The sequence below is a fragment of the Filicampus tigris genome, chromosome 6 (genome assembly GCF_054856515.1).
Source record: "Filicampus tigris isolate MCC_2025a chromosome 6, RoL_Ftig_1.0, whole genome shotgun sequence".
In the NCBI taxonomy this organism is placed as follows: Eukaryota; Metazoa; Chordata; class Actinopteri; order Syngnathiformes; family Syngnathidae; genus Filicampus; species Filicampus tigris.
Genome location: NC_141222.1, coordinates 2632722 through 2776900, shown reverse-complemented (window position 1 = coordinate 2776900; position 144179 = coordinate 2632722). Strand labels below are relative to the sequence as shown.

General features: G+C 41.2%; 1 protein-coding gene, 3 long non-coding RNA genes and 1 pseudogene across 13 annotated transcripts in view; 4 read left to right on the top strand and 1 right to left on the bottom strand.

The window, feature by feature from the left end:
* LOC147145461 (uncharacterized) overlaps nt 1-2838 on the top strand; it is a 6105-nt gene extending 3267 nt beyond the window's left edge. The window contains exons 3-5 of the long non-coding RNA XR_015087276.1: nt 520-649; nt 764-824; nt 2673-2838. This is a non-coding gene — a long non-coding RNA (uncharacterized LOC147145461). The remainder of the gene's footprint in view (nt 1-519; nt 650-763; nt 825-2672) is intronic.
* Nucleotides 2839-22149: 19311 nt separating this feature from the next.
* On the top strand, nt 22150-23514 carry LOC147145460 (uncharacterized; annotated as a pseudogene).
* A 25803-nt stretch (nt 23515-49317) lies between these two features.
* LOC147145458 (uncharacterized) lies at nt 49318-93587 on the bottom strand. Of its 10 annotated transcripts, none has more exons than XM_086033650.1 (5): nt 93207-93587; nt 85403-85477; nt 76248-76365; nt 76032-76155; nt 75390-75940 (listed from the first exon to the last, which is right to left on the bottom strand). In XM_086033650.1, the coding sequence occupies exons 1-4, from the start codon at nt 93276-93278 to the stop codon at nt 76061-76063; spliced, it is 360 nt and encodes a 119-aa protein (XP_085889776.1). In that variant the 5' UTR covers nt 93279-93587; the 3' UTR covers nt 75390-75940; nt 76032-76060. The 10 variants fall into 10 exon arrangements, 2 of the variants coding, with proteins under 2 accessions (XP_085889777.1, XP_085889776.1); XR_015087153.1 differs by adding an exon at nt 87883-90823 and having other exon boundaries at nt 75401-75940; nt 76248-85477; XR_015087152.1 differs by having other exon boundaries at nt 75406-75940; nt 76449-90823.
* LOC147145459 (uncharacterized) lies at nt 52824-74921 on the top strand. The gene is made up of 3 exons (XR_015087160.1): nt 52824-52944; nt 57088-57276; nt 74803-74921. It is a non-coding gene; the product is annotated as an uncharacterized LOC147145459 (long non-coding RNA).
* LOC147145457 (uncharacterized) lies at nt 75028-110986 on the top strand. Its single transcript, XR_015087159.1, has 4 exons — nt 75028-75172; nt 75254-75386; nt 82367-82535; nt 110849-110986. It is a non-coding gene; the product is annotated as an uncharacterized LOC147145457 (long non-coding RNA).
* The last annotated feature ends 33193 nt before the right edge of the window (nt 110987-144179 follow it).

The following is a 144179-nucleotide window of genomic DNA, read 5'->3' as shown; positions in this document are numbered from 1 at the left end:
AGGCAGACGCATGATGCTTCTGATTTTCTGTCCCCCCCAAGAAACAAATTACATGAAAAAATGGTCTTCTGATTTGGTTGCACCGAGAATTGTCAGTCGCGGGCATTAGCTTGTATAGAGAAGCAAACACTAAAGGCCTTCTCATTACTTTTTTGTCATTCACGATGCTGTCAGACTACAAGATATTATCGTTCTGTGTCTTGGACTGGGTGAGACATCACACTTCAAGTCTGTCACCGATCAGACCCCGCCCAATCGTCGCATACTTCCGCCAAGATTCTGTCCATCGCTGCAGGTCCATCGCGGAGGTGGGACAAGCAGCTGTCAGTCATGTCAACGGAGGCAGGATAAGCAGTTGTGTAGTCATGTTGACGGAGGCATTTTGTGCCACTGCATGTGCGTGGTTCATAAGTTCAAAACATGACTAAAGAGTTTTTGTACACTTCTGCATTTAGTTGAACTATTTGTTTTGGCCTCTTTACTGCAGCTTCTATTCTTTTCTCTGCCCCCTTTTCCCAGGCTTGGGAATTAGGTGATGACACTCGAATTGGTTGCTTTTTCGATCCCATAGCAACTGACCGCTACAAGATCGGAGGTTGACCACATCCAAGGAGGCGCTGCTATGGAGATTTCTACATTGATCAACTGGGTAGGTACCCACGTCACCGAAGTCATCTTCCTGCAGCACTTCATTTGATTAACTTTCATATTATTTTAACTAACACTGTATAGTATATCAAAGGTGTTAAATGTCGCCCACTAGGCATCCATTACAGCCTGATCCTCCTGGAAGGGGGATTCCCCATCTGTGGTCCCTTCTCAAGGTCTCTCATCTTTTCCCAGATGGTGTTTTTTTTAGTTTTTCCTTGCCCTCCAGGGGGTTAAGATCAAGGTCGTTTAGATGTTGTCAGCTATGGACACGTGGAGCCCTTTGAGACTTTCGTGTGATTAAGGGCTATACAAATAAATTTGACTTGACTTGACTTCAGAAAAGGCAACCCAAAAAAAAGGGACTATGGACCCGTTCCTGGATGGTGGGGAGAGGGCAGCACGGACTGTCTATTCTCCAAAAAGAATTTGAGGTAACAAATTTGTTTAATGACACCACGCTTACAAATCAGCTACTAGTTTTGCAGTTAGCAGAAAACGGAGCTTGAGTTGAAATGCTACGTATCCTTTCCAAAATTTCCCCATTTGTTCGAGTCACTTTTTAAATACTGTGCACCAGAATATAGTTTGTTGGTGCACACCACATCCAGTCGCTCGTCATAAGTAGGACGGCACTGTCTTCCTATTGGTCAATGCCGAAGAACCAATCGAAGGACGACGTAGGACATGTCACACTATGCGGCAAGCTGAACAAAAATTCTGACATGCCAGAATTTCGTTGTGGTCGTCGTGAAGCGTCCCAGACGCCAAACGACCAATCGTTGATTATGTCGCACTACGATGCGTCAGGACAACTCAAAATCGGATATAAGCACTTATGTTTGTTTGCGACACGTCTGTCGGCCCAAAATCAGGCTATATTCATGTAGTCTGACATCATCTTAAGTCTTGTAGTCGTGTAGTCCAGGGGTAGCCAAGTCCGGTCCTCAAGAGCCACAATCCAGCCTGTTTTAGGTTTATCCCTATGGCAACACACCTGTCTCAAATGATCAGCTCATCAGCAAGATTTGCAAAAGCCTGATAATGAGCCTGATGATTTGAATCAGGTGTGTTGCCAGAGGGGTAAACCTAAAACAGGCTGGATTGTGGCTCTTGAGGACCGGACTTGGCCACCCCTGATGTAGTCTGAGAAGGCCTCCTTCTCAGACTACACAACTTTTTCGTCGCTCAACGGTTGCGCTGTCAGACTACAAGATATCGTTCTATGTCTTGGACCGGGCGAGACATCACACTACATGTCCGTCACCGATCAGACCCCGCCCACTCGTCGCGCGCTTCTGTCGATCGGTGCAGGTCCACCGCGGCGGCAGGACAAGCAGCTGTCAGTCATGTCAACAGAGTTATGTGCATGTGCGTTGTTCAAAAAAGGCAGGCAAGGCTGGAACGGGAACAGATTCAGGTGGTGGACGCAAGCCCTGCGCCGCTGTAACGGGAATAGGCTCAGAAGGGTAGAGTGGCTGGAGGACACTCTGATGGTCCAGGTGAGACCAGTTTGCAGCCAAGAGGTTGATTTCAAGTGTCGGAAGAGCTCCCCTCAAGGCTGCAAGGGTCACAATGTTAAGGACCAGCTTCTCACCACGAATACAAAAGCCAGGCACACTAGGACTAGGACTAGGACAGGACAGGATTGGACTGGACTGGACTGGACTGGATTTGACTTTGACAAATGACAAACCGCAACGAACCAACAAGGACCAAAAGAAAGCAGGGAACTAAATACAGACAAGTTGACGATTCAACGAGGAACACCTGGACAAGACACAGAGGGTAGGAGGGAGCTGGTTGGCTAACACAAGGGACTGGGATGACAAGTACAGGTGGACTCAACAACTTAATGAGAGACAGACAAAGGAACACAAGGAAAAACATGAAACTAATGTCAAAACCCAAACTCAAAAGACAATTTCCCCTTTTGTTCAAGTCGTGTTTTAATTGTTTGAATTATCATTTTTTTAATGTCTGGATTTTCTGGTGTTACAAATACATTTGTTATTATTCTATAGGACAGCGGCACAAAGAGTTTCCGAGATTTTCTCAGGGTGGATCGAGAAGAGTTCAACTGTCTACTCAAAATGGTTGAGCCAATCATTGTCAAGATATAAAAAATGAGGAAGGCAATCACTGCAAAAGAGCGTCTGTTAGTCACGCTACGATCCCTTGCAACCAGTAAAGACAATTCATGTCAAATATGATATGTTGTATGATGACGCTTGAACAACAAGTCGCTCTCAAGACAAAATAAACATATCTGTCAGAAAAACACTAATGTAAATGATTGTGTGTGTGTGTGGGTGTGTGCATGCGCGGACGCTTGTGGGTGCTTGCGTGCGTGCGTGTGTGTAAGTGCGTGTGTATGTGTGTGGCTGCGTGCGGGGGTGTGCGCGTGTAGGTGTATGTGTGTTTGAAAGGGCTGAGGGGCTGATTGTGAGAGTTGAATCCAATGCTTGTTTTTTGAATTGAAGAGGGAAGTCAACCCAGTTTTTTTCAAGAATATGTTCTATGCAGACCCCCTAGTTGAAACAAGGCATTCTGATTGATATTGTGTTTGTAGAATATGAGTCAAGCAGCAAAATCTAGCCATCTCCCCGGTCGGCCATTTAATCACTTCTGTCAACTGAAACTGAAAATGACATCACAGATGCCCTCGAATAACAACCAATCATGGCTCAGTTTAAGAAAACAGGTGAGCTGTGATTGGTTGTTACCTGAGCAACTGTGATCTTATTTTCAGTCGACAGATGTGACAAAATGGCTGCCCCCAGTGATGGCTAAAATCAGGTGGATTAACTCTTATTCCACAAACGCAATAATTATCTGAATACCTTGTTTCAACTAGTGGACCTGCATAAAACATATTCTTGAAAAAAATATGTTTGGGTTGACTTCCCTTTAATAAAATATTTGCATAAGAAAATCAATCCTCTTATTGATGTTCAGGGTATTAAAATTCAAGAAAATAATGGGACAGAAAAATCAATGGATTTTTTTACAATAAATAAAATATGCGATTAACCACGAGTTAACTATGAAAAAATGCGATTAACTATGATTAAATATTTTAATCGCTTGACAGCACTAACTAAAAGGTAAAAACAATATTGGGTCACAGAACGAATTTAACACAAAGACACCATCTTGAGGGAAATTCTTCAAACATTTTGGGACCTATTCGGCATCGTGCAAATTGGATGTAGTTTGCATGACCTCAAATACCTTGGAACTGCATGAGAGATGTCGATATTAAGAAGCAAGACAAATGTCAACACTTTGCGGAAGGGAGCGGGGAAGTCTTAACCGAAGTACTGCATGCACATACTCAACTAGAAAACGAGGTGATATCTAAAAATTCCGGCGGGGGAAAAAATAACAACAAACAGACCTCGCGTGATGTGAGCATACAAAAAGGGGGTTGAGTAATGGCGGAATTGGGTGTATTCGCATGCCTAAATATGCAGACTGACCCAGTCGCTGAAGTGCCTCGGCTATTTCTCGGAAGCATTTATCCTTTTTCCCTCGGTCGTGGTAGTCCCTGCAGGAAATGTGAAAGAGGCAGTAGTACTGCTGCCACAACTCGACAAATTTTTCCTCCAAATCGTTACTCCACCGGAGAGCAGCTGAACTGTCTATCGTCACCATTTTTGATTGCTTGTTTGTGCGAGCCACATCCAGTTGCTCGTAAAGTAGCTCGTAAAGAAAAAAGAAATGAAGAATAGCGCATTTCACAACAGCTACAGCTGTAACAAAGCACTTTACATACAACAACAAAATAGCCATAATACAACAAGTGAAATCAATAAATTAACATAAAACACTATATACAATAGACACTGGAAAACAGCCGAACATCTGTCAGTCTCAGCTCGGATCAAAAGCCAGAGAATAGAAATGTGTTTTCACACGGGTTTTAAAAATGGACAGAGGGGGCTTGCCTAACATCCAATGGAAGGTCATTACAAAGGGAAGGACCCGCAACAGAAAAGGCTCGACCTCCTCTGAGGCTCCGCCCAGTCCTCGGCACCTCGAACAGCACTTGGTCTGCAGACCTGAGGCTGCGGGAAGGTGCGTAGGAGTGGATGAGCTCAGAGAGGTCGAGGCAGTATAATGACTTATAAACAAATAGAAGAATCTTAAATTGAACTCTAAAGTGCACTGGCAGCCAGTGAAGGGGGGCCAGAATTGGTGTTATGTGCTCCATCTTCTGAGCTCCAGTTAGGAGGCGAGCAGCAGTGTTTTGGATCAACTGGAGATGTTTGAGAGAGGACTGGCCGACACCAAAATGAAGTGCATTACAGTAATCCAGCTGATATGTAACAAAGGCATGGATAACTGTTTCTAAGTGCTGATGGGAAAGAAGGGGCTTTTCCATAGCCAGCTGTCTAAGGTGAAAGAAGCTCAACTTTACAACAGCGCTGTACAACTACAACTGTCCATTTTAAAACACAAGTTTGAGACTGTTGACTTTAGATGTGAAGACAGGGGGCCCAGGTCAACAGGGTGGGATGTCGAAGAGCCACTGTGACCAAACACCATAACCTCTGTTTTCTTTTCGTTGAAATTTAAGAATTTTAGTGACATCCAGGCTTTGATGTCCTCTAGACAGTACAAAAGTGGTCTTCAAGAGAAAGCGCCTGTTTTGCTCAGCGGGACATAGATTTGACAGTCATCCACATAGAAGTGGAAGGAAATACCGTGTTTTAGAAGGATAGAACCCAGGATAGGCCATTACAATGAGAACAGCAAGGGCCCCAAAATAGAACCTTGTGGAACACCATACGATAAAGGGGCAGAGCGAGACTCAGAGGAACCTAGGCTAACAGAAAAAGTCCTGCCAGCCAAATAGGATCCAAACCACTCTGAAGCGCTTCCACTAATCCCCACTTGATTTTGCAAACAAGTCAAAAGAATGTTGTGGTCTACCATATCAAATGCTGCAGTCAAATCCAATGAAACAAGACAAACATAGTCTCCAGTGTCATTTGCAAGGAGGATGTCATTAAAAATACGTAACAGGGCTGACTCTGTGCTATGCATCTTCTTGAAGCCTGACTGGAAAACCTCCATGACATTACGTTCATGTCCAAGAAATGTTTTAACTGTGAGTGGACCACTTTTTGTTACCTTAACGTGGTGGAGGGGTTTGCGTGTCCCAATGATTCTAGGAGCTAAGTTGTTTGCGGCTATATGGCCATGGCAGTGTCACCCATGGCCAACAGGTTCTAGGTGAGGGACCAGACCAAGCACGGCTCAAAAGAACCCTTATGATGAAAAAAATAAATAAATAAATACACGTTTTCCCTTGCCCGGATGCAGGTCACCCCACACCTCTGGAGCCAGGCCTGGAGATGAGGTCATTGGCGAGCGCCTGGTGGCCGGGCCTGTGCCCATGAGGCCCGACCGGGCTCAGCACGAAAAGACAACGTGGGTCCCCCTTCCCATGGGCTCTCCACTGGTGGGAGGGGCCAAAGGGGCCAGGTGCCGCGTGAGCTGGGCAGCGGTTATAGGCAGGGACCTTTGCGGTCCGATCCCCGGTGACAGAAACTAGCTTTTGGGACAGGGAAAGTCACCCCTCTGGCAGGGAAGGAGCCCAAGCTGGTGTGTGAGGCTGAGAAGTCCCGACTAGATATAGTCGGGCTCACCTCCACTCACAGCTTGGGCTCTGCTACCAGTTCTCTCAAGAGGGGTTCGACACTCTTACACTCTGGAGTTGCCAAAGGCGAGAGGCGCCGCGCAGGCGTGGGCATACTCATTGCCCCCAGGCTTGGCTCCTGTACATTGGGGTTTACCCCAGTAGACGAGAGGGTAGCCTTCCTCTGCCTTAGCATCCTAAAGCGAGTCCTGACAGTATTTTTGTGCCTATGCCTCAAACAGCAGTGCAGAGTACCCACCGTTTTTGGAGTCCTTGGAGAGTGTGCTGGAGAGCACTCCATCTGGGGACTCCATCATTCTGCTTTGGGACTTCGATGCTTACGTGGGCAATGACAGTGAGGACTGGAAGGGCGTGATTGGGAGGAACGGCCCCCTCCGATCCGAACCCGATTGGTGTTCTGTTACTGGACTTCTGTGCTCATCACGGATTGTCCATAACCAGGGTGTCCATATGTGCACTTGGCACAAGGACACCCTAGGCCGCAGTTTGATGATCAACTTTGTAGTCTTATCATCGGATTTGTGACCACATGTTTTGGACACTCGGGTGAAGAGAGGGGCGGAGCTGTCAACTGATCATCATCTGGTGGTGGGGAAAGATGACGGTCCGACCTGGCAGACCCAAACGTATTGAGAGGGTTTGCTGGGAACGTCTGACAGAATCCCCTGTCAGAAGGAGTTTCAACTCCCACCTCCGGCAGAACTTTGCCCATGTCCAAGGGGAGGCGGGGCACATTGAGTCCGAGTGGACCATTTTTTCGTGCCTCCATTGTTGAGGTGGCCGACCAGAGTTGTGGGCGCAAGGTGGTCGGTGCCTGTCGTGATGGCAATCCCCGAACCCGCTGGTGGACACCAGCGGTAAGGGATGCTGTCCAGCTGAAGAAGGGCCTTTTTGGCCTGCGGGACTCCAGAGGCAGCTGACAGATATCGGCTGGCCAAGCGGAATGCAGTGTAAGCGGTTGCTGAGGCAAAAACTCGGGTGTGGGAGGAGTTTGGTGAGGCCACTGAAAATGACTTCCGGACGGCTTCGAGGAAATTGTTGTCCACCATCTGGCGTCTCAGGAGAGGAAAGCAGTGCACCATTAACACTATGTATAGTGGAGATGCGGTGCTGCTGACCTCGACTTTTGGGTTGATGAGGAGAATACTTTGAAGACGACCTCAGTTCCACCGACATGCCTTCGACTGAGGAAGCAGAGCCTGGAGACTCTGAGGTGGGCTCTCCTATCTCTGGGGTTGAAGTAATCGAGGTAGTTAAAAAGTTCCTCGGTGGCAAAAGTGGATGAGATCCGCCCCCGGGGTTCCTAAAGGCTCTGGATGTTATGGAGCTATCTGGTACACATGCCTCCACAACATTGGCTGGACATCGAGGTCAGTGCCCCTGGATTGGCAGATCGGGGTGGTGGTCCCCCGTGTAAGAAGGGGGACCAGAGGGTGTGTTCCAATTGCAGAGGAATCACTCCTCATCCTCCCTGTTGAGGTCTATTCAGGGGTGCTAGAGAGGAGGGTCCGTCGGGAAGTTGAATCTTAGATTCAGGAGGAGAAATGTGGTTTTCGTTCCGGCTGTGGAACAGTGACCAATTCTACACCCTCAGCAGGGTCCTTGAGGGTGCATGGGAGTTCGCCCAATAAGTCTACATGTGTTTTGTGGACTTGGAGAAGTCGTGTCCACAAAACACATGTGGACAATTTCCAATTAAGGAAAGCCCTGAGCTGAGCTTACACCTAATGATTTTCACAGTCTCAGAAGTCTTAGAAAGTTTTAGAGTTTTAGGTGAGTCTCTTCGCGCTCCCATCATATCGATCATTCAGTGTAAGGTGGTAATCCCGAATGTTTTAGGCCAGTCTTTTTCTAGTCTTGGCCTTTCGTCAATATCAAATGTGTTTGATATAATAGTAAGTGTTTCAGTGTTTGTGGTGATGTGACACAACCAACAACCAATAGTTTAACTCTAACAAAAGACTCACATTAAGAAGACTCTTTGTATGATGTTGGCAACATACCTTGGTATATGGTCATATGGTAATCTGCGAGCCGTAGTAATCATATTACGTGCACTGTCAGTCCCGATGCATGTAACTTTTCCTTCAATAGCCCAACTGCGTGCTACCGTTTGGAACTGTTCAGCGCATGCCGACTCAAAGTGACATTCTGTTTTCATTACAATTAGTGCAAATGAGTGCAGATCCCATGTTTTAGTGATGTGATTCACAGTCACTCTCAGATAATTAGTGTTACTCGCTGAGGTCCAGTGGTTTCCTGTCAGGACGACACATTCCGCTTGAGCTAAACCCTCCTCTTTCTTCTTTTTCTCAGTGTCATAGAGGTTGTGGATCCTATTCATTATTGTGCCTCTTGCTGGTGGCTTGTAAGATGGGTCGAGGGACGCTACTCTCAATGTTTTAGCGAGTTCCTTTTCTTCAACTATGCTAATTGGTCTAGAGTCCATTAAAACCAATTTGGCAATTGTATTTGTTAATTTCTCCGAGGTGGACTTGCTCAGTGGCCTGCATTCGGTTAACATGGTCTACCGCAAGCTAGGTGCAGCACTGCAACTGGAAGCACCAACAAACGCATGCTTAGCGTTGAGATGGTACTTTAAACTTGAATAGCTGCGGTGGAACTGAAACTCCTTCTCTCAATGTGTAAATCACTACCTTTGTTTATTGTCCCATCTGTATTCTCTATGAATTTTAATTCCCTACCCAGCGGGCCAACCTGCTTTTCTTCCATGTTCACACACGCATGCGTCCGCTCTGCTGCACACTGCACTTTTGAGTGTTATTATGGCATGCATGGGCGGGTCATTCTGCGTCAATTATTTATATATATATATATATATACATATATATATATATATATATATATATATATAAAAATATATATAAATATATAAATATATAAATATATATATATATATATATATATATTAAATAGGGGCGGCACGGTGGTCGACTGGTTAGCGCGTCCGCCTCACAGTTCAGAGGTCGTGGGTTCGATCCCGGCTCCGGCCTCCCTGTGTGGAGTTTGCATGTTCTCTGCGTGGGTTTTCTCCGGGCACTCCGGTTTCCTCCCACATTCCAAAAACATGCATGGTAAGTTGATTGGATACTCTAAATTGGCCCTAGGTGTGATTGTGAGTGCGGATGTTTGTCTCTGTGTGCCCTGCGATTGGCTGGCAACCAGTTCAGGGTGTCCCCCGCCTACTGCCCAAAGACAGCTGGGATAGGCTCCAGCACGCCCCGCGACCCTTGTGAGGAGAAGCGGTACAGATAATGGATGGATGGATGGATATTAAATAGGCTGGACCTTATGTTTGATTGATTGCTTACTTGATCCAATAAACGAATGTTTCCCGTGTCAGGAGTTCAACAACATCCAATGAACTTATTACATGTGTAAATAGTACCACCCCTGTATATGGACAATTTGTCAGTTATGTTTGCAGTCACAACCAAACTTGCTAAGCTGGTGATTGACGCATTCAACGGCCAATGAAATTCTTGAAGAAAAAAAAACATGGAAACTGTCAGGTGTCATCTTCCAAGCCGCTTATCCTATACAGGGTCGCGGGGAGTTGCTGGAGCCTATCCCAGCCGTCAACGGGCGAAGGCAGACTACACCCCGAACTGGTCGCCAGCCAGTCGCAGGGCACACACAGACACCCTCACTGAGCGGGAATCGATCCCACGCTGCCCGCACACAACTCGGGCGTGTGTACCACTACACTATCAGTGGACAACATGGAAACTCTTTTGAACAAAAACAAACACTGTGCGTAACTTGTGTAACACACACTTTCAAAGCTGCCAGCAGAGACATCAGGGATGTGCGTCAGAGCACACGTCATATCACGTCACCTTCTTTGATTTTTTTTTTGCGTTTTTATTCAATCTGGATGTAGGATATGATAGCGCCAAGTCATACTTTTAATTAGAACTCATGATTATTGAAGCATTCCACAATAGCAGCCTTTTCCCCTACGTATTTGAACATGGTTGCAATGGGATCACCCAAATGGCACACTTTTGGTTCGCCTGGACATCCCCTTAGTAAAACTTGTGTAAAATGTTAATTTTTTGTCGTTTTATTGTCAAATTTGAAATGGAATTGGAGGAGCCTTTGAGCTGTAATCCTGTTGTGTTGAGCCTTTGAGCTGTAATCCTGTTTACACCAATATAATATAGCAACATACACACACAAGCTGAAATGTGATTAGACCAAAAATATGTATAATAATGATAACCCACAACAACTGTAAGCTGCACAACCAAGGCTAAATGAAGACAAAATACTGTTAGAAATCAATGTATACCTTACATTTTAAATGCAGGTGAGTGCTTTTGATGATGTTTAGGCCTGCAGAGAAGGCTTTGAAGGCCCTGATGGCGCGCCAATGGTCTCCAGTAAGTGCCAAGGCTGCCTTTTGTCACTGATTCTGTTCATAAACTTTATGAATAGAATTTGGAGGTGCAGTTGAGCTATTAAGAATCTGACTTTTGCAGATGATGTGGTTCTGTTGGCTGCTTCTTGGTGGATGGCAAAAGGGCCGCTCAGCTCTGCTCCGTTCCTCCGCAAGGTCCCAGGTGCAGACCAACCATAGCAGTACACCTGCACCTGTCTACTCTGTTTGTCAAAGGGTGTGGCTCAGCACAAAGACTCTGCCACTCAAAGTAGAGTCTATTAAGTTGTCTACTCGCATATTGGCTCTGGTTGGCTCTGATTAATCCATGTGCTGTATGCCTCAAGCTACCAATCACTCTCCGTGTTCACCCCACCTTACATGTGTCTCAGATAAAGCCTGTCTCATGCCCTCTGTCGCCATCCCCCCCCCTGCCCCTCTCCATCCGAAAAATGGGCGTCCGTCCAGGAAGAAGGGACGGACCGCCCAGCTCTGAACATTTCATAATGAGACAGCATTTACAAGAGGGCTAAATTCGAAAAGAGAGGCCGAGGTGGATTCTAGTCCTGCCCACTAATCGTCCCTCATGCGTGTGACACGTGCGGCCAAAGTTCATCTGAACCTACTCGGCGGAATGAAAAAATGATAAAAATTGCCTCCAAACACTTCAAACATGCCACTAGTTGCCCAACTGTGCAGGAGATTTTTCAAGAGGAGATACAGTGTGAGTTCTACTAGTATGACAAGTGATGAGACCCAGTAGCGCGAGCAGCGTCAGAGGCAGCACACTGGTGAGTGACGCCAGCATGTCGCTTAACTGTCCGCTGCTGGAGGAGTACGTAGCTTTAGTTGTGCTAAAGCTAATGCAAACAAATATTGTCGTCTTGGTAATGTTGAACAACTGTAAAAACCTAAAGAAAGTAAAAACATACCAGGTATAACAAACTCCTTGCTCACGGTCTCTTTTTTTTTTGTCCTGCTACTGGTAGCTGGCCATCTTAATATAGCTTGGGATAATGTTTTCCTTCATTTTGCGCTCTCCACACAAGACCCGCCAAGTGTACAGGACGCTGTTTGTGTCGTCATACTCCTCGATGCTGATTGAGTGCCGTGAGACGAAGCGGGAAAAAAGTTCATTTGTTTAGCCACGCTGAATGGATGGATGGGCAGATTTTCTGTGCTTCGTTCCACGTCCCACCATTCCAAATGCTTCATCCGCGCCGCCCCTGCGCTAAATACATTGACTTCAATGGAAGCGCTCCCTGGACCGGGCGTCTCCGCCAATACATTCAGATTGAATGAACTCTCTCACGTCTGCTGCATTGACATATAAACAATGACCGCTGTTACATAAAGCAGTTACATTTCAACTCTCGACTCGCTCACTTCGTCTCCTTACACACATACGTGTGCTGGCAAGTAACAGTTTGTCAATCTGTTAACCCAGAAGTGGGTGACGATAAGGTAAGCGGATTTGAATAGTAAATTAGCCAGCTAATGAGCTTTAAACAAACCTCTGCATTCCTTCCGCAGCATAATGCACACCACTTTAAATGGACGAGGACGGACGGGGTCGTAGGACAATAATGTTTATGAATAAGGATGGAGGGACGAAGACGGAAGGGTACACAGGTCACGGACGGAGAACGGACCAGCAAAAAAGGGTCAAGTGTCCAGCTCTGGAAATGTTCATAAAATTTAACTAGCACTGCGTCAAATCTTCTTGCATCTGCGTTGGTGAACGTGAATGATTTAAATATGTGCTCAGGCTCTGCTCCCATTGAATAGATCAGCGCACTAACCTGCACAGACTCCTTGTCCTTTGTTAGCTTTGTAGCTTCCTTATACAGCAAAAAAAAATGCATCCAGTCCAACCAGGTGGCGGGCTTCATAATATCCAGCGAATCTCACGGGCAAAATTTTGCCATGGCGATGCACAAACTTGTGCAAAGTGAATCAAATCAATCTTTCAGTTTTCTCCTCTCGCCCTCAACCCCACTTCTGACACCATGTGGCATTTACGCACTCTTTTTTGACACACACCAACTGTTAACAACAACACTTCCTGGATCAGTGGGCTTGCTCAGTAACTATCTTCATGTGACAAATATTAAAAACATTTACATTTTGAATGTAATCATTTATTATTGCTAGATTTATTGCTGAAAGTAGGGACGGCAAGGTATTAGGTGGGGGTGCCCCTTGCCACACCCAAAATCTGCCAGAGAATCCTAATCAGTGAAAATTTGCCAAAAGAAGGTTTTCTGTAAATTGACGAAAAATTTAAATAGGATGCATGCAGATGCACGCACACACACACACGCAACCTTGTCTGTTTTTGATACACAGTCATCCACACAAATGCACTCAAAAGAAACATTTAGTGCATTTAGACATGAAAACAAAAATCCACTAATGCACACAGGCACAGCCCATATGCACAGCAAAAGTGCTTGTGTTTTCTGTAATTAGCTGTAGTGGTACCTTTGTGAGCCATTGACTATTCCTCCATTCATTTTGATACAAGCCTCAGAAGACTGAAGATGCCTGCTGTGTTTATTAAAATTATAACAGCCCTTACTCATTAAGTCATGGCACACACTGACACAGAGTGGCAACAGCAAACACAAAGCCTTTCAGAAAATGGATCTGAAGGCGCAAGGCTGTTTTAGTAAGATTATGGTTAACCCCAAAATATAACTCAACAACCTTCTTTCAATTTTATTGTAAATCCTCATGAAATATTTATATCCCGTCATTGCTCATATATAGTAAAGAAGGCAGATGACATGAACAGTGAGGACTAAAGTGGTGCAAGCAATTAATTACTTATACACAGGTGCCCCACATTTGCAGTTGACTTATGACCAAATCAGTTTGGAGGATGCTACTTATTTGTTATTAAAATATTTGTTTTATTTAACTATTTATCAATTTACATACTCATTATCTTCGAAAGTCTTGATGTGTTCTTAACATGCTAATTAAAAGATCAATTGGTTATATTTTCGTTTTACAATATAGGCATTGTGGTCCGCTGATAGTGTAGTGGTACACACGCCTGAGTTGTGTGCGGGCAGCGTGGGATCGATTCCCGCTCAGTGACAGTGTCTATGTGTGCCCTGCGACTGGCTGGCGACCAGTTCGGGGTGTAGTCTGCCTTCGCCCATTGACGGCTGGGATAGGCTCCAGCAACTCCCCGCGACCCTATATAGGATAAGCGGTTTGGAAGATGACATGACAATATAGGCATTGTGTATTTTGTGAATTTGTATTGTGTATTCAGCATTTGTATGTATGAATATTCAATGCAGCTGTGTAGCATGTATCTGATATGATCAGCCAGACACAATACCTCTGACTTTTAACCTTCTGCATATGGCCAATAATGATGATTTTCATAGTGATTAAAGTGTAATTAGGTTTGGGGTGATGGAGTGAAGGCAAAGGCAAGGTGGCACCAAGGAATCAAGCAAGACAGGGTAGGAGTGCAGGTAACCCAAATTTGTTTACCAAAAGATGGCGGAGTCCAGGATGAAAATCCCCCAAAACGCAGACACATATCAAATAGACGATAGAGGGTGACACAGAGGTGGATTTTCACGCCCGTCCTGTCCCAGTCCTAAACCATAGGAAAAAAAAAAATCCTGTCCCGTCCCGTCCTTTTGCACTAGTAACCCTGGTTCTACCAACTTTTTCAGTTGGTTGCACCAGCACAGGGTTTGGTTGCACCCTTTTCTGGTGTGGTACAGCATGACCATATTTGCTAATATTTAGTTGTCTCAATTGTCATACCGGAGATTTGTAGGATTTAAAGATGGACCGTGACTCAAGGGACATTTGAAAAATATTTTGCTGTAATAAGAACTTTGTTTTCAAAAAGCAGCAGCTGACAAAACAGGGTAATTATTATATACAACTTTAAAAGAAGAAAAAAAAAGGAAACAAAACAACAACAGAACAAAAACCAAAACATTAGTAAAAAGCAGTGAAATGATAGCTGATAGCTAAAACACTTCAAATTCGTTTTATTTGTATTGTTTCAACAAAATACTGTAAGGATAGTAATTACAATGCTTTTGATAACGTGAAAATATATTTTGAACATTTAACACTTAACAATTGAAGACATTTAACATTTTTATACACCAATGAGTTAGTTTGAAATGTCTGACTGTAATTGAATGCACTTTGTGTCTCTATGAACGCAAGAGATGTCAGTTTGAAGCACAAAGATTGAGTGTATTACAAATGATAATACAAATATTTGAGCATGTGCCTTAGGGTGGTCCTTCCAAAGGGGTAAATTTTTAAATTAATATTTTTTCAGCTCCAACCCCCTGAATTTGTTGGAATAGTTGGAAAAACTCCTCTGGTGACAATTTCCCCAGTTCAGACAAGATTTATCCCTGCCTCGATGATCTCGAACTTTAGCCTCATCTCGTTTTATGGCTGACAAAAGGACAATAACATACCAGTGCTGAAGTTTAAAATGCTCCTTGTTTGCTCAATCCCACCGTGTCCACGGATGGAATTTTCCAAAACCACGCTTTTCATTGTGGTCAAATACTGTAAACCAAGTTGATATTTGGTTTTGTACTGTAGTCATGTTGTTATACAGCATGATGTCTTGATTTGGCATTTGTCTGAGGTGTTGTCTTTAAATCATAGCTGCAGCTAAGCAGAATTATTTGATTGCTCCAATTGAAGACATTTGTGGCTCTTCACTCTGAAGAAGTACTTGGACTTTTGATCTGCCATACTGAGCAAAACAAGAAGTCTGTGAAGGAGACAGTGAATGATGCGTCGAACATTGTGATTAACCATTGCAATGAAGAGACACTACCTTGGCAAAAATAGAATAGCTTCTCAATGAGTTAAGGAATGTCAAACAAAACAAGGGGCAGGCCGATGCTCAGGCAATCCCTGAAGAAGCCTTTAAGAAATGCTGCCAATGCCTTCAACATTGTCACAAATGAGGAGGATAAGGCATTTCTTTTTGCTCAGCATGAGCTAACCAGTGATGAGAGGCAAATTCCCAGCAACTTCTCTTTCAAGTTGTTTTGCGACATTCTACATAATTCCGTTTTGGACTCCAAAAAGAAGAGTTTTGAAGGCCGTGTAACAGTTTAACAGACAGTCCAACAACATTTAACAGTCAGTGTTAAAGTTTATCAGACAATTTAATATTTTGATGTAAAAACTGGGGAGGCATGGTGGTCGACTGGTTAGCATGTCCGCCTCACAGTTCAAGGTTGTGGGTTAGATTCTGGCTCTGGCCTTCCTGTGTGGAGTTTGCATGTTCTCCCCGTGCCGAATTTTCTCCGGGGACTCCGGTTTCCTCCCACATTCCAAAGACATGCATGGTAGGTTGATTGGGCACTCTTAATTGCCCCTAGGTGTGGTTGTGAGTGTGGATGTTTGTTTGTCTCTGTGTGCCCTGAGGTTGGCTGGCAACCAATTCGGGGTGTCCCCCGGCTACTGCCCGAAGACAGCTGGGATAGGCTCCAGCACTCCCCGTGACCCTTGTGTGGATAAGCTGTGTAAATAATGGATGGATGATGTTAAAACTGTTATTTTAATACAAATTTCAATCATTATGTCACAGTTACCTCTAGACAAAAAAATGCACCTTGGGTTTCTTATGGGCAAAATTCAAAATTTGTATTTATTCATTTAATTTACACATGAACGATTTACCATGGCGCACGCATCACATGGGCTTCCGTCTTGTAAGCACAGTCTGACAGAACCACACAGAGTTGGAGCGCCTTTGCTGACCTGACTGCCTTCAACTAGGGATGGGCATATCGATACTAAAATATCAATATTCCAAACCAGAGTGCTCAATTTTAAGTATCGATCGTCAAGATAAAATATTGATATTTGCAATTAATTCACATATATCGCCGCTGTCCTGTGAAAAACACTAATGTCCATTTTTTTTAAGAAATCTTATTTTTATGTGAATGGTGTTTCTGCGTTACAAACATCGCATTAACCGTGAAAATTATTTTTTTTCCAAAATTGGCCATAAATGTTTTTCACAGGACAGTGACAATATAATATATGTATTAATGTATAATAAGAATAAATAGAATAAATAAATAAATTAGAAGGTTGTATTGTCATTCAATCAGAATTTTCACTATGCGTTGCCAAGGGTAAAACCGTCTTTGACTACTCCAGACATGTCTGAGCAAGACATGTCATAGTTGAGGCTCAAAATGAGCTCACCTTTTAATCAGTTCAGCAGAACAGTTATTTCACACATTTGTCCACTTACTCTTCATTCATTCATTCATTATCCATACCGCTTATCCTCACAAGGGTCGCGGGCGTGCTGGAGCCTATCCCAGCTGTCTTTGGGCAGTAGGCGGGGGACACCCTGAATTGGTTGCCAGCCAATCGCAGGGCACACAGAGACAAACATCCGCACTCACAATCACACCTAGGGGCAATTTAGAGAGTCCAATCAACTTACCATGCATGTTTTTGGAATGTGGGAGGAAACCGGAGTACCCGGAGGAAACCCACGCAGGCACGGGGAGAACATGCAAACTCCACACAGGGTGGCCGGAGCCGGGATCAAACCCACGACCTCTGAACTGTGAGGCGGACGTGCTAGCCAGTCGACCACCGTGCCGCCCCCACTTACTCTTCATAAAAGAGAAAAATAATGTGAACAATTTTTTACAGTTTTTTTTTTTTACTATATTTATAATTAAAGTGTAGTACAATAAAAATTATGCACATCTGTTTGAACTTGTAATAAATGTAAGCCTGTGTGTGTATTCTTTATCTATTATTCATAAATGTATTGCTTTTATGTAATACATATATACCTATATATCTAATATCTAATATATCTATTTAACGTACTTGTCAATTAATTGTACTTGTTTGTTCCACCCCAAAATTATTATATGTTGTTTGTCCATACAATGCTGACAATCATTGCACATTCCCATATTAACCTTGATCAGAGGGTTAAAAAAATCATTTTTTACCTATATCTATCTCTGGCGTTGCCTGGTGGACAACAAATCTGTCATGCTGCTTTGTTGACTTCCGCTATCTAATTTGACAAGCAACATTACCTTGACCAATAAAATAAGCGGATTCTGTATCCTGATACATACGAATGTGCCTTCACCTCATTGGTCACAGAGCAGGGGAGGGCCTCGGACCATTACCGTAAGTTGTCATATAAAGGGAACTGTTGTTCTTTAATTCCATCGACATTTTACAGACTATTTTTGACTCTCACGATATTATGTGACAAGGTGAGTCCCTTTACAACTCAATACGGGACGCAAACTTATATTTCTTAATATGGGATGATTTCGTTTTTCAAGGGCCGGTTGGCAACCCTAATGATAGTGACAAGCCCAAAAAAAAAAAGGCCGTCGTGTGACCCTTTGGGTATTCTGAGTTTAAATGAATGCCTCACGGAATCACAAATGCGGCAAGTACTTTTCAGGCCTTGTCTTTATTAAAACCGAAAATTTCCCCACCTCCGTCCGGAAAAAAAATTCATCCACACTACCTCGTTTGTTAGAAAATAATGCATCCACACGAAACCGCACAAGTGCATTTTCAAACATGCCAAGCCTCTAGGAGACAGTAGTTAGCCAAATACTGTCCAGTCAGAAGGAATTTCTATCCTTTTGCCTTTCACTTCCACAAAAACAAAAACATGGCGCCAGGCTCATTCTTGTGGACGGATAAGGAGTCACAACTGCTCCTAAACGTTGCTTTACAGTACAAAACTAACAAGACCCCCAAAAACATTGATTGGGAGTCTTTCTTAACCAGTTACTGTATGTGGACATTTTGAGACTGTTTTTGGAGGAGTATCCTGCGTAGACGTGGAATTAGTTTCTCCACATGAGTGGAGAGATGGCTCAGTCTATCCTAACAACTAAAATGAAGGCTATAAGTGGCAAATATCACCTGGCAGTAGGTAACAGAAACAAGAGCGGATTTGGGAGCCCTTCTTTTATACTTCGATTTGTGCGAACAAATATGGGGTGGCTCCCCTGTCACTATCACAATGTCTTCTGGCATCAAAACAAATGACTTGGACAACTATGCTCCCTCGCCCAGCGCTTCTACCTCGTCCAACGTAGAGCTGTGTGATATTGTGTCAGACATTGAGCAGGAGAGCAGTGCACCTACAGTCCAACAGAGACGATTCTGCCAAATAACCGCCGAGCTGTGGAAGCAACTTTCCTAAGCACTGAGGCTCGGCTGGCAAGAGAACCATTGTGGAAAGTGGCATATGGGGAGCAGATCCACGAGCTGGTATCAAGAGGAGTAGCCATCGAGTGCACCAGGCAGCAGATCATGGACTGGGATGGACCTGGTACATCAGCCATCTGGTTGCCCTGAATCCTCACTCCAGCTCAACGCCAGTAAGGATAGTCTGGAACAGCAGCCAGGAATTCAAAGGCATTAATAACCTCCTTCATAAAGGCCCTGATGTACTCAACCGAGGCATCCTCTTGCGATTCAGTAGTGGACTGCATGCAGCTCTCGGAGACGTCAAGAAGTTGTACAACTCGGTGTGGTTTAAGGATGAGGAAGTACATCTTCATCGATTTCTCTGGAGGGATAATCCACAGGATGAAATCAGTGAGTATGCTGTTGTTAGGGTCAACATTGGCGACAAGCCTGCTGGATACATTGCCCAAGTAGCAATGAGGGAGACAGCAAACTTGTCCCAATTCTCATCCATGATTTCAGGGCGCTGGATCCTGACCGGAACTGCTATGTTGATGACATATTAACATCACATGATGATCGCCAAGCCTTAATTAGGATAACCAAAGAAGTGGAAAAGATCCTGGAAGCAGGTGGTGTCTCTCGCAAGCCCTGGGTTATGTCAGGACAAAGTGGGAGGAGTGAGGAGGCCACTGATTCCACAAGTGTTAGGTCAATGGACCTCAAGATTCTGATACTCCCAAACCAATATGAGATGAAGAGAATAAGACACTTGGACTGGGATATGAGCCTGAAATTGATAAACTCCGCCTGCTGACATCAGCAAACTTTTCAAAGAGGCGAGGGAAGATGAGAACCGGGCTGGATTTACAAGAAGATGAGGTCAGAGGCAACACCTCTGATCCTCTCACCCACCGAATGTTGCTGTGTCAGATCGCAGGGTTCTATGACCCTGTTGGGCTGGCCTCACCTGCCAAGCAACGAGGAGTGATGCTCATAAGAGAGTCCTTTCAGGAGGCAGGGAAAGACCGTCCTGCGAAAGACACTTGGGACGAACCCCTCTCTCCGCATCTTCGAGAGGATGCATTAACACTCTTTGAGCAGTATCTGAGACTTGGCCAAATAAGATTTGACAGGAGCCTTACGCCCCAGGGGGCCAAGGGCCGTCCGATGGCCGTCACCTTTTCCGACGGCAGCGAAGCTTCCTTCGGAGCCGTGCTTTAACTCTGGAAGACGGGAAATGGCGTTGTTATAAAGTTGGTCGAATCAAAGGCCAAACTCACACCCTAGACCAGAAAGGTGATGTCATCAAAGCAGAGCTGTGCGGAGATGTGTTTCCAACCCGCCTGAAGACAAACTTTGAAAAACATCAAGGTCGAGAGTTAGATCCATTTTGTTGATAGTCAGATGATACTTGGGACCATACAGAAAGAAGCTATCGCTATCAAACTTTTTTTGCTAACAGAATCCGGGGAAATCCAAAAGGCCAGGCCTGTTGACAGCTGGAGGTGGGTCGAACGGAAAATGAACATTGCTGACCATTACAAGAGCAGGAGCCCCTGAGGCAGGAGGCAGGAAGGCCCTAGATTTTTAAAGCTGCCTTATGAAGATTAGCCAGTGAAAACCACCAAGCAGGTCATCTCTGGCTCTGAAGAGATCGGTGGATTGCAGAGGAAGGCCTTCTCAGTGCTGGCCTCAGCAGTGGCTCGATTCTGTAGATGGCCGGGCCCAACCATCATTGCACTTCTGCATCTGGTTGAACCACAGAGATTCATCTCATTTATGGGGTTGTGCGGAGTCATCGCCTGGGTGAGACATGCTGTGGACATATGGCTCGGTGGCAACAGTCAGGCTCTAGTTCGCTCAAAGTGGGAGGCTAGACCATTCCTATCAGTTGAAGAGAGAGAAATATCTTTTCAATTCTTAGCTCTTGCTGCTCAAGATGACATTGAGTTCCACGACACAACCCTGGATCATCTTGTGGTTCAAAAGGAAAAAGAGACAGGACTCTTGCCCTGTGGAGGGAGGATACAAAGCTGGAACGAGGACAAAGTAGCTGTACCATTAATCCCTTGCCAATCATGGCTAGCAACCCTATTGGCCAGAGAGGCACATGAAAAGAATCATTTAGGTGTGACTGCCACTCTCCTATAGACAAAGAGAAAAAGGTCCTCAACCACTGTGCCACCTGCAGAAAGCAAAGAGCTGAAATGTGCTGACAAGTAATGAGTGATCTGCCACCAGAGCGCACTCAGAGGTCTAGAGTCTAGACCTCTAGACATTTAAAGTTTAAATGTTCAGGCGGGTCACGTGAATGTCATGGCACGTATATTTTGAACAGTAAATGTTGTGAATGCAAAACGCAAAGTCGCAAGCATTGACCCGGTCTACAGCCAACAGGTTATTACCTACTGCCACTACTGATAATTCCACTGGCTCATTCCATCTGTTAATTGTGAACGTCAAGAGGAAAAATAAAGAGCAAACTAAAGAGGAAAAGGGTGAGCTGAGTAATTTCCAAATACACCATGGTCAAGCCCTTTCCGTGGGGAAAACGGAACACTAAATTAACCTAAGAATTACACGGCTAGCCCGTTTAACACCGCAATTAAGTGCTTTGGTGATCGATTTCCCTTTTCACAGATTTCTGGCTGGAACCCATAAAGCGTCTCTGCTTTACATCCAACTTTGAACAGCAAAATAGCAAGGACAATAAGTATTAGGATTCTGGAGAGAAAACACGACTGTGAGAGAAAGTCATACAAGCTCAACTGAACCAGAACTAGAAATGAATTAAATTCTTTCACAATCTATATCGGTCAGAATGAATGGCCTAATGTTTAAAGTATAATAATATAGTATGAAATCTTTCTAATTTATCAGTAATATTATTTGTTTGTTTTCATAACATAGTCCTCAATTTTGACTGACTTTTGAGGTCTGCACACATTACATTACACGTTACATGTAATTACATTACAGCAGAGCTTTTTTTAAAATCAATTATGATAATTTCAGGCTCAGGGTCACTTCTGGGTCTGTAACCTCAGACTGGCATAGCCTCGAGAAAGGAATAATAACAGGATGTACCATCTCCGTTGTTCTTTTCGCACTGGCGATGAACATGGTGGTAAAGGCTGCTTAGGTGGAATGCAGAGGGCCCCTATCCAGATCAGGTGTTCGACAGCCCCCCATAAGAGCCTACATGGATGACCTTCCCATCACAACAACATCAGTCCCCGGGAGCAGGTGGATCTTGCAGGGATTGGAGAGGCTCATGCTTTGGGCCAGGATGAGTTTCAAGCCCGCTAAGTCAAGGTCTACAGTACTGAAGAAGGGGAAAGTGGAGTCCTTTGAAAGGAAGATAAGCAGCTTCCTGCAGGGATGGCTTCCTCGCAGCCTCAACAGCGCTGCCCTGTACGGGACAAGTAACACACTGCAGCTACCCTTCAGTGGGCTCACTGAAGAATTCAAGATGGCACGCACGATAGAAGCCCTGCAGTCCAGGGACTCCAGGGACTGCAAGGTGTCATCAGCCGGGCTTGAAGTGAAGACGGGAAGGACGTGGAAGGCAGAAAAGGCAGTGGAAGTCACGCCTCTGGCAAAAGGCGTTGGTTGGTGTCGTGGCAACAGGGAGAACAGGCTTGGGCTACTTCCCAAAGACCCAAGTCATCCAGGCCCGGGGGAAAGAGAAAAAACATCTACTCCACGAGGAGGTCCGAGCAGGCGAGGGGGAAGAGCGAGTGGGTAGGGTGGTGCGACTCCGGCAACAGGGGGCATGGACAAGATGGGAGAGCGCCTTACAGCGCAAAGTTACCTGGTCAAGCGTCATGCAGGCAGACTTCCACCGCGTCCGCTTCCTTGTGGCGGCAGTCTACGACGCCCTCCCTAGCCCAGCAAACCTCCACGTGTGGGGGAAGAGCAAGACACCCACCTGCTCCCTTTGTTCCGAAAGAGTCTCCTTGGAACATCTCCTCAGCAGTTGCCCAAAGTCCCTGGCCGACGGTCGCTATCGTTGGCGCCATGAACAGGTACTGAAAGCAGTTGCAGAGAGCATAGCCTTGGCCATCAGCAACACCAAACACCATCGTGCTCCAAAGAAGGCAATCTCCTTCATCAAAGCTGGACAACGGGACTCCTCCACACAGCTTCTGATTGGCAGCTGTACGTTGACTTGGGAAAACAACTGAGATTCCCCCAGCACATCGTAGCAATATCTCTACGGCCAGACGTGATCATTATCTCAGAGGCTTCAAAACACCTGATCATGCTGGGACCCTGGGAAGAGCGGATTGAGGAAGCCAACGAAAGGAAACGTGCCAAGTATCAGGAACTGGTGGAGGAGTGCAGGGGCAGGGGCTGGAGGACCTTCTATGAGCCAATAGAAGTTGGCTGTAGAGGTTTTGCATGACGCTCCTTCTGCAAAGTCCTTGGCTGATTGGGAGTCACAGGGGCGGCCAAGAAGAGGGCCATTCAAACCGCAGGCGAAGCTGCAGAGAAAGCCATGAGGTGGCTGTGGCTGAAAACGGCAGATCCGCGGGTTGCTACTGGGACACAAGCCAGGACTTGATCACCATGGCTGGGTCGCCTGGGCGAGGGTGTATGATGTTGCGAGACCCGAAACACCCCATGAACCCAGGATACATCACTGATGATGTGTCCCAGTGCATCCAGGAGATGTATCTTTCAAGCGTTGCTTCTAGACAAGAAAATAAAGTTTGCTGCTAGACACAATGTGAATTTAAGAAATAAAAAATGCTGATTCTAAAAAAAAAAAAAAAAAAAAAAAAACAACAACAACAATTCATCAATTATATTGTCATATTTTTGTTTAATAAAACCCTTGCTTCAGTTCTCTGGAATTAACCTGTGAAAAAGAATTTGAATTGCTCCACAGTTGCAAAGTTGCTCCTCAAATGAAGCCATTCATTCAAAACACTCCCTTGCAAAGAAACAACATTATTTTGAGCGCTGTAGAAGTAAAAAAACAGTGATGAAAATAAATTGAGTCAAAAAGTACTTGGTAGTGATGTAAACTGAAAAAATAAACATTAAAATTCTCCAAAATGCTAATGCTACCAAAAGGCAATGTCATAAAATTAAATAATTTTATGAAATAAGGTAAAAAAAAAAACACAACTTCTAATTAATTAAATTAAATTAACTAAAAAAATAAATAAGAAATAAAATTGTATCGACTTGAAGATTTTTCTCACAATGACGAAAGTACCTATTTATAATCAAGGATTAGACAGATTTTATAGAATCATATTCTTCATTATAGAAGAAGCAAAATAATCAGTAATATAAAACTAAATAGTAATTATTCTAAAAATTACTCAAGTACGGTAATTGATCAAATGTTGCTACTGCCTGACTTTGGTATTCGCATCTTCTCACATCTTTAAATTTAGTCAAATTCACTCATAGTAACGTTGTTCATTTGTTACCATAATATTTTACAGCAAGTTTGATGTATATTATTCACTATATTTCTTCTTTTTGTTTTCTTTATCTTGATCTCAAGGCTAAACTGATGGGACACGGGCACGACTGCCTGAAGAGGAAGCTGTCTGTGGAGACACAGTGGCTCCATGCATTAGAGGAGGATCGACGTTACCTGGACATGATAGAGGCCTCTGGAAAAAAAGAGAGGCAGACAATTTTTCAAAAATAAATTTCTGACGTTTTTTCTCTTCTCAGACAAGTCTTGCAGCCTCCTGCACGGCCTTTCCGTTACACTCCAGATGAAGCATTATTATTCTCACACACTGCCTCCACAATCAACTCACCCAAATCAAGCCTTTTACATATTCACATACAACTCACCCTATGTCAGAGCAACAACTGTAACTCGCACCATCAATGCACCAGATGAATCCCACACCAACACACGTTCTGAGAGCACAGGAGCCGGCTCACAGGATATTCATATACACAAGCCCTTTTCAAAGACAATTGAACAATCCTGTACAGTTTGTTCCAGTACAGGCTCCTTTGGACATGTAAAATGCAAGGTGTGTACATTTGTTTGCATACAAGGTTTGACTTTATTTCGAGGTCATCTTTTTAAAATAATGTTCTATATTGATATAGCAGTTAACACAAATTGCTTGAAATAACCGAGAAGTCCCTTTATTACATGTTTTACTTTTTTCATTTTGACATGTACAGTATACAGATGGTTATATGCATGCTGAGTGACAAGCACAATGTTTTATGTTTTTTAAAAACCAAACATTTATGCAAAGAAAGGTATGAGGTATCTCTGCAAAATGTACAAACAGCAGTTTGGTGCTCGCAGCGGTCATCAAAGCCTCGTCGCGAAAAGTAGATTAAAGACTGACTACAGACGAACGATGGATTAAATACATGGGCTTCAGACTATGCTTAGTCCATCTATTAAAAAAAAAAAATCGGTCATTTGTCAACCATCAGCAAAATGGGCATGCGTCAAAGGCGGATAGACGGACTGGTCTGTCACAGATGGAATGTCCAGCTCTGCTTGAATATAGTTGTTGAGGTTTCCTGTGGGATGGATTAGCAAGTTTTATTTTATTGTCGCATACCTTTAATGTTTCTCATGCCCTATGTGCTAATTGTTTTTGTATGTCTTAAGATCCTCTCCTGTTCTGATTTTGATCTCTCTTTGTATACCAGGTAGGTTAGAGGAAGAGTTCCATTGGATCACTCTGGAGCCACTGGAGTCCACATTCCTGGTGAGGCTGCACCAAAACTGTTGAGTCAGCACAGAAAGAACGGAGGAGCTCTCGGGAAGAAACTGAATTATGTACTGAAAATCTTAAATGAAGCATGTACTCACAAAAATGCATAGTAGCATTCTATATCTGAATTTAACATAATCTCCTAATTTTAAAGGACAACACAATTGTAGCCCGCTCGAAAAACTAAAACTGTCTTCAAAAAACAAAAGTCAAAACAGAATAAAAAGTAACTGTAATGAAAAATACAAAATGATTGCGATGTACATGTGTATATGTACAAATGTAAATGTAAAAGCACATATCATAATGTATACTGTATGTCAATAGCTATACTGTGCATATGTATGACAAAAGGAAAGGTGAATTATTTGAAAGATTGTGATTGAGTGGAAAATATCTCATGCAAACGTTTCATTGAGCAAATTTGATCTTTGTGGTCAGCAAAAAGGGGGAAATAGTCAGGGAAATAATAACTGTTTCTTTCTGATGGGCCTTATCTATGCATTGGGAACCCAGCTACCGAAAGAAGCTTAAAGTCAACCCAAACATATTTTTTCAAGAATATCTTCTACACTGGCCCACTAGTTGAAACAAGGCATTATGATAAATATTGTGTTTGTGGAATAAGAGTTAATCCACCCGTTTTTGGCCATCTCTGGGGTGGCCGTTTGTCACTTCTGTCGACTGAAAATGACATCACAGTTACTCAGGGATCAGGTAACAACCAATCACAGCTCACCTGTTTTCTGAATCTGAGCCGTAATTGGTTGTTACCTGAGCCCTGAGCATTTGTGATGTCATTTCCAGTTGACAGAAGTGACAAAATGGCTGCTCCCTGAGAGGGCTAAAAAGAGGTGCATTTTGCTGCTTAATTCATATTCCACAAACTCAATATTAATCAGAATGCCGTGTTTCAATGGGCCTGCATTGAACATATTCTTGAAAAAAATATATGTTTGGGTTGACTTCGCTTTAAGTAAACATTTTGAGTGTTTTCAAACGGTATTTTTGGAGCTTGATATGAACCTTAAGTCTGTTTACATGCTACATGAGTGGGCTGAGAACTCTTCTTGATTTTTGTTTTGTTTTGTTAGGTTCATGCACTTCGCTTTGAATTGAAGTGTCCACTTTTATTTCTTTCTGTGACACTTTCAGTCTCTGTTGCAATCTGTTGATGACACTATGTCAGTTACAATTTACCCTTCAAGAACATCTTGTTGAAAGACAAAAAATTGGGGGGTTCTGTTGATCAATTGTTAGATGTCATCTTGTCTCAATAATGATGCCACAATAAACAGCAAAATGAAGAGGACTGGACAAACAAAATTCACTACTTTTTTTTGAGAAGTCCAGTCTGGCATTAAACAATGTTCTTGGAGAAGTGAAAATACTGAGCCCTACGTCACAGTGTTACAGCGAGCATTTAACGCGTGCGCAGAATGACCGCCAATGCATAATCCCACTCAGAAGTGTACAGTGAACAGCAGAGTGGACGTGTGTCGCCCGCGGGAGTATACAGAAGCATTTCGAAAGAAGAGGGCAGCTTTAAATCTCAGAAATGTGACTAAATTGGTTTGCCTCAGCAACTGAGGATGAGTAGAGAAGAGTACTGTCTTGTTTTGTGATAATAAAGTCAGTTCAAAGGAGGAACACACGACGTGCTGATGCCAATGACATCATAGCACAGCATTATGAGCCAATCACATTCGTGTGCACTTCAGGGACCATTTGGAAAACATAAACTCTAAGAAAATAAAGAAGCATTTCGAAAAGAGTGCAGCTTTAAATCTCAGAAATGTGAATACATTGGTTTGCCTCAGCAACTGAGGATGAGTAGAGAAGAGGGCTGTCTTGGTTTGTGGTAATAAAGTTTAAAATGGGAACACACGACGTGCTGATACCACCTACAGTATAGCACATAGCATAACATAATGACCAAATACAGAAAGAATGTTAATAATTTTAATTTAAAAATTCAAATTTTCATCTAATGAGGATTTGTTGTTGTAATGAAAAAAATATATTACATATGAACAGTATGTTGAATGTATATATCTGTCTTGTGTCTTTTATCTTTCCATTCCAACTTCAATTTACAGAAAAATATGGTAAATATTGGAGATAGTTCGAATTGCGATTAATTACGATCAATTAATTTTTAAGCCGTGATTAACTCGATTAAAATTTGTAATCGTTTTACAGCCCTAATATATATACATAAGAATACATATAAACTTCAAAAACAGTGGTTTTGCTTTTATTTGTAACAAATTTTCTGTATATGAAATACCATTAAGCCAATTAAATGTAAATAGAAAATAGAGCCAATTCAAAATGAATTGTAAAGTATTTAACAACTAAGTAGCACCACTTTGAAATATTTTTAGAGGAAATATATTTTGTTTATTCTTGTAAAATTACATTGGTTATTATGGTTATTATTAACAAAGCTTCAGTTACATCCGAAATTATTGAAATTACATTCATAACAGTGTGTGTGTGTATATATGTATGTATGTATATATATATATATATATGTATATATATATATATATATATATATATATATGTATATATATGTATATGTATATGTATATATATATATATATATATATATATATATATATATATATATATATATATGTATATATATATATATATATATATATATGTATATATATATGTATATATATATATATATATATATATATGTATATATATGACAGCCCCACAACATCCAGAGCCTTGAGGAACTCTGGGCGGATCTCATCCACCCCCGGGGCTTTGCCACCGAGGAGCTTTTTAACTACCTTGGTCACTGGAATTGAGGAGGTCTTTGAAGTATTTTCCCCACCGACCCACAACGTACCGAGTCAAGGTCAGCAGCATCCATCTTCACTAAACAGAGTGTTAATGGTGCACTGTTTTCCTTTCCTGAGATGCCGGATGGTGGACCAGAATTTCCTCAAAGCTGTCCGGAAGTCATTTTCCATGGCATCACCAAACTCCTCCCACACCTGGGTTTTTGCCTCAACAACCGCCGAAGCTGCATCCCGCTTGGCCACCAGGTATCTGTCAGCTGCCTCCGGAGTCCTGCAGGCCAAAAAGGCCCGATAGGACTCCTTCAGCTAGACAGTATCCCTTACCGCTGGTGTCCACCAGCGGGTTCAGGAATTGCCGCCATAACAGGCACCAACCACCTTACGGCCACAACTCCAATCGGCCGCCTCAACAATGGAGGCACAAAACATAGTCCACTTGGACTCAATGTCCCCTGCCTCCCCCGGGACGTGGGTGAAGTTCTGCTGGAGGTGGGAGTTGAAACTTCTTCTGAAAGGGATTCTGCCAGACGTTCCCAGCACACCCTTACAATATGTTTGGATCTGCCAGGTCGGACAGGCATCTTCCCCTACCAACAGGTGCTGATCAGTTGATAGCTCTGCCCCCCTCTTCACCCGAGTGTCCAAAACATGCGACCGCAAATCCGATGATACGACTACAAAGTCGATCATCGAACTGCGCCCTAGGGTGTCCTGGTGTTAAGTGCACATATGGACATCCTTATGTTTGAACATGGTGTTCGTTATGGACAATCCGTGACGTGCACAGAAGTCCAGTAACAGAACACCACTCGGGTTCAGATCGGGGGGGCCATTCCTCCCAATCACGCCCTTCCACATCTCACTGTCATTGCCCACGTGAGCATTGAAGTCCCCCAGCAGAATGATGGAGTCCCCAGGTGGCACACCTTCCAAGGACTCCAAAACGGGTGGGTACTCTGCACTGCCATTTGGTGCATTGGCACAAACAACAGTCAGGACCCAACCCCCCACCCTAAGACCTAGGGAGGCTACCCTCTCGTCCACCGGGGTAAACCCCTATGTACAGGCGCCAAGCCAGGGGGCAATAAGTATGCCCACACCTGCTCGACACCTCTCACCTTGGGGTACTCCAGAGTGGAATAGTGTCAAATCCCTCTCGAGAGGACTGGTACCAGAGCCCAAGCTGTGAGTCGAGGTGACACACATCAGCTCGGGTTCCTTCCCCGCCAGAGAGGTGACATTCCATGTCCCAAGAGCTAGTTTCTATAGCCGAGGATCGGACCACCAAGGTCTCTGCCTTTTACCGCCGCCAGCTCACAGGGCACCCGACCACTTTGGCCCCTCCCACGGTTGGTGAGCCCATGGGAAGGGGGACCCACTTTGCCTTTTCGGGCTGAGCCCGGCCGGGCTCCGTTGGACAAATATTCGGAAAATTACTTAACAGCGGAGCATTTTTTAAAATCAATTTAGGTTTGCTTTTAAACAAGAAAATAAAGTTTGCTTGAAGATGAATTTAAGAAAAAAACTGTTCTATAAATAAAAAAATAATGTTGATTCATTATATGAAATTAAATTCTAAAGCAAAACCAAAATCAAGAACAGATCGGAGAAGGCCAGACAAGAGGTTCCGGGCGGAACCAGTCCGGTGGGCGTCCAGGAGGCCAGACGAGAGGGTCTTGGCAGGACCAGACTGGTGGGTGACCCGGAGGCCAGACGAGAGGGTCGTGGCGGGGACAATATAGTGGCCCTCCAGAAGGCCAGACAAGTGGTCCTTGACGAGGCCAGTCCGGTGGGCATCCAGGAGGCCTGACAAGAGGGTCATGGCAGGACCAGTCTGGTGGGCGGCCCGGAGACCAGACGAGAGGGTCGTGGCGGGGACAATATAGTGGCGCTTCAGAAGGCCAGACAAGTGGTCCTTGACGGGGCCAGTTCGGTGGGCGTCCAGGAGACCAGACGAGAAGGTCTTTGCAGGACCAGTCTGCTGGGCAGCCCGGAGGCCAGGCGAGAGGGTCGTGGCGGGGACAATTTAGTGGCCCTCCCAAAGGCCAGACAAGAGGTTTTTGGCGGGGCCAGTCTGGTGGGCGTCCAGGAGGCCTGACGAGAGGGTCATGGCATGACAGGGTCTGGTGGGCAACCTGCAGGCCAGACGAGAGGGTCTTGGCGGGGACAGTCTGGTGGGCGTCCAGGGGGCCACACAGGGGATGAAGGCATCCTCAGGTCTTGCGCCACCGGAGCAGAATCCAAGGGCAGCCGCAGAGGTTGCACTGCCGGAGCCGTCGTAGCAGAAGTCAAGGGCAGCCGCAGAGGTTGCGCCGCCGGAACAGAGTCAGGGGGCAGCCGAAGGCCTTGCGCCACCAGAGCAGAATCAGAGGGCAGCAGAAAACCTTGTGCCACTGAAGCAGGATCGGAAGGAGGCTGCAAATCTTGCGCCGCTGGTGAAGAGTCGAAGTCTGGTGGTGCTGAGGAGCTAAGATGGAGGTCTGAATTTGCTGAGGTGCCGGAAAGGGTGCCTGGCACTGCAGAGGAACCGGCATGGGAGCCTGTAGTTGTCGAGGTGCCGGGAAGAAGGCCTGGCACTGCTGAGGCACCGGGTGCAGAGGAGCCGGCATGGAAGCCTGTAGTTGCCAGGGTGCCGGAAAGGGGGCCAGGCACTGCAGAGGAGCCGGCATAGGAGCCTATAGTTGCCGAGGTGCCGGGAAGAGGGTATGGCAATGCTGAGGCAACGGGTTCATAGGAGCTGGCATGGTAGCCTCTAGTTGCCAGGGTGCCTGGAAGGGGGCCTGTCACTGCCGAGGCATCGTGACGCGGGCCCGCATTTGCTGAGGCACCGGGAAGGGGGCCTGGCACTGCAGAGGAGCCGGCATGGGAGCCTGTAGTTGCCAGGGTGCCGGGAAGGGGGCCCGGCACTGCAGAGGAACCGGCATGGGAGCCTGTAGTTACCAAGGCGCCGGGAAGAGGGCCTGGCACTGCTGAGGCAACGGGTGCAGAGGAGCCTGCATGGTAGCCTGTAGTTGCCAGGTTGCCGGAATGGGGGCCTGGCACTTCAGAGGAGCCGGCATGGGAGCCTGTAGTTGCCGAGGTGCCCGGAAGGGGGCCTGTCACTGCCGAGGCATTGGGACGCGGGCCTGCATTTGCTGGGGCACCGGGAAGGGGGCCTGGCACTGTAGAGGAGCCGGCATGGGAGCCTGTAGTTGCCAGGGTGCCGGTAAGTAGGCCTGGGAGTACAGATAGTGAGCAATGTAAACTAGAAGAAACGGGATGAACGGGACTAGGTGAAGAAGTACGCACTGAATGAGGTGTCGAAAAAGGCGGGAAGTGTAGTGGCTTGGGTAAAGGTTCGGAATGAAGTGACTTGGAAAAAGCTGAGGAGGAACCAGAATCTCTACTCGGAAGCCTGTGTTGGCCACCCCGCGGGGGTCCCGTGTAAATGGCCAACCGGACACCCAAAGTAGGGTCTGAAGGGAATGGTTTAGTGGTGGACACAAAGGGTACAGGTTCGGAATGACGCGACTTGGAAAAAGCGGACTTACGGGAGGAACCAGAACCTCTACTTGGGCGTCTACGTTGGCCACCCCGCGGGGGTCCCGTCTAAATGGCCAACCGGGCGCCCAAGCTAGGGTCTGATGGAAAGTGTTCTGGAGTGGACATGAAGGAATCATCATCAGAAAAATGTGACAAAAACTGACAGGGCCTTTGAATAGTGACTTGGGAAGGGAATCGGAAAACCAAAATCAGTGTCAAAATCAGAATCGGAAACTAAGGGATCATAAACCAAAAATTGAGGAGGGCTTGAAAAAACACGAAGCCCAAAATCAATGTCAGGATCAGAATCAGAATCAGAAAAGAGATTAACCAAATCATGGCCATCTTCACAGTCAGAAAAATCTGAGTCTTAAAACAAAACATCGGCTGTTAAACTAGAAGGGCACTGTATAAAATTAGGACAAGTAGGTGGCAAAGATGAGAGAGACATGGAAGAAAAGACAGAGCTTACACGAAGGGTTTGAGGGTGGTCAGCAGGCTGAGGGCAGAGCAACTGTTCCAACACGTAAACAACCACTCATAACAAATTATAGTATTAATAATTTTAACAAGAATTTTAGCATCTTCATTTCTTACTTGACTGAGACGGTGAACCGGTATGTGCTATGCTCAATTCATTTATTCACCTCGGGTTCCTAGTTTAGTCATGCCTACCCATCCACCTGCTTGTATTATGAGTGTGTGTGCAAGATTTTATTGCTTGAAACCGAGACTCTGAATGGTATGATAAACAATTACTTCTCTGCAATGTTGTTTGCTCCCTATGGTGTGAAAGTAATGATTCTGATTGACATTGACTGGAAGAATTGAATATTCATTACTTAAAACAGATTATTTTAGAGTTTGCATGGAGATGAATTGTACATTTATTTTTTTAGTATGCAGTTGATATAAAAAAAGAAACAGAGGCAGAGTATCAACGGGTCTAAGAATACTGCATTCATGTGAAAATGGCAGAAAAATCACAGATATCAACATTTTTCCCTAGGTATGAGGGGTGGCCATGGAGTGACAAGAGGTCACCCTGGCTACCCTGTAGCTCCGCCCCTGGTGCACTGACGCAATCGAATTTGGAGTGCATATGACGCACCGCTTAAGTGCAGCGCTGGTTATGAATCATAACGTACCTCATTAATAAAGATGTATGTTAAACATTCTCTCTCTCCCTCCCTATCTAATGTCCATCCATCCATTATCTGTACCGCTTATCCTCACAAGGGTCGCGGGGCGTGCTGGAGCCTATCCCAGCTGTCTTTGGGCAGTAGGCGGGGGACACCCTGAATTGGTTGCCAGCCAATTGCAGGGCACACAAAGACAAACATCCACACTCACAATCAGTCGACCACTGTGCCGCCCCCCCTCTCCAATGTACAATGGTCATTTGTGCTGTCTTTGTGCCTTTTTGTATTATGTAAAACAAATGCAACCCATCCATCCATCCATTATCGATACCGCTTATCCTCACAAGGGTCGCGGGGCCTATCCCAGCAGTCTTAGGGCAGTAGGCAGGGGGGACACCCCGAATCAGTTGCCAACCAATCGCAGGGCACACAGAGACAAACAAACACCCGCACTCACAATCACACCTAGGGGCAATTTAGAGTGTCCAATTAACCTACCAAGCATGTTTTTGGAATGTGGGTGGAAACCGGAGTACCTGGAGAAAAACCACGCAGGCACGGGGAGAACATGCAAACTCCACACAGGGAGGCCGGGGCCGGGATCGAACCCACGACCTCTGAACTGTGAGGCGGACGTGCTAACTAGTCGACCACTGTGCCGCCAGAAATGCAATCATTATTTTAAATGAAAATAATTCTATCCAACAAAGTGTGGAAGAGATCAAATTAAGGACTTTTTGTTCCACATGGACATATGTCTACTTAAAATTAAAAATTAAGCTAAAAAAATGTAGAAACAAATATTGCAATCATATGAATATAAAATGATATCAATATTTTGTATATTTTATTCACACCATTGAACAACACCCAATCAGTGCTAAGATGGGAAAAATTATGTATGCAGTAAAATTACTGATATACTTTTTCACATAACGGTAACACTAGTTTTACCAAACTGAGGTCTAGCAACTAATTCTTTAAAACAAAATACTATTCAGAGTGACTGCTAATCACAACATCCTCAATAATTAATTTTAATTTAAAAAGTCAAAGTTAGAAAGAAGTAGGAATGGTTAAGCATCAATTAAAGTTTGAAGTTAGTCACCAACATACCACCTGTGCTATTTATAAAATAAAATACAATATAAAACAAATATATGACTATGGTAAAATAAATTTTAAATACTCTTTTAGTAAGTATACTTCTTTCCATTTTGTTTTGTATTTAGTCACTTTTTTTAAAATCAATGTTTGTAACACTGGGACGAGCAATTTTGCTCAGTTTAATCATATGTGAATGTACGTCAGTAGATGGAGCTAAAGAGCCGCAATTTGAAAACATCTCTGCTGAAGCGCTGCATCAGACCAGTAAATCCAAGTGTATTATACCAGCCAACGCAGCACACAAGAAGCATATTGATGAATTTACCTTAGAAGAAAAATCTCATCCACCATACATCCATAGTCCACACAGTCTAGGCAGTCACCCATATGAAAACGTTTGTTTAAATTCATCAATCCAGCCAACCAGAGTACAACCTTCACTGATCGCCAGTGAATTAGTGCAGGGGGAATTAAACCCAGGTCAGCAACAATACCAAAGTACACATTTCAATATCACTTCATTTGACATTAGCTAGCAATTTCCTTTATATTACTGATGGTTATACCTAAGTTTTTCCTCTTTTATTATTTGCTGACTACTGCTATCTTTATTTTTCAGTTATTTCTTAAGTCTTGATTTGAAATAATAATAAAACACATGGGGACCCAAGTTTTTCCTTTTACTTAATGCATGTCTATTTCCTGTTATTTTTGTCTTCTTAAAGTGAAAGTCAACCCATACACTTTTTTTTCAAGAATATGTTCTGTGCAGACCCAATAATTGAAACAAGGCATTCTGACGCATTGCTGATGACCAATCATGGCTCTACTTAAGAAAACAGGTGAGCTGTGATTGGTCATTACCTGAGCCCTGGGCAACTGTGTTGTCATTTTCAATCGACAGAAGTGACAAAAGGGCCACCCCGTGAGATGGCTCAAAATGTGTGGATTTTACGGCTTAACTCATATTCCACAAATGCAATATTAATCACAATGTGTTGTTTCAACTAGTGGGCCTGCATAGAGCCTATTATGGAAAAAAAATGTTTGTGAGTCCTTAACTTTTTTTTTCCTACTCTCTTATATTTCTTTCAGCCTGTATTTTTTTTAATCATTCTCTTCCACCAATTTGCACTCCTCAGTCCTGACCACTATTTGCCTGCCGCCCATGCCATACACGCACATACCTTACAACATACGAGTTCACCTTGCTTGTAAAAAATATTTTGTCATTAATTTATACATTTTATAGGGAATGGGAAGCTGTATTTTGGTGGCTCTCAGGAGGAACCACATTTCTTATTTTGCTGTAGGGATACAAAATCTCTGGAAAGTGTTTGATTCTCAGGTATTCTACATGTGGTTGGCAGGTGCATCTGTTTGGGTGCATATTGGAGGGTTTGTAGGAGTGTGTGGACCAGTAACCCCAGGGTGAGGGATTAAAAAGGAGCCAGTGTAGAAAAGGTTAGTGTATGGGCTCTTAGGGAGACCTCTATCACACCCACTAATCTGAGAGTGAAAAGAAGAAAAAGAGGAGCACAACGAGAGATGACATTATTAGACAGTAGCAATCTCAGTGTTATTTTCACAAAGCTACAGTTAACAAGTGTAAACGGATCACCACAAAATCCAAGTAACAAATTAAGATAAGAAAATATAATGATTTAGGAACTTGTTCAAATAGTTACATTTAGGATATTTTTCTCGGTTTTTAGTATTATAGTGTTCGATTGGATGGCAGACATTTTAGAAAATGGTGGGAACGCAAAATGGCGGCCAGAAGGATTACAGCAGAATACCCAGGAAGGACACCTTTCGTCTACAGTAGGTATGATGATGTTACATCACATTACATGTTTGCATAGGTGAGTATTTGTGTATGCAGAGCAGTAAGAACATTATGTAAGATAATATAGAGCACATCATATACTAAAAATGTAACTGGGATTTAACTATTCACTTGCCCTTGAGCAGGGGCGGGCAATTCATTTTGCCACCGGTCCGCATAAAAAAACTGTAACGCTCACCGAGGGCATAGCCAACATGTTTACCTCAATTTTGTCTTTATTTTGAATGTATTTATTTACTATATAGTCTTGTTTCAACAAATTGTTCCATGGTATGTATTCTTATAATTATGAAATTCAAATTTTAAACTCAATTACAAGCGGTCAGTAAAATAACATTGTTACACATAAGCTTTAGCTGAAGTTTCTGCAGCAAATGCCAACTCATATTAAACATTCCTAGTCAGGACTCCCAAATATATAGATAAGTGGGAAGTATAATATTATTGACACTAGTGATGTATAATGATTGTGAATGAGTGATGACTTATAATACACCCAATATGGACTGTACATTAAATAACAGTATTTTTTTCCCTTTGTTTGTATCGGGGGTAGTACATATTAATAAACATTTCTGTAAATATGCCAGAATTAGCCAGTAGGCTATTTTTCATCTGCAGTCCCTTGACAGATGTTGTCACCCTAAAAGAAAAAAGAAAATACACAACAATAATACTCCATTTACTGAAAGTACTATTAAGCTATTGTACATGTTTACATAAACCAAAACACTTACTAAACTGTACTATTAATCTGTAATGTACATTAGAAACACAACGGACCAACAATTAGCCGAACATACCAAAAACATAAGAACATTCACAAGGCAAGATGCCAGCATAGCAGCAAGAGCAGGTCTTGTTAGTGTTGATATTCCTGATTATCAATTAACCATTTCTTTAGTTGCAATTTAAACGTAATATATGTATTTAAATGTCTGATGGTGATGCTGGTGAGGTTCCACTTAGTAGTTCCCTTTTTCTAAAGGGAACAATAATTTTTACTGTTTGTTTGTAAAAAGATTTCGTTGATGTAACATAACATCTGATGGGGCATGTGTCAAAAATTACTGAGGTTAAATTGAATTTGATTACAGACCCTTTTTTACATGTGTTTTAAATGACCATTTCGGAACAATTAAGACCGCCAGGTAATTACAATCTGAAACGATTTGGAGCCTTCCCCCGAAACTAAAACATCTGGCTAAACATTGGTGTTATTGCTGGATTTAGAGAAGAACATTGCCATAGTTTTATCAGGCCAAATCTTCTTCTTGGCCCTCTTCCCTCCACCGTGCAGGAAACAAGCTAATAACATTAGGACGATTCTTATCATTTGTGCCTGTCTTTTTTGGAAAAAGTTGCAACTTATAGCAAAAGGTTTGAAAAGTAGACAACACTTCAGGCACAAGTTGTACCTCTCACTTGCTATCACTTGTACTAGCGTCCACACGCATGCATATACAAAAGCACAACTTTCAAAATAAAAGCACCACACATTTTATGTTTTACTTTGACTTCATGGTCATTGGGAGGGCCGGTCAGAGACCGGGTGGGTCGGATGAGTCTCTGTTGTCGATCTTGTCAACTATGGAGGATCCTTTTCATTTCAATAGCACTACTCTGTGGGTGACAACATAAATCGTATCCAAATATTAACATCAGGTGAGGCCAGGAACGTGATTTTGGTGGTGATTTTGCGGTTAATTGCACAAATAAAATACTATAAGTGGAGGGACAGAATTAGGTCTGCATTATAAATGCACCTAATTAATCTCTAAGAGTAAGATGCTTCTCTGTTTTACAGTCTTTGTGCTGCACCGTTTGACAAATTGCGGTTGTCTTAAGGGTTGGTGATGAGGTCTTTAAACAGAAACTAAAACAGACGCTATTTTGTTTTAACTTAAAGAATGAGTAAAGATAATAAAGTTGTGTTTCGGGTTATTTTATTTTACAAATCTCCCACAGAATAGAATTGAATCCACCACTCATGTAATATAAGTATAGTGGCCCTGAAGTGCAAAACACAACAACAAATAACTAAACGCAACAGCAAAAAAAACTAAACACAACAGCCAAAAAAAACACCAATACGAAACAAGACATCAAAATATTAAACACAAGAGTAAATGAATAAACATAAAAAAATACAAAACAAAAAAATACAAAACGTTACAGCCAATGAAAAAAAACAATAATCGCAATAGACACTATGCCTAGATATATAAACATTTGTAATTTTGGAGGACATAACACACGGTCGTCACGCGCCCGTTGTATTTTTGTTTTCACGCGTTACGAAGTGCAGGCTTTTCAAATGACGCGGATGACTACATGTCTGGTTAAACATTCTGTTGCGCTGAAATAAAAACAATAATTAATAAAACACTTGAGCACCAAACAAGTTTTGAAATAAAAGTACAATTTAATGGCAAACCAACATTATGATGATCGCACCAGATTTTAGTTGCAGTAGACAGAGAGGATAATAATATTTAAGTGCACATATGTGTATTGTAATAAATGTTTTCAAATAAAGTTGTCCCATGTCCACAACAACGTCATCTCCCAGCTCCTGCAGACCGGGCGGCCTCATCACGATCTGGCAAGGGACTTTAAGCTTGTCAGAGCTCTTAGTTGTTTTCATGCGCTTGCCCGCGGTACTTGGATGGGCTTAACATTAGCCGTTAGCTTGGAGAAATGGATGCCAAAGAAAGCTTCTCCCCGCGAGCAGGAGCAGCAAGGAGTGGTGTTGGTGAGTGGTTCCTTCCTTGGTGAATCGTGAATCATTCATGGCAAGACCCAGTTCCCTCACCGACTGCATGGAGTTCTCGTTCGCGTGAACGAGAAATGGCAGCTCACCGAATTGTTGGTGAACGGGAAATGACATCACTGATCCCTGCAGCGACACGTTCACTCACCGAATCGTTGGTGAACGGGAAATTACATCACTGATTCCTTCGTGAATGCCAATAGCGTGGCAGTATGTTCAGTAAATCCCGCTTACATCTTGGCTGCTACGTTGGCTGCTGATTGGTCGATCGCGAAGATTGACAACATGCGCGTGGCTGAGCTCAAATGAACTGAGAAAAGAACGAATCACTTCAGGAAGTGATCCATTCACTCACGTGCACTGAAAAGATTCGTTCTTTTTTAACTAATCGTTCGAGAACGACCCAACACTAGAGCAGAGCTACATAGATTCATGGTGGGACGAGCACACACTGCTTCTTTGCTAAAAAAAAAAAAAAACAAGAAGAAAAACAACACTGCTTCTTTGCTGATCACAGTTAGGACAAGCTAGGCATTTAACACCAGTCAAGATATTTACAGAGACTGACGAGGGAATGAGGAGACGTGTACATTTATTTGGATGAGGAATGGCCACAGTTTTTCGACCTACAACACGCTGTCCAATGGAATGTAAACAGCCGAAATGGTGCGTTCCAATGCGGCCACACTTGGCTGTGGAGATGGGTGCGCATGTTCAAGACACCCCAGGTTTTCGATGAGGTCTTACCTCACTGACGCCGCTTCACTCTCGCGGCTGCAAGCGGTGTCACACAACGCACGCGACTGCTTAGGAGGCAACGCCGCGACATGAAGACGCAGGCTCATGATCACCTCCACACGCTGCGCGGACAGTAAGAAGCTAATGTTGTAGTGCTAACGCCTTTTGTTTTAATGGCCTGAAGCTAGTTGTTATCCTACTGTTAGCTGGGGAGGGAAGGAAAGGCGAGAGGGAAGAATAAAGATCCATGCTTGCCTGATTGCTTGCCCACTGCCAGTCGCCATCTGCCTCCTGAGAGTTGACACGAGTTTAGCGTCGCTAAATGTCCGAAATATAACCAGTTGGGGTTCGTGTGCGCATTCATGCTCTTGTCTGCTTCAGCCTGTGTAAGTGGAGAAGCGGTCGCCACAGTATTTTTGATTTTGTGGAGGTGATCATGATGAGATCACATTTTATGTCAATAAATCCAAACTATAATCCAGAACACTTTTATACTTTCACAGGTTGAAGTGGACAAGAGTAGTAATGTGCATTTACATTTTGGTGGCGATCGGTCACCGTTTTAGACATCAGAACAGACAAAGCGAGCAATATTACCACGCTTGCCTCCCGTGACATAGACCGCTGAGACCGAAAAAATAACAAACCCAGGTCCAAAAGGGGGCTTTGCAATTTGTCGTAAATCTAATCACAAAAAAAGCCCTTAAATCACTACAGAGTCTTTTGAGGGGGGGGGTTTTAGTACTGATGTCATTTTTACATGCCATAGTATTATATAAGTGCCAATGTTAAGTTCATCCAAGTGTCCCTTTAACACATGAATGCAAACATAACTGAACCAAAGTTGTTTTACCTAAGAAGGCCTTTATTGATCCCACAGTGGGGAAATTTTCAGTGTTACAGCAGCAAAGATATAAGTCACACAGGGACGGCGGCATAATGTAGCCATTAATGTACAACATTGACGGCAAACATTCAGGATCAAACCTATGTAAATATACGCAGTAACATGTGTATATAAACATGTATATACACACCAACATACATCTACATAAAAAGTATGAGGAACACTCATTTTGGCCTGCACATAGTACAGAGGAAAAAGTAAGTGACAGTGCTGCAGTGCTATAGTGAAATGTAAGGAACAGCATTGGATACAAATAAAAATAGACTAACAGTAGTGGGGAATGTTGAGTATTGCACGGTATTACAGTAGTGGGGAATATTGGGTATTGCACGATATGAGCTCAGGTGCAGGACTGCACAATTGCACTAATGTCCGCCAGTTTGTAGAGACTACACAATGTTCTTGTTAAAGAGTCTGACAGCAGCAGGCAAGAAGGAGCGGCGGAATCTCTCCTTTGCACAGCGAGGGTGTAATAGTCTGTCACTGAAGGAGCTGTGGAGTGCTGTAAGGGCGCCCTGGAGGGGGTGGGCCGGGTTGTCCAGCATTGATGACAGCTTGGCCATCATCCCCCTGTCCCCCACCGAGTCCACAGAGTCCAGGGAGCAGCCCAGGACAGAGCCCTCCTGACCAGTTTGTCCAGCCGCTTCTTGTCCCGGGCCGAGACGTCGCCTGCCCAGGTGACCACTTCCTGGAAAATGACTGGCACATCATCCACACTGATGCCAGGCTGGTATGCGAACTGGAGTGGGTCCATTGAGGAGCTCACCAGGGGGCGCAGGTGGGCAAGGACCAGTCTCTCCAGGGTCTTCATCAGGTGAGACGTCAGCGCCACTGGTCTGAAGCTGTTGAGCTCCTTCGGGTGGGGGGTCTTTGGCACCGGGACCAGGCAGGATGTTTTCCATAGCTGGGGGACCCTGCCCAGCTTCAGGCTCAGGTTGAACATGTGCTGGACAATTCCACACAGCTGGTCTGCACAGGATTTGAGGAGCTGGGGCTGATGCCATCTGGACCCGCTGCCTTCCTCGCCTTCATCTTCTTCAGCTGGTTCTTCACCTGAGATGTTGTGAAGGCCAAGGCTGGGCAGGAGGGAGTGGTGGCTATCTGGTGTAGCTGGGAGCTGGAGACTGTGGAGAAAAGGGGGGAGGGGGTGACCCGCCCAGCAGGAGGAGTAGGTGGAGGCTGCAGCAGGAGAGACTGAGTGGAGGCAGGCATCTGATCGAACCTATTGAAAAAGAGGTTCAGCTCATTTGCCCACTGCAGGTCCCCCCCAGTCCGGGTCTTGGGTTGTCCATGGCCTGAGATGGTCTTCAGGCCCCTCCAGACTCCCCTGGCATTATTGTGCAGCAGCTGCTCCTCCATCCTCTTCCTGTAGGACCTTTTCCCCTCTCTGATCCTCCTCCTCAGCTGGCGCTGCACAGTCTTCCGCTCCTCTATGTTGCCTGACGCCAAAGCCCTCCTCTTCTCCTTCAGGAGAGCTTTTATGGCTGGTGTGATCCAGGGTTTGTTGTTGGAGAAACACCTTACTGTCCTGGTGGTCCTGGACATTTATATAGTCTGTAACAGTGTCCGTTAGACTACTAATGTCTTCCCCGTGAGCATCGCTGAATACTTCCCACACAGTTGTGCTGAAGCAGTCCTATAAGGCCTCCTCGGCCTCTCCAGACCATCTCTGAACCGTGCGGGTCACAGCTGGCTGGCTGCCTGCGGACCAGAGGTTTGTGTAACTGTCAGACAGATACAGTATATACAAAGTAATTGAATTTGAAGTCAATCCAATCACAATTTTGTTTCTTTTTAGGAATACAGCAAGAACAAAATTACAAGTACCAGAATCCTTTCAATCATACAAAATATACTACATGTATAAAAAATAGTACAATATATGTAAAATACAATGTTGAGCAGAGAGGTGTTGCTCTCATAAGTGTAGTCTCGTTGTGTGCATCTCTGCTCTTTTTGAAGTTGGAGGTGTTCATTTGGTGTAGTCTCGTTTTGCTTTCCTGATACCACGGGACAGGTAGGCTCTCGCTGTTCTCAGATTGGATTCATCCCCAGCTCTGAAGGTGACGTCTGGCCTTGCATCTCAAAACTCACTTCTTTTTGTCGACAGATGGCTCTATATCTGCAAAGCTATTTGCAGATATTTTTGCAAAGCTTTTCGAGTCCTGACAAAACTCAACATTTTCTAAGATGCAAGCACACATCGTTCAATGAGATATGCCCTTTAGGATACTCAGTCATGGCTACCGCTGACTAAAGCCATGTCATTTTTTGCTTTTCGTTTCATCAACTTCTTTTTATTATTTTTGCCAAGCTATGTGTTTGTGAACAACAAAGTCTAAAGACAAGTAAGATAACTTTATTTAGGCTAGTCAATGTTGGCTTTCCCCAAAACCCAGTGGAGATCTGTTGGCTTCTGTTCAGTTGTTTGCAAGAAGTACACCTTTTATACAAAGCACCATAATGCCACCATTTGCATCCAACACAATTGCACAAGTGTGCTAACTTGTTTTTGACGACTGATGGCTCTATGTAATAGCTGCTTTTGTACTTGTTTGCAAGAAGTACACTTTTTTATACAAAGCACCACAACACCCGCCGTTTGCATCTCAGAACAATTGTACAAGTGTGCTAACTTGTTCTTGCCGGCTGAGGGCTCTATGCAACAGCTGCATAGCAATTTGCAGATATGTTTGCAATGCTGTTCGAGCCCTGATGAAGCCCAACATTTTCTAAGATGCAAGTGCATGCCGTTCAATGAGATATGCCCTTTAGGCTACTCAATCACGGCTACCGCAGACTAAAAAAGTTCAATCAAATACTGTAGTTTACTATTATTGCACCAGATTAAAAAAAAACAAAAAAACAATAACAACTAGACGTGTGGACATGGCTAAAGTAATTTTTGGCTTTTCATTTTTGCTTTTTGCTTTTTTTTTTTTTTTTTTGGTCGGTTTAACTTTTAATTTCTTCACCTTATTTTTGTTACTTTTTGCCAAGTTTTGCTATGTGGTTGTGAGTAACAAAGTCAAAAGACAGGTAAATGACAATTTGAGATCTTTAGGCTACTCAATCATGGCTACCGCTGACAAAAATGCTCAACGGAGTGTTGTAGTTAACTATTTTTGCACTAGATTTAAAAAAACAACAACAACAAGATGTGTAAACATGGCTGAAGTCATGTTTAGCTTTTCGTTTCTTCAACTTATTTTTATTATTTTTGCCAAGATATGTGTTTGTGAACAACAAAGTCTAAAGACAGGGAAGATAACTTTATTCAGGCCAGTCAATGTTGGCTTTCACCAACACCCAGTGGAGGTCTGTTGGCTTCTGTTCAGCCCGGGGAGTTGTGATGCTTTTTATCTGGGTCACATCATAAATGCACTTGGTATTTAGGAGGTCACAGCGTCTGTGTATTCATTATTGTCTATGTGGTAATGAAAGATTTGTTGGAGTCGTTAGGTTAGGGTCACCAGGGAGCATGCCCAATTATCAATTCACAAAAACAACTCACGTTTGTTTTATCTTTCAAGAAGGCATTCAAATAAAAAAATAATAATAAAGACTCACACAAGTTGATTGAATTTTTCCGTCTGTTTTTTTCAGTCTCTGAAGTTCAGGAATCCGACAAAAGTCAAACTGGGCTGCTTTTCTTAACCTCGCGAGGGACTCGTACCCGTGATGGGCACAGTCAGAAAAGAGCGCTATATAAAATGCAGCCCTCACATATATATTATACTGCCCTAACAGAGGAATCTAATCAGAAATGTCGGTAGACTCAAATATTCTCCTTCCGTGGCGTGTCACTCCAAGTCTTCGGTCATCTTGGCGCCTCGAGTCCTGCCCTTGGCTGGCGGCTCCAGAGTCCCAAGGACTCAGCCCTGTGACACACTCGAGGCCACATTCCCCTCCACAAGCTTGTATGTTTTTGCGTGTACAGATAAAAAGTGTGCATTAACAATGACTGCCTGTTGGTATGTGTGTGTGTGTGTGTCTGTGAGCTTACTCAAGACACTGTCTTATGACTGCTTATGTGTAAAGATATTTAGCTAATTGTGTATGATGACCATAAATGTGTAGTGCCATTACCAAAAATGTATAACACAATAACTATCTGATCCATGTATCACTAATATACTAATTCACATGAAACCATGATTGTCCATCTGCAATACAATAATCACTTGACTATATCTAGCTATCATACCGGCTAATCTCAAATCCCCCATATCCTTCGTATCTAAATCTATATGACAAAACATTCCAACAGTAATTGTATTATTATTATTATTATTGTGGTTATTATTGCTGCCTGCTTTTATTGTAGTTGTTATTGCTGCATACTTGAACATTTCACAATCAGTTGAATCAAACCAGTGTTGAGGAGCAGTGGAGGTCCTCTCAGGCCAAATTGTCTGCTTCAAAACTGCTTTGGCAACATTCTCACTCTGTCTGCATGTTGGCATTAGCATAACAGTGATGTGGTCTGACATTCTAATGTGGGGGATGGGGCAGGCTTTGAATGTCTTCAGGGTAGAGCTGGGGTGCTATTGAGTTGGAAAATGTACATGTTGTTGAAGTTTTGGTAGGACAGTCTTGAGATCTGTATGATTAAAATCTCCAGTGAGGATGATGAAGCAATCAGGGTCTGAGTAACATAGATGAAATGAACATACGTTTTTTCTTTTTTCTTTTTGTTGATATTTATTGATGAACTAGAAGAGTGTGTGACTGACAAGTGGTTGAAAACACCTAATGAATCAGATAAGATAAATTGTTTCTTTCATTTTTACACAAAATGACACACTTGGAGCTCTTGCTGGGGAAAAAAAACAGAATAAGACCTGCAACATACTGTACCTGAGTACTTTTGGCGACTGTTGAATGTGCCAACTGAGATTTGGTCTTTAGGTTACTCAATCATGGCTACCACAGACAAAATGAAGTGTTGTAGTTTTCTATTATTGTCATGTCATGTCATCTTCCACACCGCTTATCCTGTACAGGGTCGCGGGTAGGAGCTGGGGCCTATCCCAGCAGACAATGGGCGAAATGCAGGCTACACCCTGAACTGGTCACCAACCAGTACCAGGGCACACAAAGACACTGTCACTGAGTGGGAACCGATCCCACGGTGCCTGCACACAACTCAGGCGTGTGTACCACTACACCATCAGTGACTTACTATTATTGTGCCAAATTAAAAAAAAAAAAGATACAAGAGGTGTCGACATGGCTGAAGTCATTTTTAGCTTTTTGTTCCTTCAATTTATTTTTTTTGCCAGGCTGTGTTTGTGAACAACAAAGTCTAATGACTGCTATAGATAACGTAATTTAGGCTAGTGAATGATGGCTTCCCCCAAACAAATGGTCAATGAAGAGTAGTCTGCCTTTCATACCTGAGGGCTACCACTTCCCCCCGCTTTGCAATGTTAGATATGTACAGGCCAAAATGAGTGTTCCTCATACTTTTTATGTTGGTGTGTATATACATGTGTATATACACATGTTACTGCGTATATTTACATAGGTTTGATCCTGAATGTTTGCCGTCAATGTTATACATTAATGGCTACATTATGCCGCCGTCCCTGTGTGACCTATATCTTTGCTGCTGTAATAATGAAAATTTCCCCACTGTGGGATCAATAAAGGCATTCTTATCTTATCTTATCTTACAACCCCCCGCCCCACACACACCCCACCACCAATCCTCCCATTCCCCCTGCTGCTTTGGCAGGTAATGGCCAATTTACATATGAAAGGTCGCTAATTGTAGCCAGCAGAGTTGTTATATAAAAACCTAGGTGATATTTGACCGCCTTTCTGGGCATTCAAGTGGTTGTAAAAAATCCTGGGTTTTCTAGTGTTAATGGGTTAAATGCACAGAAGATTTCACATCTAGACGAAAAATGTATTTCTGGGTTTAAGACAGCGCCCAGCATTAATGCAAAAATACAGTATATGCAGACAGAAATATTTTGTGTTTTACATCATTGAACCATATTTACAATTTCATATGTATCATGGATGAAATGGTGCGATAGTGATTTTGCGAGCAGCATGCACAGCTCGCCGCCAGCACTTTCTGAATGGAAAGCTCACTCATTCAATTGGCCGCCTTTCCGAGTCAACGGCTCAGCGTCCTCACTCAGCCGCCATCCCTGAGGTGGGTGCCACGACCGGTTGAGCCGGGTGAGCTTCTGCTCTGGTCCTGGGGACCTCTTATTTAAGTAAGTGGGACCTGGCGCGGAAGCAGTGCGTGTGCTCGTGAAAATTGTTACCATTAATAATCAAAAATGTATTGATTAAGACACATGAAACTGCAAATATGATTCAGCGTTGTTGTAAAACTCTTATCTTTATTCTATGTACTGTATTTTTATGACTAGTGACGGCCGGCGGGCCGCTCATCCAATACCAGCAAATGGTCGTGTGTGGCGAAGTTCCTTGATGCATTGCTGTAGGCCAATCAGATAACGGTGACGATCCCAGACGACCTTTTGAACCACCGCCGAGATGGTTCTGAAAGCAGTTCCATTGTAACCGCTCAGCCCTAAAAAAGTGTAATGGAAGGGGCCACTTCAGGGGGCCAAGCAGTGTCCGGGCTAATAGAAAAGCGCCTCTTGAGTATGTTAACCCCACAGTCGTATTGGATGTGGCAAAGTGATCTGTACAAATGCCTTGTTCATTTGCTCCTTGGTGGATTAATCAAGACAGAACGAATGGGAATGAGATTAAAGGGATGATCCAGCTGGGATGGTCCATTTTTTTTTTCTTCAGAAAATGTTTTGAAATTAGCTTGAATTTTCAATTATAACAATTGGTTTTGGAGAAATCAATAAATCAATGACTTTAAATGGCCTCATCGCTGGAGGTCTGGTGCTCTGAATCTTTCCAAGTTCAACTTTGAAATTTCGACAAGCCGACCTCCAGAAATTCTCTCGCAGCTATTTAGCCGAAATTGCTGTACACGGGCCGGGCCACTCGCACCATGACACCGCTGCATCTCTGGCTGGACAGAATTAAAGCATTTGCCCCACTATGGATGCATGGGTGGCATGTGACAGCGACAAGGAGGTCCGCCGGAGAGCGTGACCGTGACACATCCTCCTAAGGAGCACAAGCAAACACGGTGCTCCTGGCTGCCGGACCGGCGGCGGAAACAGGGCAGAGTGCTGCCTGGACAGTGGGTGCTACGTCTTTTTAAAGTCGATTCATCTTCTCAAAGCACCCACTTATTATAGAGCGCATGCCACTAGTGTTGCACGTGATACCGGTACCAGTAGCATCCATCCATCCATTATCCAATCCACTTTTCCTCACAAGGATCGTGGCCGTGCTGGAGCCTATCCCAGCTGTCTTTGGGCAGTAGGCGGGGAACCCCCCCGAATTGGTTGCCAGCCAATTGCAGGGCACACAGAGACAAACAACCGTTCACACTCACAATCACACCTAGGGGCAATTTAGAGTGTCCAATCAACCTACGATGCATGTTTTTTGAATGTGGGAGGAAACCGGAGTACCCGGAGAAAACCCACGCAGGCACGGGGAGAACATGCAAACTCCACACAGAAAGGCCGGTGCCGGATTTGCACCCACGACTTCTGCACTCTGAGGTGAACGTGCTAACCAGTCGACCACCTTGCCGCCGGTACCAATACCGCACCGTGATTTTTCGGCGTCAAAAACGGCTCCATACCATTTTTTAACACTGTTTTATATATATATATATATATATATATATATATATATATATATATATATATATATATATATATCTGTTGTCTTACCACAGTAGTGGACCACTTTATTACACAAATCACACTTGGCACTGTCCTTTTCTGTAAAAAAAAAGTCCACACCGCGCTCCGCTTCTTGTTTGGCTCTGCCATTGCTTTAAATTCCGGCTGCTCTCTCACTCTCCCGTTGCCATCTCTGCCAGGGAGGGGTTAAAAGTGTGCCTGAGTCACTCACTCAGGCAGAGACTCAGAGAGTAGCAGGAGGTGCTGGGCTAGAGAGAGAGGGGGGGTGCGCTATTTGCGCAGAGAAGCGTCACTTTGAGGAAATTGGTGAAGGAGCGAAGTATCGATCCAGGACAATATTATCGATCCGATCCAAGTACTTGCTTAGTATCGATAATATCGATATTTGGATCGATCCGCCCACCGCTAAGTGATAGTGGCTTTTCCTATGGGAGCTCACAATTGTTGTCAGTAAACCCAAAATATTGTACAACTCGCTGGACAAGAGTAGGAATGTGCATATGAATTTTGGTGGCAATTAATAACTGTTTCAGAGTTACGTGACAACAGAACGTGACAAACCAAGTCAGGAAACAACACGTATTACCAGCTGGGCATTTTACAAAAAAATTGCGGTCCATTTATCGTCCTCCGCTTACCCTTCCGCCTTCCGTTTGTCCGCCATTTTATCCGGCTGGACCATATAGTAATCGTCTACAGGCCGGTCCGACTATCATTTTAAACGGTCTTCTGTTAGCGTTTTCAACTATCAACTTCGACATATTATATTGAGTGCATTTTCTATAGATATTGATCATGTTTCTATTGCGAAATATGTGGATATTAAATTATTGCCCAGCCCAATGACTAATGCTTGTGAATACTACGCATGAATAGCTCGACATACCACACGTACAGTGGTGTGAAAAAGTGTTTGCCCCCTTCCTGATTTCTTCTTTTTTTGTATATTTGTCACACTTAAATGTTTCAGATCATCAAACAAATTTAAATATTAGTCAAAGATAACACAAGTAAACCCAAAATGCAGTTTTTAAAGGAAGGTCTTTATTATTAAAGAAGAAAAAAAATCCAAACCTAAATGGCCCTGTGTGAACACAAGTGACCAAGCACTGACACTTTGCGTGATGAAGAGGCTGGGCTCGGCGTGGTGAAGAGGCCTGGCTAGGCGTGGCGAAGAGGCCTTGCTTGGCATGGTGATGAGGCCCGGCGTGTGCTGGCTTGGCTTGACTTGGCTGGACCCGACAAGATGTGGCATGGCCAAGCGAGAGGACCTGGCACAAAAGAGATGTCTTGGGGTGGCAGAGTTGACTAGACTTGACTGGACGACAGGAAACTCTGTGACACGAACAGATATTGACACCACAACAGCAACGACAATGACCCCACAAGAACCGAAAGGAAAGCTGGAAACTAAATACAGAGATACTCACGAGACAAGGAGAAACACCTGGACAAGACATGAAAAGTAGGAGGGATCCGATTGGTTAACACTCGGGAGTGGAAGGAGCACAGGTGGACACAACAATCATTACGAGACAGACAGGAACACTGAGAAAAAATATGAAACTAAAAAACCCAACAAGACCAACAGATCATGACACAAATGAGAAAGAAAGTAATTGAAAACGAGAAAGAAAGCAATTGAAATCTATCAGTCTGGTAAAGGTTATGAAGCAATTTCTAAAGCTTTGGGACTCCAGCGAACCACAGTGAGAGCCATTATCCATAAATGGCGAAAACATGGAAACCACAGTGAGAGCCATTATCCATAAATGGCAAAAACATGGAACAGTGGTGAACCTTCCCAGGAGTTGCCGACTGACCAAAATTACCCCAAGAGCGCAGCAACGACTCATCCAAGAGTTCACAAAAGACCCCTCAAGAACATCCAAAGAACTGCAGACCTCACTTGCCTCAGTTAAGATCAGTGTTCATGACTCCAGCATAGGAAAATGCGGAGGTCCTGTGTAAATGGCCAATCGGCACCAAAATAAGGGTCTGAAGGGAAAGGCTCAGCAGCGGGCACTAAGGGTACAGGTTTGGAATGGCGCAACTTGCCGTTATTGCGGTAGGAACCAGAACCTCTACTCAGGCGCCTATGTTGGCCACGCTGCAGGGATCACGTGTAAATGGCCAACCGAGCGCACAAGTGGAAAGGGTTCTGGGGTGGACACTAAGGGATCATCATTCAAAAAATGAAAAAATTGAAAAAACTGACAAGGGATTGAATACTGACTAGGGAATGGACTGGGAAAACCAAAATCAATGTCAAAATTGGAATCAGAAAGAGGGTTAACCAAATTGTGGCCATCTTCACAGTCAGAAAAATCATAGTCTAAAAACTGGTTTACTAGAAGCGGAATGAGAAAAACTAGGACAAGCAGATGGCAAAGATGAGAGATGCGGAAGAAAAGACAGCGCTTACACGAAGGGTGTGGGATGATTCAGCAGGCAAGGGCGGTCTGGGCGACCCATCGTGGAGGAGCGACACGAGAGGTTCCCCGTGAAAAGGCAAAGCAGCAGCCGGTGAGACAATCACTCCCTGATTGGAGGTGGAGGGATGGTTAGGGGCAGGTGGTAACATCTTCAGCTTGAAGGATTGTGTATGAGTCAAGTTTATTATTAAATGAATAAATAAATAAATAAATAAATAAAACATCCAGTATGTCTCTTTAATGGTCCAATAAATTCTTTGTGTTAAGTGCAAACACCACAATATACATTTGCACAGATATAAATAAATTTGAGTTCTGTCGTTAAAACATATTACGGTATTTACTTAAATCAAAAACAGCAGAAATAATGTACAGGTAAAAACAAAATCACAGTTAGGATTGTTTGAAATGCCATTATGACCAGAGCCATCCATCCATTTTCTACATCCATTTTCTAAACCGCTAAACCTCATATGAGTTGTAGGTAAGCCAATCCCAGCTGACATTGGGTCAAAGGTGGGGTACACCCTGAACTGGTCACCAGTTCAGTTTTCTGTGTTTGGTGGACGACTGGTCAGCACTTCTGCCCCACAGCATGGAGGTCCAGGGTTCGAATCTGGGTCTTCCAGTGTGGAGTTTGCATGTTCTCTCTGTGGGTTTTGCGCAGGTACTATGGTTTCCTCCCGCATTCCAAAACATGCATGCCTCCCGCATTCCAAAACATGCATGGTAGGTTAATGGAACACCTTAAATTGTCCCTAGGTATGAATGAGAGTGTGAATGTTTGTTTGTCTGTGTGTGCCCTGCGATTGGCTGGCAACCAGTTCAGGCTGTATGGCCTACAGCCGGGAGACAGCTGAGATAGGCGCCAGCACACCCGCGACCCTCGTGTGGATAAGCTGCTCGGATAATGAATGGATATAACCATAAGGAATACATGAACTGTCTCTTATGTGTATGTGTGCGTGTACGCATTAATTGTAAGTGAGCCATTGGGAAGATACTGCATCTCAAAGCCAAAGGCCATTTGGCTTCACACATTGAATTCACTTTCCATTAGCAGTCCCATTACTTTAAATTAGCAGGAAGTGGACAATTACAGGCAGTGCGGATGCCTCTAATTAAAATGAATGTACAAGTAAGAAAAATAAAAAAATACACATACATAGAAAAGTAATCACTCCAAGTGTTAAAGATTTTGTCTCCTGCCACTTTTCTTATCGTTTTATTGTTCTTACCCATGAAAATGAAAAAAGTAAAGCAGTAAATGGAAGGGCAAATAAGCATGCTGGTGCTCATTAAGGTCTTCACCTAATTATTAGGAACGGGACGTTGTCAGTAAAGGCTGAGTAATTCATAATAATTTATCTTAATTGACATGGATTTGCTTTGATTGAAATGACATATAAATGGTTTCTTAAGTAGCTTATCACAGCCTTGTGACTAGCTAGGCCAAAAGGTTTTCAGTTACAAATAACAAAGTGCTCATGCATGTGCAAATAATTTATCAAACATTATGTCTGGTATAGTTGGAGGTTCTCACACCTCAAGCCTAACGTTTAACTTCTTGAGACATGAGCAAAAATATCGGCATGGGTATTAAATAAAAACATCTCTTAAAGCGACACTTTGGTGAGCTTAACATTGGCATTTATATAATAGGTTTGCATGTAAAAATGACATTAGTAATACAATTACCCACCTCAGAAGACTCTGTTGTGTTTTAAGGTCTTTTTTTGTGATTATGTTTACGACAAATTTCCCCGCCCCAGAAAAGGGCGTGGCTTATGTTATGTTTTCGGTCTCAGCGGTCTACGTCACGCGAGGAAGGCATGAGTGGTAATATTGCTCGCTTTGTCAGTTCTGTTGTCTAAAACAGTGACCGATCGCCACCAAAATGCAAATGCACATTACTACTCTTGTCCACTTCAAGTGAAAGTAAGTATAAAAGTGTTCTGCACAATAGCTTGGATTTATTTACATAAAACCTGATCTCATCATGATCACCTCCACAAAATCAAAAATACCGTGGCGATTGCTCCTCCACTTTCACAAGCTGAAGCGGACAAGAGCATGAATGCGCACACGAACCCCGACTGGTTATATTTCGGACATTTAGCGACGCTAAACTCGTGTCTCAGGAGGGAGAGAGACGCCGGCTTGCAGCAGCAACAGGCAGATTGGCGCTCTACGTCCCCTTCTTCCCGGCTAAAGGTAGGATAATGGGACAGCTAATAGCAACAACTAGCTTCAGGTCGTTAAAACAAAAGGCATTAGCACAACAACATTAGCTCCTTAATGTCCGCCCAACGTGTGGAGGTGAAGATGAGCCTTTGTCTTCATGTTGCCTTGCAACCTTCTGCCTGAGTGAAGCAGCGTGAGAGTGACGAAAGCCCTCACCGAACAGCGAACAGAAAGTTCCAGCGAGTGTGGCCGCATTCGAACGTGCCATTTCAGCTGTCACCTTCCAAATTGGACGGCGCGTTGTAAGTCGAAAAATGGGGCCATTCCTCACCCAAATAAATGTACGCGTCTACTCATTCCCACTTCAGTCCCTGCAAATATCCTGACTGGTGTTTAATGCCTCGCCCGTCCTAACCGTGATCAGCAAAGAAGCCGTTTTTTTTTTTTAAGCAAAGAGGCAGTGTTTTTTTTGTTTTGTTATTTTAAGCAAAGAAGCGGTGTGCGCTCATCCCAGCCTAAATCTATGTAGCTCTGCTGACTTCCACATTTCCTCATTCTCATATAAATCAGCCACGGACAGGTTAATCCTTTTGATATGTTGAAGTGGGCATTAGTAGAGATGTCCCCATAAATATTGTTGCCAATTGATCGCCGTTTTTGGACATTATGAATGATCAATGAAAGTACAAAGATTTCCAATGGAGAGTTTGGAATCGGTTCCTCGCGTGACTCCGGACGAACAAGCAAAGAACGCTAGGGGGCGCGGCCATTGTGCTCATTATCAAGGGGCGTTATTCATGGGGTAACTTATTTCCTAATTTCTCCAAAATGAATAGATTAAATAGAAAATGGCAACTCTTTTCATTTTCCTGATCAAAAAATATATCAAATGAACTTGTTAGTGAAAACATGGCCATCCCGGCCCCACCCTCAGTTTAATTTTGTGAGATACTGTTAAATATCAATACAAGTTATTGTAATTTTAATTAAATACTACTTTTAATTATGCACTATATTAAAGTGTACTACTCATACTGTTGTATACATTATACAGTTACCGAGAACAAAGCCGACAGGCAGGCAAGTCACTTTGAGGGTTCAACGGTGAAGAAAGAAGGGAGGTATGCTTCATAAGAACATGCCAAGAAAGGCCCGGATCGCTATTTGTAGTGTAAACGTTTGATCAACAGGTAACGGCTAGGTGTTCAATATAAGGTACAGTAAGTGCCACTATAAAAAAAAAAGTGTCCTTTTATTGTGGACAGTCTAAGGCACACCTGTGCTCTAATCTTGATATGGCACACCTGTGAGGTGGGATGGATTATTTCAGCAAAGGAGAAGTGCTCGCTATCACAGATTTAGACTGGTTTGTGAACAATATTTGAGAGAAATGGTGATATTGTGCAGTTGGAAAAAGTTTTAGACCTTTGAATTCATCTCATATAAAATGAGCAAAAACCAAAGTGCTGCATTTATATTTTTGTTGAGTGTAAGTTCCTACCCTGAGGTAGTACCCTGAGTCAATAAATTGGGGGATGGAGCAATGCTGGAGAGTGAAGAGGTGCCAGTTACTACTGTGATGGTGGAAGCTGGAGAGATGCTGGAGGTTGCAAAAACAAAGAGAACCAATTACATATTTTAAATAAATACAGTAGATCAACTTACAGCTAACCTTTTCAACACCACTTATCCTATTCAGGGCCCCAGGGTGCTGGAGCCTATCCCAGCTAACTTTGAGTGGAGGGTAGACTACAGCCTGGACTGGTCACTAATCAGTCGCAGGGCACATATAGAGACCAACAATTATTGAGTGGAAACTGACCCGTGCTGACATCTGTACATCTTAAAGCTTGCAAACAATGAGAACTCATATTTTTCTGTCACTCTGTTCCGTCAATAAAGCCCTACCAACCCAAAAATAAACAAAAACTCATGGGTCATGTTAACGGTCCTATATGCCCAAACAATTTTTCAAAGGACTTAATAGTCATAAAATCAGACTAATGTGCAGCAAACATTTAAAAAAATAAAATCAATGATAATAAAAATAATAATATATATTTTTTTAAATCTTTTAACTTTTGTGATTACAGGAACTACCTTTAGGTTTAAGTTTTACTGTTAATTTGAACAATAAAAACAAAACAATGACAACATAAATACAAACATTTGTGTTGATATACTGTGTGTGTTTTTGTTGTGCACTGTTATATTGTAACACGCAAAGGTTTAATGCTAACGTTATGAAGTAGGCTTTGTACTGCAACCACAACCTGTTGTGATGCATTGCTTAATTAGACCATACAAGGAATAACAATTAAATTGACAGTGTCACGGTGAACTCACCATTTACAAGAATACCACCACTTAGTACCACTTTGTTCATGTGTCCCATCAATGACTTATGAAATGACAATAATGGTCAAGTCAAATTTATTTATATAGCCCTTAATCACAGGAAAGTCTCAATGGGCTTTACATATGCACCAGATCATATACACGTCATCCCCTGATCTTAACCCTCAGGAGGGCAAGGAAAAACTCCAAAAACCCCATCTTGGGAAAAGTGAGAAACCTTGAGAAGGGAGCACAGATGGGGGAATCGCCCTTCCAGGATGATCAGGCAGCAATGGATGCTGATTGAGCAACCTGGACCCGAGCGTTTTTAACAATCAGAGACCCGTATCCAACTTACCATTTTTAAGTAAGATTTTAGAAAAACTCTCCAGTTAAATTATTTTTTAAATACAAACAAAATTTCAGAAAAATATCAATCTGGTACCGCAGTAAAGAGGCAGCCCTTTTAAGGATTTTAAATGATATAAGGTATACCGCAGATGTGAAAAAACTCACAGTCTTGGTGCTACTGGACCTAAGCGCCGCTTTTGATACAGTAGATAACCAAATTTTATTAAACAGACTTAAAAATCTAGTGGGCATCTCCGGTACTGTTTTTAACTGGTTTTATTCCTATCTCACGACAGAAGTTTCTTTGTACGCATGGATACTTGTTCCTCTAAAACCCATTAAATTAAATGTGGGGTTCCCCAAGGTTCAATTTTAGGTCCAATACTTTTTAATCTTTATATGCTACCCCTTGGGGATGTCATCAAAAGACACGGCATCAGCTTTCACAGTTAGGCTGATGACACACAGCTGTACATTAGGGTATCTCCCGATGACACAGGACCTATTGATACCCTTTTAAATTGTATTTTAGCTATTATTCCATGGATGGCAGAGAATTTCCTACAGCTCAATCAGGACAAAACCGAGGTTTTAGGTATCGGCTCTGAAGGCCAGAGAGAAAGACTTTTACCAAAATGACTAGATTTTAAACCCTCACAATGTGTAAAGAACCTGGGTGTTATTTTGGACTCTGAGCTCAGTTTTATTCCTCATATTAAAAATGTAACCAAGATCGTTTTTTATCATCTTCTGAATATTGCCAGTCCGTCCGTTTCTCTCTCAGGCTAACACAGAGGTGCTGATGCATGCTTTTATATCATGTCGTTTAGATTATTGCAACGCCCTGCTCTCTGATCTCCCCAAAAAGAGTATTTCTTCCCTTCAACTACTGCAGAACTCAGCCGCTCGGGTGCTGACGAGAACCAGAGGGAGGGGGCACATTAAAGCAGTTTTAAAATCGCTGCATTGGCTCTCCGCGATTTTAACGTACTTTTGTGCTAAATCAATGTAATCAATATATCAATATCAAATCAATATATATATATATATATATATATATATATATATATATATATATATATATATTTATATATATGTATATATATATATATATAAAATAAACATTGTACTAAATCAAATATATATATATATATATATATATATATATATATATATATATATATGATTTAGTACAATGTTTATTTTATATATATATATATATATATATATATATATATATATATATATATATATATATATATATATATATATATATATATATATGATTTAGTACAATGTTTATTTTATTCAATTTTTTAGTCGGCTATCATTAGATCACTTAAGGAAGAATGTCTTCGAACCCGACAGGTATCGTGAGCTGTACAGATTGTGAGCGGCTCTCTGTGAGGATAAGAGAACTGGAGAAGAGGATTGAAACACTGCAAGACATTCGTGAAAATGAGAAATTTATTGACTCTTTTGCAGTGCCTGTACAGGCTACAGAATCTTCGAATACAAACGGACTAAGTGAAATCTTCGTTGGTGGGACCATATCTGGTGCCAAGCGTCCCAAACCGGACGGCCCAACTGATGTTGCCTACTGGAACAGTGTTGGCGCCAGACCAAAGTCATCAGCACCAACCAGGATCTGGTCTGAAGTTGTCCGTTGCAGAGGTAAACCCAGCAGAAACATTAAAGTTACAGCACTCATTCCACCAGCTGAAGTGTCACTGCACAATAGATTTGACGTGTTAAGTTCAAATAATATGTGTGAAGTTAATTGCAATGCAAGGATTAGTGAGAAACCATGAGAAACAGCTCCAGAACTCAACCAAGGGCTAACCAAAGCATGAGGAGAAGCCAAAATTCCGCATTCATGAAGGCTCGAGCTACCACCACCTCCACAAAACAGGAAATAGACACGATTCTAATTAGGGGATAACACAGCATGCAAGAATGGCAAAAACGGAAAATCTAACGGTTTTAGATATATCAGTCAAGGAACTGACAGAGATCCAGTCGACCATTCTGTCTACACATCCAGATGGTATCAAGATCATTATTCACACAGGGTCTTTTGATTCTCTATTCTCAGAAGGAAAACTGTCTCTGAGATCCTGAAAAAAGACTTTTCTCTGCTGTTGGAGAGCCTGTGTCAGAACACGCCATGTCTTCATTTCAGGCCCTCACATCTATGGGGAAAGGAATCAAACTTTTCTCCAGACTTCTTGGCCTGAATACATGGTTGTCACAGGCATGCATCGTCCATGGGATTAAATTCATAGATAACTTTAAAATATTTTGGAACTGCAGGGAACGCTACAGACCTGATTGTGTACATCCAAATCTCACTGGATGCAGATTACCTGGAGCACACTTGCGTCATACTGTTGGGATGGCAAACCCAAACGAGTGGACACACGGAACAACTTTCAAATCTGCCTCATCACCAGATTTACAACATATCACCCAGGGTCTGCAAAGGCTGTCTCTAACGCAATCAGGCCTTCAGGGAACACCAGCTACCAAGAAATACAGAGCACCCTCTCCAAGATTCAAAGATAATCTGCCATGATGTGTTCAGGGTCCTTGCTATAGTGATTTTGTCACTGATAGCTGTTCTCAGAACAAGCTTTGACCCAGTAGAATCCCTACATTAATTAGAACAAGAAAGAATCGGCTACAGTCAATTTGCAGGGTGAATCAATCTAATCTATTAATTGTTCCACATACAACTCTGGAGATAACAGAGACGAGTGTAAACACCACAAAACTAGCTTAACTTAATATTACATATCTGTCTAACAAGTCATTCCTAGTTAATGACTATGATTTCTCTCAGTTTAGATTTTCTTTTTTTGACAGAAACATGGTTAACACAGGACACAAGTGCTACTGTTCTCAATGAAACAGCACCTCCAAATTTTATTTTTATGAACACATTTCGAAATGGAAAGAAAGGAGAGGGAGAAGCTGCCTTATTCAAAGATTCAGTCCAGCGTAAAGAGATTTCATTTGGTGATTTTATTTCTTTTGAATATCTCAGTTTTATTTTAAAGGGTGTTCCAAAAATTCTCCTTGTATTAATCATTTACAGAGCTCTGGGACACTGTGCAAGTTTTATTGATGATTTTTCTGAATTATTATCACTGGTCTCTCCTGATTCCAACCATTTTATCTTAACCGGGGATTTCAACATTCACATGTACAATATGAAGGATGGCAATGCCAAAGAATTTTCGTCCATATTAGAGATGTTTGGTTTGTGTCAGCATGTTAAAGAGTCAACGCACATTCATGGTCAAACTTTGGATTTTGTTATCTCAAAAGGGGTTGATGTGACTTCTGTTGTGGTTACTAACTTTGCCTTATCGGACCAATTTTGAATTTTGTTTGATGTACTGCTCACTCAGAATATTCAAACAACTTCTTCCCTCTTGGTAAAGAAGAGGTACATTAACGAAGGAACATGTGCTCAATTTATGGAGGCTATAGCTTTGTCACCAACAGTGAGTGTAGAGTCAGTTGATGCACTCCTGGATCATTTCAATTTGAAAATCTTGAATATAATGGATGCTGTTGCACCAATAAGAGTCAAAAGCACTTTGTCCAAACAGAAAACACAGTGGAGAAACACCAGTATGGTTATAAACCAGAAAAGACAAAGTAGAAAAGCTGAACGACAGTGGAGGAAGACAAAACTTCAAATTCACTATGAGTTATACAAACAAAGCCTGCGTAATTTTAATAATGAACTGTGCAAGGCCAGACAGCTCCATGTATTAGAAATGATCAACAGGAATGCCAACGACTCTCGCACTCTGTTTTTTATGATAGATAAACTTACAAATACTCCTAAACAGATAAGCCCAGAACTCTTCTCCATTGCTAAATGTGTGACACTCAAAAATATGTGGGCACAATTGTTTTGTTAATAAGAGCTTATTTTGTACTCAGAATTTATATTACATGCAAATGTAAATGAAAACATATTTTTTTAAATTCACTGTGGATAGGAAACAAAGAACAGAACCATTGTTGTAAGTGTTGAGCCCAGGTTCCTAGTTAAATGAGGGAACTCACGCCCCCTCCCTTCAGAGGAAATTTGGGATGGAAAGAAAGCGGTTCGTGCCTTCACTCCTTCTCCACATTTACCTGTGTTTTTCAGGTGTTTAGACACAGCCAAAATCTTTTTGTTATCTGGGATTCCAAGTCTTTGGGACCCGAAACAAATGCAACGAATTTTCCAACTTCTTTAGCAAGAAAATCAAAACCATTAGACAAACAATTAACACTACGCAGACAAGCAGGAAAACTAACCTGTGTCTAAAGTTTAGAACGAGCTTGAATGTTATGTCACAATTTAATATGGCTTATTTAGAAATCTTAGAAGAAACAGTTCAGCATTTGAAATCAACAACATGCACTCTGGACGTGATACCATCTGACTTAAAAAAAAAAAAAGTTTTAGCCTCAGTAGAAAGTGATCTCCTACAAATAGTTAATAGCTCACTGGCATTAGGCATTTTTCCAAAGTCACTAAAGATAGCTGCCATTAAGCCACTCCTTAAGATAATGACTCTCGATACCTCTATGATGATCAACTACAGACCTGTTTCTAACCTCTCTTTTATCTCCAAGGTTATTGAGAAAGTCGTATTTAACCAACGTAGCAACTTTCTGAGTAAAAGTGAAATTCTTGATAAATTTCAGTCAGGCTTCCAAGCATATCACAGCACTGAGACAGCACTGGTCAAAGTGTTAAATGACATTAGGCTGAACACTGATTCTGGTCACATATCAGTTCTGGTTCTGCTGAACCTCAGTGCTGCATTTGATACCGTTGATCACAACATTCTGTTGGATAGGCTGGAAAACTGGGTTGGTCTTTCTGGAACAGTCCCTCAATGGACCTATTTAGAAGTCCGGAGTTATTTTGATAGAATTGGCGGTTATAAATCTGATTAATTTGGCTATGACCTGTGGTGTGCCCCAGGGGTCAGTTCTTGGTCCTCTTTTGTTCAACTTGTATATGCTCCCTCTGGGTCAAATAATAAAAATCGATAAACAATTATCACATCCATGCAGATGAAAAACAACTTTCTGTGTCCATGTCACCAGACGACTGTAGCCCGACGGACTTACTGTGTTAGTGTCTGGAGCAAATAAACACCTGGGTGAGAGAGAATTTTTTACAATTAAATGAAGACAAAACTGAAATTATTCTGTGTGGTCGTAAAGAGGAGAGAGTCAGTATTAGTAAACATCTTGAGACTCCGGCTCTTAAAACCACCGACCAAGTCCGTAGCCTCACATCTGACTTTCAACAGCCACATCAAAGCTGTCACCAAATCAGCTTTTTACCAATTGAAAAACATCAACAGAATTAAAAGATTTCTCTCCCAGAAAGACCAGACAAAACTCATCCATGCGTTCATCTCTAGGAGACTTGATTACTGTAATGGCCTTTTAACAGAACTTTCCAAAAAAGAGCATTAAACAGCATTAAACGAAAAATTGAAATATCGTCAATAAAATTCACAGAATGAGAAGCAAAGATACTGCTCAGCCATCTTGAGAGAGACATTATCCAGCTGAAGCGCTCATCCCCTTGCCAGAAAGTAGGAGGAGACCCGCTTAACCCATTAAAGCCTGAAGGCCCTCGCGAGACATCTCTCTAAAACCTACGGTCGTCTTGGGGGTCACCCTTGAAAACCTGACATTTTTGCCACCTACAAAATAATTAATATCTAAACCCCTGTAGCAGACAGAAATATAATTCCAAAATAATTTGAGAGTTTAAGAGTGAGAGCTTGGTTGTCTGGTGTCATTGTTTGATTGTCCATTCACCTACACAAACACTTTGAGGCGATGCATTTTGTCTCCAGCACTGCCATCTTCTGAAGGAGTTTGTGGTAGTCTTCTGCGGAGAAGGGAAGCATCATGCTTCTAGCCTTGTTTCTACTAGCATTTTCCTGCTAATTAGCAGGCCATGATGACGTTATCGTGAGGAGGCAATGAAAAATGTTGAGAACAATTTGAGAAACCGTTCATTGCGATGTGGATATTATTGTTTAATACAATTTATTAAAATTTGTAAAACTTGTATCCCACTTTAACAGCTATGTTGTTAAACATAAAAACCTATGTTCCCTAGAATTAACCTGCAAAAAAAATGCTCTTCAAATTTCCTAAATTGCTCCTCAAATGAAATCATCAGAGCTGGGCACTTGACCCTCTTTTGCCGGTCCGGCCGCGACCCTCCACCCTTGACCTGGGTACCCTTCCGGCGGCGACCCCCTGCTCTTATTCATAAAAATGATCACCCCCGCCCCGTTCCGCCCCCCCCCCCCCCCCCAAAAAAAAGTGTCCGTGATTGACGCCGTCGCGGGAGAGATGTGAATGGCAGAGGCTTTTTAAGGATCATTAGCTGGCTAAGTTACTATTCAAACCCGCTGTGGACACGCTTCAAAATGCACCACTAGTACTTTACTACTTACCCAACTGCATGTGATTACTTCCATTGCTAGCCCCGGGGTTGGTTTTGTACTATTGTATAATTATTTGGGTCCAACAGACGGCCAGAAGTCACAGTCAACAAGTCATTTAATTTGCACACTTTCCCTCCTTCATGGCCTTCAAAATAAAAGCATGCCAGCAAACCACTATACACAGCAAGTTTGCTATGGCATATTTCAGGAAGTATGGAAGACGCCAGATGAAGTGCATGAACTCCACCTTCATGTGCCAGCGTCATCCTTGAGTCAGTGCTGTGCACAGCTTGAATATACTCGTGGACACATGTTGTTTTGAAACAAGTCAGGGGGTGTCGTTTAAAAAAGACAGCGACAACAATGGATATCGTCCCTGCTACAACCATAAAGGGACCGAGATGACTAGACGATGCATTCAATTTCATTTCCAAACCAGTTTGCTTTGCAGAAGCAACGAGCTGCGTGCTGCATTCTCGCCTCCTCTCTGTGTGGGAACCTGTATGCCATCGCAACATGTGACATAATGGACCGATCAGAGCAGCAACAATTCCTGATGTGTGCGTGGCATGTGTCGCAGACCTGTCGCCAACAGCGTCGGTCATGTGAATCAATACAGCAGGTGTCGCTCGCGCCGACGCAGGAGTAGAAAGAAGCCTAAAAAGAAGCCTTTCACTGACTAGGCTGAGATGAAATTTGGCCGACTTGCGACCATGTCAAACGCATGAGGGCCAATTAGGGGCCGGACTAAAATCCACTTCCAGCCATGCTTATTAGTCCATTTTATAAAATTTGTCACCCCCCACGTGGTCATTTTGTCAACTTATCTCGCCTGAAAATGACATCACACACCCTCAGGACTCAGATAATGACCAATAATGGGTCAACTTTAGAAAACAGGTGAGACGTGATTGGTCGTTATCTGAGCCCTGAGTGTCTGTGATGTCATTTTCAGTCGACAGAAGTGAGAAAATGGCCGCAGACCAGAGATGGCTAAAAACTTGTGGATTTTGTTGATTAACTCATAGTAGATATTAATCATATTTCTTTGTTTCAACTAGTGGGCCTGCATCAAACATATTCTTGAAAAAAATATGTTTGGTTTGACTTTTTTCTTTAAAGTCCTATTTTCAAAAAGGTTTTAATCATTACAAATTTCAGGCATCCATAGTCAATCCTTCTTGAACAAATGCCCACGAAATAGATGTATGACAAAAATGTTCTTTTAAATTTTGACAAAATATGTGCGTACGTACACAATACCTTCTCTTAATACGGATATTTTTGATTATGCATCTTTAAATGCATGTATAAAAGATCCACTATCCTAACCCTGCAAGAGTTGAAACAATAAAATAATCACATACTGTATTTTTTTTTCCAGTGCAAAGGGCAGCACAAAACTTCTGAACAAGAAACCAACATTGTGTAAGAATTAATTTTGCATTTTTTTTTCCACAAAAAAAGAGAGTCAATCAAAATGTTAATATTGCTGAGGTACTATGCTTGTCCTGCATATCATTCCAAATCTGCAAAAAAATATTGTCTACTCACGTAGTATAGCATTATAAAACTCAGTGTAAGTGCAACTAAGACATGTCTGCCATCTAGTAGTGATTGGTGGTATGATCGTGGTTTTCTGTTAAATCTTGGTGAAATTATTCATAATCAATCTCATGTGTATGATCGCGGGCTGGGAACGAAACCTGACGAACTCTGATGTGAATGCAACATTCAAAAACACTTACAATTGTTCGACGCTCAGTGGGGCTTAACCAGCTTCAATCATTATTGATAAAAATGGAGTAGAAAAAAAAACACAACCTCCGCTCTCCTCAGATAGTGTGTTGCTTATGAAATCCATGCAGTCCATCGATGTTTGAGAAAATCACATTTTATTTATTACATGAACCCATTTTGAACTCTTACAAAAAAAGCGTAGAGTTGAAGATCTCTTTCAAATGAATTAAAAAGCGGAACTTAAATGAGCTATCTAGCATACAAAAATTCCTGAATTTAAAAATACAGCACTATTTCACTGAACAATGAAAATAAATATTTGCAAAGTAACTGCCTAAATATTTATTTTACCTGGTTAATTGGACTTCTGCTCCTGAACCTTTGCGCATATGCAGCGTCTGCAAACCAGGCTGAGAAGTCAAAAATCCAATGATGCGACCTCGGTCTCCTTTCTTATGTGAACATAATTGTGCACCTAAAGTGACGCGCATACGCAGAAGAAGAGACGTTTGACGTCACTCACGACGTTGTGTTTATGGAAGTAAATGTGGTGCAGCGTCTTGGGGCATTTCGACAGTGGAGCTATTCGGTCAGAGGTATAAATACAGTATTTGGGGGAAAATTATGGGGCGAGCCTTTTTCAATTTCATCTCATAGAGACGTCACTAAATATGAGTCATAACCGCTTGTAAAAAATGAGCCGATCAAGCTGTGGCTGAATTACTACTATCACCATAAATGTCCAGCCTTAATCAGCTGATGTTCCATCATCACATCAGCTGAGTTTAAGATCAGCTGATTAAGGCGCATCACAACTACACCAGTGACACTCTGATGAAGGCGGAAGTAACACGCTGAAACATGTCAGGTAACAAAACAACCTAAACACTATAGTCTGTTATAAATGAATCAGTCAAAAATATAATGCAGAGTCGCCATCAGCAGTGATCCCTCCGCCTGCGCGGAGCAAACTTTGGGCTCCTGACGTCAAGGTCAGATGAATGCAACCTTGAGATTCAGACCACGGTCGCATTGCAAAAAACATGTGATATGTTTTCAATATAAAATTGTTTATTTATGCGCTGATTAATGCGTCCTTTTGATATCCAATGCTGCCATAAGCAAAAACTTTGAAGATATGATTCACGTTTTTGAGACAAATAACATGCACTTCAGTCGTACACTTATAATTTATTTTCCCAAACCACGCAGATCCGCAACATAAGGATGAAAGAGCCGAGCCGCATGCGGTTCAGCTTCAGAAAACAGGTGAGCCATGATTGGTCGCTACCTAAGGCCTGAGCAACTACAATGTCATCTTCAGTCGACAGAAGTGACAAAATGGCCACCCCTGAGATGGTTAAAAGTGGGTGTTAGAGTATGTAATATAAAACGCAATATTAATGAAAATACCGTATTTCAACTAGTAGGCCTGTATAGAACATATTCTGAAAAAATATATGTTTGGGTTTACTTCCACTTTAAGCTTGTTGGCCCCGCCAGTTTAGGACCCTATTATCCCTAATATAATATCACTATTATCAGGAAAAATCAACTCTTAGTACACCTCAGAGAGAAGGATAATCTTAAAGGACATTCTTTTAAGACAAAACATAGCATTTGACATCCTTGGTTTGTAAGGGGCAAAATCAAGACCAAAAAAAGCCTGATTGTCTTAATGTGTGTACCGAGCCTTAGACACAGCATAGGAAGTAACTGGAGGTTATTATTCTGCTCAAGAGCACTTCAACATGGTCACAGGGCCTCAGGAAGGAACCCGCAACCTTTGGCGTAGACGACTACCACGTGAGCCATGCCGCACCAAATAACTTTAATTGTTGCTGGATTTTCCATCACTACCTTTCACTCATAAACCTGTAGGATGATTAATGACAACATTCCTTGTGCTCTGGTATATAACCAGCTCATCTCTGGACACTTCTAAACAAATGTCGACCCACTAAGTTGATTTAATAAAAGACCTTTCTATGTTACCACAGAGACCCACTCGGTAATTAAAACCACAGCTTAGCTCATAGATACATTATTAAGGAATGCATACTTGATCTGACCACGCCCGGCAGTTGTCAAGAGATTAATGTAAAAAAAAAAAGACCAGTTTCTCACCCCTGTTACTAAAGAAACACAAGACAATTGAGCACATGAATGCGTATACACTTCATGTTCCTAGGGCAGTTTAGTCTTTAACTGAAAGACCAAACGCAAAGACCACTGTGACACATGCAAACAGCCGCTCTGTTTGAATCAACACACTCAGTTTAAAGTTTAGCCTTAAGGTGTGACAAGAAAATAGAAGGTAGACAAGGACATCTAGAAGATGATTGTATTCTGCAACCTTTTAAAGACTTCATTTAAAACCCTAGAGTGTTTTTAAGTTTCTTCATTATTTAGACAAGGTGGGAAGCGCGAAGGAGGATATGTGAGTGTTATTTCATTATTAGTAGTGGAGGAGGTAGGAATGAAGTACAGGAATTGTCCAAAGACTTTTAATTGGATGTCTAAAGCACCTTCTTAATTGACTTTTGTATTCTCGCTAATATAAAATGTGTACAACGAAATTGAACCCAGGGGGTCAGGGTTAGCAAGAGGAGAAGAGATTTGATGAGTTGAACACCGGACGCTTCTGAAAAAATTCAATTTAGACAACCTTAGATTGACTGGTTAATTTCTAACAGCTTACCTGTAATAGCTTTCCTTACTGTCGCCTTAATTAAGTTCTCACAGTAGCACATTAGCTGGGGAACAGCACTAAAAAACCTGTTAACACATGTTTCCCTGGTGGTCAGAAGACACACACCAATAACACATACAGTAAATGGAGAAATTAAAAAGACAACAGCTAATATACAGTAACTAGGATTCACTAGGATCACTAATATATATATATAAATATATATATATATATATATATATATATATATATATATATATAAATATATATGTGTATATATATATATATATATATATATATATATGTATATATATATATATATATATATATATATATTTTTTTTTTTATATATATCACTAATATATATAATAGATATAATAGTGCTGTCAAGCAATTAAATTTTATTAACTAATCTCAAAATTTTCCATAACTGATCGCAATTAATCGCATTTTTCAACTACAATTTTTTACGAAGCTTGGAACCGATATTTACATGAGTAAAATCTTGGAATTAATGTGGGAAAAAATAAAGTATAGTTCAATTTAAAGACTTTTCTAATAGCTTTCTTTGATCCTTGAACACAATTCTTTTCCTGTAAAATACAACAGTTGAATGATATACCAAAGACGTAAAACTAATATGGTATTTGAATTTGGCCTTGCAAAATGTGCAAAATATTTTGGATTTCTCCAATGAGCTGTCAAGAAACTTAGTAAAACTATGTAAAAGTCTGTCTTTGCGACAGTGACTCTCCTTTGTTTGGTTGTACAGTGAGCAGAGATCAGCTGCTACAGGAAGTAAATATAACTGAGTTAACTGAGGTCATCTTTTTAGTGCGTTATGAAATTTAAATTAATCTCCATAGTTAATGCTTTAATTTTGACAGCCCTAATATATATATATATATATATATATATATATATATATATATATATATATATATATATATACATATATATATATATATATATATATATATATATATGCCGCCATATATATCCATCCATCCATTATCCATACCGCTTAGGAAGGACCCGCGACAGAGAAGGCTCGATCCCATCTGAGGCTTCGATTAGCCCTCGGCTCCTTGAGCAGTGCCTGGTCCACAGACCTGAGGCTGCGGGAAGGTGCGTAGGAGTGGAGGAGCTCGGAGAGGTATGCCAGGGCGAGGCCATTTAATGATTTAAAGACAAATAGGAGAATCTTAAATTGAACCCTAAAATGCACTGGGATCCAGTGAAGGGAGGCCAGAATTGGTGTTGTGCTGCATCTTCTGAGCTCCAGTTAGGAGGCGAGCAGCAGCGTTTTTGACCAACTGGAGACGTTTGAGAGAGGACTGGCTTACTACAAAATAAAGTACATTACAGTAACCTAGCTGAGATGTAACAAAGGCATGGATGACTGTTTCTAAGGGCTGATAAGAAAGGAGGGACTTTACCATAGCCAGCTGTCTAAGATGAAAGAAGCTGGACCTTACAGCAGCGCTGATTTGCTGGACCAATTTAAGATCACTGTTCATTTTGAAATCCGAGTTTGAGACTGTTGTCTGTTGCCTAGGCTAACAGAAAAAGTCCATCCATCCATCCATTATCTGTACCGCTTCTCCTCACAAGGGTCGCGGGGCGTGCTGGAGCCTATCCCAGCTGTCTTTGGGCAGTAGGCGGGGGACACCCTGAACTGGTTGCCAGCCAATCGCAGGGCACACAGAGACAAACATCCGCACTCACAATCACACCTAGGGCCAATTTAGAGTATCCAATCAACTTACCATGCATGTTTTTGGAATGTGGGAGGAAACCGGAGTGCCCGGAGAAAACCCACGCAGGCACGGGGAGAACATGCAAACTCCACACAGGGAGGCCGGAGCCGGGATCGAACCCACGACCTCTGAACTGTGAGGCGGACGTGCTACAGAAAAAGTCCTGCCAGCTAAATAAGATCCAAACCACTCCAGAGCACATTCGCTAATGCCCACTTGGTGTTGCAAACGAGGCAAAAGAATACTATCGTCTACCGTATCGAATGCTGCAGTCAAATCCAACAGAACGAGACATACGTAGTCTCCAGTGTCATTTGCCGGGAGGATGTCATTAAAAACACGTAACGGGCCGACTCTATGCTATGCATCTTCTTGAAGCCTGACTGGAAAACTTCCATAACATTGTGTTCATCCAAGAAAGATCTTAACTGTGAGTGCACCACTTTTTCCAGAATTTTAGACATAAAAGACAGCTTGGAAATGAGTCTAAAATATGACAGCACACCTTGATCAAGGCCAGGTTTCTTAAGCATGGGTTGCACTACAGCGTGTTTAAAATGTTGGGGGACTACACCAGAAGACAGGCTGCTGTTTATAATGGCCAGAACCGAATTTCCAATACTCTGGAGAATCTCCTTCAAGAAATGTGGAGGAACAGAGTCATGCTGGGAGCCAGATGGCTTAATATGATATATGATAATTTTGAGAATGTTCACAAAATTTAAAACAGCAAAATATAAAACTAAATATTTACTGGGCTACATAAGACACCTCCAGCTACAAGTACCAGGACAAGAAAAAAATAGACCAGGGTTGGAGAACAGTCATCGAGGATCTTATACCTGCACTAAAAAATGTTTGTGAAATTAACATTAATATGCTGAAAATCATGATATCAAAAATCTGTAATATGAATAACAATGAATCGGTGCGTATTTTAAGGCAACATATTGTAAAAAACAGAACAATTATCAACTGTTAATTTTACAGTTAATATATGTGGAAAGGATCATATTTCCTTGTAGAATTGATATATAGGTGGTCGCCTGGATAGCACGTCCGCCTCACAGTTCAGAGGTCGTGGGTTCGATCCCGGCTCCGGCCTCCCTGTGTGGAGTTTGCATGTTCTCCCCGTGCCTGCGTGGGTTTTCTCCGGGTACTCCGGTTTCCTCCCACATTCCCAAAACATGCATGGTAGGTTGATTGGACACTCTAAATTGCCCCTAGGTGTGATTGCGAGTGCGGATGTTTGTTTGTCTCTGTGTGCCCTGCGATTGGCTGGCAACCAATTCAGGATGTCCCCCGCCTACTGCCCGAAGACAGCTGGAATATGCTCCAGCACGCCCGCGACCCTTGTGAGGATAAGCGGTATGGACAATGGATGGATGGATGGATTGATATACAGTGATCCCTCGCTACTTCGCGCACCGACTTTCGTGCCCTCAATGCATCGCAGATTTTTCAGAAGCATTCATAACAAATTGAAATTAAAATGAAATAACAGAGTCATATCGGTAGCCAAATTGCAGAAAGACGCATTGTTTCAAAGATATGAGTTGACTCGGAGGCTTCGTACATCCCCGCAGGCACTCATAAAAGGCGCGCGATTGGTTCCCAGCGTGAGATGAACCAATGAGAGCACAAGTGGATTTACTGTATCCACTTGTGTACTGTATGTGAGCTGACTGGGTGCGCATCATTGCAGCCTCTCGCTTGTATCGTCCATGCTAACAAACTAACAGCACTTATGAACAACGTTCTGTTCGCAAACTCATAATGTTATTCAAATGTGCCGTTCGGCAGCTGTGTTGTTTACAAGTTGTGAGCAAAGCGGCTCGGCCACCCGGCAATCACGGACGTGCTCAGTGCGACAATGATGACATAACAAACAACGTTATGTTTGGAAACTCCTAACGTTATTCGATGTGCCGTACATTTAGTCAGAGTCAAGCCAGATAAGAGGATAGTTCAGTATAACAGCTGTGTTTACAAGTTGGGAGATTAAATGCTCATCGTGCATCGCAACGACGATCGTGCAAATTAAGTGTGAAAGTGTTTGTTCATTTTGTCTTAAGTTTGTTTTAAAACACCTTACCTTAACTACAATCCCGCATTGCATTTAATCCAAAAGACCTTGTTGATGTTATTGTGCAAAGAGAAAGTTAAGGCATGATTGCCTCCAGCGACCGTGCTTCTTCTTAGTAGAAGAGAAGTAGAAGGAGGCAATGAAGAAGTTTTACTTTCACTTTGCCCAACAACGACGACGATGATAAGCATTTAAAAGTGCAGGATTGTACCTTTGGATAAAATGCCATGCGGCATTTTAGTTAAGGCAAGTCAATTTTATGTGAAGAATTAAAACTTTAACGAAGTTATTAGCGTGCATTCCGTCGTAATCGCCCGCTGCCGCGGTTGAAACTCAAGTCCTCTCACAACCTGCAGCTTGGTATTTATTCTTCATTTTGCATTTTTAAAGTTACATTTATTGTATAACAAGTATTTAGAAGTGTGGGAACCATGTTCGCAACAGCGTGACAGACGCGTAAATCCCCCCAATATAAAACTTTGAAATAAATATAATATAAAATAATAACAGTAACAACAAGTCCGACTCTACTTCACGTTTTTTCACCTATCGTGCCGGGTTCTGGTCTCCATTAACCGCAATAAATGAGGGATCACTGTATTACTTAATTTTAAACATTGAAAATTTGTTTTACTTGAACCAATGCAACACAGTTAAAAATACAATATTGCTTGATTTAAAGAACTGAAATAAGTTGTATAGAATTTTACAAAATCATCTATCTCATGCACTGATTTGCATTTCCTGGCTGACAGCCAATCAGAGTGATTGTTACTGACACCACTTTGCAGACTGACATTGGTGGTTTATTCATTCATATCTAAAAAGCACCATGACAAAAAAATATATGAATTTGCCACAACTCTAAACACTACCCTTTACTTTAGATTTGTTACCACTTCCACCATGAATGTGCTGAGCAAAATTCTGGACACGTTTGCGTTCTACTCTATGAAACCATGACTGAGGCCCGCATAACAAACAATGACCTCCCTGCAATGTAGCAGGACTTTGCAGCAGACTGGTCTGGATGCAGAAGCAAGGATTCTCCACCTGGAAAGGTTGACATTAGAATTACCATAACAGGAAATTTTAATTGCTGCCCTACTGATAGAAACCAGTTTTTAGAACACCGTAGGTGTTAACAAACTGGATTTTTAGAATTTGATTTTAAGAATGCTTTAAAAGAGCACAATTACAGGCCTGGGGAAAAAGCATTGTTTCTGGGACTTGAAAGCATTCACAGTTGGGGCTAACTTCATACTCTGAAAAAAAATAATTAAACCGTTTTATTGTTCAGCAAACTTTTTCCGTCCAAATAGCATGTTCTTTAAACAAAAAGGGAAACTTATTCAGCACCGAGCTGTTCCATCAATGACTGTCTTTATGTCTCAAGGTTGATGCAAAGGATTCTCTCTTCAGTGACAAAGGAACTTTTTAAAATTTATTTAAGGCAGCTATTTTATTATTTTTAATGATGAAATCATTTGCATTATTGGGTTGATTTAAGAAAATCAATATAAAGCACGTACGGGGTGCCCCACTGTAAATGTAACTTTAATTAAAGTAATTAAAATACATGTTACCATAAATATACTGTAAAAGTTCACTTGAAATGAGCAAACTAATATTTTTCAACAATTTGAATTTGAAAAAAAAAAAAACCATTAAACGAATGACAGCTATTGTATAATTTTTTTTTCCAGTGTAATCTTTTTGGAATGTGGGAGATAACAAAGTTCCCAGAGAAAACCCACACAGGCATAGGGAGAACAACATGCAGACTAAAACTAATAAAGAAAATACACACGACAGTAAACCTTCCTACCCCATGCCATGCGACTGTTTAATTACACCCTGGGAGGTAAGCACTAATATCACATTCCCACAATTCTCTAATGTAATCTTAACATCTTGCACACTGATCACCATGCACCTTATTCTGGACCTTCACACCACACTATAATTATGACTTTTATTCTATTTCTGTGTTTAAAAAACAAATAAATAAAAAGACGTGTAGATATTTCTAATCTTTTTCATAAAGTCTAGGTCAAAATAGGTGTCCATGAACACCCCCTGGCATTTTATTGTGCCACCTGTTATTTTTTCTTTTCTCTTATTTTAGTGTCTATTTCCCAAATCTGCCAGGTAACAAGCTGAAATAATGTCTGAAAGGCTTCATTTTTGTCACTTTACTGCAACCCTGAAAAATTTAAAGATAATACAAAAAGTGACAGACAACCTTTGATGTAAACGACTTACAGTGACAAATGAATATATTTTCCCACGCAATTCTGACACTGGGAATTGAGTATTTTACAAAACCAAAAATGGTTATCTGACAACCACGTTCTCATAGCAATACTAACTTAACTTCAACTACTTAACAGAGCTAGTCTGCACCAAGATGTCTGAAAGCAGTGTCCAGGTTAGGATTCTGCTGTAGCTTCTCCAGGGTATTGACCTTGCCTACACCTTTAATATAGCTGGGCAGTTATCCCTAGTAAAGACGTGAAATCTCCGAGTGGTGTTACAGTAGTCAGGACCCAGTGATTCCAATACAGGCAGCCCTCGAATTACGACGTACGCGACCCTCTTCCTCTTTTCTTTTGTCCCCAGCACCATAGTGACTATGTTTACATGCAGTCAATATTCGGTTTAAGGTCAAAATTCCGATTTCTGAAACATTTTGAATATCCCGTTTACATGAATGAGCGGACAGAGTTGCTCCGGCATTTGAATAAGCCACTGTGACAACGACGCACTATGTCGTGACTCAAATGGACGTCATTTCCGCGTGTTACTCTCAACTGTCAAAACTCGATATTCATGTCACTCACCACATGAATGTTCCAAAAGTGTGCTTTTGTGCTGCGTTTTTGAGCTTGTTTACGTCTGGGTTGTTGGGTGGTTGCACGCCAATCACTGCACTTCCGCATACAAGCACTTTCTGTACTACAAAGACCAGTATTCCTTGCGGTTGTGCATGCGCAGAGTGTCTTGATCGTGTCTGTGCTCGCCGGCAGTATCTTTGCCTTTTCGCCCTCCTCTCCTTCTTCTCCATCCACCTCTCAGCAGTAATGTTAAGTACAGCATCTTATGTTTTTATTTTAATGTCTTTTCATTTTTTTCTTTTTTATACCAAGCATTTTGATCTACATTTCGACTGACGGTGAAATTCGACATACGCCGAAATTCTGGTTGCATCGCCAGTGTAGGAACGGAACTCCTTTGTAAATTGAGGACTGGATTCAATCACATTTAACAAATCAGAGTATGTGATGTTTTCCATAGGGTTGGGCATCAAGAACTGGGAATCGAGTGGAATCGGGTCCATCATTGCGGTTTTCCCGGAACCGTTCAGATTTTAGAATGCCGGTGCTAAGTTTCGATTCCTAGTTGGCCGTGCGGAAGAGCTACGAACGAAGTACGACCAATTAAAAAAAAAAAAAATTAAAGTTTGTGCGCTTATGGCGCGCCGCCCCAGGCTCCTGCCGCCGAAGCTGCGTCGTAATAACACGGAAGCTTGCCCCCACTCGAACTGCCGTGGTCCTCTCGGTCAGCCCCTCTGCTCGCTTCGTACCGCCTGGCAAGCGCAGGCCATGGCGGAGTCAACTCTAGGCGTGCGCCCGGCCCTTCCCACAGATCTCCACAGCGGCGTCAGGCGCTAAGACACCGCGGTGGCAGCAGTCGCCCCTTCGCGGGTGTCGGTGATCCTGCCCGGGCCGGCCCGGCTGGCTCATTCGGCCAACGCCTAGCCATAGAACTGACGCAATACAGCTTATGACCTAAAAGTCAGTATCGGCTGAGTATGTCTAATGGCAACAATGAGCCAACAAGTTCAACACACAAATGCACATATCCATCTAATACTTATCTTATAGCATACACAGCTATAATCCCTATCTGACTTGTTTATACATTACTGAACATACATGTATACAGATACAGCATGTGGTTACATAGACTGCTTGGATTTGATAAGACCTTCCTTGCTTGCCCTAAAATGCAGTGATGTGTTTTTGTGTTTTATTTCTAAAGAAAGATAAGGTTGTAGATAAGAATGTAAAAATCTCTCCAAACCATCATTCATGCTCATGCCAATGGCCCGTACACTTACAGGTACGACTCTGAAGTGAAAGTATTTCGTTCTCCACCTAAAATAACATTGCATTATTTTGCAATAGTAATTTTATTAAACGCAATAAAAATGGAAAACTTATTGTGTTATAACTCAATCTAAAATATTATCATGATGTTCCCTGACCAAACGCTATCTTGGCACACTGACACACAGTTGTAAACAATTCAATCCACTCACGATACTCCCAGGTGCTGAGTGGATGTTAATAGGAAATTAGCTGGCTAATGAGCTTTAAATAATGTTTATAAATTTTGAAACCTCTACTGTTTGCCTCTTTTACACAGTGTAATGTGATGTTCACCAGTTGAGCCACTGAGGCACTGTGATGTCATATTCAGTCAACAGCAAGCGGCAAAACGGCCCTGCCCTGAGGTGGATAATACAGCCTGAGGTGGATAGTACAGGTGGACATTTTTGGGTTTTACTTCCCTTTAAGTTTAGTCTACCTTCTCCTGTGCAGTTGTAAATTTGACCCTCTTGCTCCAGTGATCCATCTTTTTGTGCTTAAGTTTCTTGAGGCGGTCCAAGAACTTCTTCCTCTTGGAAGCAAAGCTTTTTTGGATCAACTTCTCCTTGAAAGCCCTGCCAGGAGCCGCGTCCTACAGCACTTCAACCTCATCCTTTGGCTTTGACTGGACCTCCAGATGCGAGAGAGTAAAGTGGCTTTTGTCATGATTTTCCATGTGTTTGTGAAGCCTATTAGAGTGACGATGACTCTCTACACTGTCTCCCAAGACTTTTTGATCTGATTAGGTTCCAGCTCATGGTGCTGGCAGCCAATTGGTTTGCACATGTAGCAAAGCTTCATGGTGCTTCATTTACTCTATGCTGCCATCAAGTGATCTAGAAGCCCAAGAGGTCAACAGTGGTAAGAATTCAATGGCTATTTGCTTAAGACAAAGATATGAATGTGCTTGTGTTAGTAATTTAGTTTTTGAACAAAATACAACAAGTGCTAAGGATAATTTGTTATTCATTTTTATTTAGAAAAAAATAACATTCCCACAGTGGCTGGCTTTAAACGGTTTCTTTTTTTGGACAGTATTTCACCAGCTTTAGAAAATATTCTTTCACAAGGCACAGATGATTCAAAGTGTGAGCCACACATATGAAGCTCCCTCACACAGGCACCCATATTTGCTGAACCATCTGTTACAAGGCAGGTAACTTTGTCAGTGATGCTCCAGTCAGATATCAGTGCAGTTTTTGCTCGAGCAAGATTTTCAGTCTCTGGGAAATGTTCTACCCCAAAAACAATACTGTGCAATGATGTTTGTTCATCGATAAAAGGGCAGGTCACAGCGAGATATGAGTCTGTGTTCATGGATGTCCACATATGTGCCGTAAGGCTAACTGCAGAAGCCTTTGACACCATTTCTTTGGCTTTTTCTTTGGCCAGTTTATACCTGTCGTCCACCATAGCTTTCAAAGCATAAAAAGGAACAATATAAAACTATTGGAATTGCCACTACGGGGAAATGAGAAGAAATACTTCATGTGTTCACATACATACCTTCCTTGTGGGAAGAACATAGGTAGGGTTCAAAGCTTTCTGAACCCTTCGTCCTCCACAATAGTGAAGGGCCGACGGTCCTCAATGACCATGTTGACCAAGGCTTCATCTACATCTTTGCTCTCTTGCAATCAGAAATCAATTATAGGTTATGTTAGTAATGCAGTATTTAAAGTGTATCTTAAGATTGTCTATACACTGTGTAATTTCGCTTACTTAAGCTTTGCCCAGTTTCATGGCTCTCCTTGCTCTCATGCAAGGCTCTATAATGCCTCAACATAGACGAGGTGTTATTGTTGTATACAAGTTCCCTTGCACACAACAGACACTTCACCTGTGAATTAACAAAAGTTAGACACAAGAACAAACGAAAAGCTGCATTGTCACATTTATATTAATGTAGTTTTTCTCCCTTACCTTATTGAAAGCAATCAGATCAAAATGTTCCCATACAGGGGAGGATTGCCTTTTTCGCGCAGGTTCCATCACAAGCACGGATAAGGCTCGAAAAAAGATTGCGCTAGTTGCACTGTTGCGCACAGGTGTAACAAGTACAGGAGTACGAAGTCCACAAAATGTGAGATAACAGGCCATCGCCATTGCGTTTTGCAACCAATTTATACCATGGTCTGTACTGTTTGCAATGCGCGCCAAACGTCGGACCACTCCCGAAGCGTCCATGCGACCCAACCGGCCGGCGAGGCTTCACACGTCATCATTTCCGTGTTTTGCCGAAACGACGCGCGCCTCGATACAAGCTTCGTGGAAACGCCCCTCCCATTATTCGACACAAGCTCCGGAGCCTCGCCCGATTTCGGCCCATCACTATCTCAGGGTCATCAATCATGCCACACATTTCAAGTAAGCTCACAGATCTGAACGTGGGCAGAGGTTATGCGGCCCCACTTCTGACATAGGTGTTGAAGAGACCAAGGAGACCACCTGCAATGTAAAGAGGGAGATGTCTGAAGCAATTGTGATGTTATTTTCAGTTGACAGAAGTGACAAAATGGTCACCCCGTGAGATGGCTAAATTTCCCTGCTTAACTCATTTTCCACAAATGCAATATTAATCAGAATGCCTTCTTTAAACTAGTGGGCCTGCATAGAAGATATTCATTCATTCATTCATTCATTATCCATACCGCTTATCCTCACAAGGGTCGCGGGCGTGCTGGAGCCTATCCCAGCTGTCTTTGGGCAGTAGGCGGGGGACACCCTTAATTGGTTGCCAGCCAATTGCAGGGCACACAGAGACAAACATCCGCACTCACAATCACACCTAGGGGCAATTTAGACAGTCCAATCAACTTACCATGCATGTTTTTGGAATGTGGGAGGAAACCGGAGTACCCGGAGGAAACCCATGCAGGCACGGGGAGAACATGCAAACTCCACACAGGGTGGCCGGAGCCGGGATAGAACCCACGACCTCTGAACTGTGAGGCGGACGTGCTAACCAGTCGACCACTGTGCCGCCCGCATAGAAGATAATCTTGAATAAAATATGTTGCACAGTTTTGGCCATTATACGCCATAACACCACTGCAGTGATGAAGCAGCTCCATCTATCTATCTATCTATCTATCGATCTATCTATCTATCTATCTATCTATCCATCTTCCAACATAAAAGTACTTGGGATGGGCGGTACCACACGTCACAGATTAGATTTGATACCGATACTTTTTCTTGCAATGTAATCAATACCGATACGATACCTGTTTTTTTTTTCAATCAAATTATCTTTACACAGGCAATTCACATGACAAATACTGGTCATGGAAATGCACATTTATTTTGTGCATATGTTGTGCAATACGGGACGTGCTGTCTTTAGATGTTTCTATAAATTACTTGTGTTGCCGCAGTATGCAACATCTTTATCACATAATTGTCACTTTGCACTAACTTTATCAATGGGTGAAAAATTAACACCACACCACACTTTGCTTCCTCTCTACCATGCCTTATGCATCTCTTCTCTGCATATGAAGCCTAGGTTTTCTTATTTTTAAGCAGCGGGAGCAGGACATCATCCTAAATACGATGTGCATGCTTGCTGCGCCCAGGGTCTTCACAGAGACGGTGAGACTGAGAGCTTTCCGGGACAGCAGCGGTTTGGATATATAAACAGATGTCGTGTGTTACCGTTTGTGGGTACATAAAGCAACGGAACCAGTTACGTTACCTGATAGCACCAACAGAATTTGACTGGAGTGAAACGTTGGCCCCATAATGCATAAAAGCTGAAACACAACACTGTAATTTTGACTGCAATCTGCTTTTTGAATGAAAGTTAACGATGCACGCTAATAATACGTCGCACATAGCAGCAACTTAATGTAAAACCGGGTCATATACATTAATAGATTAACTTACGATCCTGTCGTCTTCCAGCAGCACCTGTAATTTAGAACGTGCATTGTGCACGCAGAGAAAGGAGTGTGCAATTTCATTTTTTGGACGCAGGTGGCAGTAGCCATTAGAAACTCAAAATCCTGCGGAGTGCAGCATTATGGGGGAAAAAAACCCAAACTATTCAAAGCTACCTGACCCTCTACTTGACCCTGAGTGAAAAAAGTACTTGTTCCGTAAACCTACTGTGACAAATGTTATTAATGTTAATAAGTTTATAATAAAGTTAGTAGCACACTGCTGTGATCGCAAATTGTTGAACATAATATTCTAGCAATGACGCTTCACTTCGCGTCGTTCCCTTTGTTCAGCACTGCCACTCCATGGTCCTGCTGCTGCTGGTATGGCGAACAATGTGAGCCTAACCCCATTGTTCATGAACTTTATCCAAACAAACACATGCTTGCGGTATTTGCTTGAGTCTTTACAACATCTTATTTCGACCGGGTTGCTTTGGTAATAAAAGCCTTTTCAAACGTTTTGGTGGCCAAATTACGGTGTATTCTGAGAAATGTGGACCGTCCGGTTGGCCTCGTGTCTGTGATGTACGTTGTGGCGTGACACACTGCCATACTGGCCCTGGACCACCATTAATGTTGGCCCCTGTACATTTTTACTTATTTCATTCTTCACCTTTGTTGCTAAATTATATTTGGTATTTGAATTATTTTCTTTGAATATTTTTTCCTTTTTTTAAAAAGTTGAATTATTTCAATACTCAACAGAGCTGTTCCACAGGAAATACCTTGTAAATAAGGTGCTAGATTGAGAGAGCCTAAGATCCAGAAGATTTGCAAAACTTCTGATCATGGTCTAGTTGAGCAAATTTCTACTTAACGTATAGTATGTGTATTGTGTAGTGAGTGCAGACGTACAATACAATTTATGTATAAATTACCAAAATAACAATATTAATCTGAACATAATTGAAAATACAGATAAAAACTCTTAATTGAAAAACAAATAAAGAAAAATGCTTACATATTAAATAGTGTTACTCCTAAAACAAAGCGATACAAGTACAAGTTGCACATATTGAACAAAAAACAAACATGCTACCAAATCTTGTACACCTGTTGTTGTTCTCGTGCTGACTGACTTCTGCTTTGGACCTACAATACGTCATTGTGTACTAGGTAGCAGGTGGCCAATTAGGAGCAGCCTGAGGCAGGATCTCCTGCAGTGTTTATAGCTCCTGACCAATTAGAGTACTTGATTTATATGTGCAATAATTCTCATCACAGTGTTGCACAAACAGATTGCTTAGAGAGGGCTCACATATGCAGGGGCGTGCACAGAGTGCGGCCAATGGGGCAACCACCTAATCGGGGGCATCAACAGTTCCCCCATGTCCCCCAATTTACACGGCACTAAAGCAATGATGTGTTGGTTTGTGTGTGACTGCATGCATGTGCATGTGTATGTCCGTGTTGCAAATCCCCTCAGTGAGAGTGTGAGGGATTTCCATTCAATAAAACATCCATCCATCCATTATCTATACCGCTTCTCCTCACAAGGGTCGCGGGCGTGCTGGAGCCTATCCCAGCTGTCTTCGAGCAGCAGGCGGGGAACACCCTGAATTGGTTGCCAGCCAATCGCAGGGCACACAGAGACAAACAAACAAACGCACTCACAATCACACCTAGGGGCAATTTAGAGTGTCCAATCAACCTACCACGCATGTTTTTGGAATGTGGGAGGAAACCGGAGCCCCGGAGAAAACCCACGCAGGCACGGGGAGAACATGCAAACTCCACACAGGTAGGCCGGAGCTGGGATTGAACCCACGACCTCTGAACTGTGAGGCGGAAATGCTAACCAGCCGGCCACCGTGCCACCTCAATAAAACATACAACTGCAAAACAATAGTTCAGGCTGATCTGTGCAAAATATGAATTCTAATACAAAGAAAAATGTAGCCCGGGATCTCACAGGGTACCAAGGTCGGGTCAGGCTACTCAGGAAGTTACCAAGTCAACACGTCTCTCAGAAGAGAATGTCTCCAACGGGATACTCTTCCTGAGGGGATACAAGAAAACTCTGCCAAATATTCCAGCAGAACATGGGGGTGACAAGTGTGAAAGTGTTTACACACTACACTTGTTTTTTGTGGCCTCCACCACGGCGTAGGATGCAGGACAGCCCAGTGAAAACTGTGGCACAGCACAAGCTTGCCTGTATTTTGTCTGGGGTTGCTACAGGAATGAACAGGAAGTAGCCAGGTGCATTTTCCCACTGGTTTGGGCATAAAGTTGGCCAAATTATGGCAATGGAAAGCCCTGGCTTTTCTTAAAATGAGGATGAGGAAACGTGATAAAAGTGAAGCATGGGTGGCTATGCTATATTTGATTTTAAGATAAAATTGTTATTGATGAAAATGCTAAAATCACACATTTATGGCACTTTCAATCAACGGTGTACCTCCAAACTAGTGGAGAGCTCCCTGTTTAGCTGTGCCTTTTTTTAACCACATTATTTTGTCTGTCTTGTACCCCTAGCTCAGGACACTGGGGCACTGCACTAATTAGTGATCCCTCCATTTTCCCCTTCCATTCTTTCCTCTGTTGTTTCAAGAACTGTAGAACTCTGCCAAAATCTCTGGTTATTGTTACTCTAAAATGCCTCCAACACCATCTACCATACTGGATGTACTTAGAGGTCGTCACAGCATGCTACTGCAAACTAAACATTTTTCAATTCAGGCACGTCTGCTGCAGTGACAGTCACTCACTTTATGCGCTGCCAGTGGCATGGTACTGCACTGTTGCGCCATGGCAGCACATATACAATGAATTGGTTGGTCAAGAGTAGGGCTGCAACAACAAATTGATAAAAATCAATATTTAAAAGTGTTGGCAACAAATTTCATTGTAAATTCATTGTTTCGCACTATTATTACATCACTGTGATTGATTAGCAACCAGTACAGGGTGTACCCTGCCTAGCACACACAGACAGCTGGGATAGGTTCCAGCAGGCCTGAGACTCTAGTGAGGATAAGTGGTTCAGATTGTGGATGGACGAATGGATAGATTATTGCACCACTCAACCACTGCGTCTGGCTTTTCACTGGGAATCCCTCATGCCGCTGCTCCTCTATGGGTTGCCCAGCCATTCACAAGCCTCGGGACGCGTGCTGCCTCGCTTCACCCAACTTCTGTTTTCTCAAAGTTGTCAATTTGTTTTGTCACTAACAGGATGTTATCAGCATTACCAGACAAACCCTAACCATAACACGCAGACCAAGGTTATCACATTCACCTGTTTCTGAGCTGCTTTGAAGGTTTATGTATCTGTATGCCAGTAGGTCGCACTGCGTCTTTTCAAATGCAGCAATCGGCAATTACGACCACTCTGGTCACGGCAAAAATAACCACTGCGTTTTTTTGTCTCCATCCAAATTCATAGGCTGCTGTCCCCTTTTGTTTTGAGCTATAGACCCCAATATTGTTTTTATTTTATTTAACTCTCTCGTTTACTTACTCTTCGAGGTAGAGAGCAGAGCCAAACTCTCTCATCGACTTGTTTTCTTTTGCAGTCAAATGAAGTTCTAGTTATGTCTAAAATATAGCCAATAAGGAATAAAAAACATAAGCACAAATTCATTTTGTTAATGTTATTTCTCAACCAATCTATTGATATTGAAATAATTGGATATAATCTCCCAAAATACTTGTACGTTTTGATAACATAATGGCTTTGTTGTGACCAAATACCAATTTTTTCACACGGTAAATGTATTATACAGTAGTGGGGGTCAGAGGGGGCTAGAACTAGGCTAGGCTGGATTTCTTAAAATTAAGTTAGTAAATCTTTTATAATAATGTAAGCAGGTAAAACAAAAAATAATAATAAAATACACATTAACTTGTGTTTATGTTTTATATTCCCCCCCAAAAAATCCGTCCATACTGCAGAGTAAACCTGGGTGGGCCAATGCTGGACTGTTTCTACAATAGAGAAGATCTCCAAACAGACTTTCACCTGAGCAGGGGCTCACATGGGGTGTTGCTGAATCTCCTGAACCAGGACCGACACCATGGATGGACTGCAGAGATCAAGGTCCTGGTCTTTCTCTTCTGGATGGTGAGTGGGGCATCATACCAGGTGGTGTCACGAATCTTTGGGATGGTAACAGTTCACCATCCACCGGGTCACTGGGTAAGTGACCACCAAAATCATCCACTTCCCCAGCATTGCAGGAGACATTCAGGCAGTGACCCAGGGTTTGCACGGCTGGTGAGACACCAGGCTTTTTAAGTACTGCCGAGGTATTTGATTGCTGTTTTCTAGCATAGTCTATAGTCTAGTGTGTATAGCCAAATATGTTGCTATCAGATGCGCATATTTGGTACATATTTTCCATCATTGATTGAGTTAGCTTTGACGATTTAGCCACACGAGATTTCAAAACATAGGCTGGACCTTATATTTGATTGATTGCTTACTTGATCCAATAAACGAATGTTTCCCGTGTCAGGAGTTCAACAGCCAATGAACATATTACATGCGTAAATAGTACCACCCCTGCATATGGTCAGTTATGTTTGCAGTCACAACCAAACTTGCTAAGCTGGTGATTAACGCATTCAATGGCCAATGAAATTCTTAAGAAAAAACATGGAAACTCTTTTGAATAAAAACACCGTGCGTAACCTGCGCAACACACACTTTCAAAGCCGCCGGCAGCGACATCAGGTCTGTGCGAGAGAGCGCACGTCATATCGCGTCACCTTCTTTGATTTTTTTGCGTTTTTTTTTTATCTGGATGTAGGATATGATAGCGCCAAGTCTTAATTTTCATTAGAACTCATGATTGCTGAAGCATTCCACAATAGCAGCCTTTTCTCCTACGTTTGTGAACATGGTTGCAATGGGATCACCCAAATGGCACACTTTTGGTTCGCCTGGACATCCCTTTAGTAAAACTTGTGTAAAATGCTCATTTTCTGTCGTATTATTGTCAAATTTGAAATGGAATTGGAGGAGACTTTGAGCTGTAATCCTGTTGTGTTATTTTGGTCCAGCACGCTAATCCAAAATTTTCCAGGCAGATTTTTGGACAAGAAAAAAAATAGGCCGACATAAAATCCGCCTTCTTTTATTTATTCAAACTTCCATAATTCAGTACCAGTAGCACTTAAAAAGATTGCGACCATTGAGGAAAAAATTCAAAGTGTTATCTTCAAAAAGAGACCAAAACTATGCTGATACTCCAAATGGTTAAAGTACAGCTTCAGTTTTACTTTGGGTGCACCTTTGTAGGCGTTCAGGTAAAAATACCAGGTGAACTGCAACGGGTTAAATTAAGCCTGCAGATTTTGGCCCTGTAGCTTCTGCAGCAAAGACGCAAGATTCAAAGCATGGCAGTCCGAAAGATCTTGGCCAAATGTGTTGTTTGATGACGGGTTTTGGCACGACCAGCTAGCCAAGAGAAGGCAGACCTGCCACTCAATAGGAGTTCACCAGTTGAACCACCTCAGTCACCTCAACAACGGTTGATTGTTTTTGTCCATTTGAAGTGAAATGTGGAAGATGTAAAGTGAAAATATATGGAGTGATATTCACCTGCTGAGCTTTGAGAGCCATACATATCGAAGTAGCTATGTCATTCGAGACAGATTCCTTCATCAACACCTTACATCGCTTCATAGCACAAAGAGGCCAAGTCAAAGAACAACGAAACCAACTTTGTTGGTGCTGAGTGAGAATTGAAACATTTTTAAAACAATGGAATCAGTCTCAGATTCATGATGAACTTCTCCAGAAAGGAATGAAGTGGAGATTTAATCCTCCAGGTGGTTCTCATCACGGAGGAGCCTGGGAGAGGTTAATTTGTTCAATCAGGAAAGTCCTCAAATCTACTAAAACACAAACTCTGAATGATGACGGTCTCCACACTGTGCTGTGCAAAATGTAAGATATTCTCAACAGCAGACCAGAACAGCGTCTACAGATTCTAATAACCTAGAGGCTCTGACTCCCAACCACAACCTTCTCCTCAGCCACCTATTCCTCCTGGTGTTTTTCAAAAGTAAGATTTGTATTCTGTATGAAGAGAAGATAAATACAGTACGAGTCCAAACTTTTTGGGAAAAGATGGACAAAGGAGCCACGACTTCGCGAGTGCCAAAAATGGAATAAAATCAAGCAATTTAATCCCTTGAGATGTTGTGCTTGTTGTGGACGACTGTGCACCTTGCTACACTTGGATTATGGGGAGAGGTGTCAAAGGTGTGCAGGATGAAAGAGGACTTGTTCGACAAGTTAGTTTTCACTAACAAGTTAATTTTATATTTTTTTGGATCACTAAAATAGTTGTCCTTTTCTATTTTATCCACAAATTTGGGAGAAATTAGGAAATAAGTGACTCCATGAATAACGCCTCTTGTTAATGAGGAGAATGGCCGCACCCCCTACCGTTCTGTCCTTGTTCGGTCGGAGTAACTGTAGGAACGGATTACAAACTCTCCATTGGAAATCATTGTAGTTTCATTGCTTATAATGTCCAAAAATGGTAATCAATTGGCACCAAAATTTATGTGGACATCCTTACTAATGACCCCTTCAGCATATCAAAAGGATTAACCTCTCCGTGGCTGATTTATATGCGAAAGCAGGAATGTGGAAGTGAGCAGAGCTGCATAGATTTATGCTGGGACGAGCGCACACTGCTTCTTTGCTTAAAACAAACAAACAAACAAAAAAACACTGCTTCTTTGCTGATCACGGTTAGGATGAGCAAGGCATTTAACACCAGTCAGGATATTTACAGTGACTGAAGTGGGAATGAGGAGACGTGCACATTTATTTGGATGAGGAATGGCCACAGTTTTTCGGCCTACAATAAGCTGTCCAATTTGGAACGTAAAAGCCGAAATGGTGCGTTCCAAAGCGGCTGTGGCGTCGGATGCGCACGTTCAAGACAACCCCGGTGTTCGATGAGGTCTTACCTCACTCTGACGCCGCTTCACCCTCCCGGCTGTAAGCGGTGTAGGACAACGCACGCGACTGCTTGGGAGGCAACCCTGCGACATGAAGACGCAGGCTCATGATCACCTCCACACGCTGCGCAGACAGTAAAGAGCTAATCTTGTTGTGCTAACGCCTTTTGTTATAATGGCCTGAAGCTAGTTGTTGCTATTAGCTTTACTGTTATCCTACTGTTAGCTGGGGAGGGAATGGGTGGGGGGGGCTGGTCACTAAAGATCCATGCTTGCCTAATTGCTTGCCCACTGCCAGTTGCCATCTGCCTCCCGAGAGTTGACACGAGTTTGGTGTCGCTGAATGTCCGAAATATAACCAGTCGGGTTTGTGTGTACATTCATGCTCTTGTCCGCTTCAGCCTGTGTAAGTGGAGAAGCGATCGCCACGGTATTTTTGATTTTGTGGAGGTGATCATTATGAGATCACGTTTTATGTCTATAAATCCAAACTATTGTGCAGAACACTTTTATACTTTGACAGGTTGAAGTGGACAAGAGTAGTAATGTGCATTTGCATTTTGGTGGCGATCGGTCGCCGTTTTAGACAACAGAACTGACAAAGCGAGCAATATTACCATGCTTGGCTCCCTCCCGTGACGTAGACCGCTGAGACCCAAAAAATAACAAGCCCAGCCCCAAAAAGGGGCGTGGCAATTTGTCGTAAATGTAATCACAAAAATAAATCACTACAGAGTCTTTTTTTTGGGGGGGGGGGGCATTTTAGCACTGATGTCATTTTTACATGCAAATCTATTATATAAGTGCCAATGTTAAGCTCATCCAAGTGTCCCTGTAAGATCAACACGAGGACAAGCTATCTGGACAGGCCAGTCACAAAGATTGGTCTCCTCTAGGAAGCCGATGACTTGTTTGACATGACTTGACTTTGACCATGACACTTGTGACAAACTCCATAGGCTCTGAAAGTTCTAGAACAGGGTTCGCCACCCTATTTTATTTGTCTCAAAAACGCGTATCATGTCTTCTTATTAAAGTTTTTGGCCACTTTCATATGTGGTCCTTGATCGGATACGTACAGAAATCTTTGCAATGCGACCGCGGTCTGAAACGCGCCAGGTCACATATATCTGAAAATGAGCTCTGCATGGGCGGAGGGAAATTGCTGGCAGCTGGGGGATAGAATTTGAAAAGTTGTTTTGAATAACAGTACAGTGGTACCTCTACTTACGAAATTAATTGGTTCTGGAAGAAATTTCTTAAGTAGAAAATTTTGTAAGTAGAGACGCGTTTTCCGTGTAAATGCCCTAATCCGTTCCAAGCCCCCCAATATTGAGACATAAATGTTTTACAAAGCATAAAAATGCATGAAAACATGTAAAGAATACATTATTGCACAATAAATGAGAGTTGTGCATAATGTAAAAAAACAAAGAAGAGAGTAAGGAATAAAAATGATGGTCGTTTACCTTTTAATTACTGTCCTCATCGCTTTTTGCCCTCTTTGGTTCATGTTCTCTCTCAGAAGTGGTTTTTGCATGGCGTTTTGTAAAGAACTATAACGTGGCGACTGTCGATACATTACGGTCATATTCTTTGGCGAGATCAACCAAACGCATCCCCCTTTCACACTTTTCTATTATCTCTTGCTTTGTTTGTATGGACAAACATTTTTTCTTTTCCTCGTTTCTAATTCACGTAAAACTATTGGAACACCTCATGGCCCAAGGGGCGAATGACTAGGATGCTGCATAGACATATCTATCACATATCTATCTAGCTACCTGTCTATCTGCACACATAGACATATGGTAGAGGTCCCTCTTAGCCAGTGGGATGCCAGAAAGATGCTAGGCTAGCCAATGGCAGAGCAGCTATGAGTATGTTGCATTCAGGAAACTCCGGAGCTGCGAGTAGCAGCCCATACTGCTAGTAGCAGCCCATACTTTTACCTTTCGTATCCTGAAATTTCTTTTGTAACGAGAGGCAATATTTTCCTGTTGAAGCGTTTCGCAACTTGAACATTTTGTATGAAGAGACGTTCGTAAGTAGAGGTACCACTGTATTGACTTTATATTTGACTTTAATTTTAATACATTGACATTTGAAAAAGTGGAAAAGTGGACATTTATAGTGATAGTACAAATTCAGCCACGGCTCAGATCGGCGCATTTTTTACGTGCGGTTATGGCGTCACTCCATCTTTAGTGACGTCTTTATGAAATGAGATCAAAAAGCCTCGCCTCATCGTTTCCCCCAAATACTGTATTTCTACCTCCTACCAAATCGCTCCACTGTCGAAATGCCCCAACACGCTGGACCACATTTATTTCCGTAAACACTCGTGAGTGACGTCGTCTCTTCTTCTGCGCATGCGAGTCACTTTGGGGATGCATTATGTTCACACACGAAAGAGACCGAGGTTGCATTTATACTATGAACGCTTACACAAAAAATTCCGATTTTTTTAGAAAAAGACGGCAGCTTACAGTCCTGCGTAAAGATGAAAGTGTCTTCCTACAGCCCTAATTTTGTCACGTGAGGAGCGGGATTTTGACACATACGCAGACATGTCACGTAAATTGTCGAGTAAAAAGTCTATCAACGAAAATACAAAGTAACAACAGAGAGCTGGATTGGAAGAGAGTTTGCATCCTCACTCAAAAAAGGTTTGACGTGCTGATGTGTCACTGTGTAACTCAAACTTTTGAACTGTAAGACCTCAGGCCTATATGACATCATAAAAGAGACAAAGCATAAAAGGACCACTGCAACTGCAGAGCAACTGATACATCACATAAACAACTGGTTATAACAGTACCCCCCTCCCCTCAAGGGGTACCCACCTGGTGCCCAGAATCTAAAACAACAACAGAAACAAGGTCAAAAATAAAAAAAAACACAAAATAAACTTCAGTCTGAAACAACAAGAATTAAAGGAACTCAACAAACACTAGGAAACCAGCTGTACTTGGATGAAGACAGCAAACAAACAGCAATTAGACCCGACAAAGACAATGAACCAACAAAAACTGAAAGAAAGCAATAAACCAAATACAGACAAGACAATGAGCAACACGAGTAACACTAAACAAGGCACAGAGTGTACAGAGGGAGGTAACACAAAGGATCAAAGTAAACGAGCACAGATGGACATTACCTGCTTGCGACTTGGACTAAAGGCCTAGATAGACCAAACCGACATCGGAAGGTCATGAAGCGTCATAGCATCTGAATGCACCGTCTGATTGGTGTAGTGACCACCGTCGTAGAGTCGTAACTCATCAGTAAGCGTCTGCGGGGCGTTTACGTATGTTGAATCGGCGTCGCCAGTTGTAACATTTGGTCACTCTGATTGGCTGTTAGCTAGCAGGTCAGCACTCGGAGCACCAACAGGAAGTGACAAATCCGGATAAACAGTGAGCACGCCTCCACTGCCTTAATCTTCTTACACGTACAAGAGTGAGGGTTGTCAATTGAAGTATTTCACAATACCGTGTCAAGAATGTGATGGTTTACTTCGCGTGGGCGTTCATCGTGAGCGAAGAATATAGCTGAATGCATTGTTTACGTTTTTATAATCCGCCCCCGGCCAACAGCTTTCCGGTTTGATTTTTCTACCAATGAGAAATAGTGACTACCGCCGCCGATGGTATTAAAGGATATTACATCTTATGCATGCGCAGAAGGTATTTTAATGGTCAGCGTCGCTGTCTGTCATTGCGGTGTATTTTTCCAGCGTGACGTGCCGACAGCCGGCCGGGCACCACAGGGTGTAAGCGTCTGTCACTGTTGGCCAACATAATTTTGGTCTTTCTAGGCCTTAAGGCAGCAAAGAAAAACGCAATAGAAACAATGAACTGACAAAGACTGAAGGAAAACAAGGAACTAAATATAAACTGATGAGACGAGGAATGCCTGGACAAGACACAAAGTGCTATTGGGAGTTGATTGAGTACTTCGAGGGATCTGGTAACGGAGCACAGATGGACACAATAACCTAACCAAACAGACACATACAAAGGAATCATGATGAAAACATGTAACTAAATTCTAAAGTAAAACCAAACTCAAGAACAGATCGGAGAAGACCAGACAAGAGGTACCAGGCGGAACCAGTCCGGTGGGCGTCCAGGAGGCCAGACGAGAGGGTCTTGGCAGGACTAGTCTGGTGGGCGACCCGGAGGCCATACGAGAGGGTCATGGCGGGGACAATCTAGTGGCCCTCCCGAAGGTCACACGAGAGGTTCTTGGCGGGGCCAGTCCGGTGGGCATCCAGGAGGCCTGATGAGAGGGTCTTGGCAGGACCAGTCTGGTGGGTGACCCGGAGACCAGATGGGAGCATCATGGCGGGGACAATCTAGTGGCCCTCCTGAAGGCCAGACAAGATGTTCTTGACAGGACCAGTCTGGTGGGTGACCTGGAGGCCAGACGAGAGAATCTTGGCGAGGCAAATCCAGTGGCAGTCCTGCAGACCAGATGAAAGGTTCTTGACAGGGCCAGTCAGGAGGGCGACCAGAGGGCCACACAGGGGATGAAGGCAGCCTCAGGCTGTAGAAGAATCGGAAGGACTCTGCAGAGCTTGCACCGCTGTAGCAGAATCCAAGGCCAGCCACAAAGGTTGCGCCGCTGGAGCACATTAAGAGGGCAGCAGAAGGCCTTGCGCCGCTGTAACAGGATCGGAAGGAGATCGCAGAGCTTGCGCTGCCGTATCAGAATCCAAGGGCAGCCGCAGAGGTTGCGCCACAGGAGCAGAGTCAGAGGGCAGCCAAAGGCCTTGCGCCGACGTAGCAGAATCAGAGGGCAGCCAACGGCCTTGCGCCGTCGTAGCAGAATGCAAGGGCAGCCGAAGAGGTTGCACCGCCGGAGCAGAGTTGTGCTGTCCAAGCCGGGTCAGAGGGCCTCCAAAGGCCTTGCGCCGCTGTAGCAGGATCGGAAGGAGGTCACAGAGCTTGCTTTGCCGTAGAAGACTCTAAGGGCAGCCGCAGAGGTTGCGCCACCAGAGCAGAGTTGGAGGGCAGCCACAGAAGTTGCACTGCCGGAGCAGAGTCAGAGAACAGCTGAAGGCCTTGCGCCGCCGTAGCAGATTCAGAAGGCAGCCGAAGGCTTTGCACCACCGTAGCAGAATCAGAAGGAGGTTGACAAGCTTGCACCACTGGGTCAGAGTCAGAGCCTGGTGGTGCTGAGGAGCCAAGACGGGGGCCTGCATTTGCTGAGGTGCCGGGAAGGGGGCCTGGCACTGCAGAGGTGCCGATATGGGAGTCTGTAGTTGCCAGGGTGCGGGCAAGTGAGCCTGGCACTGCCCAGGAGCCGGCATGGGAGCCTGTAGTTGCTGAGGTGCCAGGAAGAGGGCCTGGCATTGCAGAGGCCCCGGGTGCAGACGAGCCGGCATGGGAGCCTGTAGTTGCCAAGGTGCTGGGATGAATGGAACTAGGTGAAGAAGTACGCAGTAAAGGTGGGTGAATCGATCCAAATATCAATATTATCGATACCAAGCAAGTACTTGGATTAGATCGATACCCGATACTTCGCTCCTCCACCAATTTCCGCAAAGCGCCGCTTGTCTGAGCAAATACCGCCCCTCCCCCCTCTCTCGCCCACCGCCTCCTGCTACTCTCTGAGGCCCTGTCTACACGTAGACGGGGCTTTTGAAAACACTGGATATAAGCCTGCAGTTAGCCCTATCATCCACACGTCCCCAGAGTTTTTTCAGTGAAAACGCAAAACTCCGGCCGTAGTAGGGATTTGCGGTCATATCCGAATATCTCCTGATCCACGTTTTTGTCTGGACGCGTATAGCCGGAGATTTACGTCGTCACCGTGCAACAACAATGCTTTGACGTCACTTGCGCGACTTGTGTTTTCATTAGAGTCAAAATGGACTCTCGCGGTGCTGCGTTGGTTATAGCCATTCTCGATGCGCTTTTTGCTTACTTATTTGTCCGCAACCAACCACTGCTTCTCGGTGAAAGGTTTAAAAGCAATTCTGACCTTTTGTCGGTTCTCCCGAACGAGTTTAGCGCCATGTTTTTGGTTTCGTAGAAGTGATATCAAAGGACAGAGGTTTGTCCGAATGGACAGTATTTGGCTAACTACTGCCGCCTAGAGGCTTTGAAAACGCACTTCTGCAGTTACGTGTGGATGCATTTTTTAAATGTGTATTCCAACGCAGGAAGGGGGGGGGTATACGGTTGTTAAAAATCCCCGGCTACGTGTAGACAAGGCCTGAGTATCCGCCTGAGTGAGTGACTCAGGCACATTTGTGTCCCCTCCCTGGCAGAGAGGGCGACGGGAGAGTGAGAGCGGCCAGAACCTAAAGCAATGGCAGAGCCAAACAAGAAGCAGAGCGCGGTGTGGACTTTTTTTTTACAACAACAGAAAAGGACAGTGCGATTTGTGCTCTGCTATTGTGGTAAGGCCACAAATTTACACAAACATATGAAAACAGCTCACCCTACAGAGAGCAACGAGCTGCAAGCAAAGTTGAGGGAGGAGGATGGAGGGGGAGATCCCCAAACCAGAACATCCCCGCGAACACAGAGACAACGTACTCTGGTAGAGGCTTTTCAGCCAAAACAAATCAACAATAGTTGTTGTAGCAGAAGTATTTTGTTTTTTCTACTGTTAAAGGTTTTTACATTGTATTGTTTACATTATTTGAACTACTGACTTTATTTTCAAAACATTTTGCAATGAGATGTATTTTAGTTGTCATGTTGACATTATTTGTAGTTTCTTTACATTGCTGCTTTTTTTTAGTATTTTGTTTTTTATACCGTTAAAAGTTTGGATTGTAGTTATTTAATAAAAACTAAAACATTTTATATATATATATATATATATATATATATATATACATATATATATATATATATATATATATATATATATATATATATATATATATATATATATATACATATATATATATATATATATATATATATATATATATATATATATATATATATAAAACATAATATACAAACTCAAGGGGATCATAACATTTCCTAGGAAAAAGTATCGGTATCATATCGGTATCGGCCGATACTACCCTGTATTTACTTGGTATCGGATCGATACCAAAATTCCCAGTATCGCCCACCCCTAGTACGCAGTGACCGAGGTGCCGAAAAAGGTAGAGAGTGTAATGGCTTGGGTATAGGTTCATAATTACGTGACTTGGAAAAGGCTGAATTATGGGAGGAACCAGAATCTCTACTTGGGCGCCCAAGTTTGCCACTCCGCGGGGGTCCCGTGTAATTGGCCAACCGGGCACCCAAAGAAGGGTCTGAAGGGAAGGGTTCAGCGGTGGACACTAAGGGTGCAGGTTCGGAGTGACGCGACTTGGAAGAAGCGGTCTTTTGGGAAGAACCAGAACCTCTACTCAGGCGCCTAGGGTGGCCACCCCACGGGGTCCCGTGTAAATGGCCAACCCAGGGTCTGATGGGAAGGGTTCTGGAGTGGACACTGAGGGATCATCATCAGAAATACAAGGCAAAAAGTGATATGGGCTTGAATTATGAATGGGTAAATGACCGGGAAAACAAAATCAGTGTCAAAATCTGAATTGGAAACTAAGAGATCATCATCGGAAAAATGTGACAAAAACTGACAAGGGCTTGAAAACCCACGAAGCACAAAATCAATGTCAGAATCAGAAAGGATATTAACCAAATCATGGCCATCTTCATAGTCAGATAAATCTGATTCTAAAAACAAAACATCGGTTGTTAAACTAGAAGGGGAATGTGCAAAACTAGGACAAGTAGATGGCAAAGATGACAGATGTGGAAGAAAAGACTGAACTTACACGAAGGGTGTGGGCGGCAGGCTGAGGGAAGTTGGAGGCGGACCGGGACTTGCGACGGCCTGAGTGACCCATTGTGGAGGAGCGACACGAGAGGTTCCCAGTGAAAAGGCAAAGCAGCAGCCGGTGAGACAATCACTCCCTGATTGGAGGTGGAAGGATGGTTAGGAGCAGGTGGTGACGTCTTCGGCTTGAGGGATTGTGTCTGCTGGGTCCATGAGTCAGTACGTTCTGTCACGTGAGGAGCAGGATTTGGACCCATACACAGACATGACACGTAAGTTGTAGAATAAAAAGTCTATCAATGAAAATACAAAGTACAACAGAGAGCTGGATTGGAAGAGAGTTTGCATCCTCACTCGAAGAAAGTTCGGCATACTGACGTGTCACTGTGTAACTCAAACTTTGAAACTGTAAGACTTCAGGCCTATATGGCATCATAAAAGGTACAATGCATAAAAGGACCATAGCAACTGCGAAGAATGGACTAATGACAGACTAAATAAAGGGGCTTCCGACTATGCTTAGTCCATCTATTTTAAATTTAGATTAAATTCCACATAGACGGAATGCCCAGCTCTGATAGCTTGTACAGTATATATTTTTAATAAGCTAACATTGTGTAGCCCTGGTATAATTGTTGTAATTAGGAAATAAAAACAGGAAAAAAAAATGTAAAAAGTTGGTTTAGTTACAGCAGAGGTGCCCATTTCGTCAATCGTGAGCTAGCTGTTGATCGTGAAGGAGTGTTGATAAATCTCATGGCATTAACTCAATCATTGGCAGCCGTCCCAGTTTTATGCTGTTGATATAATATACTGTTCCAGCCTGTCAGCGGCAGTGAAGGAGTTTGCTGTCAATCATCCATCGTGAAATTTGCCGACTGACCTACAAGGCAGCCTGTCATACACCTGTCGCATGCCTCACGGCGCATGTGCTTACAAGGGCGCTATATGGCAAAACTAGCTAATTAGCTAATTAGTTTCCATTTTTTTCCGTCTACTACTACTACTTAATCATCTGCTTAATAATAAAGTGTCGAAACGAAATGAGGACCAAGTAAGCAAAGTATTTCCAAACAGAGTGAGAGGAGGATTTTTTAATTTTTTGTTTTTTTTCTTGCGGTGGGCTCATTGGCTGGGTGGTCGGGAGAAAGTGAATGCTGCACTCAGGCATTTACTCGCAGTTTACCCGGCAATGGAGAATGATCCACTGAACAGAGGAGCTGTCGGCCTGAACACTTGATAAAATAAAAATATTTTTTTTTAAATAATTTATTTTTTAGACAACCCTGGTTGGTGTACAAGCATTTAGTGTGTGGGCACGGCTCCCTTTAACCCGCCCGTGACGACGTGTGTACCGCTGGCGCACCTGACAATGTGCAGGTGGTGCAGGCATAAAGATTCTGAGTTCCCCGGACGTATGTGTTGGATGTCATTGTGTTTCATTTATAAATATATGACAACAGCATACATCGAACCCTATGAATCAGTGGAGAATTCATTGAACCGTCTCATGTCATCTTCCACACCGCTTATCCTGTGCAGGGTCACGGGGAGGTGCTGGAGTCTATCCCAGATGACAATGGGGGAAAGGCGGACTACACCCTGAACTGGTCGGCAGCCAGTCGCAGGGCACACACAGACACTGTCACTGAGTGGGAACCGATCCCATGCTGCCCGCACACATCTCAGGCGTGTGTACTACTGCACTATCAGCGACCAGTCATTGAACTATTATTATTATTATTATTATTATTATTATTATTATTATTATTATTTTTAACACATTCATTGCAGGCCGTTTTCCAAGCAGCCAAGTCCATATTGCCAACCATTTCAGAGGAAATTGACTGATCTTTCAAGGTCCCAGAATATTGTGTTCTAAACTCAAAAGAAAGATTTGACTTTATTCTTTCATCAGAAATGTTTTTCTTCTATATTTCTCAGTCTGTTTGTTTTTTTATAATAAGCAGTAAAACAGAGCTAAGTTTCACCAATATTTCCAATGTTTCTGACTAGAAAACAGCAACAAAATGAAATTGTGGAACAATACCTTTCAAGCAGAACTTTGATGCTAATATTTTTTGCTTTTGGGACATGTCAAACATCCAAACAATGCTTTGATTCTTTACAACAATAAACTTAACACTAAGAACGGTGTTTTGATGGTGAATTTTTTTTTAAGTATAACTATTTACAAATGTATAATTTGAACCAAACTTTGAAGTATATAAAAGTATGTACATGCATGTCAACGTGTGTACGTGCATGTGGGTATTTGTTCGCCCCAAATATAACTATTTACAATTTTTACATGAGAAAAAAATGTATTTACTTTGATCTATATATGCTATATATGTGTGTGTGTGTGGGGGGGGGGGGGGGGGGGCATGGGGGTGCGTGTGTGTGTGTGTGTGTCTCATCCACAATATGTTGGAGTATATCATCTGTATGAAAGAGCTCCCAAAATTCAACAGGACGGTCATAGTCCAAATCTGTAGCGAAGCTCTGGATTCCAGGGCTTGCTTTGAAGGGGATCTTCTTTGGCTTCCGGTCGGCTTCATGCCAGCCAAGACTTATCCCCACCTCTGCTCAATGCACAAGCTTTGAATCAGTGTTGCCAACTCCTCAGTAAGGAAAGTAGCTATTGGCTGTCCTAAAAGTTACTAGAAGCCGCTAAATGATGCCATCACCCAATTTGCATAATTGTACTTTTGACTGTACAGTTTAGACTGAGCCATGTTAACCTAGAGAGCTAACATTAGAGGTTCAGCTTTTGTCATGGAGAAATGCAAACACACCGAACTGTCTGGATGAGGTGAGATGAGTATTTAAATGCAGATATTTATTTAGACAAAAAAAAAAAAAATCACATTAATCACAGAATTGGAACAGTGCGCGTGATGTCAATCGATCAATTTATGCCTCTGCGTCAGTGAGCATGGCGGCACGGGTTATTGCTTTAGCAATTTTGCTGTTTAAAATTATGTTAAACTTCAGTCAAGTAGTAGTAAAGTAAAACTTGGGCTCGGTCTTCCAATCGATGGGAGCTACGGCATCATTATTTGGACTATTTGCGGCTCCTGCACAATATGCGGCACATGCACAGAAGGTTGCTAAGTACGGCAACTAAACTAGGACAAAATACGTAGCTAAACGGTAGACGGGTAAACAGTGACTTTAGAACATCGATGGATATTACACACATACAAACGCTAAACTTTGTAATAGTTTGATATTAGGGATGTCACAATATCGTCAATATCGTGATATTGCGATATTAAAATTGCCACAATATATCGTCATCGTCATGTCACGATATTCCATTTGTGCAGTTCCAGCACCCCAGTTCCAGTGCAGTTTAATTTGATGCAACCTATGTTTAAGAATCGTGACCTCTGGTGTTTAGTTTATTAGTGCAGTTTCATTTGATGCAACCTATGTTTAAGACCAGGGGTGGGGAATTCCAGTCCTCGAGGGTCGGTGTCCTGCCCGTTTTCCATCTCTCCCTGCTGCAACACACCTGGTTTTATATGATCATATAATCAGCAAGTTCTGCAGGAGCTGGATAACGATCCTGATCATTGAATCAGGTAGGTTGCAGCAGGGTGACATAGAAAACATGCAGGATACTGGGCCTCAGGGACTGGAATTGCCCACCCCTGTTTAAGACCCACGCTAATCGCCAATAGGAGTACATGACTGGCCAAGACTATTTCTTTGTGAATGCTGTTATTACGTACAAAATGAGAATTTTGTGATGTCCTTTTGTTACATTACCTTTTTTTATATAATATCGTGACCTTTTATACATTATCGTGAGCTTTTTATATACTGCCAACCTCCCCACAATTTCGTGATAATTATTGTATTATGAGGTTCATATCATGATATTATCGTATCGTGACATTTGGATATCATGACATCCATCGCTAATCAAGAGACATTTCGGCACAGGTACAGGAATTCCTCAGAATGTCGTAAATCCGCAATGAATTGTGGCTTCGGCTGAGGGGCCATGAATGCGGCCTCAGCCGAAATGCAGAACAAGGACGCAAAGGGGGGCGGTGCGACAGAGCACTTCACAGAATTGGGACACCCTACACACTTGTACACTCCGCGGGAACGTGCAAGTGAGCGGCACAAGGGTGCAAGTGTGGGTATTGGGATGGGGTCTTGGCAGCACAGACAAGCAAGCTGCCGGCTGGGATTTGCCTGACCCACCAGGCACCAGCACACACAGCACATGAGTAGAAAGAGAGCAGCTCGGTAGACTTGCTCACAAAAACCTGCGACTGAAACATTTTTTATGCACAGGGTGGCTTCTAAACGATTTGGGAATTGTTTGCACTTAATGTTTTTTCCCCCACACTCTAAAAACAGTTGGGTTAAAAATAACACAATTATGGGTCAAAAAAGGACTGATCCACTACTTGGGTCAATTTGACCCAACCTTCTGGGTTGTTTTCTGTAAAATCAACCACAAAAATGGGTAGTTTTGTACAAAACAACCCCCAAAACTTGGCTGATTTGTACAAAACAATGCAAGAAGGTGGGTCAAATTGACCTAATTTGTGGATTGGTCCATTTTTTTACCCAAAATTGAGTTATTTTTAACCCAACAGTTTTTAGAGTGATGTGCAATGACAGAGAGACAGGTTTCTGTATTGGACTCCCCGAACACACGATGTAGAATTGTAGAAAGAATTTCCTATCCTTAACGTTTTATAATTGTTGTGAAGTCATAATCTCAAAACGTTTTTTTTCAAGCAAAAATAAAATGTAGAAATGTTCAATGAAGGAATACATTTTATGACATATAAGTGTTTCTGAACAACACTTGGAAAAAAAATTATTCCTCATCAATTTGTGCAATTTGTTTACTTAAGAAAGACATTCAAGACACTGACAATGTGTGGGTGGGAAAAGTAAAATTTACCAATTAACTTTGTCCTAATTCTGTTCTGGCTTTCAACAGTTAAATAATACAAAGGCAAATGTCACAAAAACACTTAAAGGTTGTGAAAATTAACTGAGAATTGGCAAGTCGATGATGTATCTACCTTAATTAATTGAAATGATCTGTATCAGAATCAATATCAGCGATACCAGCCTTGAATATACTCGATCCTGAATCTATACCAAAATAGTCAGTATCGCATACCATTACTAAATTCAGGATAAAACAATATTGACAAGAACAGAATAAGAAGGAAACTTATCCCAAAGCAATCACATGCAGCTTGGATCTTGGGTAGATAGTTTTCTAGTGATTTAATAAATGTGCGCTCAAATTTCTTACCCAATGGTTCATTACAGAGCCACAGCTACTTTGTGTGCATGTTATACTTACTTTGAAGCCGCAAATTAGTATTTCATGCACCCGATTTTTACTTTTTCTGGGGCACTGTAGGATTCAGCGTGACTTCATGCAGATGTTCCTGGTCAACACGCAGGATACAGTATCTTGACGGAATGAATTGACGTGGATGAGTTATCCTGCAGCACTGCGTAAATACACAATCCAAAACTCAAGCAATCCATAGCTGACAAAACGTCCAATTAATAAATAAAGTATATTATTCCCTTTGATTTTCACCTCAGCCACTCCCCCTAGTGTTTAACAATAAGTGAATGTATTCAAAGTTTTTTTGTCAGATTTATGGAAAGTGTTGACTCATATGATCACCAATGTAACTGCTTTTTGACCAAATACTAGGTCATCAGATCTAGTATTATTTTTTCATAGTCTGTTAATCAGATCATCATTGAAATTGAAGTGTAGGGTTGGATGTTTATGGTCATCAATAGCAACAACTAAAGGTGGAGTTTTCCGTTTTCTACCTGCTAGCAGAATTTGAATGTAACCCCACTTTACTCCTCCCTCCTAACATACACAAGACATGCATTGTGTGAACGTGCATAGTAAACAAGTGTATCTTGGCCATGGCTGCCACATTTATGTGAGGTGACGCAGCATATACGCGGAGGCAGCTGCAGAACAAATGATTGAAAACACACCTCGGTCACGTCTTCTGATATTCTTGTCAAGGTGCAGCGTGTTTTAAAATAATACCTAAAAATAAAATTTGCGGCATAAGATGGGGCCAGAAAAGGATGATTTTTCCAAAGATCATTTGAACAATATTCCACGGTCAGGTCATACAGACAGTTTTAACATAGATGACAAAAAGTGTTTTTTGTCTGTTTGTTTTATAACTCCACATTTTACCTTTGTTAATTGACTCTCATATTGTATTGTACTGTACCCTGTGATGTGTCCTATGATGATATTCCTTGATTTGCGTGATGTGCCAGCAGGTCAGAAGAAATGCCCTCCAGAAAAATAAATTGTGGTTCTGCCTTAGTTTTTCTACAGTGGTTAATTATTCTGTGTAATACAATACAATACAATACAATAAATGGCAAACATCCTCAGGAATTTACAAATTTAAAAGTCTCAGATTAACAGTTAGTAAAGGGGAAATCTAGTGATTTTGTAAGTCGACATGAGACAGGGACACCAGCAAGTAAGCAAGTAAATTAGAAAGAAACTGTAATTGGAAGATTTACTATTTTATGCGTAGAACTAACATTTCCATATGGAAGATATTATACTTTCAGTTGCTTATCAGTACATGATGATCCACTTACTTGCCTTCAATGCCAATCAAATAAATAAAAACACGTAATTATTACACTTCTACTCTGCTTCTCCTCGGATGTATTTCAAACAAAAACCTGTTTTAGCTTCAGATGTTTAGGTACAGTGTTTGCATTTAGCCAGAGTTTCAGGGGAATTAATTATAATTTAGTAGAATTGTCCTGAAACCGAATTGCATCATTGCGCATGTCAAAATTTTGCTGACATGATTTTGGCAAAATATAAACATTTAATAGTTTCACCATAAGTATGTTCCAGAAATATTTACACACGCAGATGTGCCGCTCCTTCTGCAGCAAATGCAGGCCATCCCTCAGTTTAGTTCTACTCTTACGCTTACTCTCATTTTTTTCTCTGAACTAATGTTTATTCTGTCATTCCAATTAAAATGCATTTCTGCTTTTCCTGATTCTATTCCTGCTTCCACACATGCTACCTCCAAACCTCATCTGCAGCCCACAGCTCTCCCCAGGGTGCCATAGTAACTCAGTGGGTGGGAAGCGTCACCCCGTTTTTTTCTGCAGCCACACTCTAACTTCTAACTATTTCTCTTCCAATCACATCCTGCCTTCACGAATCATCCAATACCAGCATCCTCAGCACCTGCAGGTCACTCCCAGCTCACAGCCAATAGAAGTCAACCATTTCTACATCATAGCAGGGGGTTTAAAGCTGCTCAGTAACAATGAAGAAGAAAAGGGATCGTAGTAAAATTGGTGACCTAGTTTTTATCCCTTTTCTCCACACTTAGTACCCCCACTCTTTCACTGAGAAATCCTCTCTCATCTATAAAGATCTTCGAGAAACACTGGCATTCCTCTGAAATCCTCTGTCAGAGTGCGGCAAGGGGACGGTGTGAATCGAAATGGTTTTATTATGGTATTGCATACTTTATCATGTTTCTCAGGCATATTTTTAACAACATTTTTAGTAGACTTTTGAAGGCCCAATGTAACAACTTAGTTATGTATGATGAAGTCCACAAGTCATTTCTCTGATGGTAATGATGGTTGAGGAGCCGCAACGGTGACTGCAGCGGGGGCGGTTGCCCCTGCCAAAATTATTGGCAACGTAATTACAATTTCACACTTTCAGTGAGCGTCTTGATAGTTAGTGTCAGTTGCCTCACCCCACTACCCTCTTCACTTGGCTCTGTGTCTGTTATGTCATTCATACTGCTAGTTGTGTGCATTTAAAAATGTTATTTGTCCTTTGCAACAGTAAAACCCCATTATCAGTGCTTTGGAATTTAATTTCTTTATAGAATGGATTTATTATGGAAAACTGACTTTTTAATTGTTTGGATACAAATCGTTGGATCTTGGGAGCGCCTGCATGTGTGTGAAAGTGTGAAATTACACAACCAAGTAAATCTTTTGTGAGCCACTCCAAATTTAGCTTAATTGTGATGCCACATAAAATACAATAATATAACAATGACAATAATAGATAAAAGAACCTTAAGGTATACTTGAGACATCCCATTACAATTCAAATGCACGATGTACAAATTTGTTTTACTCACTTTGCCATTATCGTTAGTTTGCGTTAATAATTATTAATTCATTTAAAAAATGGACAATTATTTTAACTTAGTTCAACTACATTCTTAAAATTAAAAATAACAGACGAATAGACAAAAAGATAAATAATGACAAAAATAACAATAACAATGTATGATCTTTAGGAATTATGTCATAAAATGTTGTTTTTTTTTCAATTGAATTTGCCATTAATGTTAAAAAATTATAAAGCAAAAAAGAACAGCTGATTATATGTGATTTTGACTTTCACTCTATGGCCTGCAAATGGCTTTTTATGTGGACATTCTGTACAGCAAAAATATATTTAAAAAAAGATTTAGCCTTACAATAACAGCTTCAGACATGGCCTTCCAATGAAGATGACATCCCAGTTTTGCCATAAATTTGGCTAATTTACAAGGGGCCAGGGACTCTGTAACGGACAAAAAAAAGTGATGATGATTCCAATGGCCCATGACTGATAGGGTCCCTACACAATATTATTCTTAATATGTCGCACTGAATTGGTGGGGCCTAAATTGATATTTCTTTTCACAGGCTGCAAATCCCATGACTTGGCTTTTATATATATATATATATATATATATATGAGCCATTCTACCGAATTGGTTGAAATTGCAGTCCGACAATGAAAATCAAATTTTAAAAAACAATGAAGTGTTCAGACCTTGCATATTGAGTAATATCTTGTTATGATCTATTTTACCACAAGGCATTAATTGAGATACTATTAAACTGAATGTATAAAAAGTCATCTTTTATGTGTCACTTCCTATTGGGAGGTGGCTGTCCCAATCTCTAACTCCTAAATTTCAATTTATGAAAAACAAAAATGTAGAAGATTTTTGCCAATTTAGAAAATACTAGAACATTTTGCTTGCTTTTAAATGTATGGTGAAAGATTTACATTGATTTTGTAGATTTTTTTCAAACTGGAAGTTTTTATGTTAAAAAACCTCTCCCGACTTTTCATGTCACTATCGAAACGCAAATAGTATTTGTCTGTAGGCAGGGCTTGGTTTTAGCCACATCCCCAGAAATTTCACCAGTAAGAGACATTACCTTCATGTTCATCACTGGGCACATGGTGAGTAATTTGTTGGCAGCATTATTAAGTTATGTGCCCTCCAAAGTCTGAAAATCAGCATGTAGTTTCAAGGACCGTCACTACCGAACACCTCATTTCGGCAATAAAATGAGCACTTTTGATTTTAATGCTAAATGTACTGTTTTCTATCTCTGTACACATGCTCAAAACTATCTGTGGTAGCCACGTTGTGCCTAGCATTGTTGAGTATTGTCAACAACTATCATAAAACGTCACTACCGAAACGGTCACTGCCGAAACGTTTCGATAGTTTCGGACATAATGATTTCGGAAGTGACAATATGATGTTTATTTTTGAATAAAGTAAGTTTTAAATAATATAATACCTATGTATTATATTATTTAAAACTTACTTGTCATACATGGATCCTTCTGATTTTAAAAATATTATATTCCATATCTTATCAAAATTTGAAGGTAATAATAAACCCGAACCAGTCACTACTGAAACATACAGATAGGTTTCGATTGTGACATAATGGTTTCGGTAGTGACAATATGATGTTTATTTTTGAATAAAGTAAGTTTTAAATATTATAGTACATAGATATAGATATATATATATAGATCTTTCTGATTTTAACAATATTATATTCCATATTTTATCTTAATTTGAAGGAAAAAACAAAACCGAAACAGTAAGTTTTAAATAATATTATACATACGTACATATGTCATACATGGATCCTTCTGATTTTAACAATATTCTATTTCATATTTGATCTTAATTTGAAGGGAAAAACACCAAAATGCCAAAAAGCCTAGCAGAGACAGAGTACAGGCGAAGGGTTACAATGACCCAGTGAAATCCAAAGAATATTTAATAAAGGAAAAAGAGAAAGAAATAAGAGATGGAAGGAAGAAGGAAAGATGAAGTCTACCAATGAATTCTCCAGCAGAGAGCAAAGGAAAGTCAGAAGAGCATGTTGGAAAAGACAAGACCACATGTTTCTCAAAAAACAGAGAGAGAGGGAATATACATACAGGGAAATGTATGTTACAAAAATGTTTGTCATTCCAATTAAATTTTTATTTGGAAGGTGAAGGTTTTTCAATGATGAAGAGACCTGTGATAGACAGGTGACCGGTCCAGCGTGTACCCTGCTTATGCCCTAAGTCAGCTGCGATCAACTCCAACCCCCCGCAACCCAGAGTACAGCGCAAAGCACTAGAAAATGGAAAAAATAATGTTTCATTAGTTATAATACACGTTAAAAGTTAAAATATAGCAAAAGTAGTTAAGTGATTACAATGCTCCCCTGACACAAAGTATTACTGCAACACTGCAATATGGTCACTACTGAAATGTTGCAGTCACTACCGAAAAAACAGATGCTTTAACAAAAATAAAAAGTATTGAATAATCAACCAACAATTTTTGATAATGATTGTTTAAGGGTATGTTTGTTTTAATTATTGATGACTTTTGAAGTCAATATGATCAACTTTCTACATTTTACAATGAAAAATAGCATATAAATTTTGATTTATTTTGGAAAAAGTCATATTAAATTCTGTTAAAAATTCATTTTGATTGGTTTTGATGTCAAAACCATATATATTAATTTATAAAAATACTCTGTAAAGGGGGAATGGAAAAAAATATGAGTCGGCTCGTAGAATTATTTTTATTATTCTGTAATTGTGTGTTTCGGTAGTGACACATTTTGAGGGACAGGCAAGAAATTAGGGAAAAGCTAGAAAATACTATTTGAAGATTGACTGTACTTTTACTATATTTGTGCCCCTTAGATATGGTGCAACATGAATACAATAAAGGTTTTTCTGAAATAAAATCCAAATTTCACACATTTTCCAACTCCGAATTTGAACCAATTCAGTAGAATGGCCCATATATATATATATATATATATATATATATATATATATATATATATATATATATATATATATATTAAAATGATCCAAAATTGTACTATACTCATAACAAAAGTGTTACTATTAAGAAAACACAACAACACATTTAAATCAGGTGATTTTGGGGGAATGAGTGAACTCATTTACAGGTTTAAGTTACGTTAACTTATTTGTTTTCATCAAGATTTACTGTTATGTTTTACAATGTTATAGGATGTTTTTTCTTTATACTGGATGCAAGGTGAGATAAGAGCGTTGTGGACTCGATGTGGCACAAAAAATGTTTGATAATTCGCCTTGATCATACTTGGATTTCAAAGGAATTATTACGAATAAATCTTCATTTCAAGTCAAAAGGAAAGGAGTCAATTGAAATAAACATAAACACTAAATAAGTTGAAGAGGAGCAAGGTGAATTAATTGGAAATCAGCAATCCTGCCGAGCCAGACAGAGCATGTCTTTACGCACCTGCATTGAATTAACTATTGAGTGCAGGTTACTTGCTGTGTATTTCAAAATTTCTGATGCTGGCAGTTGCACTTAAAATGGTACTGTATTTGAAAATTAAAGGGTTCCATGGTTAAGTAACAGAATTTTAAATAATCAAAAGTGAGTAGTCTTTTTTTCTCCACATCGTTATTTCCAAATAACGATATAATTGCCAGAAAAATCTTAAACTTAATGTTTAAAAATAAAATGTTTTTCGTTGTTTTAGATCAGTTGTCACCATGTCCAAGCCACTTCCCTGACTTTGTAAAAAGCAGCTTCTGGTCATTGATGGCTTCACTATTCATCTTGCAGTTATGTGCAAGTAATCACTATTCTTGATGTAGCTGCTGGTGTAGGTTTTCTTTTCTTTTCTTTTGTGTGACAGCAGATGCTTGTTGACAAATAAAGCAGACGATGCTGACTTAAATAAATAAAAAAAAAATATATATATATATATATATATATATATATATGTATATATATATATATATACACACACACACGTCATCCATCATTCTGTTGATAGCTGCTGCTAAATATAATAGAATGCTCATCTAGTGCACAGATTTGAGTGACACAATACTGAAATAATGAGAAAATCACACAATGTAAAAAATGTACAGCAACAGAAGGTAGAGGAAACATTTGGGGTGGTTACCCATATGTTAACAACTGACCCAGTGTTACTGACCTCCTAATCTGAGGCATGTTTGGTCTCAGTATAAAATCAGTAACAAAATTAGCCTGTGCTAATAGCATTGTATATTTAGGGCGTTAAGATAATAGAGAGGAGTGGGAAATGGGAAATGACGGGCATATTGGGTCCTTTACTTGAGCCACAATGTTTGACAGGCTACTTAAAGTATATTTCAAGTTCCTCTACTGTTCTGCACAAACAGATTGTGAATACTACCACATTAAACACAACCTTATATTTTTCATTTGTTCTTGTTGTGGTTCATAAATGATTTGTCTCAGAAATATTTTTAGTAAGTCAATCTGCTTGATGGAAACCTGATTTCATGGTTAGTAGGCCTATACTCTGCTGACGAGGATTCTTTGCCATGTTCAAACTTATGTTTCATTTTCAGGTGTTAGCATAGCTGACGAGATTTAATTGTGACAACATGAGGGTTCATTTTGCAAGTAAGCTAATTAAAATAATAAACAATGAGTTTGTGTAAACACTGATGACATGGGCAGTTGCATCTGCAGTCAATTACTGCATCTATTATTTAGAATTTTCCATAGATTGTTGTTTGGTCACCATTTGAAGAAAATGACCCAGACTCATTGTAAATTTAGCTATTCTTGAGGGGATCAGTGAGCATGCATGCATGCAGAAGGAAAATTAATTAACCAAGAAGTGTGAGGTTTGTAGGGTCTTAACATCAACCTAAAAAAGAACTACATCTTTCAATTCGTGTGTGCAATTGAAACTCTTTCAATAGTTCATTTTAAAGTAAAATAATAGGTAGGCGACGGCGTCAACCTACTCAGACCCGTTGCCCGTTGCAAAACCCACCCCACCCCCTTGACGCCTGATCTCTAAAAAGTATAATTTTCATTTTATCTTATCATTGTAGAAAATGCTACTAAATCCTTAGTATGTTAACCTTTACTATGGCTACTAATTTGCATACTTTGTATGATTGTAGCAGGCTGCGATGCATCTCCCCCTGGTGGTAAGCATGCTGCCTTGCCCTAACCTAGGGTGACCAAACGTCACACCCTCTTTTGGCCGGACATATCCACATTTTAACACCCTGTAAGGCTGAGCAGGAGTTATGGGTGGGCCTGGGTGTGCACAGGACCACCCAGATTAACAGACTGCCCACCCAGTGAGATTCATGAAAAAATATATATTTTTAAATTATCATTAAACACATGCTAATTGGTCCAGTGAAAAGCAATTAAAGCCGGATTTGTTCATGAATTTATAAACCCACCTTGGACGCCACACAGCAGTGGGGGCGTGAGAACGTGGCTAATGGGTGGGCCTAGAAAAATCAAGATGTGCCTGAATATTTCTCTCATTGAGCACAATCCTCCTGTCCCAACACATCAAATAGTATATTCAATAAAATGACAAGTTGAATAATATTAAGTTCAGATATTCCTTAGACAACCACAATTATGCCATTATTAATATGCCATTATTAATCCATCCATCCATCCATTATCTGTACCGCTTCTCCTCACAAGGGTCGCGGGGCGTGCTGGAGCCTATCCCAGCTGTCTTTGGGCAGTAGGCGGGGGACACCCTGAACTGGTTGCCAGCCAATCGCAGGGCACACAGAGACAAACATCCGCACTCACAATCACACCTAGGGGCAATTTAGAGTATCCAATCAACTTACCATGCATGTTTTTGGAATGTGGGAGGAAACCGGAGTGCCCGGAGAAAACCCACGCAGGCACGGGGAGAACATGCAAACTCCACACAGGGAGGCCGGAGCCGGGATCGAACCCACGACCTCTGAACTGTGAGGCGGACGTGCTAACCAGTCGACCACCGTGCCGCCTGCCATTATTAATATTCAATAAAATAAAATTTAAAAAACACAGCAAAACACACATTTAAAAAATACTGGAAAACTGTATGAGTGTCTGCCCTGATGGAGCTACAGCCGTGGCAGCAGATATTTTTCATCCTTTGAATGAACTGAACACACGAATGCAAGCCCGGAATGAAAACTTGCTTACAAGTCCAGATAAAATGAATGGATTCAGTTCAAATTGTCATTGTTTGTATGTATGTATCTTTATTTATGGTGGATATCTTATTTTCAATTACAAAGTAACTTGCCACCTTGAGGAACTGTTTGGCGCATTCATCAGCCAAGTCCCTGATTTCTGTTTTCACGACGATCAGTGCAAAATGATTTGAAGTTCCACTCACCATCTATAAAGTATCCAATCACCCCAAAATAACCGTGGTTGTAAGTTGAGGTCCAGTGATCTGCGATTATAGCAATATATTTGTCCGAATCCCCCCCCCCCCCAAAACATCAAGCTTGCTTTTCTTTTCACCGTCATATATTTTGCTGATTTTAGTCATCACTGCAATCCTGCAAGGTGGTTTGTATGATGGGTCATTGGATTCTGTTTGCCACACCTCAATGAATCCCTTGTCTTCAACTATGTTGATCGGCCTCTGCAGTTCATTGCTATTCGTTTTGCAAGAACATTCGTCAGCTGGTCAGTTGCAGACTTGCTCACACGCGGCCTGTTCTCGAGTTTAGTTTACCAAAGAGCTTTGCAATGCCTCGCTACATTATCGTCTTTGTTGCTATCATTAGTTGTGGCTTTAGTCACGGCTGGTTGCTTTGCATTTATGTGGTAGGCTTGAACATCTTCTTTGGTAAGCAAAGTCCTTCTTACAAAGAAGGTTATCACTCTGTCTTTATCAATAGTACTGTCTGGGCATTTTTTTAATTTACCATTCATCAGACCTACAACTCTCACATGCTCACATGCTCCTCCATTTTCACATCTTCTCCCTGCTCCTGAACTTGCCCTCCCACCTACAATAGGAGCCTATCAGGTTATGACACAATGACACAATGACAGTGTCCACTTCTGGGTGTGACACTGACCTTTTTTTTTTTACACCTCCAACAACTCAAGCACCAGCCCCACGCATCAAAACGGATCTCATCATCGTACAGAAACAATTTAGAGACAAGTTAGAGATTAAAAATTATATTGACGCGATTAAAAATCATAACTCTTTAACTGTGACTGAAATTAATTGATCGTAATTAATGCAATTTGTAATCGTAATTTTGACCCCTTAATACACGTCTGTATAAATCCGTACTTCTAGCGTGCAACTTGCCCAAAGTACACAAGCAGAGGTAAACAATCATTGCGAAACTTAGAGAAGCAGCATACAAAACACTAGTGGAGCGATGAGGAACTGGTTTATTCATGTGTGAGTGATATGAATATGTGTTTTATTGACTGTAGAAAATAACACGACAGCCGTGCGTCGCCGTTGCAATCGCTTTATTCAAATGCGGGCGCACCTCTGTCCACTCACGCATGTAAACGTTTTTTTTCCCGAATGTTTGAGAAATTGGAATTTTGACCTTAACCCGAATATTGACTGCATGTAAACATAGTCTCTGTCTGCTCCCGGATGTAAACGGGTTATACCAAATGTTTCAGAAACCAAAATTTTTACCTAAACACAATATTGACCCCGTGTAAAGGTAGCCAATGTCTCCCACCTGGCCTTGGAATGACTCTAGATCCCCCTGGATGAAGATAGATGAAGTGTCTTGGGATAGGGAAGTCTGGGCTTGCCTGCTTTGGCTGTTACCCCTGTGACCACATATGAAAATGGATGGAAAAACTGAAACCATATTCATGCAAGTAGCATCTTATTAACACAATGCAATTTACTGTTTTATATAAATAAATACATAAATTAAGACACTGCTGGCGTTATCATGTGGGCCTCGACAACTTTTGCTCTTTCTCACATAGCCCCTTGGGAAAATGATTTGCCCTCTTCGGATCTAGCATGCCTTCTATTAGAGTATCTATACCGATGTACAAGGAGCACTGATTGATGACTGGTGCCACAAATACTGATAAATTTGCATTTGTCAACTCTGCCACATAGTCACTCAGTTTCTATCCAATTATTTGTCAAATATGTTGGATAATTAACCTTTTCAATGTGTGCTGATGGATGTAGATGCAAGAAATAACTTACTGTTTGTCATGATGACGATCGTGAATTATTTTATTCCTGTCATTTTGACACTTTAGACACTCATGGTTCACACTCACACCTTTTGACCATTTTTGAGGATTCACTTAACCAAAGAAACTTGGTTATGGGTTGTGAGTGGAAGCCGGGGTACCATGAAAAAACACATAAGCTCATGGAGAACATGCAAACTCCACAGAGGATGGGTTTGAACCCTCAACCTCAAAACTGTGGCAGATGTGCTTACCTCTCACCATGCCGCCTGAGCACAACATTTTGTTGGATAATACACAAAATAAAGTCGTGAGCAACTTTTCACATTTGCACCAATGACTTTCAGCTGAAGAAGTTTCATACACAGTTTTTACTTCTAAATCTAAGTCTTCTAAATCTGTGCAGTATTTATTTAGTCATTACCCTTAAGAAAATATCAGGCTTGACGTTACACCTGATACAAGGTAATCAAAAAGTGATGTGTTTTGATGCCAGCTCACTCAACTCAAGCATCAAACTGGTGTCAGCAGCTTTTAAAAACAAGCTTTTAAAATAAACTACCAGGGTATAATGCAAGTATGCAATTAATCTCCACCTGAATTACATAGTGATAATAAGATACATGTTGTTTTACAGGGCAACGGTGGTCGACTTGTTAGCACATCCGCCTCACAGTTCAGAGGTTGTGGGTTCGATCCCGGCCCCCTCCTCCCTGTGTGGAGTTTGCATGTTCGCCCGTGCCTGCGTGGGTTTTCTCCAGGTACTCCGGTTTCCTCCCACATTCCAAAAACATGCATGGTAGGTTAATTGGACGCTCTAAATTGCCCGTAGGTGTGATTGTGAGTGCAGAGGTTTGTTTGTCTCTGTGTGCCCTGCGATTGGCTAGCAACCAATTGAGGGTGTCCCCCGCCTACTGCCCGAAGACTGCTGGGATAGGCTCCAGCACTCCCCGCGACCCTTGTGAGGATAAGCGGTATAGATAATGGATGGATGGATGTTGTTTTACAATTTCAGTGATCAGCTATTGGATGCCAGCAGTTGATTACTGCAAATTTGCTTTCTGAAGCCTTGTGTTGTTTTGCCTTCTGTGAGTCCATGGGTAACACAATGGGCCTCATCCACTAACATTGTGTACACACATATTTGTGCTTAAATTGTGTGTACGCATGTTAGACAGATAAATCTGTGAATCCTCTGTATGTTCATACTTGCTTACTCTTACTCGCTGTTTGGATTCCACAGTAACTGACCGGTACAAGATCGGAGGTTGACCACATCCTCGGAGGCGCTGCTATGCAGATTTCTGCATTGACCAACTGGACATGGACCCACTTCACCGAAGTCGTCTTCCTGCAGTGCTTCATTTGATCGACTTTCACATCACTTCAGCTAAGATTGTAAAGCATCATAATATGTTTTTAAATAAATCGCAGCCTGATCATCCTGGAAGGGAGATCCCCCTTCTCAAGGTTTCTCATTTTCCCCTGAGATGTTTTTATTTGTATATAGTTTTTTCTTGCCCTCCTGGGGGTTAAAATCAGGGGATGTTGTTAATATTTGTCAACTGGTGATTGACATCATTGTTACATGTCAGTTTATTTGTTTAGCAAGCTTTACAATGATACCAACCTTTTAAAAATAGGTCAATAATTAAAATAAGAGATTTAAGATAACGTTTTGGTGCCATCTCTCACGACTTTGAACCTTTGTGCATTAACTAAGATGCGTCAAACGGATGCCCTTTAAAAGGGAAATCGGGGTGCGCGGCTTATGCAAAGTACAGCACCGTAGGCACGTGCAATCCTTTTGAATGAAATCTGATCCTTGAACATAGCATTTGTGGTGAAAAAAATGGACTGATAATTTTGCATATATGCTCAACCTGTGCACACAGTAACAACATTCCGATGCATTCACTGCAGGGGCCGGCAACCTTTTACGCGCAAACAGCCATTTCGACCCGGTTTCCGCAGAAAAGAAAACACTGAGAGCTGCTAACATTTTTTGACATGTAAAATGAAGATGTGTGTGTGTGTGTGTGTGTGTGTGTGTGTATATATATATATATGTATATATATATATATATATATATATATATATATATATATATATATATATATATATATATATATATAAAGTGCCTGAATTTAAAAATACAGTGGAAAAAAGCACTATTTCACTGAACAATGAAAATAAATAGTTGCAAAATAACTGCCTGAATATTTATTTTACCTGGTTAATTGGACTTCTGCTCCTGAACCTTTGTGCATATCCAGCATCTGCAAATCAGGGCTAGGAAGTCATTTTCATCTTTAAGCAGGACTGTAAGCTGCCGCCTTTTTAAGAAAAATCCTTTTTTTTTGGTCTATGTGTTCATATTACATATTATAAATGTGACCTCTGTGTCTTGTGTGAACATAATCGCGCCCCTCGAGTGACCCGCATAGCAGAAGAAGAGACGGTCGACATCACTCACGACGTGTTTACGGAAGAAAATATGGTGCAGCGTGTCGGTTGGGGCATTTCAACAGTGGAGCGATTCAGTCAGAGGTAGAAATACAGTATTTGGGTTAAATGATGAGGAGAGGCTTTTTCGATCTCATTTCATAGAGACGTCACGTCATAACCGCATGGCAAAAAATGAGCCAATCAAGCTGTGGCTGAATTACTACTGTCACCATAAAATGTCCACTTTATGCTTCATGTTTTAAGTGGGATTAAATTAAAGTCAAATATAAAGTTAATACTGTGACTCAAAACAACTGCAGAGTCCCTGTAGGCACTGATCTCTCCAGCCGCAGGGAGCGCATTTTGGGCTCCTGACGTCAATATCGGATGTATGCGACCTGGAGGTTCAGACTGCAGTCGCAATACGATAGGTATCCAATATAGGACCACATATGAAATTGGCCAAAAACTTTGACTTACTAAGAATGATGCATGTTTTTGAGACAAATCACATACATTTCAATCGGACACTTATAATTTATTTTCCCAAGCCACGCAGCAAGATATTGATGAAAGAGCCGCATGCGGCTCCAGAACTGCAGGTTGCCATCCCCTGATTTGCTGTGTTAGTGAATGAGGCAGCCCATTGTGAGCAAATAGGGTGTATGTATGTTTGTGTATGATCTATGAAAGGATGCGTACTGCTTTTAACTGCTGTCTTGGCTTTGTTTTCCAACATAGTGATTGGTTGGCACTAAATAGCTTTCTTAAAAGGCCTCTCAAAAGGAATACATCAACTGAGATTTTTAAATCACTGTTCTGAAAACACTCCAAAAACTAAATGATTTGTTTGGAAAAGCATTTTGATATCTGATTGGGATTTGTCAACATATTCACAGATATTTGAAAGATTTTACCAGCCATAAAGACCATCACACGCTTGCTATTTTTTTCAGCATTTGAGTGTATCGCCATACTTGTCAATTAATCTGAAAATGAATTATAGGTGCTGGTCAGAAGTTACTTTTATCGGCGCCTCACTGTCGTGCACAACGAAACCATGCACTTACCAAAAGCCCACTGGTAAAGGGGCAATCGCTCCATATCTTCCCAACTCCCACCCTAATTAGGTGATCAATTATTAACACACCCATAGGCTTCCTGAATAAGTAATGCAGTTAAGAAGTTTCAAACCCACTGCCGTGGCATTTGCTCAAATATTTGTTGTTGATATCTGTTGAAAGAAATGTGTTTTTCCGTCTAAAGCAGATGGCTCTAAGTCTATTATTTTTAATACTGTCATTTACATTGGGAAACAGTGCCAATAAATTCAATCTAGGCTGTTTGTCTCAAACAAACCTAAACAAAAACAATGAATGCGGAAGGGTTATTTAAACACACACACGCACATACACATACACCCCTACACTCCCCCACACACACACATTATATATATATATATATATATATATATATATATATATATATATATATATATATAAATTACTCCTTTATTTTTTAATCACACAGCAAGTGAGTCTTACATTTTAAATTCAGTTTCATACAGTAATTGTTGATTGCTCCAGAAGTAAACAGACAGCTTTGTATTTGTTTTTGCCTTGGATTTTTTTAAGGCACTTCATCATAACAACCCTCTCTGATTTCAAAGGCCTTCTTACTACGGTAACAAATTATTTTATTTGTGTGCTTTGTACATTAGCTGTGCTGTTGGGAAATGAACTCGATCATTGAATTGTAGCGTATTTAAAATGATAAATAGTGGATTGGTTGGTTCAATAAAATTTGATTGATTAATAATTCACTGTTATTGATTAAAAAGACTCGTATTCAGCCTTTTTTTAATCACTTCAAAACATGGTCAGCAGCCTATTGGTTTTTTGGTGTTGTCACCCCCTATCTAAATACAGTAAGTTATATATGGAACGAACAATTAGCAATAAAGCTTGTATAATGATTTCTTGTTTTGGACATCCATATTTTTTAAACAGCATAGGATTTTGGTTTTCACATTATCTATATGTTGTGTCCAATAAAGTTGCAAATCAAAGATTAGTCCAAGAAATGTGTTATTATATATACTTTGTTTTAATGGAATATACAGTGATTTTAACCTGTTTTGTTTGGTGCCAAAAAATATATTTTGTTTTGTTTAAATGCCAAATTATTTATTAATATCAAACCGGCCGGAACAAATAGTAATCGCTTGTCCGGGTGGAACAAATAGTAATCTCTTATAGGCCGGTCCGTTTAAGGTGATGTAACACTGTGGTAAACATGCTCCTGTCCCAGCTTTTTTTGGAATGTGTTGCAGACATCAAATTCAAAATGAGTGAATATTTCCATGAAAAAAAAAAAAACTTTCAGTTTGAACATCTTGTCTTTGTAGTGTCTTCCACAGAATATAGGTTGAAAAGAATTTGCAAATCATTGTATTCTGTTTTTGTTTGTTTTACTCCGTGTCCCAACTTAATTGGAATTGGAGTTTGTATTGCAGATGAGTTTTTGTTTCCTTTCCGGCACATACCAGCTTTTCTCTGTGTCACACAAGAAAAACGCACAGTTGCAGTCAAATCCTTATTTCATGAATTTAGTTGGACTTTGCTAAAATCAGCTATAGTATTTTGTGAATCCAAAAAAGTCCTGCAACATTGCAATTTGTACAGTTCCAGTCTGCAAGAAGGTAGTGTCTCAATTTGCCTTTCTCATTATGTTGACTTGTTCATTTGGGAGAGCGCCATCTGCCTTTGCCGTCACAGCTTTTTCATCGAGTTCACGCTGAGCTGTAATAACTTCCTCTATTGCTCATCTCCTCCTCTCTCTCTCATTGGATATCCAGTTTCATATTCTTTCCTCCCTCAAACAATTTCTTTAAGTCATTATCCCTTATTTTAATTCTTAAAAAAATATATTTCCTATCCGGTCTTTCTTTAGGTTTATTAGTTTTTGTTTGAAATGGATGCATGCCTTGTTTAAAGGAAGGAATCTTTAATTTATACGTGTGGCTTGATTGGTAGTAATTAATTAGTTTAGCTGAAAAATACACCTCTATATTAATAGATTTCACTTTTATGGGAACATTTTCAACATGGATACGTCCATGATGGGCCCAACGAGACATAAAGTGTGTATTTTACTGCTTGACAACAGACTAACATTGGACAAAGAGGAGGTCAAAAAGAAAAAAAAATGCCATAATGCAAATATTTGCAAGGGGTCCACCAGAAACAGCAAACGGTGCACACGGGCATGTTATACCACAATCTTTGCAAAAAGTGTACTTCCGCAGTTTTTGTCAAGCCCTCGTGTGCGCAACTGCACAGGAACAGGCAGGCATGCGCGTGTGTGCAATGAACATTTCTAGGACAAGGAGTGATTTACAAGCCACACAGGTGACATTAAACATCAATGCCATGCTGAGTATTTTGAATGAGCAGGAGGTGGGAGATGAGATTAATTGCCCTTGGGAGAATCTATGCGTTCTCTAAAACCTCCGCCATCCCACGGCGAAGGGGCGGCTTCTGTGGCATAATGTCCACAATGCGAGCGAAGTCCGCGCTCGTAAATTTAGCCGGTCAGACCCCGGACTAAACAGCACTCTGTTCATCATTATATAAGGAAGATATACAGTACTGTATTAATTCCAACATTGTCCATGCATGTGTTAGCTGGCAAGTGAGCACAGGTCTACTGTACTTCCTGGTCTACTCATTCTCCAAAGTGTGCCATCAACAGACCATCCGGCGCTGCATCTTTTACATCGAAAGCATAGCATTGGCTGGAAACGATATGGCTTCATTCTTTCAGGATTAATGCTATAGATGCATTCCATTCGGCGAAGCTGTGTGTGTATATCCTTGTGCAGTCTAGTCCAAAGTTGACACCCATGACAGTTGTCTTGTGACATGTTTAATGAACAGGGTGGCTGTATTATCATTAAAATATTTTTTTAAGTTATGAAATGCACATGAAAAATAATGAAGTTATGAAATTATAGACAAAATATCTACTTTTTACTGCTGCAAATGTGTGAAGTATCCCTTTAGGAAAGAGCAGCCTTCAACTATACATCTGAATACATTTGAAATTGTTATTATACTATTTTTAAATACATTTTCACAAATCCTCACTGTGTTTCCTGCCAATTTTTTTGAAAGAATACAATTATTTGGCAGGAGGAACAATATAAAATGTTTGGTCATTAGGGGTGGGCGGATCGATCTAAATATCAATATTATCGATACTTAGCATGTACTTGCATCGGATCGATACTATTGTCCAGGGATCGATACTTCGCTCAAAGCGCCACACAAACATATAAAAAAAGCTCACCCTGCAGAGAGCAACAAGCTGCAAGCAAAGTTGAGTGAGGAGGAGGAGGGGGGAGATCCCCAAGCCAGAACACCCCCACGGACACAGGGACAACATACTCTGGCAGAGGTTTTTCAGCCCAAAAAAATCAACAATAGTTGTTGTAGTAGAAGCAGTTTATTTTTGATAGTGTTAAAGGTGTTTACATTGTATTGTTTACCCTATTTGCACTTTCTGACTTTATTTTCAAAATATTGTGCAATGGAAGGTATTATAGTTAGTCATGTTGACATTGTTATTTGTATTTTCGTTACATTGCTGCTTTTTTTTGGTTTGACTCTCTTGACTTGTTCTGAAACAGTTGTTGTAGTATCAGTTGTTGAAGTATTTTATTTTTTTACACTGTTCATGTTTGCATTGTAGTTATTTATTTTATTTATAAAAAATAAAACATTATACATACATACAACATTAATATTCTATGCCTACATACATATATATATATATATATATATATATATATATATATATATATATATATATATATATATATATATATAAAAAACATAACACACTAAGTCAAGGGGGATCACAACATTACCAAGTAAAAAGTATCGGTATCGTATCGGTATCGTCCGATACTACCCTGTATTTACTTGGTATCGGATGGTTACCAAAATTCCCAGTATGGCCCACGCCTATTGGTCGTACTATGGCAGTGCTCACCAAGGATACTGAAACAAAAATGTTCTTTTTATAATCTTGTATTTATCCAGGTAAAGCAATTTAGAAAAATATTTCCATTTTCAATGACGCCCTGGCAGCTGACAGCAGCAAATGTTATTGTAATGTTTTGTTTTAAATTAATATTCTATGCCTGTAAAATGAAAAATCTTTTTGCCATATATATACAAAATCAATCGAACAATTCCAATCAGTTGTTTTGGCATTTTAGTCTTAGGAGAAGCTATTAACCTAATAAGTTAAAGAGAAGCTCTTTGGTCATGTGGTCATAAACCCTAATACTGGGCCCATGTTTTGAATGTTTTGAAATGTGCATTGTCCAAATATTAGCACTTGCTTGGGATTAAGTAAAATTCTATTTTCTTCTCTGGAATGTTCAAACCATACAACTGAGGTTAATTTAGGAAAAAACAAATAACGAAGTAGCAAAGTGGTTGTCGACCTTATTACCTGACTTCAGAGAGATTGCTCCATATAACAATCTAATTTGTTTTCTTTGACACATTCAAATTAAGACCAGCCCTTTCTTAATACACCTTAGCCAAGTGGGATTGTTTAAGTGGTGCTATTCAATTATGAAAGTTGCCACATTGGTAATTATTCAAGGCCGTAACGTATTGTTTTATGGCCTTGATTGTGTGTGCAGGTGAAAATGAGATGCTTTTAATGTGTGCACCACAGAGGATCCTTTGTTACCACACTGTCTGTATTGAAGCTATCCAATCTGAAAAACAAAAGCATGTATAGACATGCATCCAGACACACAAAATCAGTGAGATAAGTTGAATTTCATTTCAATACTATAAATAGCAGCACGGTGGCCAACTGCTGAGTACAACCCTATCACATTTCAGTGATTGTGGGTTTGTATCTTGCTGGAACAACAGTCTTTATTAAATTCGCCGTTTTTGTGCCCACATCTGAAACGTTTTTGTTGATACTTGGGATTTGTCAGGTTCCTGTTTTTATGCCTGTCTGTGACGTGATTTGCAATGTTTCCACAGTTCCCTTCTGTAGCACCGGTAGGCTGAGCTTCCTTGCCACGCCACCTGGCTTGATCCTGCCAGAGGTAGCCTGCTTACGGTACTTCTGTGATTTTCAATTTCCCGCGCTTCTACCTTGTGTAGTTTAGATTCGTTTTTTGTTTCATAGTACTCATACCGTCTGCTGTGGCTCCATCAACCTTTTGTTCATTTGTTCCGCCAAGTACCGTATTGGCCCGAATATAAGACGGCCCTGATTTTAAGATGACCCCCTCTTTTTCAAGACTCAAGTTTGAAAAAAGTTTTTTGGAACACCAAATTAATTTTTATACAGAAAATAATTACAGTACATCTGAAACAAATGATTATAACAATATATTTGAGAGAAAAGGCATGTTATTTTGCCTCATTCAAATCTTAATACCTCAAAATTTAAATATGTAAGCTAAAGTGCAAGCACATTCGTAAATGAATGGCTTCTGATTTTTGAAATGTAAACATTGCAATTTTGTTGCTTGATCACAATAGATTGGTATAACTGCATTAACCATCAAAGTGAATTCTAACTAACTGTAGTCTTGAAACAAATCTGAATAAGGAAAAAACATTGCAATGAAATAATGCAAACTGGTTTAACTTGAGAGTAGCTGAGATTTATCATGACAGAACATTACTCCTCACAAACAATTATCTGCCTCGCTGTGCTCAGTGTCGCTGTCCTTAATCCCATCCTCTGGCTCCTCCCATAGCACGTCATCTTCAGGTGACAGGGGTTGCTTTGGCCTGCGGAGTCAAGTTCAGCATTCGCTTCAATGATATCTGGCGCCATCAAGCGTCGTGAATGGGTATAATGTCTAGACCCCGAATATAAGACTACCCCCACTTTTTCAGTCTTATTTCAATGCAAAAAACATCATCTTATATTCGGGCCAATAGGGTAATTGCGTTTCATGATGATCTTTTGCTGTCGTCAAGTACTGCCATCGTGACCAACTTTAAAATACAGTAATGTTCATAAAAACAGGGGAGAGGTTTTGTTCATAATTAATACTATTTAATATTATTTTAATACACTAAATTGTTTTTATTTGCATTGTACTCAAACAATGGTTCTCAAACTTTTTTTAGCGTCACATTTGCTTGGACAAAGCTGCCAGGACGAGCAGTGACCTATTAAAAACAAACGATTACTGTCGGTTTTTAACACACCAAAACATTAACCAAACGGCATTTCCCGCGAACATCAGCCCACATCTCTCTAACTTAATCTCCGCTTCCTTTCTCCCCATTCCATCCATCCATCCATTATCGATACCGCTTATCCTCACAAGGGTCGCGGGGCGTGCTGGAGCCTATCCCGGCAGTCTTCGGGCAGTAGGTGGGGGACACCCTGAATTGGTTGCCAGCCAATTGCAGGGCACACAGAGACAAACATCGGCACTCACAATCACACCTAGGGGCAATTTAGAGTATCCAATCAACTTACCGTGCATGTTTTTGGAATGTGGGAGGAAACTGGAGTACCCGGAGAAAACCCACACAGGCACGGGGAGAACATGCAAACTCCACACAGGGAGGCCAGGGCCGGGATTGAACCCACGACCTCTGAACTGTGAGGCGGACGTGCTAACCAGTCAACCACCCCTTTCTCATTATATTTTTTTCAATTATATTTGAGTTACTGTGCTTGTAAATGTCAAAGCACTATGTCTCCCGCTGTCTCCCTCTTACTGACAATCCCAATTATTCCACATTGTTCATTACTAGCAAGCCCCAATTAATAAGATGCCCCCAAAACACTGCAGAAGGGTTGAGTGAAAGGAGAGAGAGCGATGAATGTGAAGAGAAAAACCCAAGAGAAAGCAAGGATATTTAATTTCAAGACTACAATCCCAAATTGCCTTTTTAACCTGTTGTATCGGCAAACCCATTCCACATTCAACATTTCCACAGTTACTGTATAGCTATCATTAATATTCAACGTCTTTATAACACTGATGACCGTCACATGTTATTCAGTGCTTGACAGCGGCAATGCTTTATCTCAGGGGTAGGAACTCCGGTTGCTCGAGAGCCTCATCCTTCCTGTTTTGGATCCCTCCCTATTACAATACACCTGTGAAGAGACTAACCTACCAGACGCTACCTGTAATCCACCCTCCTTCATGTCTGCTTCAACAGGTTTCATCCAAGTGATTGGTGAGTTCATTCTTTGTTGTTGTAACTTTAACTGTAGAGTGCCTTATTTATTCATTTATTTACTGATATCATGTTAAAAATGTGCCCTGCAATCGCCTGGCGGATAGTCCAGGCATCTCTCATCCAAGGTCAAGGGGGATAGGATTCAGCTCACCTGCACTCCTAATGGGAATCTGCCATATATGAAATGGATGGATGGACTGTTAAGAATGTTTAACTTTCCCTACTAATGTTCATGTTTGGACTGCCTCTATCATGCGACAAAGGATGAGTAATTTGATTCATTTTACAGCGAACAGTAATTATACTTGTTTGTAATAACATTACAAATGGACCAGTTCGGGGTGTAGTCTGCCTTTGCCCATTGACGGCTGGGATAGGCTCCAGCAACTCCCCGCGACCCTATATAGGATAAGCGGTTTGGAAGATGACATGACATGACAACATTACAAATGTTACATACAATATGGGCTAAATAATTAAGGCTCTAGTTCATCGCATCTAATGGCTAGAGGCGATGCTTGAAAACGGGATGTTTGGATTTTCTGGGCCCAGTATTTAAACAACATTTAATCTGGCGATGAGTGGTTCAAATCTCCTGTCACATTCAGTCCTCGCTCTCACATATATATATAATGGTTCAAATCTCCTGTCACATTCAGTCCTCGCTCTCACATATATATATATATATATATATATATATATATATATATATATATATAATGTCTTATTAGGCAATTAACTTTGATTGATAGGTCCTTAATAGAGTCCTTTGATGTCATTTAATGGCAAAACCCTTCAGGTCAGATCGCGTACCAAGAAAAGAACACTATTTACTATGAAATATGGAGGAGACCCTTATGTGTCTGGGGCTGCTTTGCTACATCTGGAACAGGATGTCTTGAATCTGTGCAGGGTACACTGGACAGAACATTCCTTGCAGGAATACTTTGATAGTATTCCTGCAAGCTTGGTCTCAGTGGCAGGTTGTGGGTCTTGCAACTGGATAAGGACCCAAAACACAAAGCTAAAAACATCCATGAATGAATAAGAGCAACATATTGAACTATTCTGAAGTGGCCTTTGGTGACCCTTGATCTAAATCCTATTCAACATCTGTGAAGCTTTAACATGCCAGCACCCTTCAAACCTAGCAATGAAAAATGAAAAGTGCTCCAGCCGGGAGGTGCAGAAGTGTCATTGAAAGGGACAAAAATGACATTTGATGGCAGTAATCGCCATAAAAAGATGAAATACTAAGTCAAGGGTACCATTATTTTTGTTCAGGTCTGTTTCATGAGTTTATCTTTAAAATGTCTGTGGAACCACAATTCAAAATGAATATCTCATGTTCATTAATTTTCCACTTATTATCACTATTATTGTCATTCCTTTTTTTCTTTCATTAAAAAAGGGGTGGTGGCTCGAGGATTCGTATCCTGGCTCCGACCTTCCTTTGAGGAATTTATTTCCATGCTTTCCCCGTGCCTGCGTGGGTTTTCTCGGAGTACTCCGGTTTCCTCCCACAATCCAGAAACATGCATGGTAGGTTAATTGAACACTGTAATTTGTCCCTAGTTGTGAATTGTTGTTTGTCCTTATGTGCCCTGCTATTGGCTGGCAACCAGTTCCTGGTGTACCCCACCAACTGCCTGAATACGGCTGGGATAGGCTCCAGCATGCCTGCACCACCTCGTAAGGATAGGCGGTTTGGATAATGGATGGATAAAAGAGGGGTAGTAACAATTTTGTCTGTAACTTTTTTTACTGTATGCTTTGTGTTGCTCCAGCCTTGTATATTGTCTATTGTGCTTCATTCACATTGAAGTGTTCTTCCTGTAAATAGACATTTCAGAAGTAAAACTGAAGTTGCTCTGAACATTTCTTATAACTGCATATTTAATTGGGAAATACCGATACCAACAGATGAGATCATCTGTAAATTTACATGAACAGTACTATTTTACTGGTCCCCAAACATCAATACACATGGACGGCATGGTATAACGAGTCCACTGCTGCCATACGCACACATTATTTAATGATTACACATGTGAGCACAATATATCATATAATATGTGTGTCTGTGTGTGTGTGTGTGTGGGGCGGGGGGATAATATTGAAAATATGCATAGTTTATGTGTTAAACTTCAAAGGTCTCTCCTCTCTCTCTAAATATTAATTTACATTGATATAAATGAATGTAGCAAATTTTAAAATTTATTCAGACATATTGGTCACATGAGTGTGTAAACTTTTAAAAATTTGAAAATAAGGACCACCCCACATGCATGCACACACACGCACACACACGCACGCACACACACACACACACACCCCTCTACGCGAATGTCGGGATTAAATAGAAAACATATCAACGATTGTTCTAGTAAATTACCCTTTTAATTAAGGATGGAAAATATTTTCAAATGCCAGGAATGACAAATTACAGATTGTTTTACTCACTATGAAAGTTAAAAAGTGGGGTCAAATTTGCATACCACTTCATAAGTAAGGTAAGTGTGTTGTCTATTACCAAATTAGAATCTTATTTTCAGGGGCTTTTTAGAAAAATAATAATTCTAATAAAAATGTATTGGTTCTGTTGTTTCACACGAGGGAGAATGAGAGATAATGAACAGATTGCTGTTTGCCATTCAACTAATGTTGTACACTGAATGAACATTTTTTCCTGTCTACCTGCTGTTAGACTGCAGTTAACCGAGCCTTGTTATTGAAAATATTACAAGGCTTTTCATCGCACACAGTATTGGATTCTATACACTCAAAAGCAAAAGCACACAATCACAGTCACGCCTCTGACAGCTTTCTATAAAATACATACAAGCAGTCATGCTGATAGAGTAACAAGCCAGCCATCTGGAGTGTGTGTTTGGGAGTTCTGAATGAATGTTGCAGAGGAAACAAAATTTTGTCTCCATGTGACTTTTAATTGAACTGAATTATAAACAAAGTTCAGTTTTCTGCCCATCGCATTGCTGGAATTCATGCCATTAAAGTACTAGCTCTATATAATGCCGCTAAAGCATTTGTTGAGTCTTAACGGTCTGTTTCTGAGATCATTACAGCCTTTCATTTTCCAGACTGCTTTTCCTGCTCAGTTACAGGGGGCAGAAGATTTTCTGAGATGTCTGCTGGCAAACGGCTGTCGACCAACAATTATTTATTTCCTTTTGCTCTCTTTTTTTTTAATTTTCAAAACTTTTCCAACTGAAAAAAAAAAAAGTTCAGCACAATTTTGCTCTTCTATCTGAGAAATTACTGTCTTGAATGTGCTAAATTCTTTACTTGCTGAACCAAGATGGAATAGAATTACTGTATATGTTGGCAAGTTGTTGTTGACCCATCCACCCCTCCCCAAAAGTTATTTTTCTATTGACAAATTGAACCATGGGATCTGCATTGCAATCATAGAGTGAAGCCGTTGTAATTATTTTAACAAATATTCTATTGCATGCAAAGTTTGAAGCATGTTTTTACTTAGGATTGGAAAAGACTATGCCATTGGTGTTCTGATGATTTTGTAGTCACTCTTTAAGCATTTGCATTATTTTTTTGTCATGCCTGTTATGAAAGGAATAATCACATTGTTAAATACAGCTGCCTATTTTAGAAACATGTAAAGCTTTACTCAAACCTTGAACACTTGTACCAGTATTGAAGAGACAAGCTCTCTCTCTCTATAACTTTGCAGCTGAGTTTTGTACATCTCCTGTTACAGTGACCACGTAGATCACATTCATTTAGCAAAAGTCTTGCTCTTCATTTGAAATCACTCTATAAGAGTGTGTGGCAACCCCATCTGTAGCCTTTGCCTGATGAATCAGCCAAAATGATTTTTTGGACACTTAACATTACTTATATGTGCCCCATTTCTGATTAAAAAAGGAAAAACAAATAAGAAAAACAAAACAGGAATTGTCACAACAATGAGGGCTAGTCAATAGAGGGCACTAGGGCGCCACTCCACAACTCATATCACCACATTAGTTTCTTAGAATACACTATAAAAATAAAACATATTATTAATAAAATACAAATATTTTGAAATATATGTGCATCTAATTTTAAATGAGCGGAATAAATAGTATAGGACATTCTAATCATGAGTAAAGTTATTTGTCCAATCTTTTCCCATTGGCCCCTTCATAGTCTTGTTTTTGCTGAGGAACTTTCCTTTTCTATCCCATCTGAGCAAGATGACCCTAAAAATGTTGAGAAAATGTGCCTCCAAGTAACCTTTTAACCCACCTGTAGGATAGGTTATTCCTGACCAACCTTTATGAAAGGTACACCCACATGCGCACGCACGCACACACTCTATTCTGAAAACGTATTGATAAACTATAAATATTTCTTACTATATTAATATACTTTTACCATGAGGCTATTCCTGTTGGTTGCATGGACCTATATATGAATGCTTTGAGAGTCCCTCATTACTTCATGCAGGGATCTTAGCATAAAACACGCACTGATAACAGTGCTTTCGGTGAAAAATAGCAGACGTCGTGAGTAGCAGTGGCAGCGTAAGATGACTGCCCTCTGGCGTCAGCAGCGAGGGGCCTATTCTAGTCCATTCATACGTACGTACCTGTCTGATGTAACCGTGACAGAAGTTAATACATTTCCACTTCCAGTTCGAACTGGAGTATGGAATTGTACTTGTCCTAGTTTTGTATGTTCCTCTTCTAGTTTAACACGCAATGTTCTGTTCTTAGACTCTGATTTTTCTGACTGTGAAGATGGCCACGATCTCCTTTCTGATTCTGATTCAGATTTTGACATTGATTTTGGTTTTCCTGATCCCTTCCCCAGTCATCATTCAACCCCTTTTTAGTTTTTGTTATGTTTTTCAAATGATGATCCCTCAGTTTCCGATTCAGATTTTGACATTGATTTCACTTTTCCTGGTCCCTTCCCCAGTCATTATTCAACCCCTTGTTAGTTTTTGTCATGGTTTTCCAATGATGTTATCTCAGTTTCCAATTCATATTTTGACACTGATTTTGGTTTTCCCGGTCGCTTCCCCAGTCATATTCAAGCCCTTGTCAGTTTTTGTCACATTTTTCCAATGATGATCCCTTAGCTTGCAATTCAGATTTTGACACTGTTTTTGGTTTTCCCTGTGCCTTAACCAGTCATTATTCAAGTCCTTGTCAGTTTTTGTCACGTTTTTCTGATGATGATACCTAGCTACGTTCACACCAAAGGTAGATGAAGTATTCCGCTTCACTTCATTCGCTTGCGTTTGACCGCGGGAAATTTGAAACCTGAATGCTGTAGCTGCTCATTCGTCCACAGCGGAGAGAGGAGGTTCTTTGCTTGGTAGTAGACGACGACAGCATTTTTCAACATCGCAATCAAGTGGTCGACACACTATGCTAATGCTAACAATTGCTGTCCTGGTAAAGTTCAAGAACTGTAAAAAAAAAAAAAAAAAAAGCCGCCGAGTGAACAGGACGCTGTGCGGCTCTGTGTGCCATAGTATGCCCGATGCTGATTGGCTGCTGCGAGGCAAAATGGCAAAAAAGTTCATTTGTTTTATATGCCATGAATGGGGCGAATGGGCGGATTTTTGGTGCTTCACTCCGCGTCCCACCGCTCCAAACGCATCATTCGCGCCGCTCCCGCATGCAACAGCGCCCGCCTGCGTGAACTACATTGACTCCAATTGAAACGTGCCACCAGAAACGCTCCCAATGCAGTTGGTGTGAATGCAGTATTAGTGTCCACTCCAGAACCCTTCCCATCAGACCCTTACTTGGGCACCCAGTTGGCCTTTTACACGGGTGCAAGGCCTGCGGTCGCCTTTGGATTCTGCTATGGCGGCACAAGCTCTGCTGCCTCCCTCCAATTCTGCTACGGTGGCTCAAGGCCTGCGGCTGCCTTCTAACTCAGCTACGGCAGCGCAAGCTCTGCGGCTTCCCTCGGATTCTGCTACGGTGGAGCGAGCTCTGTGGCCTCCTGTTATTTAGTTGTTTCGTGTTTTTTTTTTTGTTTTTTTTGCCCTTGTTAGTCTTTTATTATTTCAGATTCTGGACACCAGGTAGTGCTACTTGAGGAGGGGGTACTGTTATGACTGGTTGTTACGTGATGTATCAGTTGCTATGCAGTTGCTATGGTCTTTTTATGTTTTGTCCTTTATTGTCATATAGGCCTGATATCTTAACAGTTTATAAGGTTGAGTTACTCAGTGACACGTTGTCAGTACATCAAATCTTCTGTGAGTGAGGATGCAAACTCTCTTCCAGTTTGAGCTCTCTGTAGTTAGTTTTTATTTTCGTTGATAAAGACTTTTTACTCTACAACTTCCGTGTCATGCCTGCGTATAGATCCAAATCTCGATCCTCACTTGACATTTAGTCTAGTTTCAATAGCGCTTGTTAGTTTTTATCACATTTAGTCAAGTTCATCCTGTTTTTATTTAGTCAAGTTTTAGTCGACTATAAGTTGAGCATTTTAGTCATTATTTTAGTGCAAGAAAACATAATTTTATTTGTGTAGTTTTCAAAAACTGTCAACATTTTAGTCTAATTTTAGTCAGGACAAACTTTCTTTTTTTTCCACTCAACAAAAACTGAGTATCTGTAAAAACTACACTGAAAAATCCATTTCAAACTCATTAAAAACACAACTATTCTATTTTGTGCAGAAATAATTGCATACATTCAAAAGACAGACAATTTTACTTTTTTTTTTTTTTACTACATTTAGGCTATTTCATGTATGAAAATGTAGGTTAAAGTTGTTCTGAAATATGTGCGATGTATTATTTTAATAATTTTATCTAGATGGATTGTTTTAGTTTTTAGTTTGAAACCATGTACAGCTGTGCAGCTCAGTTGGCACAAATTCAACTTCACACACAATTGCAGTAGATCAACAAGTGGCGGCTATTTCTCCATGCTACAAGGTAGTAAGTTAGCTAGCATTAGTTTGTGTTCTGTGTAATGTTAGTGTTGGTTTAATGTTACATAATGAACAACCACAACAAAACGTTTTGTTAACTTACCACGATGTCTATGTGGTGAACTGCGATGTGTCTTTTCAGGTTTGTTGTGTTTTTCCCCACTATCTTCTTGTGCCCACATTCCTTCCCATCAAACATGTTTTTTTCTCCACTTCAATATAGTGGAAATGTGTCCATACATCACTTTGCTTTCTCTTGGGCCCCGTGCAAAGTTTGGCCATTAATGCTTGACTTCTATCCAGTGCTTTTTTTTTTTTTTTAACTTGGTCGAGAGAATGGAAATCAACATCAAGAAATTGTATAATTTTCCTCTCGTCTAGTCCAGTCTTTATTTAATGGGGTGAATGCGTGTGTGTGCCAAAAGAGTTTCTTCTAGCTGGCTTAGAATTGATTGCTGGAGCTTTTTAATTGGGGAACCGTCAATTTATTTATCTTCTCCTGTAGGTAGAGAGTTCATTAATATTATCCATCCATCCATTTTAAATACTGCTCATCCTGTTCAGGGTCACAGAGCGCTGGAGCCCATCCCAGCTGACTTGGGGCAAAAGGCAGACTATACCCTGAGACAAACAACTATTCACACCATCACTGAACGGGAACCAAACACACACTGCTTACACCCAAATCAGGCGATTGTACCACTACACCATCAGTGACATAATAATAATAATAATAATAATAATAATAATAATAATAATAATAATTTATTTATGTATTATTATCACCATCATCATTATTTCAAGTTTGCTTTGGTATTTGTTTCTCAAAATAATGATAGGCCCTGTTGCTGAGATGTATTTTCCCACCATGTTGACACTATATTCTTTTGAACATGAGATTAGAGATCATTAATAGGATTACAGGCTGTCTTCCTCTTTTATCATCTCTGTTTGCTGTTTTACTACAACTCTACTGACACACACTCCATCCTTTCTTTCTTTTTTCCCCATCCTCTCGACGAAAGGAAGTCTTTCAGGCATGTCCAATTGGCTCTGGCCACCACATGCATGTGTCCCTGGTGGATAAAAAAAAAATCTCTCTCTCTCTCTCTCTCGGACACTCACACGTACTGTGCACAGCTTTAAATGAAGCTGTGACTCAAGGAATAGGGCACTAAAAAAAATCTGACTTCTCATTAAAGACTCTCTATACTTTCTTTGTCCCCTCATCAGCGTGTGTGTGTGCGTGGGTGTGTGTGTGTGTGTGTTCCCTGTGGTAAAATTGTGGGCTCTCGCCTGGTTATGTGCCACATAGGTCCTTTTTAATGGACTCTTGATACTCACATTCAGTCATACACACTAACATGCAGCCAATCACGGAGACACACACAGACAAAGTCAATTGGCTAGATTTATATTATTGCTGTTGTAACACTTCTTTTGTTGTGATTCAACCTTGTTTTCCTTATTCTTCTGGCTGTTTCCCCTCAGCTGTTTAATCTGCAAGAGTTTTTATTTGTGGTTGTAAGTTTGCTGCTGGAAGGTTTTTCTTGCCTCCTTCTCACTAAGCCTGGAATTTTAGGTTTAACAGCCAGTACAAAAACAGTCAATTTATTTTTATTTTATTTAACCTTCATTTATCCAAAGTAAGACAATTGAAAGCAGATTCTCATATGGAGTGACGAGTAAAACAAAGCAAATGGCTGTTAAGCCAATACAAATACATATACAACAAAGCAAACCCCGCACAGGTAGGCCGGGGCCGGGATCGAACCCACGACCTCTGAACTGTGAGGTGGACGTGCTAACCAGTCGAGTCGAGAACCAGTTTTCTCTTTAAATTTATTCAGCCTATCTTGTCTGCCACCTGTTGAAGGAGACGTCAAAAATATTAATCTTTGATGAATAAGTGTTTAAAAAGTGAAATGAAACTCGGCTTTGTGATTCAGGGTGACTATATATGGAAAGGCACCACCAGAAATGGGTTTAGTCTGACCGAGGTCTATGACTGATCATGATGAACCATAGGCCTATGTGTTCATCACAAACATGGAAAGGGTTGTATTCCTAAAAGCTTTTTTTACATCGTGAACCACTGTAGCATTTTGCATTGTCTGAAAATTAACACAGGACTCAAATATAGAAAAATAAACGGTATTTACTGTAACTCATTCAATCCCAATAACATATTTATGTGTTTTCATAATCCAGCTATTCAATCCCAGGAACTTGTTTATATATAGCCTATTTTTTTTTTTCAAATGTTAGTGTAAAAGAGGGTCTGAAAATATTTGGTACGGAATGAGTTAATTGATTCAATAAAATGTAGTACACACAAAAGTTACGTTAAAATGCGAACAGAGTGATGCGTTTACGAACTCGAAAGCACACATACTCAAAGTAACAGAACGTAATGTTTTCTTTTGTGTCAGTTAGTAACCTGACCACACACTAAAATGAACAAGAAATTGAAGAATACATGGCGGTCTCAGACTTTTTCGCATGGTGGTATTAACAGACCTGTCTGAGAGTTAGGACTGGAACTACTGTCGTGCATGATCTGACAGTTCAATGATAATAGAGAATGGTATGGTTCACAGCGTCAAACACTACTGTCAAATCAAGGAGGAAGAGAAGTGATGCTGATCCTGAGTCAGCTGCCATCAGTAGGTCATTTGTAACCCAGAGTAAAGTTACTTCAGTTCCACGGGCTGAACGAAAGCCTGAGTTAATTTTTTTTTCAAACACCTGAAGCTGTATAAAGCTATAAAAATAATCTTTGCTCCCTTGCTTCCAGCCGTGTTATGTTCATTCACTGCAGTGAGACGGAAATACTCTAATAATGTGCTGTTGTTTCATTATCTTTTTTTTTTTAAGGATATATGAGCCAGCATTTTAATTGAATAAATGAGCATTGAGGTGAACAAAAAAGAATAGCAAGTTATGGATTTTAAAACCAAAGTGGACATTGAAAGGAACTTTATTACAAGCTACTTTATTACTTGGTATCTTCTTTAATATGGAATATTACTCCATTTTCAAGTGATGACAAACTAAATGCATGTACAGTCATGGTCAAAAACATTGGGACCCGTATGCTTCTTTCTCTTAACACACCACCAGAAAATGTTAGCAATTACAAATTCGTCTGTATTCACATTATTTCTTCTGTTTGCATTGGAAGAACACAAGAAAAACAGTGGGAAAAATAAGAAAAACTGATTGTTTCACACAGAACTCCAAAAACCTACCGGAGAAACTCAATTGCACCTTACCAGAATTGTACGGAAAACTACTATTTTACATTGTAAATAAATAGTAATTATATTTCAAGCATGACATGCTCCTGACAAGAAACAGGTGCTGGTAATTTGGAGATCACACTTGCAGCTAGTTAAATGGGGAAAAGGTGACTCAATCTTTGTGTTAAATACTGTCTGAGGATTTCAAAACCAAAATTGTGTAAAATCATGGACAATACCAAAACTCCATATCCAGAGATCTGAATGTTCCAGTGTCTACTGTTTGCAGCATCATCAAGAACCTAGCACATGGTACTGTAGCCAATCTCCTTGGACTTTGACGGAAGAGAAAAACTGCAGACAGATCACAACAAAGGATTGTTTAAATGGTAGATCAAGAAATTGTATCCCCTTCCAAAAAAATTCAGGTTCATTACCATATGTAGGGTACAAACTGTTAACTTGCACTATCCGTCGCCATTTGAAAAAAAAGTATGCAATGGTAGGAGACCCAGGAGAACACCACTGCTGACACAGAAACAAACAATAAAAGGCTGGAGTTTGCCAATACTTGTATCTGTACGGGTACCGGATGCCTTGACTATGTGCATGGCATCATGAAAGTCTAGTCATCATGATTCTGGGAGGGACGTCCCCCCCGACATCCCCCATGCCATCTTTATATTACACACACATATCACTCCTATTAACAGTTTTTTGTATTATTACGTATGAACAACAGCACGTGAATGCCAGGTGTTGCTAATGTTTCCAAGTGCATTTGTAGTGGGAACAAACACAATCAAGACATTCACATATGCAAATCTATTCAAAATAGTAATTCAGGTACTTTGAGCAAAAGGCTAGAGGGCCCAGAAGACCTTTGCTATACCTAATGCATGTGTGTGTGCGTGTGGGGGCGCGTGTGTGTGGGTGTGTGTGTGTGTGTGTGTGTGTGTGTGTGTGGTCTCTTCCTCCATCGCTCTCTCCCTTCCTACTGCCTACTCCCTGAATCTCTGGAGAATGTTTAAAGCCTCCTCTCTGGATTTAGAGGAGACATATTGTCTTCTGCTGAAACAGCCAGAGCACTAATTGGCCAGAGAGAAGTTTGGAGACAACACAGAGTGAGAGAGACATGATGTGAGGAGCGAGAGAACGAGAAAGTGAGTGAGAGACCAAGAGAGAGAAAGAGAGAGAGAGAGAGAGAGAGAGAGAGAAAGAGAGAGAGAGAGAGACATAAAACGAAAGAGAAAAAAGAAGAGTGAGTCAGGAATGTTACGTAGACTAAAAGTACTTTAAACCCATAATGGACCTGTTTCCAGACAGGCGCCAATTTAAACATTTATCCAACCACTCCTTGCAATGCCACTTGCAAGCACATAACAATGCACTCCTAAACACACATCCAAATATATATATATATATATATATATATATATATATATATATATATATAGAGAGAGAGAGAGAGAGAGAGAGAGAGAGAGAGAGAGAGAGAGAGAGAGAGAGAGAGAGAGAGAGAGAGAGAGAGATGGCTGTCAAACGATTAAAAATTTTAATTGAGTTAATCACAGCTTAAAAAGTAATTTAATTAATCGCAATTCGAACTATCTCCAAAATATGCCATATTATTCTGTAAATTGTTGGAATGGAAAGATAAAAAACACAAGGCGGATATAAACATTCAACAAACTGTTCATATGTATTGTATTTTTTTTATTACAACAACAAATCCTCATGAGATGAAAATTTACATTTTTAAAGTAATGTTATCAACATTCTTTCTGTAGTAGACATTATTTTTATTCACGACAAAAACAAAAATGCAAAAGGGAACAGTGACAGAAATATTTCAAATGTGTGCAAATAAGGTGAGTGTGCGTGCGTGTGTGTGTGTGCGTGTGTGTGTGTGTAAAATGTACATATTTATGTCGCCCTTGTAATATTCTTAGAGTTTATGTTTTTCGAGTGGTCACTGAAGTGCACACGAACGTGATTGGCTGATGTTATGCTGTGCTATGCTGTAGGTGGTATCAGCACGTGGATGTTCCTTCTTTAAACTGACGTTATTAACACAAAACAAGACATCCCTCTTCTCTACTCATCCTCAGTCGCTGAGGCAAACCAATTTATTCACATTTCTGAGATTTAAAGCCACCTTCTTCTTTCGAAATGCTTCTTTATATTCTCAGGGTTTATGTTTTCCGAGTGGTCCCTGAAGTGCACATCAATGTGATTGGCTCATGAGTCATAATGCTCTGTTCTTTTATGAGAGTGAGACGCAGTACAGTTATCAGCATGTTGTGTGTCCTTTAAACTGACTTTATGAACAAAAAACAAGACAGCCCTCTTCTGTACTCATCCTCAGTTGCTGAGTCAAAACAATGTATTCACATTTCTGAGATTTAAAGCTGCCCTCTTATTTCAAAATGCTTCTTTATACTCCCGCAGCGACACGCGTCTGCTCCGCTGCTCACTGTGCACTTCTGAGTGGGATTAAGCATTGGCGGTCATTCTGCGCATGCGTTAAATGCGTCAATATTTTGACGCGTTCCATTACGCAATTTAATTACCGCCCATTAACGCGGTAAATTTGACAGCACTGTGTGTGTATACTGTATATATATATATATATATATATATATATATATATATATATATATATATATATATATATATATATATATATATATATATATATATATATATATGTATACAGTATATGGTTTTATAAACAGAGGATTCAGAAAAAAAACACTTAATGTATTTTTGTAATAATGACAGTAAATCATTACATATAGAATTGTATGTTTTAAAAAAGTAATAATATTAGCAACAGAAAAGATTACATTGTTTTGTAGTTTTCCCGATGGAGGGCATTGGTGGGCTGTGCCCTCTGCGTCACATCTGATTCTTGTTAAAATCTATGTGGTTTAAAAGCACAGCCAGTGCTGGAGAGAAGACGCCAGAATGTTACCTTGCACGCTGTCATTGTCACTTGCTGTTGTATTACTCATTGTATTCTGCAGACCAATTATTTCTTGATATATCTGTTTAACTTATTTTGTTTTTTGATTGCAAGGTTTATAAAAACAAGTTAACATATATAATCAGAGCTAGTAAGCAACTGTATTATAAGAAAATGTTATCTGACAAATATTATACATCTAATGAACCTGGAATATCCTGAACACAATACATTTTTGGTAAACGTTGGCCCGCAGTTGGCTGCTAACATTTCAGATCATACTACCTTTCAACACGGCGATATTGTTCATAGTAATCCCCAGTCCATGTTCTTGACAGCAACTTGTGAACAAGAAATAATTGACATAAAAGCATAAAAGCTAAACTAATGTGCATAAAAGCAAACAATCTACAGACTCTTATGATAGATATGTCATTAATAAGAACTCTTATAAATAACATTTCAAAACCTGCCTCTGTAACCTGTCATTCAAAACAGGCTACGTTCCAAAGAAAATGAAGATAACAACAATTATTCCGGAATTCAAAAATTATAACAAGCTCAATTTTACAAATTATAGGCCAATCATTTTGCGTCCACAGTTTTCACAAATTCTTGAAAAGCTATTCAATTCTCATTTAAAGAAATACCTAATAAAACATTGCATATTAAATGAAGCTCAGTATGGCTTCAGAGCTAAAAGGACCACATCATTGGTGCTGATTGAAGCAGTTGAAGTCACAAATGCGCTGGACAAAAAGAAACATGCAGTATGAAAATTTCTTGATCTGATGAAAAGCCTTTGATAGCATAAATCACTCAACTTTTACTCCAACTGGAGAAATATGGAATCAGAGGTAAAGCTGGTTAAATTGTTATTTAACAGAACTAACACAATATATAAAAATAGGTAATTGATAAACTTGGTGTTGCTTGTGGTGTCCCCAGCGGTCAGTACTGGGTCCCCAGCTGTTTAACTCATACATAACCTACCTATTTAATGTATCGAAAATTATTAAAACTAATATTGTTTGCACATGACACAAATATATTCTATAGTGAACTCATGAGTACACTTGGCTTTCTTTCTCATACCTTTGAGTAAGGTCCTATAAACAATTTTAAATCCTGTTTTATATTTTATATATTTTAGAAACCCATTTATTTCTTTACGTTTCAATGTTTTTTAAAGTTTCCTGTTAATGTATTTAAATTTTGTCAACAACGTACATTCTAGTAAATTTTGTAAGCTACTTTTGTTTTCTCTGCTGTGCTTTTGAACTGGTGTGTTTGTAAATTATTGTAGATGCTGTGTCTTTGCTTGTGTGAAGCACATTGAGTTGCCTTGTGTATGAAATGTGCTATATAAATGTTGCCTTGCCAACAATAAATACAAACTCAATACAATGAAAAAGTGGAAGGATCATAACAAATTAATTCTAAATGTAAATAAAACCAAAGTATTTATTTTGTAACTATAAAAGTAACCCAGAATTCATAATACACATAGATAGATGGTGTACAACTAGAAAGTGTTTATGATTATACATTTTGGGGAGTAAGAATTGAGTTGTCATGATATGCCTACATCAGACATAAAACAACAAAAACCTCCTAAAACCTCTCAATCATGAACAAAGGAAAGCAATTCCTAGATCACGATGCTCTCAGAACATTATATAGTTCCTTAGTCCTCCCATATCTCACCTATTGTATTGAAGTATGGGGAAACAATTATCAATGTTCCATACATACAAAGTTCCTTTATTTATACTGAAAAAAGACCTTTTACCAGTGAGTACCACAGTTTTTTCCATGTGTTTTAAAATTCCTTGTGTTGGATCAATTCTGTTAGATGCTCTTTAGTTATTTTTTCTTATATGCACCGTCATTGTCGCGATGCCGTCCACCTGCCTTGGTTTATATATATATATATATATATATATATATATATATATATATATATATATATATATATATATATATATATATATATATATATATATATATATAATTTTTTTTAAGTATCTTTTGCCACGATGACATTCATCGTTGTTTTTTTATCTTTCTCATTAACTTATTCACGTATTTTGTGCTGTTTGTGCTGTCATCAATGAATTGCATTTTTGTTGTGTAGTGATCTTTGTTGCTTTGGAAAATTTTATTCGGTTTAACGGTTATAGGCTTTGTAAGATTTTGATATGATTTGAAATAATAAAGTAAACCGATGTTCTGTTATTTTTGTTATAAATATATGAAATAAAAATGTTAACAAAGGCTATATGGTATAATTGTTAAATGACAAAGTCTCAATTCCTTTTTTAGACGTCTCAAAAGACAAAAGGTCGATGCGACTAAGTAACAGAGAATAAACCTACCAAAACTAAACCAAAACAAGGCGGACTAAGCAAAATCGAATGACGACTACCAACAAACAAAATATGCATACAGAATCAAACCTACACAATTAGTGAAACACCTAAGAACAAAAAGTCGCAGTAGTATTCACATTCAACGATAAAGTTGAACAAATGGTAAGTACAATGGCATGCAAAACTAGAGCACAAAAGACATCGAAACAATGCTGGCAAGCAATGAGTATTGATCCGATGCCTTCCTGCGTCTTCAGCTGATCGTTCTGTAAATATTCAGATGATGATAATAGGAGATTATATACCTCCCTTCAACACAAACCATGCAGACCGGAAAAACAAACAGGCACGAACAAAGGCCGATGCCAATACTGACATGACCTGACAATACTGCATTGGTGGATGTCTCTTCACTTTTTTGATGATACAAGACATTTTAATTGGACTTTTCATCTGCAACAATGTGACACAGGAAATATATTTTTGAGGGCACAGGCTCCAGCCCAAAAAGAAGAAAAAACCTGTCAACAAAATTATTTCTATGCGTGTATATTCTATGCGTGTATATATATATATATATATATATATATATATATATATATATATATATATATATATATATATATATATATATATATATTTTTTTTTTTTTTTTTTTTAATTTGGTAACACAGTGTACAGTCAATAATAAAACAATTTATGAAAAGTCAACACCATGTTCAATAGGTTTTTGTGAATTTTTTTTTCTCCCCATCTTTAATGTCACCTATAACGTCTACAACTAAATTTACAGGGGGTAAATACTGAGAAAAACTGAGATAATGTGGTTGCATAAGTGCACACATCCTCCTACAACTGGTTGTGGCTGTTTGCTATCCACCTTTTTCCTCGTCAGTGAAATGGGCATCCTGTGGCGTCATCCATGGTATTACATATGTTGAACCACTAGAAGGCAGACTATGCCTGTGAGTACAATGTTACTGCAGGGAACGCACCTGAAATGGAAAAAAAAAGGAATCCAGTGTTGTGCAGGCAGTTAATAAAGTTCGTTTTAAAAGAACCCAACACAACATGTCAGTCGGTCCTTGATCCGGTTAGGGACAATTACAGGGACGGATATAAACCCACTTCCGTCCTTGCTTGGTTGGTCCTTTTTAAAAAACTTCTTATCCTCCATCCGTCTGTCCACAAAATGGGTGTCCGTCTGGGACGGAATGCCAAAAAGAAAATTATGACACAAGAGTGACACTACCAAGAACAGGATGGCCTTCACAAATTGATGAGCAGACTAGAATAAAACTGCTCAGAGAAACTGTCAAGACAATTACAGTAACTTACTACTTACAGTAACCAGGAATTTCTGGCATGTACTGGTTGTTTAGTACATCTGACAACAATTTCCTATCTTCTTCATATGTCTAAGATAACAGTTAAGGTGGCAAGACGAAAGCCTTAATAATGGCTTAGTAAATTGAATTTAAACTAACACTCAGTTGATTTACAGAAATAAATAAGAATAGGTACACTTGATGTACTGATGAGGAGGAGAAGACTTTGAAGTTAGTGAGTGAGATGCATTTTGGTTGGCTCGAGAGGCATTCCAGAAGGTGAGGGTGGCAATGGATAAGGCCCAGTATTCCCAGGTTTTGAACTTGGTGTACTTGTGGGTTCAGCTGGGCAGTCTGTCCCGGGGACTGAACAGTAGGTCCTTCCGTGCCTGGGACGGCCACCCATTTTTGGGGCGACGGGGTGCGACAAGTTTTAAAAAAGGGACGGCTAAACAAGGGCCGATGTGGATTTCAGTCCGGCCCACTAATCGTCCCTCATGAGACCCAGTAGCGCAAGCAGCATCAGAGCCAGCAGACTGGCGAGTGATGCCAGCATGTCGCTTGACTGTCCACTGCTGGAGGAGTACGTAGCTTTAGTTGTGCTAAAGCTAATGCAAACAAATATTGCCGTCTTGGTAAAGTTCAACAGCTGTAAAAAAACTAAAGAAAGTAAAAACATACCAGGTATAACAAGTTCCTCACTCACGGTCCTCCAAGCCTGGTCTCTTTTGTCTTGTCCCAGTACTGGTAGATGTCCACAAACCACTACAATAATCCCACACAAGACCCACCGAGTGTACAGGACGCTGCGGGATGTAGTACTCCCGAAGCTGATTGACTGCAGCGAGGCGAAGAGGGAAAACATCGATTGTTTAGCCGCGCCGAATGGGCGGATTTTCGATGCTTTACTCTGTGTCCCACCGCTCCAAACGACCATCTGCCCCGCCCCTCACGGAACTGCGCCCGCCCACACTAACTACATTGACTCAATTTGAATTCCGCCATCAGAAACGCACTCAACGGAACCAGCCAATCAGCAACCTGACCCCTGGAAGTGCTCCCTGGATCGGGCGTTTCCGCTCATTTGTTCGGAGACTGACGTCTCTCACATCAGCTGCATTGACCTATAAACAATGGCCGCTGTTAAATAAAGCAGTTACATTACAACTCTCGACTCGCTCACTTCGTCACCTTACACACATTTGTGCTGGTAAGCGGTTCGTCAAACCGTTATCCCAGAAGTGAGTGCCCATAAGGTAAGCAGATTTGAATAGTAATTTAGCCACGTAATGAGTTTTAAACATACCTCTCCCGTTAGCATCTCCCCCGCGGCGTCATGGACTATCATGGATTATTTTTCTTGATGGGTGGGTGGGTGTAAGGACAGAACCGCTTTAAAAGGACGAGGACGGACGGAGGGAATGTCCGCTGATAGTGTAGTGGTACACACGCCTGAGTTGTGTGCGGGCAGCGTGGGATCGATTCCCGCTCAGTGACAGTGTCTATGTGTGCCCTGCAACTGGCTGGCGACCAGTTCGGGGTGTAGTCTGCCTTCGCCCATTGACGGCTGGGATAGGCTCCAGCAACTCCCCGCGACCCTATATAGGATAAGCGGTTTGGAAGATGACATGACATGACAGGACGGACGGAGGACAATAATGTTTATGAATAAGGATAGAGCGATGAAGGCGGAAGGGTACCCAGGTCGCGGACGGAGGATGGACCAGCAAAAAGGGTCAAGTGCCCAGCTCTGGTTCTTAGCATACAGCTTGTAGTGATGGGACTTCCGGCTCTATCGGCTCCCAAATGGCTCTTCAGATTTTTTTGTTGCTTTAATCGATATATTATAAGAATGTAACATTATGCACGAAGTGAATTGATAATAATAAAAAAATGTATTACTATATTATAATAGCCTTTATTTTTTTCACTCTACAGTAAACTTAACTAATTTAAACTTTTAAGTTTTTTATACTAAGCAACTTTAAAATCAAGCAACACAGAATCCCTGAAAAACGTAATACAACAAAATGTAAATTAAAAATATTTACTTTTTAGTGCAACAACAAATAAACTATGAAATACAAAAATAAACTTTTAGCTTTTTTATACATAACAAATTTAAAGTGAAACATAGATCCCTGAAAAACACACAAAATATAAATTAACATATTGACAGATCTACAAAAAATAAATTATAAAATGCAAAACAATTTGAGCTTTTTATACACTCAACAAATTTAAAATCAAACAATACAGAATCCCTGAAAATGCAAAACAACACAATATAAATTAAAAATATTAACTCTTCAGTGCTACAATAAATAAACAGTAAAATAAAAGAACTTTTCACTATTTACAATTCACTTTTAACAAATGCAGACTGAAACATTACAGAACCCCTGAAAAACACCCCATAAATATAAATTAAAATGTGTAAAAGAAAAAGAAAAAGATTAGCAGTCTCTAGTAGAGCCATCAATACAATTAAAATGAGTCCAAATTTGGCTCCTTTTCCTGCTTTGACCCATTTCTTTTTTACTTTCTTTCTTTATGTCCTCCGTGTTGCACTCTCTCTCCTCTTTTGACCCGTTCATGTGCTCACTGTGCTGTGTCCCAGGCTGCCCCCACCTGCTCAGCGCACAAAGCAGCGCAGACACAGAGACGGCACCACACATATTGGATCACGTGCGCCTTTATGAGAAAAAAAGCGTCTCGAACGGAGCCGGCTCCCGTCGTTCACTTCAAAGAGCCGGCTCATAGAGCCGTTACGTTCGTGAACGACACAAGCCTAACAGCTTGATGTCATCCATGGTAGTGGCTGATCATTGTTCCACTTTTGACCCGGTACACGAAACCACTCTTGGTTATGATTTGGCTGAGTGGGATCAGGCCTAAGCAGAACAGCAGCGAGGACGGGGCATCTCCTTGGAATATGCCACATTTGATATTCACCTGTGCAACTGTCTATATGAGTTGGCCTCCACTGTTGTAGTCCACAGCCTCATTGAGTTCTTGATGAAGGTTCTTAGAATCCTGTGGATGTTATACAGTTTCAAGCATTCCAGTATCCATGTGTCAGGCATTGAGTCATCAGCTTTCCTGTAGTCAATCCAGGCAGTGCACAGGGTGGTGTTTCTGGTTTTACTTTCCTGGGCGATTGCCCTGTCAATCAGTAGTTGGTGTTTGGCACCCCTGGTGTTATTACCAATGCTTGCATGTGCTGGCAAGCGGTTCATCAAACCATTAACCAGAAGTGGGTGCCCATACGGTAAATGGATTTGAATAGTAAATTAGCCAGCTAATGAGCTTTAAACCTATCAAAAGGATTAACCTCTCTGTGGTTGATTTATATGAGAATGAGGAAATATGGAGAGCAGAGCTACATAGATCTATGCTGGGACGAGCGCACACTGCTTCTTTGCTTGAAAAAAAAAAAAAAAGATCCATGCTTGCCCGCTGCCAGTCGCCGTCTGCCTCCTGAGAGTTGACACGAGTTTAGCGCTGCTAAATGTCCAAAATATAACCAGTCGGGGTTCGTGTGTGCATTCATGCTCTTGTCCGCTTCACCCTGTGTAAGTGGAGAAGCGGTTGCCACGGTATTTTTGATTTTTTGGAGGTGATCATGATGACATCACGTTTTTCTGTCAATAAATCCAAACTATTTTGCAGAACACTTTTATACTTTCACAGGTTGAAGTGGACAAGAGTAGTAATGTGTATTTCCATTTTGGTGACGATCGGTCGCCGTTTTAGACAACAGAACTGACAAAGCGAGCTATATTGCCACTCTTGCCTCCCTCCCGTGACGTAGACCGCTGAGACTGAAAAAATAACAAGCCCTGCCCCAAGAAGGGGCGGGGCAATTTGTCGTAAATATAATCACAAAAAAAGCCCTTAAATCACTACAGAGCCTTCTGGGCGGAACATTTTAGTACTGATGTCATTTTTTTTTAAACAATATAATTATTACGTTTCAGCACAATTACAAAAAAAAACCCCCACAATAACGCTACACAAAGCTTAACCCGGTTCCCCCCCTACCTACCCCCCCCCCAAAAAAAACACTCTCTTTTGTACTTAGCATCCTAATTACCAAAGGTTGCAAAGCATATACCCAAACATTTATATCAACAAATTACATACACACTTGTACAGTTTTCCAATTTCCATGATTACAATGGATAGCCTGTATGATGGAATAATAACAATAGTAATAATAATATTGATAATGACAACAACATAATCATAAATTGTATTTTTTTTTAAATGAACAAAAACTATACATATATATACATTAGTGCTGTCACACGATTACAATTTTTAATCGGAGTTAATCGCATTTTTTCATAGTTAACTCATAGTTAATCACATATTTTATTTATTGTAAAAAAATCCCTTGATTTTTCTGTCCCATTATTTTCTTGAATTTTAATACCTTTAACATGAATAACAGAATTGATTTTCTTATGCAAATACAGTGATCCCTTGCTACTTCGCGCTTCAACTTTCGCACCCTCAGTGCATTGCGGATTTTTCAGAAGCATTCATAAATTAAACATGAAACAACACAGCTATATTGCAGAAAGACGCATTGTTTCAAAGATATGAGTTGACTCGGAGGCTTTGTACATACCCGCAGGCACTCATAAAAGGCTGTGACTGGTTCCCAGCGCGGGATCGACCAACGAGAGCACAAGTGGATTTACTTTTTCCACACACTGTACTGTACGTGAGATGACTCGGCACACGTCATCGCAGCCTCTCGCTTAGTCTCGTCCAGTATTCAAATGTGCCGTTGATTTAGTCAGAGTCAAGCTGGATACTTTCTCCTCCATATTTGTAATGATGTGTTTGCTCTAATAAAGTTTTGTAAAAATCGGATAGTACAGTACATGAGCTGTGTTTATAATTCGTGAGCGCAGGTCCCGACCGGCCAGCGGCACAGACGACTTAAGACATCGCCAAATAAAGTGTGAAAGTGTTTGTTACTTTTGTTTTAGGTTGCCTTAAAACAGCTTACCGTAACTACAATCCCGCGTTGCATTTTATCCAAAGGACTTTATTGATGTTGTTGTGCAAAGATAAAGTTAATGCATGATCCCCCCAATGGCCATCCTTCTTCTTTGTTTTTGAAATGAAGTAGGAGGAGAAGAAGAAGAAAAAGCAGGCGAAGAAGAATGAGGGAAGAAGAAGCGACCGCTTTTACTTTCACTTTTCCATCCATCCATTATCCATACAGCTTATCCTCACAAGGGTCGCGGGGCGTGCTGGAGCCTATCCCAGCTGTCTTTGGGCAGTAGGCGGGGCACACCCTGAATTGGTTGCCAGCCAATCGCAGGGCACACCGAGACAAACATCCACACTCACAATTACAGCTAGGGGCAATTTAGAGTGATCAATTAACCTGCCATGCATGTTTTTGGAATGTGGGAGAAAACCGGAGTACCCGGAGAAAACCCACGCAGGCACGGGGAGAACATGCAAACTCCACACAGGGAGGCTGGAGCAGGGATTGAACCCACAACCTCTGAACTGTGAGGCGGACCTGCTAACCAGTTGACCACTGTGCCGCCCACTTTCACTTTTCCTTAAAACTTTAACATAGTTTTTAGCGAACGTTCCGTCGTGCTCGTCAGATGCCGTTGTCGGTCGAAGCTAAATTCTGATCACAGCTTGGTATCTATATTCTTCGTTTTGCATTTTTATAGTTAAATTGATTGTTTAACAAGTATTTAGAAGTGTGGGAACCATGTTGGGGTTCGCAACAGCGTAACAGAGGCGCAAATCCCCCAAAATAAAACTGTACAATAAATATTATATGAAATAATAATCATAATCATAAATCCGACTCAACTTTGAGGGTTTCACTTATTGCGGCGGGTTCTGTCCCCTCATTAACCGCGATGAATGAGGGATCACTGTACTTTATTCAAGCGAAGTCAACCCAAACATATTATTTTTTAAGAACTCAAGAACAAACATTTTAAGAATATTTTCCATGCAACCCCACTAGTTGAAACAAGGCATTCTGATAAATATTGCGTTTGTGGAATAAGAGTTAATCCACCTGTTTTAAGTCATCACTGGGGGCGGCCATTTTGTCACGTCTTGCAACTGAAAATTATGTCACAGTTGGTCAGGGCTCACGTAACGGCTCACATTTTTTTTCAAACTGAGCCATGATTGGTCGTTATTTGAGCCCTCACCGCATCCGTGATGTCATTTTCAGTCAACAGAAGTAATAAAATGACCGACCCCTGAGATGGTAAAAAATGGATGGATTTTACAACTTAACTCGTATTCCACAAACACAATATTAATCAGAATGCCTTGTTTGAACTAGGGGGCCTGCATAGAACATATTCTTGAAAAAAAAAGTTTGGGTTGACTTTCCCTTGATTTGAAAAAAACAAGCGTTGGATTCAACTCACGCGAACAGCCCCTCAGCCCTTTTCAAACACACACACATACACCTACAAACACGCACGCATGCGTCTTTCAGCTGTTACTAAAAGCATGCTACTGAACACCAATTGATTGGCTAACCTTGTCTTGCTTTAGAGAGAAAATATATATGACAAACACAACGCTGCATTTTAAGGGCAAGCAAGGAAAGTCTATCTAATCCAAGGAGTCTATGTAACCATAGGATGTATCTGTATGTACAGTATTTATGTATATGCTGCAGCTACGTATGATCTAAGATAAATATTAGCTGGATATGTGCATTTGTGTGTTGAACTTGTTGGTTCAATGTTGCAATTAGACGTACTTAGCCGATTCTGACTTTGGCTAGGCGTCCGCCCGGGCAGGATGACCGACAGCGTGAAGGGCAACCACTGCCACCGCTGTGTCCCAACGTCTGCGCAGCTGTGTAGATCTGTGGGAGTCGCCGCCGCCGCCGCAGCCCACACTTGCCGGCCGGGACGAAGCGAGCCGAGGAGCTGAGCGCGAGTAGGGGCGAGCTAACATGCTATTGCTACGCATCTTCGGCAGCAGGAGCCCGAGGCTCCGCACCATGCGT

Coding starts and splice junctions, on each gene's coding strand:
- LOC147145458 (XM_086033650.1), bottom strand. CDS start 93,278: ATGGGTCACTCAGGCCGTCGCAAGTCCCGGTCCGCCTCCAACTTCCCT. Junction 76,366..85,402: donor TGAAGCGGCGTCAGAGTGAG/GTAAGACCTCAT, acceptor GTTAATTCACAG/GTGAAGTGTCTGTTGTGTGC. Junction 76,156..76,247: donor TGAAACTGGGCAAAGCTTAA/GTAAGCGAAATT, acceptor TCTGATTGCAAG/AGAGCAAAGATGTAGATGAA.